The following is a 144,179-nucleotide window of genomic DNA, read 5'->3' as shown; positions in this document are numbered from 1 at the left end:
ACTCAGAACGTTTCTTTTCCTCTTCTTTTTCCTTTTCTTCTTCTTCTTCTTTTAAGATTTTGTTCATTTATTTGACAGAGAGAGAGAGAGAGAGAGAGAGAAAGCACAAGCAGGGGGAGTGACAGAGGGAGAGGGAGAAGCAGGCTCCCCTGGGAGTGGGGAACCTTACTCAGGGCTCTACCCCAGGATTCTGGGATCACAACCTGAACTGAAGGTAGATGCTTAACTTACTGAGCCACCCAGGTGCCTCTGTATTTTACTTCTTAAGAAACAAAAAAAGAGGGGCGCCTGGGTGGCTCAGGGGGTTAAAGTCTCTGCCTTCGGTTTGGGTCATGGTCCCGGGGTCCTGGGATCGAGCCCCGTATTGGGCTCTCTGCTCAGCAGGGAGCCTGCTTCCCCTTCCTCTCTCTCTGCCTGCCTCTCTGCCTACTTGTGATCTCTGTCTGTCAAATAAATTAAAAAAAAATCTTAAGAAAAAAAGAAATAAAGAACTGAAGCAAATATGGATGAACAATAAGGTTTTAAAAGCAGATAGTGAGTATGTGAATACATACATTATTCTATTTGCTGTAACATAAATATTTCCCTAAAAATACTTGTAAGACTTAGGAGCACTTTAGGGGACTCTGATGTAGGTGGCCTGAAGACCGTCATGTGAGAAACACTGGCTTAGGAGGCAAGAGAGTATAAAGAGTGGCCCATTTCCAAATATGTATTGGTTGTCCTCCATGTCTGATAGCTGGGAGAATTGGGGGATTTGTAGGGTGGGCTTGGTCTTGAAGGGTGGGAAAGATTCAAAAAAGCAGAGGTAAGTATCACAGTCAGGGAGCAAGTTGTCTGAGTAAATGGGAGAGTAAGAGCCAGGAGACTAGGGTTGTGTCTTGTTCATAGCTGGTATCTAATAAAAGACCTCTCTGGCCCTGTCTGATATCACTACCCGCTCAGTTACTATGCTTTCACCACAGTAGCATTCCTTCTGTTCCTGAAACATAACGAGTTCTGCCCTGCCTCAGGGCCTTTGCATTTGCTGTACCTTCTGTTGGAACTACACTCTTTCTCCAGGTTTTCCTTAGTTTCCGCCTCTTCATCACTCTGTTCAAATGTCTCTGTTCAAATGTTACTTCCTCAGGGAGACCATTGCTGTTTACTCTTCTTACTCCCATTTCCTCTCCTTCATACCAACAATCACAATCTGTAATTATTATCTTGTTTATTCACTTTTGTTGCATTACACCCCCACCCCAAAGCAAAATGTAAGATCCATGAACACAGGCACCTGATCTCTTTTGCTGATCACTGTGTCCCTAGCCCTGAGTACAGTTCTTGAAACATATTAAGTTCTCCCTGTCAATATTTGTTAAATGAATGAATGAATGAGAGGTGGGGCAGGGTGTGAGTAGGGAAAGCTCTTGGAATGAAGACAAGGGTAGGTCGACATTGGGGTCTGAGAAAATGCTGGGAAAATCTCCTTGACATTGGTCTTGGCAAAGATTTTTTGGATTTGACACCAAAAGTACAAGCAACAGAGCCAAAAATAAACAAGTGGGACTCCATCGAATTTAAAAGCTTCTATAGCAAGGGAAACAATCAGCAAAATGAAAAGGGAACTTATAGAATAAATGAAAATATCTGCAAAACATCTCTCTGATAAGGCGTTAACATCCAAAATATATCAGGAACTCATACAACTCAACAGCAAAAACCCAAACAACCTGATTTAAAAATAGGCGAGTACTTGAATAGGCATTTTTCCAAAGAAGATATTCAAGTGGCCAACAGGTATATGAAAAGGTGCTCAAGATCGCCCATTATCAGCGAAATGCAAATCAAAACCACAAAGATACCACCTCACTCCTAGAAGGGCTGTCATCAAAAGGACAAGAGATAACAAGCATTGGTGAGAAGGTGAAGGACAGGAAACCCTTATCACTAGTAGTGGGAACGTAAATTGGTGCAGCCACTATGGAAAACAGCATGGGGACTCCTCGAAAAATTAAGGAGAACTACCATGTGATCCAGGTGTTCCACTCCTGGGTGTATATCTGAAGGAATGAAATCACTATCCTGAAGAGGTATTTACACCCCCATGTTTACTCCAGCATTATTCACAGTAGCCAAGACTGGAGACAACCCAAGCATGCATCAGTGGGCCAATGGATAAAGAAGATGTAGTTTGTATGTACAATGAGGTATTATTCATCCATAAAAAGGAGGAAATCCTGCTCTTTGTGACAACATGGGTGGACCTTGAGGGCATTATGCTAAGTGAAAAAAAATCTGGCAAAGAAATAGAAACGCTGTAAGTGCTTGCTTATATCTGGGATCTAAAAAGGCTGAACTCAAAGAAATGGCGGGTGCCAGGGGCAGGGGAATGGGGGAAATGGGGAGATGTTTGTATAAATGCCAAGCTATAGGATGAGTGAAGTCGCACAGCGACTGTAATCAACAATACTGTGTGATATACTGGAAAGTTATTAAGAGAGATCATAAATGTTATCGCCACACATAAAATAGGGGTAATTTAGTGAGGGGACGGGAATGTTAACTAGCCTTATTGTGGTCAGCATTTTGCAATGTATCAAAATCATCCTGATGAAGTTCTTCAGCCAGTCTCGTGCTCCCTCGTCAATCCCACTGTGCATCAAATCATCCCACTGTACACCTTCAACTTACCTAGGTTATTTGTCTATACTATCTCAACAAAGGTGGAATGAACAAAACAAGTAAAAATCTCTGCATTTCCTAGGTCCCTGCTAATTGAGTAATATGTAGCTCTCCATTTGTTAAAAGCAGCCTCAGGTTTCCTTGGTCGCGTATTTGCCTAGTGAAGGGCTAAGGCAGCCGGCGGTGCAAGTAGGTCAAGACAGTGACAGCTGAGTGCCGCTGGTGAGGCGAGTTTCTGCAGCGGTGACAGAGCCCGGGGGAAGTGCCAGGCCGGGCAGAGGGCGAGCATCCACCCACCCGAGTCCCGCTGCCCTGCAGTATGTCTTAAAGCAGAGCAAAAGAAAGCAACAACAAGCAAACAAAAACCCAAACAGCTCTGCGTTTGCAAAGGAGAGCTAGATTCTGGGCTCAGATCTTTGGGAACAAGGTATCTTCATGGGTTCGTTCAAAAGCCACGCGGGCCGTGAGACAATTCTTCATGGAATGGGACTGTCGCGGGCCCTGCGGGACGCCTGGGTCTCCGCCCCAGCCCGCTAAATGGAAGCTGTGCCTCCGAAACTGTGGCGGACCCCACAACTCCAAAAGGAGCACCTCCCCTCCCCGCGGGGGAGGGGCGCCATACGCCACCCCGGAGAAGCGGTGTCTTGGAAGCCGGCTGAGCACCACCTGCCACCAGCAGGGGGGAGCCTGACTCAAGAAACGGGAAGTCCGGGGCCCGGTGGCGGACTCCTCCCAGGTCGGCTAGGAGGGGCCGGCCTGCAGGTCCTCAGGACGCTGAGGGAGCCTCTGCTCCCCCGCACGCCCCCAGGGCCCACTGCTCTACAGTGGGAGAAACTGTGTCTCAGAGAGGCAGAGGGATCGGAGATTTGCTCCACATCTACTTCAGTGGCAGTCTGTGAAGCGATTCAAGGAGCGGAAACCCAGAGCCCTGTAATGTCATCATCCTTGTGCTCTGAGAAACATTATTATTATTATTATCTAATATTTTTTGAGAGAGAGACAGTGAGAGAGAGCATGAGTGAGGAGAAGGTGAGAGGGAGAAGCAGACTCCCCGTGGAGCTGGGAGCCGGATGTGGGACTGGATCCTGGGACTCTGGGATCGTGACCTGAGCTGAAGGCAGTCGCTTAACTCACTGAGCCACCCAGGTGCCTTTTTTTTTTTAAAGATTTTATTTATTTATTTGAGAGTCAGGTCATAAGCCAGGGGAAGGGGCAGAGAGAGAAGCAGGCTCCCTGTTGAGCAAGGAACCCATGTAGGGCTTGATCCCAGGGCCCTGTGGGATCATGACCTGAGCCAAAGGCAGATGCTTAACTGACTGAGCCACCTGGGAGCCCTGAGAAACATTATCTTCACATCCCTGGTTCTCAGCCATGGGACACACATCCAGGCATTGAGCCCTTGGGTGCCCAAGGCTGGCTCCTGGGCTTAGCAGAGAAGACAGTGTGCTAGGGGAAAAAGAGAGAAGCCTGCTGACCTAGTCCTGGTCCCAACCCTGGCAGTAACTGCAGGACTACCTGGTTCTCGTCTCTGAGCCCCAACTTTCTGTCTGTGATGAAAGTGTGGTAGGAACACCTTGCTAAACAAGGAACCCGATGTGGGACGTGATTCCAGGACGCTGTAATCACGACCTGAGCTGAAGACAGACACTTAACAGACTGAGCCACCCAGGTGTCCCTCTGGAGAAATGTTGTAATATAATACGTAAATATATTTGTGTGTGCATATATATGTATACATACTTTTATTTATTTATTTTTTATTTTTTATAAACATATAATATATCTTTATCCCCAGGGGTACAGGTCTGTGAATCGCCAGGTTTACACATTTCACAGCACTCACCATAGCACGTACCCTCCCCAATGTCCATAACCCCACCCCCTTCTCCCAAGCCCCCTCCCCCCAGCAACCCTCAGTTTGTTTTGTGAGATTAAGAGTCACTTATGGTTTGTCTCCCTCCCAATCCCATCTTGTTTCATTGATTCTTCTCCTACCCACTTAAGCCCCCATGTTGCATCACCACTTCCTCATATCAGGGAGATCATATGATAGTTGTCTTTCTCCGCTTGACTTATTTCGCTAAGCATGATACCCTCTAGTTCCATCCACGTTGTCGCAAATGGTAAGATTTCATTTCTTTTGATGGCTGCATAGTATTCCATTGTGTATATATACCATATCTTCTTTATCTATTCATCTGTATACATACTTTTAAAAAATTTTTATTTATTGAGCTGCGAGTGCAGACGTTGTGGGGGACGGGGTGGGGGAAAAATTTTTTTTTATTTATTTAAGCAATCTCTACACCCATTGTGGGGCTTGAACTCATGACCTTGAGATCCAGAGTCCCATGCCCTCCTGACTGAGCCAGCCGCATGCTGTAATAAAATATACATTTAATAAATATACATTTAATAAAATACACATTTTATTGCACAGATTGGATTATATTATACATTTTATTATGTGCCTTGTTTGTACTTTAAAGTATCACCAGTAATCTTTCCACAGCAACGATGTGTATTTGCCTCTCTCCTTCTGGCGCCTGCATCAGTTAAATGCAGTTAAATGGCCCTTCTCTGCCCATCTCCCTCCAGCCCAAGGAGTGTAGAAATCACATGAGGTTGCCCCAGTTCCAGTTCCAGTTCCCGAGTCACTGTGGGAATCTTGTAAGTCTCTCCCTGCCTGCCCATCAATTTTCCCACCTGGTTTAGCAACTTCTACCTTCCCTCCCGGGGGCTCCTCTGAGGGTCTCTTGAGATAACATCTTATGAAGGCCTTTGCCAAAAGCATGCCTTTTTCTGCCCCTGGAAGGAATTATTTTCACTTGTTCTGAAGAAGAGTCTCTGCATGTACTTGTAACTCCTGCCAAGAAATCTGAGAGGCCCCGAATTCCTCAGCGCCTGGATCCCAGAATCACTTAATCTGCTGGCTGCTCCCTTCCAAGGGGCACTGAGATGAGGGAGTTACACGTTGCTTAAAGGCTTAGAGGGTGTCAGCTTGAAGAGAGGAGAGAGTGAGGGAGCGTCTGCTGCCACTTGGCTCGACCTCGCAGATGAAAAGGTTTGGAAGAAGCGAATGTTTACATGGATTAGGGCAGACACACTGGAAGAGCCAGAGTTCCCCTCTGCTTCTTAAAGATGACAGAGGATTGTCATCATCAAAGCCCCCTGAGGAAGACTCGGACTCTTTCCGTCCAGAACCACTTAGCATAGGGGACTGTGAACACCTGAAGTTTTGTGGGGGTCGGGGCAGACCGTCAAGGCTGCTTTACCTTGCACAACTCCAGGGGGCTCTGTTTACATTGATGGTGCTGTGAACAGTGCCCATGAGAGGTACAAAGTGACGCTGATGACCATACTACAGCAGCCAGTATGATCTTTCTAAAATGTGAAAAAAACCCAAACCCCCAAACAAAAAAACTAATGTTTTCTTGTTATACCCAAAATAAAACCCATATATCTCTCTGCTTGATCCAGCCTCATTTTCCTAACTTTATGTCCTACCATCACCCTGGCTCACTAAATTACAAACACATTGACCTTGCTGATCCTCACACTGTCTAGGCACCTTAGCTCCTACCTCAGGGCCTTTGCATAGGCTGCCTTTAGACCTTCCCAAAGTTGGCTGCTTCTTGTTATTGAATGCTCATCTTATTTTCAAACATGGGCCCTTTCTATTCACTCCCATCTTATATTCAAGTCCCATCCACAAGAAGCGATGTTCCTTTTGAATATACTCTTCCTTTTTCCAGCAGCTGGCAGATTAAGCTTATATCCATAGAATCAGCACAATACATGGGACCTTATAGACATTCACAGTTACTTATTGAACAAATATTGACTTGAGTCAGGGCAGTGATGACACCTTTGAAACTGTAAGGTGTTGTACTTGGATGAAAGCCATCCCAAGTAGCTGAGAGCAAAAAGAGTCAGAGGAAACTTAGTGTCTCCTAGTTTCAGAAGTTCTTGTAAAACAGAACTTTTCTTTGGGGTCAGTGCATCATTTTATCCCTCCCTGCCTGCATAGGCTTACAAATGGTGGGGCTAGCAGTAATGACCCAATCCAGCTCCTTTACTGTAATGACAGGGAAACCGAGACCTTCTCAAAGGGGAAAAAGACACAGACATTAAAAGTTGAGCTGGGGGGGTGGGGACCCTTGGATGGCTCAGTGGGTTAAAGCCTCTGCCTTCGGCTCTGGTCATGGTCTCAGGGTCCTGGGATCGAGCCCCGCATCGGGTTCTCTCTGCTCAGCGGGGAGCCTGCTTCCCCCTCCCCTCCCGCCTGCCTCTCTACTTGTGATCTCTCTCTGTCAAATAAATAAATAAAATCTTTAAAAAAAAAAAAAAGAAGTTGAGCTGGGACTAAGAACTACTGGGCCAGTGTACCCGGTGTCCACTGTATAGATGAAGAACTGAGTGGGTAATGTACTTTGAGGGGCACCCTGATCTGCCCCGAGAAACCCATCACAATGCCCCCAAATCTAAGCATTTCTCTTTCATATGGGTAAGGGTAGTGTGTCTATAGAAGACTCCTATGAAAACAGAAATACTTTATCAACATCTCATCCCTCAGAAGAGATTTGCTTCTTAGATAAGCAGATGGGGGACAGTGAAGGATGGGACCTGAGCGGGGAGAAAGTTCCATGGGTGGTGGTGGCAGTGTTTGTGATGAAGGGGGAGGTTTGGGGGTCTAGGCTTGGGGGCAGGAGAGTGGAAGCGAGGTGTGGCACCCCTGCCAACGTCTGCCAATCTCATTTTGCCTCAGGCTGGCCTGAAAAGGGAACCACAGAGAACTGTTCTGATGCCAATAAATGAATACCAGCAGCAAACAAAGAGCTGTTTGTGCCGGGGAGAACCAGTCCCACGGGTGGTTTGGGTGTAGCGGACAGCAAGGCTCAGGTTTTGGGACAGATGGCATTTAGAAAGCTGAGGAGAGAGAGGGCCATCCCTTGTTTCTCTGGGCCACCCTGAGTCTTGGGAACAGTCCACATCAGAGACACCTCCTAGGGGGCTGCAGTACCCCCATTGGAACCCCTGTTCAGTCACCCTGCCCCCTTGGAGGGTAAGGTGAGGGAGACCAGGGGCAGGGGGTCTATCTAGAGTGCTTGGACAGCTGGAACAGGCAGAAAACAAGCAAGTTCAGCAAGACTCTGATATTCTAGCTAAAAAGCTCGGAACTGTCCACACCCTACTCCCCCGCAGTCCACAACTAGAAACATCTCCAAGAAATGCAGTGGAAGTAAATAAAGTTACCAGTAGACCTGGGCCTGAGCATTCCCTGCTTCTGTCAGCGAGGTCTGTTCCATTCAACCTCTGCTGCTCCAGGGAGGGAAATATAAGGCCAGGAACTGCCTCCAGGGCTTCGTCTGAGGTTGGCTGAATAGGCTTCCAAAATGCATGGCATTTCTCCTTCTTCTCTCCTTATTCAAAGCCTATCTGTTCCAAAAGGCTCTGCTAAAATCCCTTTCTGGTCCACGGCAGCTTCTTTCCTTTGAGCTCCAAGGCCTGTTTTCCTCCCTTGGCACTTTGCACAGGCGGCCCCAGATCACCACTGGTTGTTGTATCCCCAAATCCTCCTTGAGCTCCTTGAAGGCACCTTGCTGAGCACACCAGAGGATACCCCTGATTAAAGCCTGGAGCCAGATGGAACCTGTGTCACCATGATTGTCTCTTCCCCTCAAGTATAGATGCAGAAAAGTAGAGCGCGATGTACCAGGGGCTGGGAGAAGGGGGCAAAGGGGAGTAGCTGTTGAATGGGTACAGAACTTCAGTCCTGCAAGATGAAGAAGTTATGGAGACTAGCTGCATAACAATGTAAATACCCTTCCCGCTACTGAGCTGACTATGCTCAAAAATGGTTAAAATGGTAAATTTTATGTTGTACGTATTTTATCACAAACTAAACAAAATTAAATTTGTCTTTAAAGCTATTAAGTAATGTAGCAAATCATGGATGCTCCCCAAGGGCAGGGATTTTTTTCTGTTTTGTGCACTGCCGTGTCCCTTGTCCCTTGAAGGGTGCCTGGCATGGGGCACGTGCTCTGTACATGTTTAGGAGTGAGTGTACCCTAGCCACTTTGCACTGATGATTTATTCACAACCCCGATATTATTTTTCATTTTTAAAGTAAACTCTACCCCCAATGTGGGGCTTGAACTCCCAACCTCAAGATCATGAGTCACATGCTCCACTGAATGAGCCAGGCGGGCACCCCTATTCATGACCCTTTAAGTGTGATGATGATACTGCAACCACTTTGAAGGTCAAGCCAAACTCCAGAGTGTCTTATGGGACTTGCCCTTTCCCCTACTTCTTGCAACCAGCTGGTGCCAGAGCAAGGGAGCCGACTGTGCGTGGGCTGTTATAACTCAGAACCTACCTATCAGCAGACCTCACTAGCAGTCTTATGGGGAACTTCAATAAAGAGTCATGTCTCAAAACACTCTTTGCTAACTTGCCCTATCAGACATGAAGATATCAAACCATATCTGAAACTGGACAAAACGAAACAAATAACTATGTCCGAAGGGCACAGTACTTCTCATTTCTGTTACAATGACTGTTTTGACCATATTCCTTCTCTTCCCCAACATGCTTGGCTTGAAGCGGGGAGCTGTGATTTGCTTTCATTTTTTCTTCAGCATTCTTACACAATTTACTTCCATTTGCTCCATATCCATTTACACCCACTTTCCCCTTTTTTTATTGTTTATGTAAACTTTTTATTGAAGCAAAATACACACACAGAAAAATGCACAAATCTTACGTGTACAACTCAATGAATTTCACAAACTGAACACATCCATGTAATCAGTACCCAGTTCTGGAAACAGAACATTACCAGTTCTCCAGAAGTTCCTTTGTGTCTCCTGGAAAGACTCTTATTGATTTCTGGTCCAATATTTTCATTTGGCATGGGGAAAAAAAAAAAAAAAACAAGGCCCATCAGGGGAAAAGACCCAAGCTGATAGCACAGTGCTCTGCTGCTACCCTGTAGACTTGGAAATGCAACGTCTCTTACACGGAACACACCTCCTGTGGTGCTTCCACAAGTCTCTGTGGAGTGGAACAGTCTGGGCCCCTCATTCCCCTCTGCCTGGATGGTGCTAAAGTCAGGGCATGGGCTGTACCTGCTTTTTGTGGGACCATTGCTATACCCTGGCCATTCCCAGGGTTCTGTTCTGGCCTGTCCCCCTGACAACATGCTCCCAAGAAGTTTAACAAGATTGTTCCAGAAGGGCCCTAAAGATCTGATCATCTTGTGGTTTGCAAAAGAAAGAAAGAAACAAAAGGAAAAAGAAAGAAAAAGAAAGAAAGCCCTCAAAATGTTATTCTTAAAATTCCCTAAATTAGTGAGTTGTTACTGCAAAAAAAAAAAAAAATCTAAAAGTAGAGAAGCATATTAAGCAAGCATAGAATATTCTCTTGTCTGGATTGTGAATCAGTCAGGGGTACAGGTGGTTACATGGTCGATGGGCTTTATACGTTTGTGTCTGTGTAATTTTTTTTTTTTTAACAGCTGCCTCTTTTCCTTTCCTCCTCCTTGGCTTTCTCTCAAAGTCATTGTTTTGCTGCCAAAAGTGGGATGAGAAGGAGATGGGAAAGAGATAGAGTGACTGCCCCTGGCCATGTACCACAAAAGCCCAGGCTTCTTATTCATTTTTGGTGTGATGACTTTGTGTGTGATAGAAACACAGAGCAACAAGGGTGTTCTTAGCACTGAGGTCTCTGTAAACAGGATCGTGTACTAGAAAACAAAGAAGCTAGAATGGGATGCAGCTGTAATGAATGTTCAACCACATAATCCTTCATATGGATGGTGGAACTCTCCCACAAGAATGCAAAGAAAACCCAAGTCCTTTGACTCCCAGGGCAGTGCTCTTTGTACTCTTCCACCTCAGTTCCCAGGGTAATTCTATTCTGCCCTCCTTCCTCTCCAAACATCTATGGGTACTTGTTGTACTATGGGTGCCAGTTTTGGATTTGTGAGTTTAACAATGTCATCATGGCAATAATGCAGCAAGCTTGCCCTTGAAGAATTGAATTGGCTCAGGAAATCTGGCCAATAGCATGCAGAGCAGTCAGAATAAATTAGGTTGCAAGTGACGGAAACTGAGATAAAATGAACATAAGCAAAAAGAGAATTCATCAGCTCATGTAACTGATAAGTTGGGATTTCAGGCATAGCTGGATCAAGGGCTCTCTTCTCTGTCTCCCTTAACTCTTCTCACTTTGCCTGTTGGTGTTGGCCTCTCTTTTTTGCTGCTGCTAGGCTTCCTTGCATGGATGGGTGTGGTGGGCTGAATGATGGCCTCCAAAAGATGTCCATGTCCTAATCCTCAACTTATGAATGTGTTGCCATACATGGTAAAAGTGATTTTACATATATCATTAAGTTAAGGATCTTGAGATGGGGATGATCATGGGTTATCCAGGTGAACCCAATGTAATCATGGAAGTCCTTATAAGAGGGGGCACGAGGGTCACAGTAGAAGAAGGAACTGTGATGAGAGAAGCAGAGATCAGAGAGATAGAGAGTGTTTTGAAGATGCCACTCTACTAGCCTTGAAGATGGAGGAATATGCAAGCCATAAGTCAAAGATTGGAGATAGCCCCTAGAAGCTGGAAAAGTCAAGGAAATGAATCATTCCCTAAGGCTTCCAGAAGGAATGGGACACAGATGACGCCTTGAATTTAGGACTCCTGACCTCCAGAACTATAAGATAATAAATGCATGTTCTTTTAAGCCACCAAGTTTGCGGTAATTTGTTACTACAGCACTAGGAAATTAACACAATAGGCTTGTGTCTCCATGTTTATATCTTCTTATGTACTAATCCAAGTGGTCTATGGGGGTAGAGAAAGTTTCTTTCTCCCAAAGTCCCCAGGAGACTGCCAAAGATTCTCCTTGGCCACAATCAGGTCATGGGATCAGTATACCAATCACTGGTGCCAGAACAGGCAAGTGAGAAAGCTGGCTCAGCCTGAGGGTTGTGTCTGGGGTGGTGGTTGGGCGGGCACACTGTGACCCACAGGTCCCTCGGAATCACCTGACACAGAGAGACAAAGGCCTGCTAAAAACAGCACACATTCCCTGCAGTAGGGAATATTTGGAGTGATGCGAGGAGAAACCGAAGGCTGGATTAAGAGGTGCTGAGGGTAGAAGGGGTGAGTGAGCCAGAGGAGTGGCAGACAGAATTGTCTGAAATTTCTGGGCACTTCTGAGCCACATGAGAATTTTTGTTGCTGCATTGCAGAGTTGTCAGTGTAAGAATAGCTGGAGGTAGTAGATTCTGTGTGTGTGTGTGTGTGTGTGTGTGTGTGTGTGTGCATGCATAGGAGGTGCATAGGAGGTAACTGAGTGTGGTGGTTAAACTCTGAAAAGTCTGAATTCCTAGCCCAGCTCTGCACACCGACTAGCAGAGCAACCTTAGGTAAAGCTCTTCATCTCTTCTGAGACTCAGACTCCTCATCTGTAAAATGGGAACACTGGGTTGGAGGTTAGAGTGCTTGCCTTTTAAATTTTCCTCTTGTTTGGGAAGCCAGAGGCTATGAGCCCTCAGTAGGGGCTAACCCTGGGTGAGTTGGGCATTGTGGTTTCAGAAACTCTTCAGGCTGCGTCAAGTCCACATGCATTTGGTTCTGACATGCCCGGCCTGGGATTTCTTCCAGGCTTTCTACTTGCAGCCCCAGAGCTTGACTCCATCCCTAACTTGTTCATCTGGAGCTCATAGAGAGAGGACTAGTTCATTTGTGTTCAGTAGCTTCCAAGGAACCCCATGCAGAAGGCTTGGGAAAGTAGCTTCTGTTTGGGGATAAGATGTCAGTGTCCCACTGGAGAGTTGAAACCATCAGAAGTTGGGCCTTTGACCACACCTGCATGCCTGGCCCTGGGCAACTCCTGTCAACCAGAATTCAGCTCCACTGCTTAGCAAAATGCCAAGGAACCACAGCTTACACAGATAAGGGTTGTTTTTCTTGTTTATAAGGAGGTTTGACACAAGGGGTTCCATATTGATGTGATGGTGCTGTGTAACTATCAGGGATCTGGAATCCTGTCTTTTTCTTTTTTAGGGTAGCATTTCCCCAAAGTCTTTGGTCAGATAAATTTGAGCTACACTGCCTACTATAAATCCCCTTTAGAGATGGACTCACACTCAACCCCAATATGCTTTGGACCCACATTGCTTCCCTGGCACTTTTTTTATGGATAATTTTTAAGAAGTATATGCTTTTGGAGGAGGAGCAAGGTGGCAGAAGAGTAGGAGACCTAAATATCATTAGGTCCCAGGAGTTCAGCTAGATAGTTATCAAATCATTCTGAACAGCTATAAACTCAACAGGAGAACAAAGAGAAGAAGAGAAATTCTTTTTTTTTCTTTTCTTTTTTTTTTTTTTGGTTCCTTTTTTTCTAAGAAGAGCAATTCTAAGAACAGAAAATCAACCACTTTCCAGAAGGTAGGATATGTGGAGAAGTGAATCCGAGGCAACATTTGAGAAGATAGACCATGGGGGGAGGGGCTGGTTCCCAGCAAGTGAGAGAGCAGCGGAGCACAAAATCAGAACATTTAGAAGTCTGGTCTACTGAAGGATATCATTCCAGAAGCTAAGCGAGGGGTTTGGGGGGTATGTGGAGCCCTCACGGGGACAGTGTGGTCTCAGGACCCACAGGGTCACAAAAAGACCAAGGATGTCTGAGTGTGGCAGAGCTCCCAGGTATCAGAGCTGGGAAGCTGGTTGCAGAGATGGAGCTGAGGAAGGGCTCTCAGCTTGGGGTTACCTTAAACTGTGATCCAAGGCACAGCTGGGTCACTGTTTTTCAGGCAGGGACCCAATAAGTAGCAGATCTGGGGAGACTCACTTTCCTCCAGGAGAAACAGCACAGGAGCGTGTTGTAAGAATCTTCTGGGTTTGGAGACTTCAAATGGGACCGTGTTCCAGGGATAGAAATGCTCGGTCACAGGCCAGGTGAGCTCGGAGTGCAGCCAGAGACAAGGGAGACAGGAGGGATTGACTGCTTTTCTCAGAGGGGGCACTGAGGAGTGGGTCTGAGCTCTTGGCTCCTCCAGGCTGGAGATTGGGAGGCCACCATTTTCATTTCCATCCCCCAGAGCTCTACGGAAAGCATTCAGGGAACAAAAGCTACCGAGACTGAACCTGAGCAGATTGCTTAGCCTGGCTCCTGGCAAGGGCACTGTAATTCTGCCTCAGGCAAAGACATCTGAGAGTCAGTACAAAAGGCCCAACCCCCAGCAGATTAGCAAGAACACCCAGTCAAGACTAAGTTCACTCATCAATGAGAACTATAGAACACTAGAGCTAGGGGAATATAGTACATAGAATTCATAGTTTTTCCCCCACGATTCCTTAGTATTTTAAAGTTAAAACTTTTTATTTTTTTTCTTATTCTATTTAAAAAATTTTTTTCCTCTTTCCTCTTTTAACCTTTTTAAACTATTTTCTCTTATAATATCTCTTTAAAAATATTTAAAAATTTTCATTGGTATAGTCATATTCTATATCTTCATTGTATTTAACCTTATTTTTTGTATACATATAGGCTTTTCTTTCTTTAAAATTTTGGGATACAGCTTCTTCTAACAGTAATAGTCACCTTACAGGCAATACAATGGCACTAAATTCACATCTTTCAATAGTTACTCTGGATGTAAATAGGCTAAATGCCCCAAACAAAAGACACAGGGTATCAGAATGGATTAAAAAAAAATGAGACCCATCAATGTGCTGTCTGTGAGAAACTCATTTTTGACCCAAAGACACCTCTAGATTTAAAGTGAGGAGGTGGAAAACAATTTAACATGCTAATGGACATCAAAAGAAAGCTGGGTGGCAATCCTTATATCAGATAGATTAGATTTTAAGACCATAATAAGAGATGAGGAAAGACACTATCATAGTTAAAGGGTCTCTCCAAGAAGACAACCTAACTATTTTAAATATCTATGCCCCTAACATGGGAACAGCCAATTATATAAACCAATTAATAATAAAATCAAAGAAACACATTAACAAAAATATAATAATAGTAGAGGACTTTAAAACCCCTCATTGAAATGGAGAGATCATCTAGAGCAAAAGATAAACAAGGAAATAAATGCTTTAAATGACACACTGGACCAGATGTACATAATAGATATATTTAGAACATTCCATCCCAACAATAGAATACACATTCTTCTCTAGTGTACATGGAACATTCTCCAGAATAGATCACATCCTGGGTCACAAATCAGGTCTCAACTGGTACCAAAAGATTGGGTTCATTCCCTGCATATTTTCAGACCATAATGCTTTGAAACTAGAATCCAATCACAAGAGGAAAGTTGGAAAGAACTCAAATACATGGAGGCTAAAGAGCATCCTACTAAAGAATGAATGGGTCAACCAGGAAATTAAAGAAGAATTTAAAAAATTCAAGGAAACAAAGGAAAATGAAAACATAACTGTTCAAAATCTTTGGGACACAGCAAAGGCGGTCCTGAGAGGAAAGTATATAGTGATACAAGCCTTTCTCAAGAAACAAGAAAGGTCTCAAGTATACAACCTAACCCTATACCTAAAGGAGCTGGAGAAAGAACAGCAAATAAGGCCTAAACCCAGCAGGAGAATAAATAAAGATCAGAGCAGAAATCAATGAGATAGAAACCAAAAGAACAGTACAACAGATTGATGAAACTAGGAGGTTGTTCTTTGGAAGAATTAAAAAGATTGATAAACTGCTGGCCAGAGTTATCAAAAAGAAAATAGAAAGGACCCAAGTTAATAATATCATGAATGAAAGAAGAGTGATCACAACCAAGCAAAGAAATACAAACAATTATAAGAACATATTATAAGCAATTCTACAACAGCAAATTTGACAATCTGGAAGAAATGGATACATTCCTAGAGATGTATAAACTACCACAACTGAACTAGGAGCAAATAGAAAACCTGAACAGACCCATAACCAGTAAGTAGATTGAAGAAGTTATCAAAAATCTCCCAAAAAACAAGAGCCCAGGGCCAGATGGCTTCCCAGGGAATTCTACCAAATGTTTAAATAAGAATTAATACCTATTCTCCTGAAACTGTTAAAAAAAAATAGAAATGGAGGGAACATTTCGAAACTCATTTTATGAGGCCAGAATGACCTTGATCTCAAAACCAAAGACCGCATCAAAAAGGAGAATTACAGCCCAATATCCTTGATGAACACAGATGCAAAAATTATCACCAAAATACTAGCCAGTAGGATCCAACAGTGATTAAAAGGATTATTCTCCATGACCAAATGGAATAAATCCTGGGTGGCAAAGTTGGTTCAACATCCATAAATCAATATAATACATTACATTAATCAAAGAAAGAACAAGAACCATAAGATACTCCCGATAGATTCTTTAAAAGCATTTGACAAAGTACAGCATCCTTTCTTGATCAAAACTCTCCATGGTGTAGGCATAGAGGGTACATACCTCAATATCATCAAAGCCACCTATGAAAAACCCACAGTGAATATCATTCTCGATGGTGAAAACCTGAGAGCTTTTCCCCTAAGGTCAGGAACATAGCAAAGATGTCTACTATCAGCAATCAGACAAAAAAGAAGTAAAATGGCATTCGAATTGGCAAAGAAGAAGTCAAACTCTCACTCTTTGCAGATGATATGATACTTTATGTGGAAAACCCAAAAGACTCCACTCCAAAGCTGCTAGAACTCACAGAGATTCAGTAGAGTGTCAGGATATAAAATCAATGCATGGAAATCAGTTGCATTTCTATACACCAACAGCAAGACAGAAGAAAGAGAAATTCAGGAGTCGATCCCATTTACAACTGCACCCAAAACCATAAGATACCTAGCAATAAGTGTAACCAAAGAGGTAAAGAATCTGTACTCCGAAAACTATAAAGTACTCATGAAAGAAATTGAGGAAGACACAAAGAGATGGAAAAATGTTCCATGCTCATCGACTGGAAGAACAAATATTGTGAAAATGTCTATGCAACCTAAAGCAACATATACATTTCATGCAATCCCTATCAAAATACCATCAATTTTTTTCACAGAAATGGAATAAATAATCTTAAAATTTATATGGAACCAGAAAAGACCCTGAATAGCCAGAGGAATGTTGAAATAAAAACCAAAGTTGGTGGCATCACAATTCCAGACTTCAAGCTCTATTACAAAGCTGTGATCATCATGACAGTATGGTACTGGCACAAAAACAGACAAATAGATCAATGGAACAGAACAAAGAGCCAGAAATGGACCTTCAACACTATGGTCAACTAATCTTTGACAAAGCAGGAAAGAATGTCAGTGGAAAAAAGAGAGTCTCTACGACAAATGGTGTTGGGAAAATTGGACAGCCACATGCAGAAGAATGAAACTGGACCATTTCCTTATACCACACACAAAAATAGACTCAAAATGGCTGAACGACCTCAATGTGAGACAGGAATCCATCCAAATCCTTGAGGAGAAAGAACACAGGCAGCAACCTCTTTGACCTCGGCCACAGCAACTTCTTCCTAGAAACATCTCCAAAGGCAAAGGGAAGCAAGGGCAAAAATGAACTATTGGGACTTCATCAAAAACAAAAGCTTTTGCACAGCAAAGGAAACATTCAACAAAATCAAAAGACAACTGACAGAATCAGAGAAGATATTTGCAAATGACATATCAGATAAAGGGCTAGTATCCAAAATCTATAAAGAGCTGATCAAACTCAACACCCAAAGAACAAATAATCCAATCAAGAAATGGGCAGAAGACATGAACAGACATTTCTGTAAAGAAGACATACAAATGGCCAACAGACACATGAAAAAGTGCTCAACATCACTCAGCATCAGGGAAATACAAATCAAACAACATTAAGATACCACTTCACAGGGGCGCCTGGGTGGCTCAGTGGGTCAAGCCGCTGCCTTCGGCTCAGGTCATGATCCCAGGGTCCTGGGATCGAGCCCCACGTCGGACTCTCTCCTCAGCAGGGAGCCTGCTTCCCTTCCTCTCTCTCTGCCTGCCTTTCTGCCTACTTGTGATCTCTGTTTGTCAAATAAATAAAAATTCAAAAAAAAAAAAAGATACCACTTCACACCAGTCAGAATGGCTAAAATGAGTAAGTCAGGAAATGACAGATGTTGGCAAGGATGTGCAGAAAGGGGAACCCTCCTACACTGTTGGTGGGAATGCAAGGTGGTGCAGTTACTCTGGAAAACAGCATGGAGGTTCCTCAGAAAGTTGAAAATAGTGCTACCCTACAACCCAGCAATCTCCCTACTGGGTATTTATCCTGAAGATACAAATGTAGTGATCTGAAGGGGCACATGCACCCCAATGTTTATAGAAGCAGTGTGCACAATAGCTAAACTCTGGAAAGAACCTAGATGTCCATCAACAGATGAATGGATAAAAAAGTTGTGAAATACACACACACACACACACACACACACACACACACACACTGGAATACTATGCAGCCATCAAAAACCCTGAAATCTTGTCTTTTGCAATGATGTGAGTGGAACTAGAGGGTATTGTGCTAAGCGAAATAAGTCAATCAGAGAAAGACAATTATCATATGGTCTCTCTGATATGAGGAATTTGAGAGGCAGGGTGGGGGTCATGGGGGTAGGAAGGGCAAAAATGAAACAAGATGGGAGTGGGAGGGAGACAAACCATATGAGACTCTTCATCTCAGGAAACAAACTGAGGGTTGCTGGGTGGTGGGGGGTAGGGATAGGATGGTTGGGTTATGGACATTGGGGAGGGTATGTTCTATGGTGAGTGCTGTGAAATGTATAAGCCTGATGATTCACAGACCTGTACCCTTGGGGCAAATAATACATTATATGTTAATAAAAAAAATAAAAAGACAGAAATAAACCCCCTCTCCTATGGTCAGTTCATCTATGACAAAGGAGGCATGAATATACAACGGGGGAAAAGGCAGTCTCTTGAATAAATGCTTCTGGGAAAGCTGGACAGCTACATGTAAAAGAATGAAACTAGACTACTTTCTCACACCACACACACACACACACACACACACACACACACACGAAATATTTGCTTTTTCATTCAAATAGTTCATATTTGCTGCGACAACAATTGAAGTACAAAGTGAAAAAAAAGGAACAGAAAAGAAATTGGCGTTATCTTTTCGCCCAGAGAGATACCTTATTAGAAAATTGGTACATTCTTCCAGACTAGATATTAAAAAAATGTGCAAACACAAGTATTCCCACAAATGGGATTATTCTCACATACTATTCCATAACCTGTTTGTTCCATTTAACAAAATATCGTGAACATCTTCCCAAGCTCAGAAATATAAGTACCAACTTAATTCATTTGTGTCTTCAACTGATTATTTGGTGTCTAAGCAGTGACAGAGGTGAGCTACTCCAGGTAGGTTGGACACTATTAGAATCTACAGCTTCCTCTTGGGGCTCCGCTCTGCTCTACTGTGCTGTGTTCCACCTTGTAGACTCATTTCCTCCCTCCCTCCCTTCCTTCTTTCTTTCCTTTCTTTCTTTCTTTCTTCCTTTCTTTTTTAGATTTATTTATTTATTTGAGAGCGAGCGAGCACAGGCGGGGGTGGGGTGTGGGCAGAGGGAGAGGGAGAGGGACTCCCAAGTGGACTCCACGCTGAGCTCATGACCACCCTGAGATCATGACCTGAGCCAAAACCAAGAGTCAGATGCTCAACTGATTGAGCCACCCAGGCGTCCCACCTTGTGACTCTTGATCTCACACACACACATATGCACACACACATGATTTAGATAGATATGACTGTTTATCAAGATATACATAGAGGGGTCAACACCTCATGATAACATCTTGACCAATTTTTCCATAAATTCCTAAATTTCCCTGTAACCACCACTCACATACAGAACATTCCTGGTACTCAGAAAGTTCCTTCATGCTCTTTCTCTAGTCACAGACCCCTCGTAACTGAAACACATTTTGGAGTGTGTGGATTTTTCACAAGGGTGGGTTTTGTCTCTGGAAGTAGAATTTGAGCGCTTCAGCACAGATAATATGCTGTGCCTGCCTTGTCCTTTGGGACAGACAGGGTAGGCCAGTGAGCATTATTGAGGACTGGAATGTGCTCCATGGGACCTTCCACCCACCTCTCCCAGCGGGGCATGCTGGAGGCAGAGGTGTAAGTGTCTGAGCTCCCAAATCAGAGGAGGTGAGCTGTAGGGCTCATGGCAGCACTTTCCATCTGTCTGGTCTGGGCATGCCCAAGTGGAGAGGGCAGTGGAAAGGGCAGTAAGCAGGAGGTAGCGGGTGGGAGAGAAAGGATGAAAGGCCTTCTTCATGTTGCCTGCGGTGGAAAGGTGGGGGGTGCCTGGACCCAGTAGTACTGAGTAAAATAATAACCAGTTCTGAGGTAGGGATGGGGTTGTGTGGGGAACAAGTATGGAAATTCAGATATGGACCACGTATTAAATAATGCTAGTGTATCAAAGTTAAATTTCCTGATTTTGATGACTATACTGTGGTTATGTTAGGGAACGTTCTTACTTAGGAAATACACACTGAAACACTGCTGTGTTTGATGTACTCTTCAACGGTTCAGATAAAAAGAGACGTGGGTGTGTGTGCGTGGGCACAGAGGAGAGAATGGTAGGCAAAATGAGGCTGTAAACAAAGGACAAATCTGGGTAAAGGGTTTGTTTGAATGTCCTGCACTATTCCTTCAACTTTTGGGGTTAAGTTCGAAATGACAACAAGATACAAAGTGACAGAATGGAACGGTGTCTGAGACTTGCCTGGGTTTTGGATGTGTTCGCTCTGACACTGGTGAACAGTATGATCTTGAACGGCTTCCCGTTTCTCTTTGGTCATGAGGCTTCACCGTGTAGGTAAGGAAACTGCATACCAGATGGTCTTTGTGAGACAGCAGCTCTGGCTCTGGAAACCTGAGGCTGGGGGTTTGTGGGATCACGGGACCAAGCAGGTGACCAGTGCGCTGCATGGCTGACAGTGTGGAGTCTCTCTGTTTTAACCTGCCCATTTTTATCAAATACCCTGAGGTATGGGGTTTGCTTCCTACGGGGAGGGGGGGCAGTGACTCTCCAGGGGTTGTCTTTCTCCCTGATTTAAAGTACTAATGCAAAAATTTTAAGTGTGGAAAATAGGAAAATGACAAGCAAGAAGCCAAGGCATCTATACTTCCATTCCTTAATGTTGACATCAGTTTCACAGGTACGGGCTGTTAGACTAGGGGGGAATCCCCACTTACCCTGTAACAGGAAAAACTGAGGCTCAAACCGGGGATGGGGCAAGATGGAGGTTGGGGGTTGACTCGTTCAACATTACAAAGATACCCCCTGATGGCAGGATCAGTTTTAGAGACCATGTGCTGTGAATCTCAGACAAGCCCACTATTGCTTTTTAATATATAAATGTTATTTTTTCTAATTTTTAAAAAACTGCCTAAGATTTGAAAACACAGAGAAGTCTGAGGGGTCGTATCTGGTGGATTTGCTTGCTGGTTTTCCTACTCTAAGGATCTCCAGAGACCAGATGGAGCTCTCGTCTCTGCCTTTGGGTCCCACACCTGGCCCTTTCTCCATCCAGCAGCTGGGGCAGGGCAGGGCTGGGCTGGGCTGGGCAGGGCTGGGCTGGGCAGAGCAGGGCAAGGCAAGACAGGATGTGACTCTGCTCCTTAGCAGGGTGTTAGCAGCTCACCATCAGCAAAGCATCAAGATCCTGAGTCTTCCCTGCTGATTCCTTCTCATACCCCCATTGAAGGTTGAGTTGGGGCTAGCCCAAGGACTGGGTACCACTCCCAGAACCTGACCTTGGGGGCCCAGCACAAAAAAACCTCTGTGCATTGTCCTACCTGGAATTTCACAGTTAGTGCTTCATTCCTTTAACTTAAATTTTGGCCAAATTCCATGGGTAGCTATGTTTACCTCTAGGGTTTATCAGGAGATTGGGTCATTCTGTTTGTGCTTTTCTTTTTCTCACTCACCAGAAAACCTTTTTTCTTTTCTCAAGCATGTTTAATATCTGAGTTCTGCCCTGGACCCATCCCTTGATGGACTTTATTGTAAACCTTAGGTAGGTCAAAGTGAGACTGCCTGAGGGTGGATACATTTAAGTTGTCTTACAAAATAAAACAAAAGCAGTGGCGAACAAGATGCTTATCCGGCTGGTATCTTGGGCTAGGCAGTCTGCTAAGCACTTGACTGGCATTACTTACATGAATCCTTGCAATGACCCCATGAGGTATATTTCCTTCTCCCTGGTTTATTCCTGCAGGAAACCTGGCTAGAGAGGTTATATGTAGTTGGAAAGAGAAGGAGGGATGGGGTTGGGGATGCAAATCCAGGTCTGGCTCTGGGGGAAGGAGGTCACTGTTGCACCAAGCTCCCAGACCTTCTTTTCGCGCACCATCTCTGGCAGGGAACAAGTGCTGTGTCTCTGTCCCTCCTCCTGTCCCAAAGCCCCACTCAGGCTGTGGCACAATGAGACTTGGAATACCAAGCTCGTACAGCTGAGGAAACAGAGCAGAGGCAGGGCTGCTGGCCTGTACAACCCTGGGGGCATCCTTTCATTGTGTTCCATATGACAGTTAGGTCTCAGAGTGGTGAAATGCAGGGCCTGTGAGAGAGAGGCAGGGACTAGCCCAAGTCACGCAGCCCCTCTGAGTTGGGAAAGGACCCTGAAGCCCAGACAGCTCTATTGGTGTGTGCCGGGGAACGGGGAGGGTAAGGCTTCCCAGATGTCTGTGTGGTGTCACTCCAGCCATTCCTTAGGGGGAGGCCTTCTCTGCAGAAGGATCCCCAGCCCCCTGCGTCTGGCCCTACGGCACGGGGAGGCACAGGTGCTTGGGTGTAGCTGTGCAGCCCGGCCAGGAAGCCTTCTCACCCTGGTTTTGGGCAGCTCTTCAGGAAGGCCTGGCCAATAGCAGTGAGTGGTGAGGCCCACTCCTGGAGCCAGCCCTGGTCTGGAGCCTGTCCTTTCACATGTAGCGGGGAAGGAAGTGCAGGTCCGGCAGGTCACTCCTCCCCTATAGAACCTGTCTGTGGTGGCCCACCAGCTGCAGGGTGGAGAATTTCCAGGATCTGCCCTGGCCTGGTTCTACTTTTCCAGTTGCATCTCAGACCACAGCCCTCTTTGTGCTTCATCAACCCCAGAGCACTAACAAGTTTTGCCGAGCACCTGAGCTCTCCTGCTGCATGCCTCAGCTTGGGTTGTTCTCACCTCCCCAAACACTACTCTCTAACTTCTGTTCTTCCCTGGCTGAAATCCTACCCACCCTGGAAGACAGTCCAAACCTAACTTCTCTAAGAAGTATTATCTTAGCATCCAAATTATTTTTCCTTTGGGTTTTGAAAATATTCAACTGTCCATCCACCCATCCATCCATCCACCCACCCATCCACCCATCCATCCATCCATTCTTCCATCCATCCGTTCTTCCATCCATCCATCCACCCATCCATCCATCCACCCATCCATCTATCCTTCCATCCATCCATCCACCCACCCACCCACCCATCCATCCATCCATTCTTCCATCCATCCATCCATCCATCCATCCATCCATCCATCTATCCATCCATCCATCCATCCACCCATCCAACCATTTATCCACCACGACCACTGTGTCCTAGGTTTAAGGATTAAGCAATGAATATTGCATGGTCACTGCCCTCCATCAGCAGTTGGTGAGGCAGGCAGACCGCTAAGCAAGGAATGTAGTTAAGTAGTGCCACCCTGGGGGAAGGAAGATCAGCAAAAGCCTCATAAGCTAGGACAGTTTATTTCACTTTAGTATGTAAGGGGCATCCGCATGGAATCAGCTCCACACTACATTTGGAGCAAAAAGAATAGCCATTGGTGAGAGGCAAGCTCTCCAACACGAACTGACCATCAGCAGTGCCATTCTGTGTCCTTAATAACTCCTCATGCTAACCTCATGCTTCCTTTACTTTGCAGCCTGCTTTCTTATACACCCTCATTTGGGTCCCACAATAATCTGGGCTCTTTACAGATGAAGATACTGAGGGTCAGAGGTCAAGTGACCTGCACACACCACACAGCTAGTAAAAGGCAGAGCCCAGACCAGAACCAGGTTCCTTGACTTCTAATCCACTGGCCTTTGTCTGTGTTCCTCTCAGTTGCCTTCCCCTGAGTTTCTTGCTTATTCTTTCTACATCCCTCACGGTTGCTGAGGGACCTTCCTCCCCACAGGCTCAAACCTTATGATAGCTTATTTCCCCCTGCCCCAATCAAAATGGCCAATTCTGGTCCCCTTCCATCCTCACTGGAGAGTGGGGGGAAGGCAGAAGGAGATAGAAACAGTTCTCAATGGAAGTGGATCACTAAGAAATGTTCTCTACTTTCATGCCTAGTCTCCTTGAAATTCCTTACTGACTTAGCTTAAGCAAGTGCCTCTGCCTCTCTAGACTTGGATCGGCCCACTTGGCCTAGCTGATCTACAAAACCTCTTCGGAGGTGACCACCGGTCAGCGTGGCTATCCCTCATTTCCTCTCTTCCTCCCAGTTTTTCATGTGCTCACCAGGCACTGGGCTCTGTGCCTGGAACTGGGGAAACAGCGAACATGATGGACACTCCCTACCTTTTAAACATGGACATCACAGCCTTGCACCTCTAATTATTGAGGAGGAGTCTCTTCTACTGGGAACTTGGACTACAGGCCCCAAGGTTCGGTCATCCTTTCTAGGGATTCTCTTTCTGGTTAGTCATGTTTTGGCTGTGTGACCTTGGGCAAGGAACTTAACCTATTTGGGCCCCTGTTTCCTTAATTAAAAAGGGGAAAAAATCATAACTTCCTCAAAAGGGAGTTGGAAGTTTTAAGTGAACATATATAAAAAATAAATATAATTATTTAATGTTTACATTAAAATAAAATTTATACTTTTATAGAATAAAGTGAATTAAAGCTTGGACTCTGGAGTCACACAGATGGAGATTCAAATCTCAGATCTGCTACTAACCAGCCCTGGGACTCTTTTTGTGTCAACAAAATGGGGATAATAAGATTAATGGCCTCACAGGTTTGTTGAGGGGATCAGAGGAGGTCATGCATGTGAAGAGGTTAGCTCAGTGCTTGGCATTTTATAAGCCCTCAGCCTTCCTGGTTCTTACCTGACCTGTCTTCTCGTAGTCCTCCCCCGACCCCCAAGCTCCCTTACTTCTTCTTTTCCATTGGAACTGTGTTCTAGTTGTCACATGAGCAGGCAATTCAGACAAAAGCATATGTGAAAGATCCCCTCCTTCGACCCTGTTCCCTTCATCTCCAGGGTTCTTTTCCCTCTTTCAGAGACTTCCATGTGTGTATCAACAAATTATTTACAAATTCTCTCCTTTACACAGATGGCAGTTTTTCTTCCCTCTCTCTCTCTACGTATATAGTTCTGTATTTAGCTTCTTACTATTTAATACTGCAATATGGAGGTCACTTCATAGCATATATGAAACACTTTCCCATTCGATTTCTATAAAAAGTTGTACAATATTGCATCACGTGGACGTCCCATAGCTGATTTAAGCAGCTGGGTGCTGAGACATCTAGGCTGTTGGCAATCCTTCCCAGTTAAAGATGGAGCCCCAGAGAAAATGCTGTCCTTTTGAAATTCCTTCCAGCCTCTCTCAGCCATGCTGTCCCACACCGAAGGGACATGGGGATGGCAGGACACAGGCAGTCCAGCCTGGAGGTGAAACGTATGAGCCCCAGAGCAGCCAGAACAGGGTCTGGCTTCTGGCTTTACCACCTGCTGTTCTGCTGCCTCAGACCCTCCTGCTCAGTCTCTGTAAGGCAGTGGGGCCTGGGAATTCGCATTTCTAACAAGTCTCTGTGTGATACGGGCATGAAGACTGTGCTTTGATAACCACTGTGCTAAGCTACTACAGTGGGGAATCTGGTAATTCCCATCTCATAGGTTTATGTGGGGATTAAGGTATGTAGCCCCTTAGCACTGTGCTAGCACCAGACTAAGAAGTGAATACAACTTAGTGATTATTATTATATTGGTCCCCTCACCACAGAGAAAAAATTTAAACAGACACAGGAATGATGCATAGCGATCCCTTCTCCAGGGACTTAGGGGTATCCTGGAGCATCTCCCCCAAATCTGCTTCAAGACTTAAGTCTGGAATGGCTGGGGAACTCTGCCAAGCTGCCTGGCCATCAGAAATTGTCATTTTTATGGTAGCTGGGAGTGGAAAACTGGGGGATAGAAGCCCAACCTGGAGCCCTAGCACTGACTGCAATGATGGATGCTTCTGTGGTCATCGTCCTGTGTGAGCCTGCTCCCTGGTTAAAGGGTGTGCACAAGAGGACAGAGAAGCGGCTCGTTCCATCCCAGCTTCTACCCCAGCCATCAAAGGGCTCTTCCATTCTCAGAGCCCTTGTAATTTGCTCTCATTAATAGTGCTTTGTTCTGGGGGGTGGGGGTGAGGGTGGGGGGGCAGTAGTGGAGAACCCCAGGTGGCCACTGCAGGCCTGGTCATGCTCCCACCACTCTCTTCTTCCAGCCCTGGGAGGGGAAGCCTAGAGTGAAGGCCATGCTTTGCTCCTTCCCACGCTGCCCTCTCTGCAGAGAGACAGGGACTCAGGAGAGTTGGTAGCTGGGAAGTGTGTGCGTCTTGGTTGGAAGAGGGGTACTTGGCAGAGCACCAAAATCATGGGGGTGGAAGAAGGAAGAAGTGTCTGGGTTGGGTTCTAACTTGCTGTGTTACCTTGGGTAAGTCCTTTTCCCTCTCTGAGGCTCAGTATTCTCTCTTGTAAAATGAGATGTGCTCAGGCTCTGCGCCTGGTACCTGAGCCAGTGTCAAGTCATAGAATTAAGAAATCAGCAGCATTTTCCTTTGGCTCACCTGTGCGCTGTGGCAGAGACACTGAAATTCTGGCACCTGCCATGGGGCCTCCTCGGCTGCCTAGTGCCCCAATCTGCTGCCCTCTCATCCTACCCTCCTTCCACCCCCGCAGGTGTGCACTCTCTTCCCGAAGTCTTGCAAGACACACCTCTGTGTACCTGTGCCTCTCACTGGCTGGGGGACATCAGGTGAGTCACTCGAGCACTCAGGTTCCCCATGTGTAAAGTGGAAATAACAGCATTATCTGCTGACTAGGGTTTTGAGAGCATTCAGGGAGACAAGACATGCAGAGTGCTTAGCGTGGTGCCGGGCATGAGCAGGTTCTCAATACCCGTAAGCCATTCTTGCAATTATTATCATTACTGCTTTAAAAGCTGAGCAGAGCCAGGGCTTTGGATAGACAACACCTTAAGTCTTGAAACCCTACTTTGCGTGATTTTCTGTTTCAACATTTTACATTCTGTCCTCCTCTCTCCACTACTAACAACTACTTACCTAAAACTATCCAAGTTGTCTCTTTTTTGTCAATAAAAAGATACAGTTTTATTCCTTTTTGCCTTCAACAAACACCCACATACTTATAAGAGGCCCCTCTCACATCCCAGGCAACCATTGAAACAAAAGAGACTGTCTCCTCACGGAAGTTAATCAGTAATTATAATCAAGAAGTGCTCTCTGGGTGGCATAGCAGAGGGAGGAGGGAGCCGGGGCGTCTTAAACCAAGGCCCTCTGCAGGCATGCTTTGGCTCACAAGCCTGCAGAGGGGCCACTTCTCACATCAGCACAAAATCAAATACTCTAGGATCTCCGTTCCAAGTGCGCATGGTGGCCTTTAGAGGTGACCACATGTGGGTGGAGGAGGCCGTGCTCAGCTATGACAGTGGGGACAGTCGGATTTGCTAAGTGACTGCTAAGTGACTAAGTCACTTGGCCTCTCTGATCTGATTAGCTTATTTAATCAGGGCAAGAAAACTGACTTTTCTCCGTCCCAGGAAGGACCGCAGAGTCTTCTCACCTGAGAGAATGGCTCCTGTGTGTCTTTTACTCATGACAGAGTCCCCGACTACCTTCTCTAGGCTCTGTACTGGGGGACCGATGAATCCATGCGCTCAGCTCTTGAGAGGCTAATAGGAACAGCCAGTGTTTACTGAGCTGCTACTATGTTTCATGTTTACCCTTTACCCAAAGTAAGTCACTTTATTGTCCTAAGAGTCTTACAAGGACTGCTATTACTATCCATATTTTGTAGGTAAGAAACTGAAGGCATGGAGCGGTTAGATGCCTCACCCAAAGTCCTAGAAGTTTGGCTTCAACTGCTATACTGGAGATTCTCATGGAGTGGTCTGGGGACCTCTGGGGCCCCAGAGACCCTTGGTTGTGGTCCACAAGGTCAACATAAATTTCGTTATTACTAAGAGCCTGCTTGCCTTTTTTACTCTCATTTTCTCATGAGTGCATCATGGAGTTTTCCAGAAGCTACATGACTTGTGATATCAACCCCTGCCCCCCCCCCCCAAGCCCTGCCAAAAAATGTTGTTTCCTACACAGCCTATATTTTACACAAGATGCTCACAAACATTTCTGCCAAATTTCATGACCACCCATTTAGTTGGTCTCATTTGGTATGGTGACAAATAGAACCTGAATAATGAAAACGAAAATAATATCAGAAATTCCAGTAAACATGGATGGCCTGGAGACAAATGCTCAGTCACGGCAGATCTAGAGAAAACTTTCTGGAAATGTTCACAGGTGTCTCTTGCTGGGGAATCTGGTCTTCCTGATGGCGATCTTAATTTAACCTTTTGTATTACCTTTGATATGGAACTCTGCAGGAAACTTCTTGGAGAAATTCCAAAGGACAAAAACATTGGAGAGGAATTTCATTCCAGAAATATTAAGTTAGGCTCTGACATGAACATGATTCTAACTTTCAGTGTTTCCATAAAGATTTCTTCAAAAGATGAGAGCTGTGTTTTTCAGCCGTGTTTGTTTAATGACTACAGTCTTATGGGGTGTGTGGGTATCTCGATGCATCCCAGAGCGTTCTGCATCATACGTGGCGATTTGGTTCACCTAGCTCGGCTTTGAACTCTGTAACCCAAGCAGAGTCTTGCCTGAGAGCCGCTCCTGTTTTGGAAGCTCACGATGGCACAGTGTCAAAAGGAATGAGCTTCAGATCTGACCTGAAAGGTAGTGATCCTGGCTGAGCGGGTAGACATTCTAGAGCCTCAGGTCTTCAGCAGTGAAATGGAAAAAGAAATCGACCCTTTTTACCCTTACAGCTTTGTTCTAGGGATCAAATAAGGTAAATACTTTGAAAAACAGAAAGTGCTTGTCTCTCTCTGGAGGAATTCCTGCACACCGATCTGCCTCCCTTTATGGAAACGGCCGTATAGCGGTGTAACCCCAGAAGTCCTACGGTATCCCAGGCCTGCAAGTCAGTTTCAGCGCCTTTATACTTGTTACACGTTCTTCCGAGGAATGTTCTTCCCTTGGGTAACTGCATGGCTGAACCTGATTTCCCTCCCATCTCTGTTCAAACGGAGCCTCAGCAGGAAGGCCTTCCCTGGACACACTCTATGTGACCGACCCCCAGGACTCCTCCTTCTTCCCTTACACCGCATCACTGTTCTTGGTCGCACGCGTGCGTTTTATAGTTATTTGTTTACCTGTCGGTTATCTGACTACAGTGTCAGTTCCACAAGAGTGGGCACTTTGCTTCCTTCTGCTGTAATCCTAATGCTCAGAACCTCGCAGGCACACCCTACTCCCCCAGGAAAAAAAAAAAGCAGCAGCAGACAATAAGAAGACAAGAAAAGCACGGCCTGCCGTATCAGACTGCGAGACAGGGCGGGCTGGCTGCAAGAAACTTCGGCGAGGCAGACACAGAGAACAAAGAAGAGGAGACCCCATGTTTCCATGTTTCCTCCTGCTCCCACTCCCACCCCTTGGCTTAGATGTATTACAGCAAAGCCTCAGTGTAATTATGGACATTTAGATTGTTTACTCCTCGCTAACCACCCTCTTTGCTCACTAAATTGGTCCAAAGCCTGTGGCATGAGTAACTAAGCGTGCAGCAATTTGGCTCGTGGTGCGCCGGCAGCAGCAACGGGGTTCAGAGACACCACTGCCTTCACGCTAACTGGGCTCCGGGGGCAGCCCTCTGCCAATGCGGGGCTCAGACGGGCAGCTTCCACGGCCAGTGGCATTATGATGTCCTGGCAGACACGCAGGGGGACTTGCTCAACCCCGGGGTTCTTCACTCTGGGCTTCTCACAGGTGCCTGACTGGTCTCCCAAATTCCAGGCTCGCTCTGCACCCTACCCAGGGGGGTGCAGAATAATTCCTCTCCCCACTTCCGGGGGAATAACATCCAAGCTGCATCTGCCCGGCCTGGATTTTGTGTGCCTAGCTACCTCACCTCACATGTCCCTCCTCCTCATTCATCCCTTACCTGCTTCCCTATACAGGCCTACCTCAGGCCATTGGCACTAGCTATTCCTCTCACAGCTGCCTCCTCTTATCCACGTAGTAGTTTATATGAATGATGGAGTGGATGATATGACTGAGCAAATCCTGCTCTCTGTCTGTATCTTTACTTCCCCATCTGATAAATAGGTAGAAGGATTTAAGTTCTACGTTCCCTTCCAAAATGAATGTCTGAGCATTAGACCAGTCATTTAATGAGGTCAAAAATTTCTTTTTCTTGGATTTTTTTTTTTTTTTTAAAGTAGGCTCCGCACTCAACATGAAGCCCAATGCGGGGCTTGGTCTCAGGACCCTGAGATCAAGAGTCAGATACTTAACTGACTGAGTCACCCAGGAGCCCCGAGGCCACAAAAATTTTTGAAGACCCTACTTGGGCACTGGGTTCTAGGGGCTATAGAAATAGTGGTGAAAAAAATAAGATGGAAATCCTGCCCTAAAGGGACATACTTTCTAGTGGATGGAGATTGACAGACAATAAACATAGAAACAAGATGATTTCAGTTACTGGTAAGTACTGTAACAATGAAAATAAGAGAATGTGATGGAGAGTGAACCATGGTAGGGGTTTTAGTTAGAGTAGTCAAGGGGGGCCTCTTTGAGGAGGTGACTTTTGAGTTGAGACCTGAATGACAGAGAGTTGAGACAAACATTCCAAGGAGGAGCAGCAAGTACAGGAGCACAGAGAAAGAAACAAGTGTGTTATCTTTAAGGAGCAGAAAGAAGGCCTGTACAGCAGGGGACATTGTCTGGTGGGCAGGAGATAGGGGATGAAGCTCTCGTCCAGAGGCTCTGGTATACAATGTGCTGGGGGCCATGGGACATCCATGGAGGATTTTAGGAGGAGAGTGACTTACATCTTAGAACCAATCATTCTGGCTGCTTCTTGGAGAACAGACTAAAGGGAGATAGGAGAGGAGGCGGGAAGAACAACCATCCATGGGAGAAAAGAGGGCATCTGGGTCAAGGATGAGGGGCTGGTAGAAATCAGGGTGTATGTTTTGGAGATAAAGCTGAGAGGGCTCATAGATGGGTTGGATGTGCTTGTGAGACAGAGAGAGGCACGTGGGTTGTCATTAATAAGCAATGAATAATAAACATGGCTCAGTGATCCCTGAGCGATGCTAGTTTGCCAGAGAGCTCAGCATTGGAGTTTGAGCACATCTGAAAAATAGTAAGGTAACTTCTGTGTTTCCTACTTGTTGTCTTTGAGGGTAGGAACCCCGTGGGTTTTGTTGCTTTAGACTTGATGCCTAGCACAATGCCAGGCACAGAGTGATACTCCTAATGGACATGAAGAGTGCCTAGAGCTTGTATCTCTCCCAAAGTCCTCCCAGGGAGGCTGGGCCAGGAAGGCATCCCTGGGCTCACAAGCCATTTGCTATCTCATAGTCCCACCAGTCCACAGTTAACCAATCAGAGTAGGTAAGGCAGCTGTGCTGCATTCCCACTTCCACGTTCAGGTCACGCAGAGCCCTCTCCTGGGCCTGTGCCCCCTCACTGGCTCCAGGAGCCCAGGATCCCAATTTTGATGCAGACTGGCTGCTTTCCCATCCTTAAAAATATGCCCCCTATTTACATTCACCAATAGTCTGGGTCCCCATCCCTTTCTTCTCTTGTGGGTTACACACACATGCACAGAGGCTTTGGGGAGACCTAAGAGTCTGCCTCCTACTAGCGGTGAAATGTCAGTTGTATGGGGCTGTGGGGGGATGTTAAGGGCAGGGGGTGATCTGCATTAATACATCCTTCTCTCAGCTGAGGAGATCCCCACTTTGCCTATGATTAAGGAAAAGATATTCCTTCTCCAGAAGGTCTTCCCCAGGATGCTTCCAGAGGGGAAGAGTGCTCCCCCAGAGCTTCTCAGCAATGCGACTCTTGAGCATCCTTGGCTCAGACTGACTGATTATGCAGGCTTCACCCTGTTCCAGGGCTAATAAAAAAGCACAGCCCCAAGGCACTGGGGCTTTGTGTTAAATTTTTAATAGTCACGGTGGGTTTGATCCCACACTCCTGGGCAAATTAGTTACTGCAGGTTCAAGTGAGGAATTTATAGACAGGCCCCAACAATCTGCTTCTAATTTTGGGATGGAAACTTTGATTTAGGAATCCTAAAAGGCAATATGGTATCGTCAAGGAGGCCTAGGTTCCCGCCATTCAACCAATTTTATTAATCTATGTGTCTGGCACCATGCTGATCCAGGCTCCTCCCTCTGAGTCTGAAGCTATGTGATTCTGAGCAAGTTATTTCCCATCTTTGGGCCTCAGCCTCCTGACTTGCAAATGATGGAGGAGGGCTCTTCCCAGTTCTTTCCAACTGTGACATCCTGTGTCTGGGTCTATGAAGGACAAATGGCATCTCCAAAGCTGCAGCTGCTCCCTGGGAGGCCTCCCTTAGGGAATGTTGGCCTTGTGTGTAGAACAGTTCCTAGAAGCCCAAGCATGCCCTGCCCTGAATCCCTGCTCGCCCTCCTGCAGCAGGGGGAGGGTGGAAAGGGTTAAATTTGGCTCAGCAAGGCAGGAATAGACTCTCCCAATCCCCTCCCTCTTCGGGTCTCTCCCCTTTTTGTTCTCAGGGATTTGCTCAGCATGCTGAGGTTAGGTAAAACTCCTTGGGGGGCTGGGAGCCATGCCTCTCTGCTGTGAGAGAGTTGAACTGTAGCAACTTGCCCAGGCTCTTCCCTCAGGCAAGAAATCTGAAGCTACCACAAGGGGTGGAGAAATCTTGGAACCTGAGACAATGATTCTGGCTGGAGCCAGAAGTGCCTTTGGAGATTATGGAGTCCAACTAGCTCAGTTTGCAGGTGGGGAAACTGAGGCCCAGAGAGGGGGCTTTTCTTAGGTTTACCCAGTGAGTTAGAGAGAGAAGCAAATGCAAGTTCCAAGATTCCTAGGCCAAATCCTTTCTCCTGGGCTGATGACTGGACTTTAGGAGACAGTCTTTTTGGGCTGAAGCTGTCATGAATAGAAAATTTTTTGGGGGGGGAGGGGCACCTGGGTGGCTCAGTGGGTTAAAGCCTCTGTCTTTATATCAGCTCATGATCTCTGGATCCTGGGATAGAGCCCCACATCAGGCTTCTGCTCAGCAGGGAGCCTGCTTCCCTTCTTCTCTCCCTGCCTGCCTCTGCATGCTTGTGATCTCTGTCTGTGAAATAAATAAATAAAATCTAAAAAAAGAAAGAAAGAAAGAAAGAAAGACAGAAAGACAGAAAATGTTGGGTGGGAACAGAAGGAAAGCAGAGGGAACATAACCCCAGGTGTCATGAAGCAGGAGAAAGGGGCTCTTTGTTGAGCCTTTTTGGGGCTGCCTTCCTGATACACATCCTGCCTCTGCCAGGCTGTCTAGGCATCCCAGATGACTACCCCTTCAATCCTCAGATCATAGCAAGCTGGTTTACTTTTACTAAGAATCCAGCTTGGGTGGAGCCTTCTTTATTTCTTTAGGGCTCAGTTTTTAAAACGGACTTGCTTCAAGTCACAGCTTCTCTTCTTACTAGCTGTGTGATCTTAGGCAAGTTGTTTCACTTTTCTGAATCTGAGCTACATATCTGTCAAATGGTAGTGCTACTAGTACCTTCTTCACAGCACCGTGGAGAGATGAATGAGGTAATGCAGGGCCAAATGCAAACTAAGCGCTGGAGAAATGGCCACGGTTACTGGCACTCCTCTGCCTTTGGGTGGTCTATCACCATCTTTTTTTTATCTTCTCTTTCAGTAGAATGGACCAATCTCTGGGTCTGCCCTCCTCACAAGGTAGTATGAAGCTCTAGTAAGACAACAGAGGTAAATGAGCTTCATAAAGGACTATGTGGAACCAGTAGTCTCTCTTGGTGTTTCCTCTGGCTAGTTTGTCCCATGACCCCATGGCTCCTGAACAATACCCAGGTTGACCAGTTGTCCATCAGCTCCGGCTGTGATATTGGAGAAACACTGGGAGCCCAGATGCACTGGATTCATCCTGACCATACATGAGTTAAATAGCTCTGAGCATATCATTTTGCCCACTGCAAGATGGGGCCAGAATCCCTGTTTTTCCCAATTCATAGGTCTATGTTGGAAACTGCAAAACTCTCTGCCTGCTCTGTGTCCATTCCCCCTTCCTCTATTTCCACACCTGATTTCCATGAGATATCAAGTTTCCTCTGACCTCCAGTTTTGCCCAGTGGTTTGGGGCAGCTGACCCAACCTCTGCTCCAGTGTTGGGTCTGAGACCAGCCTTGCCAATCACAGCCGTAAATTCCCTTTTGTCACTGTGATTGGTTCAGGGTTGGGACTGGGAACCAATCACAGGCAACTAACATTTATCCTGGAACTTTGGCTTTTAGCGACAGGGAGAAACGACTCATTCTTTTTTCTATTGGACAAGAGCCTGGGAGAATGAGAATTTGGGGCTCCCAGGCACCATCAGGTGTCAGGAGAATCTACCTGATCATTAAGCAAATGCAAAGCAAAATAGACAAAAGGCAGAGAAGGGCAATCTTCTGCCAGTGTTGTTCGCAAATTGAGCGCGAACTTACCTAAAGCCAAACTATTCCTGGACTTTTCGGGAATATAAGTCAATTTATTTATATATAATATATATAACTATATATAGTAATAAAATATTATTTCCTTTCCTTCTTTCTTTCCTGTTTCTATTAATTGCTCTCTCTATCCAATTATTTTTGCTTAAGTTGGACTGATGTGGCTTTCTGTCACTTGCAATCAAAATTTCCTATTAAGGGGCACCTGGGTGGTTCAGTGGGTTAAAGCCTCTGCCTTGGGCTCAGGTCATGATCCCAGGGTTCTGTGATCAAGCCCCATATCAGGCTCTCTGCTCAGCGGGGAGCCTGCTTTCCCCTCTCTCTCTGCCTGCCTCTATGCCTACTTGTGATCTCTTTCTGTCAAATAAATAAATAAAATCTTTTTAAAAATTCCTAATTAAGACAATAAAAGAATTATGATACTCATTGGAATAAACAATGTTAGCTGTTGACCCAATTTCCATTTCCCTTTCTTCCTTGCTAATAGAACCCTGGATGAGGGATGGGAGCAGGGAGAGAGTGTGATTAAGTCCTAGAAGAGATGTGATGTTTGATCTAAGTTAATTGTAACAGCCCTGTTTCTTGTTTTTCAGAATCCTTGCATTAACTGCGATCATAAAACGAGGAGAAATCCACTGGAAAGTAGGTGTCTGGGAAAGTAGACAGCCAGAATCATCCTTTCTCCTTCTTCCTGCCTTGAAAAAGGATATGATGACAGGAATTGCAGCAGCCACATTGTGACCATGAGGCAGAGGCCAAAAGAATTACAGAGGTACCTGTCCTTATGTCATTAAGGCCTAAACTAATACCAACAGCTGTCTGCCTGTATGTTTCTTATGAAAGAATAAAAACAAACATCTGTTTAAGCCACTGTTAGTTGGATTTTCTGTTATTTGCAGCTCAAAGCATTCTTTATGAGTGAGTCATTTCACTCACAGAATTCAAGTAGCTATCCAGCAAGGTCACCAATTTCCAAGACTCAGACAAGAGTACTAGTTAAGGGTAAAAAAACCCAGCTGTTTTTGCTCCTTCGGGGAATAAAAAGGTTGCAGGGGAAGAGAAAAACAAATAACATTTATCCAGTAGTTACTATTGCCAGGCAGTGTGTTAAGTCCTTTAGTAGCATATAATGCTAGGTTCAGTTGAAGATACTATTATTAGTCCCATTTTATAGGTCAGAAAATTGAGCCACAGAAAGATATTTTTTAGGGTCACTTGGCTAGGAAATTCTGGGGACAAAAAGGCTTCTGAGTAGCGAAAGTGGATTCTACCATGTATTTTACTCATAAAAGAGCCCCATTGCCCAGAGTTGATAGATGCATTTTCTACACGGTGTAGGCATGTTGTTCTCTAACAGATTTACTGTTGTAAAGAATGGAGAGACAAGGGCCCCTGAATTAGGTGACAGCTGACACTCTGTCACTGAACAACAATAAAAATACGAAAAAAGGAAACCCTGGCTTTTTCAGTGTAGGCAAAATAGCCTAAGAGACCCGCATAGCCCTGAGGATACTGCTGTATTAAAACTCAATTCAATCATTAATGTTTTATAATGGCCCTGAGTCATCAAGGAAAGATGAAATGATGCTTCACTTCTTGCTTGAGAAGGCAGGGAAGCATGCAATACATCTAGGGAAGGTTCCTACCTGAAACGCTTAGAACAAAAGAAAATTTTAGCATTTTTATCAGCGATATCTCGATTTCCCCCTCCTCAAGCCAACTTTTTGGAGAAATCAGCTCACAGAATGCTTCCTCCCCTAGAGGCCCAGAGGCCAAGGCGTTAGGGGACTGCATTTCTTATTGCCACTGTCCCAAGATATTCCCTTCTCAAGCCTATAAATGTCAACCTGTGTGCTTCTAGCAAAGGTGTTCTGAATTCTCATACCTGGGGGTTACCCATGGGTGCACATGGTGGAGAGCCCAGCAGCAGTGTGAAGACTTGGAGAGCGGCAGTTGTTAGGGCCTCTGCCTGCTGCCTGAGCGGGGACCACAGAAGGCTGCACAAGGAGCAGGGGTAGGTTCTGAGAGGCAGTTTGTAGACCTAGTGTCCAGCTGGGTGGGGGTTGGGGGTCACTGAACAAAGGACCTGAAGGGAAAAACCACACTATGCTGAGACTGGACGTGGCCTTCGATGTTTGTAATCCACCTTGTTCTGTGAAGATAAGGAACCGGAGGTCCAGAGAGGGGAAGGGGCTTTTCAAGTTCACACATCAAGGTTATGGCAGAGCTCAGAGCCCTGTTCCTGACTTTGGACCAGGCAGCGGGGAACACCAAATAAAAGTCTGAGGGTTGGAGAGGTCCTCGGAGACTTATGTCCCGAGCGAGGGACATAAGGGATCAGCCCTTGGCCTCCTCTTTGGGACTTCCGGGACTTCCCAGGCAGCTGAACCTGGGGGCTCTCTGAGATATTAATTTAACAAATATATATTTTGTATCTAATATGTTCTCATAATAGTGAGAAACTGCTCCCTGTCCTCAAGGGGCTAATAGTAAAGGACAGTAAAAGTAAATAGTAAAGCTGAGATGATAGGTTCTGGTATCGTTTGCCAGGCACCAAGATTGGGGGTCACTTGCTCGCTGCGCTTAGACGCAACCTGAATCACAGAGGCAAAGACCTACATATAGACCAACAGGACAGCCACACAGGCATAGGCAGAGGGACCTACATCTTCACACACACACACACACTCTGTACACCCACAGACATACACTCACAGATGTATGTATAGACATGTGCCCACATCAGAGACACAGACACATGGATATATGGATACACACAAAGCACACACGTGTGCATACACGCGATGCACTCTTGCATTCCTCCCTGACCCCCATGTGCAAATTGCAGTTTTAACAACACTGGAGGCGTCGTCTACAAATTTCCTGGTAAAACACTTCCTCAACAATGCCTGACCCCAAACCAGGCATGCCTAGGTCCCTGCCCCCACATCCCTTGGTGCTATAGGTATTTGCTGAGTGGAGGCTGGAAACCAGGATCTGAACCACTCCTGCCTGATTCACTCCTCTCTGGGCCACAGAGCTTCCTCTTCCCTGCTCAGGGCAGCTTCCCAGGCTCAGCACCTTGAGCTCTGCCCCTGACTCATCCTGCCTTAGTGCAGTATGAGGCCTGCGGTTTGCACAAGCTGGGGCACGATCTGCGGCAGGGATGGGGTGATTCTGGTGTGGGGAGGGGGGTCACTGTTAGGTAAGGGCCCTGGAGGAAGTATGGATATGGGCTGTGTGTGGGTAAGGGCACAAGGAATGTGTACCAATCAGTCGTGCTGGAAAGTTGTCTTGTGGGGGCAAGGGGGAACCTAGCAGTAACCCCAGGATTGTCTGTAGTCTGGATTCCCCTCACCCTGGAGCTTCAGGGTCCCGCCTGCCCATCCTGCAGCTGTATTCTCCCCATGGAATCGAGAGTCTGTGGAGCCAATGGGATGTTTCATCCCAAGCCTAGGACCCCCACTTCCTGATCACATTCTGGGCACCCAGGATCTGGATTTCTTGTTCAAAGACCCCCAGCTAGTTTCCGGGGGCTGTGCAGCAAGCCTCTGCCAGGCATCTTCCTCCAAGGGCAGGATGTATACCCTTAAAGGGTGTGGGGGGGCAAACTGGTGTTGTTTGTTGGGCAGGAGTTGGGGTGGTGTGGGTGGAGCTTGGGCTGGGAGGTGTAAGCACCTTGCTTGTGGGAGAGCAAGGAGAAGGGAGTTTGGCAGGCAGACTGAAGCTCTGGGGCCCTCCAAGGGCACTCTTGCTTAGTGCCTTGCCTGAAGTCAGTCTGTCCTGGTGCGGGGATACGGAGGCCTTCCGGTGGCAGAAGCACGAGGCTAAGTGTCAGGGAACCTGGACTCTGGGCAACTTCTGCCACTGAAGAGGGAGCGGCATAGTCTCTGAGGTCAGCTACCTGGGTTCCAAATTTCTGGGGATGTCTAGCCATGCGACTCCAGACAAGATGCCCTCTGTGAGCTTCAGTTTCCTCATTGATCACACGAGACCAATAATTGTTCCCACCTAATGCTGAACAGGCAAGAGCTGAGCAAGTAGCTGGTACATAGTAAGTGATTCCTGAGCATGATTATTTCTGACCTTGATAAGTCCCTTACTTTTCTCTGAGTCTTAGCTTCCTTTTAGGAAGAGGAGGGATGACGTTAACCCAGGATTGGGCCCGGGGTAGATGCCTCTCAGTGCCTGGGAAGCCCCACAGACAGAGCCCAGCAAACACGTTGAGTACTCACTGGGTGCAGAAGGCAGCCCTTTGCTCTCACTGATGGCTTGGACCTGTGTATCCCCATCAAAGGGCTTGGAGAGAAAAATGGTTCCCAGACAGCCATCCTCCCTCATCTCAGGGCTTTGGCATATGCCCGTCCCCTTGCTGGAAACACCTGCACTATCTTTCTCTTCTCATCAGTTAACTGCCATGTAGGTTTCAGCTCTTAAATACCACTGCCTTGGGAAAGCTCAGATCTGCTGTGACCGGTTTACATTGTTCCTTGGATCTGCATTCCATCTATCGTTATATCTAGGTAGGTGATCACTGGATGCCACTTCCTCCAAGGGCCTTCCTTTCAACCCTGTCGAAGTTCTGTGCCCTCCCGACGTACTCCCAAAGCACCCTGCACTTTACATTTCACATTTCATCTGTGAAATCTTTGTATTTCATCTCTGCGGTGTAGATGAAATGTCACTTCATCGTGGAGTTCCTGGATCAAGGTCGGTTCCCCTGCTGTGTGTTCCCATGGTGCTCCTTCCACTCCTTTCATAAAATGCACAGAACTTGTCAAACTTGTCATGACTTATTCAATATCTGTCTTCTCGCACCAGAACAGGAACTTCCCGAGGCAGGAACATACTTGCCTATCCACCATTGTATCCCCAGCATGTAGAACAGTGCTTAGCATATTGAAGGAACTAATAGCTATGGGTTTATCCTTCCCCTCTGCAGGGAGTGTGTCTGTATACACACTCACAAACCTACTTTTACTCTCAGTGCCTATGACAGTGACAGCTTGGCACTTACTGAATGAAAGGATGAATAAGTGAGTCTCTTCTCTTCTACTACAGCCGAAGCTTGGGAGGCCAGAGAGCGTGTCTTCAACGATGGTGTTTTCCATCTCTTGTGAAAATGGGATCAAGGGAAGGCTCCAAAGGACCAGATGTCTAGACTCCCACTCTAAGCAGACACAGTGGGGCCTCCAGGGCAACCTGCCCCATTCTCCTATCTGGCCCCACACTTGCTTTCCGAGCTTAATTTCCACAGCTTCCTCCTAAACTTGGGGTCTCAGCCATGGACACCGTCCAGGATGAAGGAGGTAAAGGTACCTGGTTTTCTCCATTGTCCAACGGCTGCCATGGAGAGCCTCATGGGATAAAGGCAGGAGGAGATGTGCTAGTTCAGTGAGGCAAAGGAAGATTCATCAAATCCATGACATTAGAGCCCAACTACATCCCCCTAGTCTCAGCCTGGTTAGATAATACCCAATACCTAAATTGGGTATTATCTAATATACCCCATACCTAAATTGGGTATTATCTAGCCAGGATGAGACTAGGAGGGGTGTAGTAATAAAGAACAAAGGAGGACAGGCATTTCATGCAGAGAAAATAATCAGCAAAAGCTCAAAGCAGGACCCGTTGAAATCTCTGGCACTGTGGCTCCTCCCTTAACAACCCTGGGGTCCAGCGCTATGCAGGGAGCAGAAGAATTGCCAGGGGCTGGAAGAGAACCGGGAACTGGTATAATTTTAGATAAAGGAAATAATGGTACCATCAGCAATAGCAAAAGTAAGATGTGGCCTTTCTCTCAAAGAGACCATTCATTGTGCAACCGTGCATGGGACCTTGCCTTTCCCGGATCTCAATTTCCTGATCTACAAAATAAATGTCTTGGATGAGATGGGGCCTCCAACTCTTTCCAGCTCTGTAGTCCTGTGACTGAAACTGAAGTCTCCCTTGGCTTCTCCTTCCGGTTTTGGATCAACACCAAGACTTGTGACCAGATATGAGGTCAGTCTTGACGATTTCAAGACAAATGAGGGTTCTGTCCGTGCAGCTGGTGCCCATTTCCTGTGCCCAGAGCCCTGTCCTTGTGCTTGGTGTAGCTGGCTGTCACCATGCTCACAGCGTCACCTGCCCCTACCAGTCTTTCATCCTCTGGGCTCCTGGAGCATCCCCAGAGCTTGGCCAAGGGAAAGGTGGCACAGCAGGTTAGGAAGGGTATGTGGACAAGAGGGGGCCTATGGAGGGCTGGCAGGGCCTGGAGGACACCCTGATGATCCTTGGCTCGATGGCCTAAGCTTCCGCTTTCCTTTCCTATGTCCACATATGTTTCTTGCAGCCAGTAGGTTTTGGAATGAGTCAGACCTGGCTTTGAATTCCTTCCTTGCCACTTACTTATTGTAGGCATTTGGCCTAGTTTGCTTGTTTTTTTACTCTTTTCATTTGCTCATTAGCTCAGTTTGACTCATCCATTTATGCATTACTCAATAAATGTTTAAGACTACCTACTAAGTGCCCACACAAAGCAAGGGATACAGTGTTCAACAAGCTGACTTTGTCACTGCCCTCATGATACGGTGCATCAGGAATGCTGGCCCGTGTGTCCAAGGGGAGAGCCACTAATGTGTGGCTATCAAGCATTTGACATCTGGTTGGTGTGACCAAGGAACATTTTAAATTTTATTTAATTTTTATTAATTTAAATTTAAAAACAGATACTTGGTTTGCTTTTAAGTATGCTTGAAATAATGGGATTGTGAAGCTACTTTTCAACTGCGAATTTTGTGAAATCCAAACACAGATCAAATATTTAGGATTTAAGTCAAGATGTACTGGACAGGTTTAAAAACACATCAGATTTTAAAGTAAGAAAAGACTTTAAAATCAGATTTTAGTAAGAAAATAGGAACAAGAAATACTCCACTCATAAATGTTTAGATCTCGATTACATGTTGGAAATAACATTTCAGATACATAGAGTTAAATAAAAATATATTACCAAAATGAATTTCACCTGTTTCTTTTTACTTTCTAAACATGGCTAGTGGTGGATCACATATGCAGGTCACAGGGTCTTCCTGCTGGACAGTGCTGTGTTCGACACCACGACAGGCTCACGGGATTGCAGGGAGCAGTAAATGCGATGATACGTAGAAAGAGCTTCCTTCAGGAGAAGTACTCAGTCAGTGTTAACAACACCTGACCTTCAAACACTGGGCGGTACCCCAGATCACTCCTTTCCCTCACCTTGACAAGCGGAGCCTATCGTAGCACCAAAATCTGGTTCCCTTTGCTGACTGTGACTTTCCCCCACAAACCCTGCGGGCCTTTTATGCACAGGGCCTTCCATGTCCCAACTCTTGTCCTTAGGACACTCCTAGACTGACGTTACAACAGGGGCCCAGGGCCCCTCAATGCTCTACTAGATGCCATCTGTTTCCCTTCTTCTTCCTCCTCCCCAGCAGAGCACTACCTCAAAATCTGGCCTACACTCCAGGACTTTCTAAGTCACTTTTGGATTTTACAGATTGGTAAAATGTTTCACAATTTGAGGATCTAATAAAGGATTGCTTCCCCCCCCAAATAGGGTCATTGGATTTTTTTTTTAATTATTGTCTCCTATCACCATATTTCATAAGAGAATGCTTTTAAAAGTGGGATTTATTATTATTCTTATATTTTTTTTACAGAGTTTGACAATTCTAAAATTCATGTAGAAATGTAAAGGACACAGAAAACCCAAAACAAGCTTGAAAAAGAAGAGCAAAGTGAAGGACTCCTATCTCCCAATTTTAAAACTTACTACAAAGCTATAGTAATGAAGACAGTGTGGTACTGGCTAAGAATAGGCATCTGGGTCACTGGAAGAAAATGGAGAGTCCAGAAATAAACCCTGACATTTATGGTCAATTGATTCTGACAAGGCTGCCAAGACACCTCCATATGGAAAGAACAGCCTCTTCAACAAATGGTGTTGAGACAATTGGATATGCAAATATAAAAGAACAAATTCGCACTGCTCTATCTCATGTACACACACCTTAGCTCAATATGGATGCCTGATCTAAATTTAAGAAGGGTAGAAATATAGGGGTAAATCTTTGCAACTGTAGAATAGGCAATGGATTCCTAGATATGACCCCTAAAGCAGAAGCCATAAAAGAAAAAAAAAACCCTGATAAATTGGACATCATGAAAGCGAAAACTTTTGTGTTGTAAGTGACACGATTGAGAAGTGAAAGGACAAGCCACAGAATGGGAAAAATATTTGCAAACTGTATATCTGATGAAGGACTTGTATCCACAATATATAAAGAGCTCTTCCAACTCAACAACAACTAGAGAATGGGAAAGGGATTTGAACAGACATTTGTCCAAAGAAGATAGACAAATGGTCAATAAGTACATGAAAAGATGCTCAGCATTTTTAGTTGCTGGGGAAATGCAAATCAAACCCACACCAGACACTATTTCACATCTACTGGGATGGCAATGATCAAGAAGACTGCTATTAGCAAGTGTTGACAAGGATGTAGAGGAATTGGACCCTTATATTCCAATGAAAATGGTTGCGTTGAGAAACAGTTGTGGCAATTCTTTAAAATATTAAGGACAGAATTACCATATGACACAGCCATTCTATTCTTATGTATCTACCCAAGAGAAATGAAAACAAATTTTCACCAAAAAACCCCACATATGGAAAAAACATATGTCCACAAAAGACTAACAAAAAGGGATGCCTGGGTGGTTCAGTTGGTTAAGCATCTGACTTGATCTCAGCTCAGGTCTTGACCTTAAGGGTCGTGAATTTAAGCCCTGCATTGGGCTCCACGCTGGGCATGTAGCCTACTTACAAAAAACAAAACAAAACAAAACAAAAAAACCAAACCCACAACACAATAATAATAAAATAACCCAAAGCCCCAAAAGGCCTCGTACAAATATTCATAGCAGCATTGTTCCTAAAAAGTAGGAAAAGCCCAGTTGTCCATCAACTAACTGATGAGTAGATAAACAAAGTAGGGTATACCTATACAGAGGAGTTTTACTTCGCCATAGAAAGGAATGAAGTAGTAATACACGCTACCACACAGATGAACCTCAAAAACCTGTCTGGTGAAATAAACCGGTAACAAAAGAACACATACTGTAGGATTCCATTTATCTGCAATGTCTGGATAGGCAAATCTACAGAGACAGAACGTAGATCAGTGGTTGGCAGTGGCTGGAAATGAAGGGTGGGGATCGGGGAAACTGCTAATGGGTATGAGATTTCTTTTTGGGGTGATGAAAAGATTAGAAAATTAGATTATGGGATTGTAATAAACTGAAAACCACTGAATTTCACCCTTTAAACAGGTGAGTTTGATGGTATATAAATTATGTCTCAATACGGCTATTAAACAGAAGAACAGGGGCGCCTGGGTGGCTCAGTGGGTTAAACCTCTGCCTTTGGCTCAGGTCATGATCTCAGGGTCCTGGGATCAAGCCCCGTATTGGGCTCTCTGCTGAGCAGGGAGCCTGCTTCCCTTCCTCTCTCTCTCTGCCTTCCTCTCTGCTTACTTGTGATCTCTCTCTGTCAAATAAAGGTTTGGAAAAAAAAAAAAAAACGGCAGAAGAGCAGGCCAGAGGATGGACAGCCTATTAGGGAGGAGTGTAGAGCTCTGGTGTGAGTCCCAGATGAGTTCCAAGTCCCCCGCTTTTCATCTGTGGGCCTTCGGGCAAATTAGTGACCATGCAAACCCTTAATGTCCTTAGTTATGTGGGGGATGTGGTGAGGAATAAACAAGAGCATCTGTGTCAGGTGACATGACACAGGTCTGAGACACGGTGAGTGCCCAAAACTCACCAGCCATATCTGTCGTTAGATAGGCCTTCATCTCTGATTCAAGGACAGTCCTTTAAATGAAACAAAGCGAGCTTTATGAAAATCTCACTGGCTTGTCCTTCTTTTTCTCATTTTGTGAAAACTAGTGAAGGCTTCTGTACTGGCCATACCACCCACCTGTCCCCCTGCCCCCTCACCCCCTGGGGGAGTAGGGTGTTGCCCCCACCCCCCAGCGTCATCCCTCCCTCTGAGCAGGAGACTGCCAGGGCTGGAAGAGCTGTAGGGATCCAGACACACTTTAGGAACAGAATCAGTCTTCACATGACATGTAGATACTAATAATCGTAATAATAATCATAATAACAGCTAACCATTCCTGAGCCTGTGCCATAAGCCAAGTATGATGGTAAATGTCTCATGCGTATCATCTCCCTCAATAACCCTCCAGGTACTCAGGGCCACAGTGCTAATCAGTAGTGGAGCCCTCAAGAGCCTGCCAGCTTAATGCAAAACACTCCTACTCTTGATCAAGGGGCAGCTAAAGGGGCCTGACTGCAAGTGTTTGCATCCTCGCTCAGATCCTGGACAAGTTATCGGCAGCCCCGTTTTCCTGTAAGGTGTGTGTCCTCACGATACAGTGTTACTGCGGTAAGCACTTGGCCCGCGGTACTGCATGGAATCCACCCAGCGAGGTGTGAGGGCTCAGTGTTGGCTTTCATTATCACTCCGCATAGCTCCTCCTTAGGAGGAAGCCCAGAGGGAGAAACAGATGACACTGTTCTGGTTGGAAAAAGGGGTGAGCATCCCAGTTCAATCTGTTCTCTCTTCTGCTGCCCCTCCCTGCAAGGCAGACCCTAAGAATCCCTCTTTGGGACCCTAGGGCTCCCCAAAGCATAGTTTGAAGCCATCTTCTTACGCCATCCTTATTCATTAGGCAGATTAGAGCACTGAGGCCCAGAAAGGGGAGGACACTTGCCCAAGTTCACACAGTCACTCAGGGGCAGAGCTAGGATTAGACCCTTGGCTCTCTGCCCCAGTTGGGGGTCCCCAGTCTCCCTGATGCCTCGCAGAGGTTGTGCTGCTGCCAGAACTCCCAGGTTGGGCTCCCTCCCCTCCCCCAGTCTCAGGGATAATCCTTTAATGAATTAAGTGGGGCAATTATGGGAGGGGAGAGGAGGCTTTGTTGCTTTTTGGTAACCAACTGGCAACTTAGAGTCTCATTTACCATCAGTGGAGTACTCAGACATAAACCCTCCGACTCTCCACGTCTTCACCAGCATTTTCTCCCCTCCACGTTCCCCTTCAGGTCACATCAACGCCCTCCCTGGGGACAAAGGTGAACAAGACACACACAGCACCCCTCTTGTGGGGTTTCCATCTAGGGCGGCAGTGGGACATCAAACAAGCAAAACCAGAACAAAACCCCCCAAAAGAGAAATAGTCTCAATATATCTGCCAGTTTGCGGTTCTCTTTCATCAGAGTGGAGTCAGGGGCTGGATCTTGGAGGAGGCACAGGACAAGGCCTGGCTGTTGCTCCTCCTTCTGCCTGGAACAGCACCCGTCTGATCAGTGCCACTGGCTCTTGATCCCTCCAGGTCCCCTCATGGGTCCTCTGGTCAGAGCGGCCTTCCCTGGCCATCTTACCGGAGCAGTTCCAAGCTACTCTAGCCCGGGCTCTGTTCTATTTCCTCCCTTCCTCCTTCCCTCCCTTTCTTGCAGGGGGCAGTAAGTGCAATGCCACATAGAAAGGGCTTCTCTCTCTCTTTTCCTTTCTCCCTCCCTTTCTTCCTCTCTTTCTTTTTTTCTCTCTCTTTCTTCCTTCCTCCTTTCTTTCTTCCCCTCTTTCTCTTTTTCTTTCTTCTTTCTTAAGATTTTACTTATTTATTTGAGAGAGAACGGGCACAAGTCGGGGTGGTGGGGAGAAGCAGAGGGAGAAGCAGACTCCCCATTGAGCAGGGAGTCCAGTGTGGGGCTCGATCCCAGGATCCTGAGATCACGACCTGAGCTGAAGGCAGACACTTAACCGACTGAGCCACCCAGGCATCCCTCTGCTTTATTTTCTTTAGAGCACACAGCTCACTAAAATCATCAGATTGACTGATCTGCTGATGTGTTTATCCTTTGTCTCCAGCCCCCCGTGGAAGCTGTGGCAGGCAGGAAGTGTGTCTGTCTGTCTTGCCCACGACTGCATGTCCAGCACCCAAAGTGTGCTTGGAATTTGGGGGGGACCCCATACTATGTGTTGACTAAGTGAGTGAAGGAAGGAATGAAAAAGTCAAGTGCCAAAAAGTGGAAGCTGGGGAAGGAGCTACTTCCAGTTCTGTCATGAACGTGCAGTGTGACCGCGGGCAGGATTTTTACCTTCTCTGGTTAGCCTCATTTTCTTCAGCTGCAAAGTTGAAGAATTCGAGTTAACATCTCTCTTGGCTATGTGCTCACATCTTGCTATAAGGATTTTTACACCAAAATACTACTACTTTGCCTTTAGACATCTGTCTCACTCTCTAAGCTCTATGTTCCTGGGGGGCAGAAACCAAGTTGTAGCCTACAGTCTAAACTAGCACCACTACCCAACATACATGAGCAACTATAGTTTTGGGTAAGTGGCTGGCTGGCTGGCTGGCTGGCTAGATGGATGGATGGGTGACAGGTGCTCTGAAGAGATGCCTGGGTGGCTTAGTCAGTTAAGCTTCTGGCTTTTGGTTTCAGCTCCAGGCATGATCTCAGTGTTGTGAATGGAGCACTGCGTCGGGCTCCCCCTGCAGCGTGGAGTCTGCTCGCCCCTCTCTCTCTGGCCCTCCCACTGCGCGCGCTCTCTCTCTTTCCCAAACAAATAAATGAAATCTTAAAAAAAATAAAAAGAAAGAAAGGTGCTCTGATGTTCCTTCCAGGGCGAGTGGCTTGGGGTTCTAGCGGGACAATTAAAAGAGGAAGTGAGGATTCAGGTATCTCCTTTGGCACTTTAGCTTGGACATCTACCTTCCTCATGGCCTTTCTGAATCCACTACCAGGGGTTCAGGCTCTTCCGGCTCTTCCACCCCCTAAGGCAGAGAACAATCTTCTCCACCAGAGTGAAGACCATGAGGGAGTGGTACGAAGGAGACCTATGACACCATCTCATTAAAGAGTATAAGACAGGGCCAATTATCACATGATCCAAACAGCAAAGTATGCCAAGGCAACCCAGTCACAGTCCTGTAGGAGGTGGGGGCCAGAGCAGTTTTCGGCTCACTTCTTCTGGAAAAAGGCAGATAGTAAGGATTTCGTGCTTTGTGGGCCACACTGTGCCTGTGGCAGCTCCTCACCCCTGCCGTGCTAACCCCATTGGTTACAGAAATCCATCATGAACCATGGGGACTGCTTTCTGGTAAAACTATGTATAGACACAGAGGTTTCAACTAAATACGTTACAAAGTATCAGACTTGATTCTATTTCTTCAATCATTTAAAAATGAAACACAACCCAAAGCTTATAGCAGTGCACCAACGAGTACAGAGAAGACAGTGTTGGGTGGCCTTCCTGGGAGGCTTTCTGAAGGAGGGACATGGAAGCCAGGGAAGGACTTGGATGGGGAGTAGCAGAGGTCTGAGTCAGAGGTAAGAGCAAGAACACACACTCAAACACAAGCAGGAGCTAGAGAAGACTCCGGGAGAATGAGTAAGGCATGCCAAGTGGCACTGGGGGTCTGGGGGGACTCAGGGGCTCACGTCCCATTGAAAATGTGGGGCATCTGAGCTCTAGTGCTTTGCTGCCCACATACCCCCTTTTGAGATCATCCAAACTGTCAAGAGAAGTCTGAATTTTGGGGTAGAAGTTCTCAATTTTTAAAAAATTGGCAACAAAATAAAGCTTTTATTGAAATTAAAAACTAAAAAAACCTGAGAGCGGATCAAATAGAACACGAAAAGGGGTGATTGTGGTTCATAGATCATTAGTTTGCAGCTCGTGGCTTCCCAGGTTTATGGAAATCATGCAAATTGGAATGGGGGTGGGGAGCTTCTTAACCAGGAACTGTGCCTACGAGGGCAGGTGGACGCCTGGAAGTGGGGAGTGGAATGCAGCCAACAAACAAGACCTATATTCCAGGAGAGTCCATTCTACTGAGATGTTTTGGAAGAAATCTTTGTTAAAGTAAGCACAAACATATTTAGATAGATTGCAAAAATTACATACTTTTCCTTTTCTTTAAGTTAAGAAAATTATTCATTGGCATTACATACAATAAAGTTCACTGGTCTTTAGAGTGCAGCTCAAAGTATTAGTTCTGCCTGTTCTGAACTCCACATATCACAGAGCATATGCCGTCTGGGGTCTGGCTTCCTTGTCTCCACATGTTGTCCAAGAGGCATCCACGTCATTATGCGTGGTGGGGTTTGCTATTTCTCCTGGTCATGCAGTCTTGTTCCATTAACCTATTTTACTACCAGTGGACATTCGACTTGTATCTAGTTTTTGGATTTTATGAGTGACATTGCTATGATGATTTGTGGACATAGGCACTGGCTTCCTGGGGTAAATGCCTCACGTGGACTTGCTGGTGGCATGGCTGCTCTGTGGATCAAAGAACGTAGTACCGTGGGGAGCCTGGGTGTCTCATCTCAGTTGTTAAGCATCTGCCTTTGACTCAGGTCATGATGCTAGGACCCTGGGATCGAGCCCCACATCAGGCTCCCTGCTCTGTGGGATGTCTGCTTCTCCCTCTCCCACTCCCCCTGCTTGTGTTCTCTCTCTTGCTGTGTCTCTGTCAAATAAATAAAATCTTAAAAAAAAAAAAGGGTATTATTTGCTGTGAGTGGTTTCAGACTCTATCCGCAGGCCCCTGGGACTCAAGTCCACTCTCCCTTGCAGTTAGGTGAACTCACTGGAAAATTTGAGAGCACTGGTGTAGGGGAAAGGACATGGAATGAAGTGGCAGAAGGCAGACACCAAGAGATGGCCCCATTATTAGCATCATTTTGTACATAACCACATCGAGCAAGCTGATCTGTCTGAAGCCAAGTAAATATTAAGGGGAGACCCTGGATTTAAATCCAGAGTCCGTCAACTCCAGAGTCGTGTTTTTCACTGCTCTGCTCTAAAGCCTGGGCATGAGCCCCTGTATTTCACCTGCCCAGCCTCTAGTTCTCTCCTCTCACGAACAGCATCTCAGTGTCTTTGCGGAGGTAGCTAGTGGCTACTTGATGGAGTCTCAGTGGGCTGTCACTCTCAATGCCCTCCACCCTGGGCCAAGGTGCAGGCCTGGGACCTGGCCCAGCACGAGGCTGAAGGGCACCAGGTGTCTAACATCCCTAGGGGTGCAAAATGTAAGGGTGCATTCACTCTTAGGGTCCGACAAGCACAGGGTCAGCCTCTCTTCATTCCAAGCCCTGCAAGGGACCCTAGCTCAGCCAGCTCCACCTTCCTTAAGCAATCCAGATCTTGAGAGGAGGGACATTTGTCCTTCTGGGGATTGCCCACTCCGTCCTTGTTCTTCTCTTTTTGGGGGGTGGGGTTGAACTGTAACCCCTGCACTCTTATTCATCCTCTGTGCTGTTCATACCCATACATTAAATTCCCCTTCTGCACCAAGTAGGCAGGTGGGGTTGGTTTCTGTACCTTTTATTTATTTATTTTTTTAGAGAGAGAAAGTGCAAGTGGAGGTGGGTGGGGGCAGGGGTGGAGGGGCAGAGGGAGAAGGAGAGAGAGAATCTTAAGCAGCTTCCATACCCAGCACGGATCTCACAACCCTGAGATCATGATCTGAGCCAAAATCAAGATTCGGATGCTTAACCCACTGCATTTCTGAGTCTCATTTTCTCCATCTGGAAAATGGGGATTCATGGCTTAGCACTTGAGCTGAAAACAGAGCAGGTCCCTGGGGAGAAGGTGCCTCTGAGCCCCGCTTCCTAATTCTGGTTCTGCACTGGCACCACCGAGGGAGTCTTCACAGTCTGATGCCCAGGCTTGCACCTCATCCTGATGCTTTCAGAATCTCAGGGTGGGCCCAGGCGCTTTGTAAAGCAGCCTCCCCCCCAACCCTCACCCCATACCTCCCCGAGGTGGTTATCGTAATGAGCACCCAGGGCTGAGAACACTGTGGGAAACAAGCCCGGGGTTCCTGCGAGCGCTTCTCCTGCAAGGCTTCGTGGCTCCATGCCTGGGACTTTACTACAGGCATTAGAGTGGCCTTCATCTGGGCAGCAGCCAGTGGGAGGAGGAACAAGAACCACTTATCTTCCTTAGGCTTCCCTTATCCCTGGGTTTTCAAGGATCCCACCAGCAGCCTTGAGAAAGCTAGCGGGCTTAGCTCAAAATCCTTAGGGCAATCAGAGCAGCCTATCTCTCATAGTTGCTGAGGGGTCTGAAATCTCAGAGCTTAGGGCCATCAAGAGGTCATGTGGGCCATTTCCTGGCCCTGTGCAGGAGGCACTGGCAGGCACCCTGGAATAGGCATCAGGAGAGCAGGGTTCAAATCTGAACCCTGCCAGACCCCAGCCGGCGAAACTGCGCAAGCCACAGCAGCTTGGTACCCTCAAGCTGAGCACGTCCATGTACTCTGATTCAGAGGACAGGAGAGGGGCCCTACAATCTGTGCTTGTCTGTGCGCACTTTGGTATTGCTGGGCTCTGCATACTACCCCCAAGGCTGAATTATCAGGGTAGTTCTGAAGAGGGAAGCAGAGCTGAGCATCACAGCGGAAGGGGTGTGTCAGAGAGGATGGGCATGCTTTGGATGGTGAGACAGAAGTGGCTTACAAACCAGACACTGACCTCAAGCAGTCCCCACATAGCAGGCCCTTGGTTTGCTTAGCTGTTACTCGATGGAGTAAGACATACTGTGTATAGTATAAATTCCAGATCCCACATCTATTCCTCTGTCAGTCATGCCTTTTTTTTTTAATTTTTAAAATTTGGGTCTAGTTGACACACAATGTCACAATAGTTTCAGGGTATAATATAGTGATTCAACTTCTCTATGCATCATACTATGCTCACCCTTATACTATGCTCATCACCAGAGTGCCATCTGCCAACACACAATATTGTCACACTATTGTTGACTCTATTCCTTATGAATCTCTCACATTGTCCTATTTAGGTATAACTAGGCTTGCAAAGTCCTTTAGATTCACTTACAACCACTATCCCTTGACAATTGCAAGCAGCTTTATGCAGAGCTGTCCTCCAGTATTTCAGGCACTGATTATCATTCTTTGTAGCACAACACCCTCATTGGTTCCATGGCAGTAAGAGTCAGTAAGCAGAGGGGCTCAATCTACCCTTGGATACCTGATCCAAAATTCAATAAACCTGGACCAAAATGATCTATCTCTCCGCTTGCCCATCCATCCACCCATCCAACCACACGTCCATCTGTGTGTCCATCTATCCATGCATTGCCAACTACTTTCATTTTTTAAAAAAGATTTTATTTATTTGACAGAGATCACAAGTAGGCAGAGAGGCAGGCAGAGAGAGAGAGAGAGGGAAGCAGGCTCCCCGCTGAGCAGAAAGCCTGATGTGGGGCTCGATCCCAGGACCCTGAGTTCATGACCTGAGCTGAAGACAGAGGCTTAACCCACTGAGCCACCAGGCATCCCTGCCAGCTTACTTTCATTTGCTTATTTCTGTCATCTACTTAATGAACTCGTCTATTTCTATGTATCCATTTATCATGAGTTGGGCTCTATAACAATCTGTCTATTCAATTTAGCAAACATTTATTCAGAGCCTGTCATGTGTCACACACTCTCCCGACTTGTACCTCCTGCTGCCACTCTCTGTATACCTCTTCTTCCCCCTGAATGCTTTCTCCTCTGACCCTTCTACCGAACCTATAATCTGTGTGATCGCAATCTCCATTTGCCTCTCTCCTGATCCCCACTCTTCCCTGGTGGCATGTGAATAGACCCCTGGTCCTTTCTTGACTGCACTGACCTGGTTCCTCCATTCCTGCCCCAGGGAAATACTGATCGACTGGACGACTGGACCCCCAACTAGGGCTGTTTGCAACATTTCTTTCCCAGGGTTCTGTCTTCTTCAGTTCCCCGTCTGGGACTATGGACAGTGTAAATATTTTATTCATAATGGGTGCTTTGAATTCATAGTTCTTGGGAGTTGGAAAGGACTCTTCAACTTTTAGTCATTCAACAAAACTTGCATAGATTTGCTTGCTAGGTGTACTTATCAGGCACAGAGTTTATGGACTACAGCCTTATTTTACAGTTGGGGAAAGAAGCTCTGAGAAGGGCAGAGGCTTGCTCAAGGCCCCACAGCTATAGCAGAGCCTTGAGGACAGTGAAGAGATTGTCACTACTCTAGACCCAGACAGCTCCTGAGTTCCCCACAGACAGATGCTGTGTGCTTGAAAGTCCCTAGGTAGAAGGCATTGGGAAACCACGAACTACATCACCAAGTCAAACCAGTCAGGCCTCATCAAGAGCCATGCAGAGCTGCCTTCTGGGTGGCAGGGAGAGAGAACCTGAGTCAGTCCTCGCCTGCACAGATGCCATCAGAGTGACCCGGGCTGTCAAGGGAAGGAGGAGGTGGCCCCGAAGGAAGAGAAGTGGAAGGAAAGGGAAGGGGAACAGGAGGAAGGAAAGGGAAGGAGGAGGCCTTGTCTGAGCAGCGGAGTGTAGTTCCAACGACTGGATTCCAATTAGACCAGACTTTCCCTCATTCTTGGAAAATATCCTGCTAACTGCCCACCTCTATGTTAAAGTCAGACTCAGAGGATGTGAGGTCACTATTTATCTAGCTCAGAAGTTCTTAAACTTGAATGAGTCCCAGAATGACCTGGGAAGCTCCAAATGTGGGGGATCTATGTGTATGCCATGAAAAGACCCCAAGACAACTGTTGAGTGAGTATGTTGCAGGGTAACACACAAGATACTATGTTAACAACGCCCCTCCCCCACAAAACCCTCCAAATGCTGTTTCCTTCTGGTATATTTATGTATGAATACAATTATCTGCAAAGGTTACACACCTGAGTGATTATATTGGTTGCCTTTGGAGAAGGTATTTGTAGTGGCAGCAAAGAGGGCTTTAACTTTCAGTGTACTGCTCTATTATTTCACAAAGAAAATGAACCGTATTTTACTTGTGTATATGTAAAATTTAGATAAGATTTCTCCACTTTTTTTTTTTTTTTTTTTTTGCCCATTTAAGTTTCTGGGGGCATCTGTGCAGCTGATGCGTGAAATGCACTTTGAGAAAAGCTAGTCTAGCCCACCATTGTAGGGATGAGCAACTCAGGAGTCAGAGAGGGCAAGGAACTTTCCTAAAACCACACAGCATGGGAGTAACTGAGTCGGGACCTGACTTCAAGGCGGTGCTCTCTCTTCTCCACAGTGACTCGAGAAGGAAAGCCACCAGGGGAGGCAGTGCAGGCAGTAGATATGTTTCTGGAGCAAAGTGGGTGGTGCTGGGACTCCGTGAACCCCTGAGTCAGGCTGGTTGGCAGCCTCTCGGGGGGTGGGAGGGACACAAGGGCAGTGGTGGAGCAAGAAGGGCAAATACTGCCCATTTTTCTGACTTTTCTTTGAGCTGCCCTGTTCCAGCCCTCCACCCTCCTGGATACCCCAGCCTTTGTGTGGTTTGCATCTGAGCACTTCCTGTTTCCAGAAGACGCAGTGGCTTCTGTGAGGTCGGCCTTGGAGCTGATGGCTGCAGACAGCTCCTTCTGTCTCTCGACCTCAGCTTCGTCATTGATCGCCTGTGCAGGGGACCGAATCAGCGACTCTTAAACCAGGCTACGCCTCCTCTTGGAGGCTCACTTAAGAAGCAGAATCCTAGGCCACTCTGTAATGGGGAGTGGGGCCTGGAAGGTGCCTTTTTTACACCCCCTCTCCCCCTTCTCACCAGATGATTCTTACAAGTCTGAAGTTAGGAAACTACTGGGATACTAGTCTCTCTTCCTTGAGTGGTCTTCTCTGGACAACCAGTCCTGAGGCCTGGCCTGTTAGGAGGGCCTGGGGTGCTGAGGAAGCCAGCGATCGTGATCAGCAATCCCTGCTCCCAGGAGACCCTGGCCCTTCTCCCTGCTGCTCTGTCTAGGCCTTGGTTCCTGGGTTCCAGGCCTCAGGGTCGGCCTCTTCCTAACCTGGGCAGAATGTCTGGAATGTGGCTGCTGAGGGAGACAAGGCTGCCTGGGCTGCCAGAGCAGTCTCTGGAATTCACGCAGCAGAGAGTAGACTCCTGCCCCTGAGGGCCTCTGCCCCACTGGCCTTCAAGTGACCCAGCAGGACCCAGGCACCAAGGGCGGGGAGAAAGGGAGGGGTGCGAGGCCCAGAACAGGCCAGCAAAGCTCACTAGGCCTCAGTTTCTTCATCTGTAAAATCACACCCTCCTTCTCAACATGCGTGGCCCTGCCACACCTCCAAAGCCATTTTGCATCTATCCATCCTCTGCACTGCACACATCCCCGTAGCACCATGGGAAGAGCTATGGGAAATTCACAGATGAATTCGACATCAGACTGATCCAGAAAACGACAACTTTTTGCTTCAGGCACCCTGGTTAGGGTTTTACTGATTCATCCCTTATTTAATTCTGACAATTCCTGCAAGATAAGGATGGCTACTACCTCAGTATGGCAGATGAGGACATTGCTAGCCAGAGAGGTGAAGTCACTTGTCCTAGGCCACACAGCTGTACACACAGATGGCAGCCCTGGGGCTGAACCCATCCGTCTGATTTCAAGTCCAAACTTCACCCTGTGCTCCACTCCTCTGACAAACAGGGTAAGGGGGATGAATACCACACAGGGATCTCCTGCCCTGACCTCACCCAGAACAGGGCAGTCTGCTCCACAAGGGCCCGGGGACCCTAGCAGTTGGTGGGGAGGTGCAGTGGGGGAGATTAAGAGATGCCCATGCGCAGGTGGCCTTGTGATGGACCAGGGTAGGTGCACACCAGGTAGATGCAGGAGGGATGGCAATCTGGACAGAGGCCCAACTAGCCAAGGGGGGAGTGTTGGGTCAAGGCTGGGGAGCAGAAGGCTGGCCGATGTGCCCAACTGGCTGCCTTCCCTGCTGGGCCCAGTGCAAAAGGACAATGAGAGGAACCTGATGCCAAAGTATCGAGATTCCGAGACAGAGATAGCAGAGCACTGAATCAAGTGTGAGGCCTTTCTAAATGCGGGTGGCAAGTCCTTGGATCCAAATCCCATGTTTTGGTTGGAGCATCACATGGCGGGGGTGCGGGGGGCTAGAAGCCTTTTTTTTTTTTTTAAATAAATAAAGTTGTTTTACTTGAAGAACCTTTAACAGAAAAGTATATAAAGTCATTCCATAAATGTTGACATAGAGATCTTAAAATATGCCTTTGGAAGAGTCCTCAGTTAAGTCCCTCTGCCTTCCAGAACTAAATAAAGCCAACAGTCACCCAACAATCATTTCCTAGAAACAGTTTAAAAATTAAAACAAATAACAAGAAGAAAAAACCCAGTCACTGTCACCACTACCACCACCACCACCACCAGCAACAGTAGCTACAAAAAGATCCTTCAACAGGCTCATGCTTGAAGTGGGGACACATCCCACTTTCGTGGTAAATGGATTGGCCTCAATATTTGAGGCTTTCACACTTGGTTAAAATTTTCCATGATAGAAGCAATGGGTTTTAGAACTAGATAAACTGAGTTCAGATCCTCACTCTCCCACTTAAGGGTATGATGACCTTGGACAAGTCACTTTGAACTTTCTGAATCTCAGTTCCGTCTTCTGCAAAATGAGAATGAAAATAATAGTATTGCATCAGGAAGATTTACTTGAGGATCATAGGAGATGATGCTTAGTCTAGCACTTATTACATTATAACAAATTATCACCACAATTATTATTATTGCTGTTGTCCCTACACAAGAGGGAGAAGGGGGAGATGAGGCTGGAAATGCAGTACATGGTTGGGGACATGGGAAGGGTACTGGTTCCCTGGTGGGAACCACATCCGAGCCCCAAGTCTGGGGGCAGGTAAAGGTGGGGATAACAGCAGAGGTTCTGTTTCAAGACCTCAGAGTGACTCCCCCCATCCCAGCTTCCTATTGGGGTGACCTAATCAAGGCCACAAACCAGCCAGCCTGGCTCCAGCAGCTCTCAGCACCAGAGCCCCACCTGCCAGCACCAGCCTGGGGCAGGCTGAGTGAGGGCTGGATTGGCCACAGATGAGCTCATGCCCACCGGCCCGGCCAACAAGGCCGGACGCTTCTCCTGGCAGGAGCCCCTCAATACTGCCAGCTGGGGGTCAGGATGAGCTGGAGGGCCCGGTGGCGCCCAGATGCCCACGGCCAGCAGGTCTGCTGAGTGTTTGATTACATTCCCGAGCACCCCAGGCAACGCCAAGGCTGGCTGTTCCAACTCCTGCTGGGTCCCGTCTGTCCGCTGCAGAGCTGACATCCCAGGCTCGGCCCCCACGGCCCACCTGCCTTCCACCTTCTGCTTCTCCCTCTCGGCTGCAGGCTGCAGCCCTCACGAAGCCAGGTGGCCTCAGCCCTCAATGACTTCATCCTCCTTAAAGGCATCATGTCCCTTTGGCAGCCAGGCCTCTGGAGTCTTTCCTATCCACAGGTCCATAGCCCAGATTCCAGGGTCTCTGCTCTGTACCTGCTGCTCAGCCTCTCTCCCATCCTGCTGGGTGACCCTCTGCAGGGAGAAGGCAGTGTGATGGAAGGGACCCCAGGCCTGGAAATGAGAGCCGTATTTCAAGTTCATTGACACACTATGTCAGAAGTAGCCAGTCGCTCAGCCAACTGTCCCCAGTGAACTGAATCTTCTTTCGAGGCTGGTCTTCCAGGGTGTACACCGCTCATTGGGCATCTGCTCTGGGTATGAAACACAAACGGGTAATGCAGGAACACAGCAGTTCCCTTCACCTGGGTGACCACCATTCCTGTTTCCCTGGGACTATCCTGGTCACAGCACTGAAAGTTCCGATCCCTGGAAACCCCTCTGCTGTGGGCCAGCCTGGATGCTGGTCAGCTCACCCTGCATATGCACCTGTGTTATCCTGTCTGTCTCTGATGATTTGTGTATGGTTTTCAGTGAAAAGATCTGACTTGAGCCTGCCCCAAAAGGAATCGAAAGGGTGCAGTGTGTTGAACATGAAAATAATATGATCTGTGCTTTCAGACTTTATGGGTGCCTTAAAGTTGGCCACCTAATCAGAATTTTCATCACTGCTCAGGCCCCCCGCTTTTAACTCTGCCCTATGGCAAATGTGGACAGATTGCTCTGGAAAGGAAAATTGAGGGAGAAGGAAGAGCTCATCCTGTCCACAGGGGTAATACGGCTTTCCTCAGGCTCATAGGGGGAGAGGATAGAAACTATATGCTAGGTCTCTCTAGTCTGCAACATCCTTGTAAAGAATGTTAAAATTTTAGAACATCAGAGCTAGGACTTAAAGATCTGAGTTCAACCCTGCTTTGTTGAGATAGGGAAACCGAGGTCGCTACAGAGGATTCAGATCAGATGTAATTCCTTTTAATGCCTAATGCTGTGTAGGAAACCCTGGTGCGCCAGGCCCACGCAGGTGACACTGGTGAGGCCAACGAGCAGTCTTGGTTGAGAACCACTGACTCAGACAGAGATCCATTCCTGAGCAGTTCCTCAGTGGAACGGACCAGCGTGAAGTGAAGAGAGGTGCCTGGGAAGTAGAACCCAAAGCAGAAGGTCACACAGGAGGTTCTGTTGGGGGGGGGGTTGCAGGGGGTAGGGGACAGATCCAGGGCAGTACAGCCCAGTGGTTCAGGAGTTCAGACAGATGGGAGGTTGAAACTTAGCTTAGTCTAGACCTGTGACCTTGAGCAAGTAATTAAAGCTTTTCAGAGTTCAGTTTCTTCATCTGAAAAATAGAACATGATAACAGTGCCTAATCCACTGTGGTGGTGTTCGGAGAAATGAGATAATCCCTGCAGCTGAGTGCTGAGTCAAGTACCTGACGTAAAGACTAGCTATTATTGTTATTATTACTTCTCACTCAGGTCAGGGGCATGGTCGGGGGCGCTCATGGAGGGGAGGTGGCTTATGGGCTGTATAGCAAGATGGATGGGGACAATCTTCGACGTCCAGGAAGCTGTCCTCAAGCAGTTTCCAAGGTATGCTGCTGGGGGGGACACTGAGGAGGCCAATTTCCCCGGTGCATGGGGCACTAGAGGCCGGCAGATGCCCCGGTCAGGTCCTGAGGCCAGGAGGAAGAAGGTCCAGGGCCTGGGTCAGGAGTGACAGGGGAAGTAGAGAGGGGATGAATGTCAGTGGCATTATGAGGTTCTGCAATCCATACCAATATTCATCCCTCCCTTCCCTCCCTAGGCTGCAGGTTGTCTTGGACAGGCTGGAGGCCAGCTTTGGCCCAGATAGGGACCTGAGGGAAGACAGCCGCTTGCCACTCCACACATGACTAGTCAAAGGGCTCATGGGGCCACTCAGCCACCTTCCCTTGGGTTAATGCCTAATCGGCTCAGACTCGGAGACTTGGGCGGCAATCATTCAGGTGGATAATTGCCCAGGTTGGTCTTCCCTCTGGAGCTCCCCTCACGCTGCATACCCCCAGGCCTCTCATCCAAGTCTGAGGCAACTTGCAGGAGAGACGCCTGGGGGATTCTCCCCGCTACTGGGGAGCTCCTCTGGATGTCTTGGGCAACATACCACGGCAGCCCGCTTGGCACCATGGTCATCCCCAATGCTGGTGACAGATCCCCAACTGTATGGCCCACCGTGGCTCCATAAATGAATAGCTCCCGAGAGATGGGAAATAGCCAAGAGCCTCATTACTCCTTCATAAGCACCAAGACCAGAACCTTAATGCTTGCAGTTATCCTTAGGATCCAGCCTGAACTTCTAGAAAACGACATCCTAGCCATAGAATCAAACTTCAGTTGTAGTCACATGGCAGAGAAAATAGATCTGTTCTGAGCAGCCCCAGGAATTACCAGCCTATTTAACAATCGAGGAAACAGAGACTTAGCAAATTCAAAACATCTGCCTTGGGTCACATAGCCACTATAATAGTGGTAATGATACAGATACATAGAATTCTTGTCTATTGTCCAGGTTGGGGCTCAGCTGAACATCAGATAAAGATGCCAAGAGTCAGAACTGGACTGCTGGGAGAGGTAATGAGCTCCCTATAATTAGAGGTATGCAAGCAAAATCTCACTTACTCATCAGGGAAGCTGCAGAGGGGCTGCAAGTCCTGGGGAGTGGGGAGGGAATTGGATAAGATGGTTGTAGAGCCATTTTCAGCCCTGGAGGGTGGGGCGGGAACTGTTTCATTTACGTCTCCGTCCCCAGCACCAGTAGAGTCCCTGGAAGAGTGTAGGTATAGAGCCTCACACAACACAAGCAAATGAATGCATTCTGTAACTAAAAAGCACAGCAGTGAGAGAGGGAGGAGAGCTAATTCCTGTCTGACTTTTTTTCCCTTCCCTTAAAACACCAGTTCTCAGCACAGCAAGCACATTAGAGTCATTTGGAGAAGGAGAGCAGAACGGTGCCCCATAAATTGTACCAAAACTAAGATGTCCTGCTTCCCAGTGAGACGCAGGCGCTGTGCCTGGCACTTCACACACATTATCTATCCCACGAATCCGCACAACCTTATGAAGCCAGGATTCTTGTTACCCCCCCATTTCACAGATGGGGCAGCCAGAGCTTGGAGAGGATGGGCCGTTTACGAAGAAAGTCATAGCTAGTAACAGTAAGAAGAAGAATTACCAGGAGACTTGGGGGAGACTTTCTCTGCTAAGTGACTTCCATTTAACCTTTATCTCACTGAGTCCTCATGAGGTAAAAGTTACGGTTTACTCCCATCTTTTCTTTTCTTTCTTTCTTTTTAAAAATATTTATTTATTTATTTGACAGAGAGAGATCACAAGTAGGCAGAGAGGCAGGCAGAGAGAGAGGAGGAAGCCGGCTCCCCGCTGAGCAGAGAGCCCAATGCAGGGCTCGATCCCAGGACCCTGAGATCACGACCTGAGCCAAAGGCAGAGGCCCCAACCCACCGAGCTACCCAGACGTCCCACCCCCATCTTTTCGAAGAAAGAAACTGAGGCTCTGACTCAGTATCTCACCCAAGATTACTGAGCTCCTAGGTGGCAGCCCTGGGATTTTGAATCTGGCCTGGGAGGGTCTCGGATCTCGGCAGTGTCAGGGAGGAATGTGGAGGGAACACTGGCCCGGAGCTTAGCAACCCAGGTCCTTCCCTAGTCCCCTCATGGTCTCTGTGTGTTCCCCCAAGAGTACTACCTGCCTAGGGCCTCAGTTTCTCCTTCTGTCAAACCTAGGAGGGAGGTGGAGATGGGCGTCATTTCTTAGCAACTTTCCAGCCGTCATTTTCCATGACTCGATTCCCCACTGAGTTCTGGGCCACAAACCAGTTGGCTTCCTCCTTCCCTCTCCGTGAGACAGAGAGCTGGCAGGAGGGGGATGATCCGCCTCAATTCTCCCACCTCCTTTTTCCTCCTCCTCCTGGGCTGGGACACACCTACTCAACTTTCTCAGCAGCCTCCTCGGCGTGCGAGTGCACCGGGCTTTCCTGCTCTGTCTCTGCACCTCCCTCGGGAGCCTGTCAGCCCAGTGCGTGTGGAAAGGGCTCCAGCCCAGCAGCTCACCCTGGGGCACCCTCCCCTACCTGAAGGGCATAGGTAAGGACGGCTGGAGGATGGGAGGTTGAGGGAAGGGGTTGCGGGGCGAATCCCATTCCTGTGCCTTGTTCCAGAGCAGGTGGGGGTGTTCTAAGGCTCTTGGAAGGTGGGGACGGGACCAGGATTTGAGAGGGGCAGGCATGGTGGGGGTAGGGAAACCTGGGCCCGAGGTGCCTCCGTACACTGAATGAAGCCAGAGATGTAGCCAGCCCAAGCCTGGGGGCTGGGGGGGGGTTGGGGCCCAGGAATGGACAAGGCCAGGGTTTTTGATCTCATGAAGGAGCAAGGTCATATTTGCACGTGTGAAAAGTTGGAGTTATGTCCTTGGAAGAATGAAAGTCTCTGCGTGGGCTTTCCAGGGCTGAGCCTTCCGGGGGCGGGGGGGTGTGGTGACATTTTCCTACATGCTTTAAGTGGGGAAGTGCTGCGGCCAGGGAGCCAAGAGGTGCTGGTTTCTTGAGTGTGTCCAGGGAGGCAAAGGAGTCCTGTTACAGAAAGCACCTGGTGTGGAGGAGGGAAGGAGTGCCCGAGGGACAGTCAGAGAACCTGGCCGGCCCTGGCTCTTGTGTGGCTCTTGAGGCACCCTGATTAGAACCTCAGCTTTCCTGGCTATAAAAGGAGGGTGCTCACCATCTGTTAGGGCTGTAAAAGACTGTGAGTCTGAGAGGCACCAGGGGCAGCCCCGGTGCCGGGTGAGTGGGAGCAGTTCTTTCCCCCGTCTTGGGGGAAGCAGGAATCTGATGCATATCTTTGGAGGCAGGTGAGCTGGAGTGGAACGTTGAACAGAGCCACCAGGCCAGAGTTCAGCCCTCCACTGGAGAGAGGGTGTGCTATATGTCCCTATGTGGGGAGCAGCAGAGCACACTGGCGTTTGCTGAGGGCTTGGAAGGGCTGCCTCTGTCCCCTGCACATTCTGGCGCTGGTGGCCTCAGCTCGGAGAGAGGAAGGAGGCAGAGAAGCAGGCTTGGGGCTCCTTTTACAGATGGGGAGCTAAGGCTGGGCAGACGAACAGAGCCCTCCACGCAGAACACTACTAACTGCTACTGTTCCTGTTGGTACTTGCTGGGTGCTTCCTGTGTTCAGGACTGGGCTGAGTATGCATGGTCATTTGAAAATTGTGAGTCTTTGAAGGAGGATGGAAAGAGCATTTCATTATTCATGTCTCTGTAACTCCCAGGCTGTGTGCTCTAAGATGGTCCCCATACCTCTTTGGGCCTATTTCCCTACATATAAAATAAAGGTGGCTCGATTAATATTATGATCGATTTTTGACTGCTTCACCCCAGTAAGCCTGTTGGGTAGGCAAAGCAGGAATGGCTGTCTATGTTGTAGATGAGGGACGCAGGGCAAGCTCAGGTTTCCCCCAGTGTTCTCCACGGACCACAGGTTATACTGTGGCAAGGAGGTGCTAAATCCATGACATTGACTAGCCTGGCAGAGTGCAACAGTGACACCCTCCTCCACCAGGAGCTCCCCGGGCCTCAGGTTTCTCATCTGTAAAATGGAAGAGGAGCTAGAAGGAGTCAAGGTCTCTCTGGAACCCTCCTGTGATTCCATGACTCGTAGGGTTCTCCTTAAGGACTTAGGCAACAGACCCAGAAGCACAGGGACATTCTCCAGCCCCTCCGTATCAGCTGTGGCTGTGCCTTCTACAGGGAGGGTCGGCCAGGCTCACTCTACACCAGTCCTCTGTGAGTTGGGCCACCATGCTCCTGTCCCTGCACATTCTTCCTTGGGTGCAAAGGAACTCCCCTCAGGCTAGAAGTTCTCTTTCCAGCTGCCCCACGGTATGCCACGATGCTGGCACTCCTGCTGGCCAGGTGGGGCCAGGTAGGAGAGAATGTGGGGCAAGGGCCATGTCTTAAAGAAAACCAGGCAATGATGCCAGTATGATCAGGGACCTTCTGTACCCCCTGGATGGGCCTTGCCTTTTGCGTTCCTTTAGAACTGGACCGGGCAGAGCCTCCGGAATATCCCATGATTCCTGGGTTCCCAGCACAAGCAGAGTTGGCTCAGAATCTCAAAGCTACTCTTTCTATGGCTAATGGTCTAATGCTTACATTTATAATGAGGGTTTCTAGACAGGCTTACAAAGACGTGTGGATTCAAATCCTGGATGTTATTAGTTGTGTGACCTGGGCCTCAACTTCTCTAAACCTCAGTCTCCTAATTTGAGAAAGAGGGCTAATGATAGTCCTTTCCTCAGAGATGGATGTGACATTTAAGTGAGTTCCTGCAGGTAGCACATAGGGTCGTATTCATTACTCTCGCAGTCATCAGGTAACCAGCTCTCTCTGCCTCCCCTGAGTGGAGGCCAGCTCACAGCTCCCTGAAGTCTTCCTTCATAAGACAAATCAGAGTTGCAATTATTAATTATTTGAGGGTTCTTTTTTTTTTTTTTTAAAGATTTTTATTTATTTATTTGACAGATCACAAGTAGGCAGAGAGGCAGGCGGGGGCGGAGGGGGGGGAAGCAGGCTCCCCGCTGAGCAGAGAGCCAGATGCAGGGCTCGATCCCAGGACCCTGAGATCATGACCCAAGCTGAAGGCAGAGGCTTTAACCCACTGAGCCACCCAGGTGCCCCGAGGGTTCTTTTCGGATACCCTCTCTACTACGAAGTATTGCTTACTGTTCTGGCCCCCATGTCCAGCACAGAGCCCGGCCCATCAGATGCTCATTGCATAGCTGCTGAGAGAACACATGAATCTTCATCTCTAATTCATAGACGAGAACTGTCACTTAGAGGAACTAAGCATTAGCCTGACCCATCACAGGTCAATAAGAGCGGGGCACAGAAAGATCCTTAGAGATAATTGAATCAGAGAGACAGAGATGCCGCAGCCTGGCCAGAGAACGCTGAGCCCTTGGCTGAGGTCACACAGCAAGTGAGCGGGGAAGGCAGGTCTACTCCCCAGACATTTTCACTCAGCTTTGCCCCTCTCTGTTGAGCTTCGTTCAGGAAAGGGCATTGCTTCCTAGTCAGGTCATCCATCTAGGAGGCGGGCGAATCATCTTCACCTCTGCAGAATGCAATTTGGGATCCATAACCAGGATGATGGCTAGACTGAGTTGCCCTTCAGGGGATTGGGGACATAAATTTCATCAATCGGAGCCCTGCCCCAACGCTCACCAGCACACACACACACACATAGGCACACGCATGCGCGTGTGCACACCACTCTATCACTACTGCCTGCAACTAGAAGGGTCCTCAGGAGTTCCCTGAAGTCTCCGAGAATCGTTGGTCCCATTTAATGGATAGAACCATAGATTCTGAATTACTTGCCTCAAGTCACCACTTTCTAATGCTGTCCTGGGTTGTTTGCAGCCCTCAGGGAGCCATTGCTGAGCACGGGATTTAAACACGGAAACGGGAGCTCTCATTTACTGGCCTTTCTGTGTGCCTGACACCAGGTTACACCCGTGCACAAGGACCTTCTGTTCTGCATAACGGCCCTTCAGGCCAGTAGGCCCTACCCAGTAGCTCTTCCTCTGATTTTCTGTGTGGAGACAGGAGACACTCAGAGAGGCTCAGCCACTTCCCGTCCATCCCACAGCTTCTGTCCTCTGGGCACTGACTTCACTACACCTAATGAGTATGAGCGTGTGTCAGGCCCCCAGAGATTCATGGTTGGGGGAGGCAGGCCTATTAATGGACGGTTTAGTACCTTGAGGGAGGTAGTAAAATAAAGGCAAACTCAGACGGGCCTGGGGGCCCAGAAGTGGTAGTCAGCCCAGTTATAGAGTCAATGAAGGAAGGCTTCTTAGAGGAGCTGGCATTTAATATCAGTTTTGAAGTCTGAATAAGGAAAATGAGGAAAGGCAATTCAGAAAGAGAAAGTAGCATGTGTCAAGGTAGGGCAAGTGTGTGCAGGAAACTATCAGCTGGGTGGAGAATGGTCAGAGTGGGCCCTGAGAGGTAGGATGGGGCCAGGTCACTGAAGGCCCTATGTGACAGGCCAAGGAGTATGAAAGAGGGGATGCTTTAAACATTTTCCAGTTTGGAGCCTGTGGAAGAGAGAAATCCCTCCCCTTCTCTCAGTCCTGAGTCTTCTCCCGTTCCTGAGACTGGAGTGTCCCCTGCGAGGCACCTGTCCATCCCCTTGCTGGGGGCAGGGAGCCCACAGTGGAGAATTCTCCATTACCCAGTTCCCATTCATCTCCAATGCCCACAGCAGCTGGCCTGGGTGCAAGCTGAGCAGGAGTGTACATGCCTGCTGTGGGGTAACGTTAGTGTGCGTGTGCTCACGCGTCCCAGGTGAGGGCTGCTGTCTGTACCTGCAGCGTCCTCTTTCCTCTGGATCCTCTTAGCAGATGCATGACTGTGTGGCACAAAATGCAGGATTTTAGATGCGCCAGGAACTTAGCCTTGGGAAGTGACCGAGCTTGATACCAATATTGTGCCAGGGTTGGGCACATGAGCCCTGGAGCCAAGGTGCTCCAGCTCCAGTCCTGCCTGCACTGCTGTCTGTGACCTTGGACACACTTCACCTGTCTGGGGTGCAGGGGGTACAGCACGATCCATCTCACAGAAGTCGTTAGCACACAGCCAGCACATACTAAAAACTTGCTAAACATTAGCTACTGTGACAGATTTGGGGGCTCCTGAAGTCTTGGGAATTGGTGCAAGAGAATCATAGCATTTTGGAAAATGCAAATCCTAGAATCTCAAACTCTTGGAAGCACATAATTAGAAGAACCCTATCGGATCCCTCTTATAAGTCTCCACTCTGTAATGATTCCTTATATAGAGTCTCGACTGTGCTCTTTCTTCCTTCTTGCAAACAGTCAAGAACAATGTGCATCACTTGTAAGTTACAACTTGACAAATTTTACTATGTGAACGCAACAGTGGCTAACCAGCAACCGGAGCAAAAACAGACACCCCCAGCTCCCCAAGAGCCCTCCTGATGCTCCTCGCTAGTCACTCCCCCATCCCCTCCCACACACAAACATGGTGATTACCCAGCCAGGGGGGCTGTTGTCAAATACCTTCTTGTGGGGTTATGTACCATAGTTAGGAGGACTCTGATTATTAGAGAGGCTCAGTGAGATAATTTGGAACTTGTAAATGAAACTTTACCTTTGAGTTATTTTTACTGTCCTATTTTAGTGGTAGCCTAGTTTAGGGCTGAGCTACCCAAATGCCTAGGGCTGTTTTTAAAAATTCAGATTCCTCAGCCCCATCCTGCATCTACAGCACTAGAATGTGGGATCTGGGTGTGGGGCCAGGGAATCTGCATTTTTAACAAGCTCCAGGGGAACTCCAGGTGAGGTCCAGCTTGGTTTGGGAATCACTAACTAGTGTTTCAGAGCACAGACTCTGTTTTTCCAATCCACATGCCATCTTGCTGGATATTGACTTGGGACAAGGCACTTGGATTCCTGATCCTTAGTTTTTTCATCTGTAAAATGGGGATAAAATGATAGTACCTGCATCCTTGGGTTGTTGAAAGATTCTGACATCCACAGGCAAGCGCTCGCTAAGTGATGAAGCTACAGTTGGTATGGCTATTCCTGAGAAAAGCCCATGTGGTCTAGCCCAAGGAATGTTGGGCTTGAGATCTGAAGACTTGTGTTTGAGTCCTGACTGGGCCACTTGCTAGCAGTATGACCTTGGCCAAATCTTCTGACCACCTCCCCATGTCCGGGTCTCAACTTCCTTATCTATTAAATGGAAATACTTTCTGCTCCCCTCATAGGGTCTTTGAGGGGATCAAACAAGAGAATGGACTGGAAAACTTCTCTGAGGATAGAAAAATGCTTCAGGAAATAAACCACAGCAAATGGGGACTCAGCTGAACCTGGGAACCTGGTAGAAAGCGGGTTTGCCTTGCCCTTGCGGTTCTGCAGAGGGCGGGCCGGATGCAGGTGGGGGAGGGAGCTACTGAGTCGTTGGTGTTCCACGGTCCTGGTATGCCCTGGCACAGCTCCTGTGCCTCTTGGTTTCTGAGAACTGTCTCCTTCCTGGTCCTGGGGCAGGAAGAATCCAAAATCCTATAAGCGATGAAATCCTGCGCCATGTGCCATATTCAGAACGCTTTTATTATTTCAATGTCTTCCCTTTTATTAGAAGTTCTTTGAAGTCCTTTACTAGCATTTCCAGAAAACTTTTTAATGAAGTATAATATGCATACAAGAAATGCACAAATCGTAAGTGTATGGCTCAATGAACTTTACAGAAACTAACCAGTTCCCAGATGAAGAAACAGAACGTTGCCACCATTCCAGAAACCTCCTTTGTGCTCCAGTCACTAACACCCTCACAAGGCCAACTTGATCTTACTCTAATCCACAGATAAGTTTGCCTTTATGTAGTTAGAAGAGTACACTATGCATTCTTTTGCATATGGCTGTGTTTGCCCCAGACTACGTCAGTGGGATTTATCCGTTTTGTTGCCCAGAGCAATACTTCATTTCTGTCGGCTGCTTAGTATTCCCCGAGATGAGCATCCTACATTCTGCTCTTGGTGGACGTTCAGGGTGTTTCTACTGCCGGGCTATTATAATAGTGCTCCTCTGAAGAGTCTGTGTGAGTCTTTGGTGAGTGCACGTGCACACTTCTCTTGTGTCTCCTAAGAGTGGGAGGGCTAGGTCATGAGGTGTATGTATGTGGATGGAAGCCTTTCGTTTTCCGGTTCTGTTCTATTCCCTGCAAGTGGAACATGGTTCATGGGCCTGCGTGTCTATCAGGTCTGATAAACAGACCTGACCACAGCAAGACAGTCGCCTCTGAGATGCTGATGCACAGGGAGATCTGCAGACTCAGAGACTCTCGGTCAAAGTCGGACACAGGAATCAGACCTGTCACTTTCCCTATCCTGTCTTCTCTTCTAATTGACTCTAGAGATAACCTTGTGTCTGCTTTGCCCGAGGGCCAGTGTTCCCCTCACAGTGGTCGGCAGACCACCTACAGGGGACCGCGTGCACTTGAGCGCACACAGTCCTACTCAATTAGACTTCTCGAGATGAGGCTGTGATCTTTAACCCACTGACATTTGAGAAGCACTTCTTAGGAGCTGGGGGTCTTTCCCTCCCTTCCTCACCCCTCTGCACTGGGGCCTAGGAGAGGGCACATACAGGATACCCACTTTGAAAGGAGGCACGGTAGAACACAGGATCTTAGTGAAAGAGATGACCTTGTTCAGCAGATCCCAAACACCAGTCCCACCAGAATCACCCTGGGAGCTTGTTAAACATCTATTCTTAAGCCCCACCTCTAATGATTTTGTTTAGTAGATCTGGGGTGGGGCTGACAAATATGTCTTTTTAACCCCCACCCCCTGAGTGGGAACCACTAGTTCCATTCAGTGGTCAGCCCTGTCTGGTGAGAACCACTGGTGGGCCCAGTGGTTCTGTTCTGTGTGTGCCATGGAAGAGTGGAGCAGAGTCACTGTGGGAAAGAGGCAATCGGTATGGACTGAGCTCTGGGGGCTTGAGCTTGGGGAGACTGGCTTACATCTCATTAGTATGCACCTTGCCGCTCACAATCATCCCTAACCTTTTCCGTGCCTATAGCCCCGCCTCTAGCCCCGCAGTCAGGTTCAGCCAGCAGCACTGCACTGACAGGGACTCAGAGAGCGGAACCTCCTGTCGTGTCCCACTGCTAGAATGCCGCTCCCTGCCTGCCCGGGCCTGCCTGCCTGCTAGGCAGTTCTGCTCAGAGGGGTTTGGACTTGGCTGGACAGACAGCACGGCTAGGCTGGGCCAGGCCAGAGGGAATGGGACGGAGAGGGAGGGCTGGAGATAGAGTCTTTGCTGAGAATCTGTATTTGCAGGGCTGAGAGGACACGTGGTTATGTGATCCCCCTCCTCTCCCAAGAGCTGTTTCCAACCCCGGGCACAGAGAGGCAGGTGATCAGGTCACACACAGGTGATTTGAATTTTAATCCCACCTTGGCCACATGCTGGCTGTGTGCATTGGAAGTTAGGGAGCCTCTCTGAGTCTCATTTACCTCATCTGCAAAATGAGGATAATTATAGGGTTGCTGTGAGCGAGTTTAAAAGCTGTAATGCATGCCGAGTGCTTACTATAGGGCCTCTCCGCATAGTAAATGTTCAATAAATGTTAGCTGCGACCAGTGTCTACCTCTGTAAACATTTTGTCTTCCCCAAACCTCACGATCCTCCGGGCATCATTCGACCGTAGCTTAGTGGGATGTTAGCTCTGCTAAAGGCTGGAGAGCAGGGACCTGTCCCAACTCCCCGATAAACAAGTGGAGGCCCCATAAAATGAGGGGGTTTGCTCAGCTCCCACTGGGTGCCCTGGTTGGCCTTCTGATGGGTGAATGAGGACCCTTGACCCCAAAGGAGTGAGACTCATTTTCATCACAGTGTTTGCAGGGGACGGTCCTGTGTGAGCCATTGTGAGGACGGTTTTAGGCCCTTCATCTTAATTAAGCTTCACTACACCCTGATGATTATCTTCTCCAATTTACATGGGAAGAGACTGAAACTCGGTCAGGTTGACTAGTTTACTCCAGGTCACACAGCCAGCAACGGTCAGGTCACAAACCCAGGTGGGACTTAAAACCCGGCGGCCCGAGGCCGGAACCTGAGCCAGTGACCACCCGGTTTGGTGGCTCTGACAGTAGCCTCCTCACCCTCCCGGGGGGGGGGGGCTGACTTGGAGGTAGACCTGACCGTGAGTGGCCACAGTGGGGGGGCGATGGTATCATGAATGAGGAGTGATGAGAAGCTTCCATTCCAGCAGCTTCTCAGAGCCAGCTAGGAGGAACAGGGTCCACTTGACTGGTGTTTCTAGGGCCTGGGAAGGTAGTTGTGTCCCGGATAGAGAGGGGAGCTGTGCTGAATGGCCTTATGCAGATCACATAGGACGGGGCCGGAGAGGCCAGCCTAGCAAGCCAGTGTCAGAATGAAAAAGATCAGGAAATTCGCATTGTTGGTGCGTCCCCAACATTCTCCACTTTGTCTTCACTTCCACCTCACACCCACCACACTGCCCCCCTCAGCCTCTGACTGACATCACGCGGATTAGCTCTCTGCACCCACTGCGGGGTGGGGAAGATGACAGGAATAGAAATTACTCCTTTTTTTGTTTTTTGTTTTTTTGAGAGAGAGAGAGAGTGCACGTGCATATGAGCTGGGGGGGTGGCAGAGGCAGAGAGACAGAGAGAGTCTTACTCAGGCTCCACACCCAGTGCAGAGCCTGAAGCAGGGCTTGATCTCATGACCCCGAGATTATGACTTGAGCCGAAACCAAGAGCTGGATGCTTAACTGACTGAGCCACCCAGGTGCCCCAGAATAGAAATTATTCTTATTATTTTGATGCTGTTCAGGCTGCTGCTTAAGTTTTGTTACAGACCATCGCAAGGAGAGAAGGGATATCACAAAGACCCACACGTGTGTGTGTGTGTGTGTGTGTGTGTGTGTAGAAGGGTGCTTTGGCAAGGAGCTCCTGGGACATAGGCTGGGACTGGTACACATACAGAGAATAGTTTCCTCTTTCCACAGATTCTTTTTGAACACCTACTGTAATAGTAGTAACATTACTGTATTTTTAAATAGTAATAATAATAGTAATAACACTAGCTACTTTCTGTGTGCCTGGCACTATGCTAAATGTTGTCCATGCAGAATCTCATTAAATCCTCCATGAGGTAAGAACTGGTATCACCACATCACAAATGGGGAAACTGAGGCTGAGATAGACAAAACCATGCCCCTGCATACAAGCAGAGGCAGGATGGAGGCCAGGTCTGACCCTGAGGCCTGGCTCCTTACCCATGCAGTTTCCTCCTGGCTGGTGACTTTGTGGGTACCCGAGGAGCCTGCAGGTTGGGAGAAAGGCTGGGTTGGGGGAGCAGCTTTGTCAGTGTGGAGAGCCCGGGAGAGGGAGACTAGGATCTGGTTCTAGTTGTGCCACTGCTGCCATATGTGATTTAATGCTATGCCTTCCCTTCCCTGGGCAGAGTTTTCCCATCTTTCCAAACAGATTAGACTTCAGATCGTTTTCCAACTGTGCCCTCAGGCTTGTGGTCACAGAGATGCCTGGGGGGGTGGAGGTGGCGGCAAATGGGATGCAGGGGCTCTGCACCCCCAACTCGCATCTACCACAGCACCAGCTCGGTTGGATCCACTTTACAGAATGATAATGATTCTTTAACAGTAACAACAGCTAACATTTACTTCGTGACCGCTGGGTGCTATGCACTGTGTTAAACATTCAACAAGAAACCATCTAGTCAAACCTTCCAAACCACTGTCTCAGGTGGGTTCGCTTATTCTCTCCCTTTTAAAGATGAGGAAAAGCAGAGGCTCAGAGGTCAGGTTACATACCCAAGGTCATTCAATTTGGAACTTGGTGTCCCTATGTCTGAAAACTCACCCCTTTGCAAAGGATTCCACTGGATCCGAGTGGCAAGAAGCACAGACAGGACGTGCCCCCACTAGACGAGGATATGTAGCCGGGACGTTCCAGCCTCTGCAAGCAGTGCTGCTTCCTGGAAGAGGCTCTCCAGTTACCTGGGCGAGTCTGTCCTATGACTTCAGAATACAACCTTCCTCCCTCCCAGAGAGCCACCCCAAACCTAGACCTTCAGGACAGCCTTTCTCCCCCTTCCTACCCCTCCTCCCATGCAGGGATTTCCTAGTGCCTTTCCAGCCAGGAGGAGAAAATCGAGGGTTCCCGCAGCCTTCCTACAAGGCTGACTTCCCACTCGTGTCCCCATCTATCCCAGGGCACAAATGTAGAACCTAGAGGAGTTGCTCAGTTCCCCTGCTTGGCTCTCAAGCTTCTAATGGTTTAGTATCATTCTCTGCCCTGCTGAGTGGGAGCTGGTTTTCATTTTACAAACCACTGTGGCCAGAGAGCCCCCCAAGAAATGGGGCAGGACACCTCCCCTCCTGCCTCTACCTCCAAGCCCACTGCTTCTGGGGTGCCTCGGGTTCAGGGAGTTTTCAGCTCCAAATGTAGAGCCCGTGGATCCATACGGGATCCCAAGAGGAAGAGACTTTGCTCCCTCTGGGCCTCACTGAGGGTCAGGGTCCGCAAACCAGAATGCCTCCAGCCAAACTGTCCTCACGGTGTAGACAGAGATGTGGGCACGAATGGGTTTCCCTTCCATTAGAAAATTGACCTTGGTGGGGTGTCTGGGTGGCTCAGTGGGTTAAAGCCTCTGCCTTCAGCTCAGGTCATGATCCCAGGGTCCTGGGATGGAGCCCCACATCGGGCTCTCTGCTCAGTGGGGAGCCTGCTTCCTCCTCTCTCTTGCTCTGCCTGCCTCTCTGCCTACTTGTGATCTATCTGTCAAATAAATAAATAAATAAATAAAACTTAAAAAAAAGAAAGAAAGAAAGAAAGAAAATTGACCTTGGCAACAAACAGTAGCTGAAAGACCCTTCGTGTCTGGGAAGCGGTCTCATGACTTTGGAGTGTGCATGACCTCCTTGCTCCTGCCTTGGGGACTCCGCACTGCCTGTTCTTTTCTGTCTGAAACCCTTTCTCAAGAAGACTCTGTAGCCCTCACCCTGGCTCAGATGTCACCTTGTCACCCTGATTTATCATTCCTTCCTTTCTGTTACTAGAAAAGAATCCCCACACAAGCAGGGACCTCATCTGTCTTGTTTTCTGTTCTGGAATGCCCTCACAGGGTGGGTCTCAGTAAATAAGTATTGAATGAAGGAATGAATGAATGAATGAATGAATGAATGACTTTGGCAGAGAAGGCCCAATAACAAAACATTTTCTCATCCTTCTCCACTTCGTCCCTTTGTGTCCTCAAAACCCAGGTGCCTGGAAGCACCTTGTTTTCTTCACATATCCATCTCTCCAGGGTCCCATCAAGATGTTCATGGGTCCTAAACATCTAGCCCCTTCAACCATGAAAAAATATTAGACATTATATCTTATGGTAATGTTGGTATAAAGATAAATGTATTTTTCTATATGAAAATATTTCCTTCAACCTAAAAGTTTGTTTTCTTTCTTCTGAATTTAACAGAAACATCTTCAGGGGTCCCTAAAAGTACCATGAGCCGTGGGTGTGCCCACTTGGGTGTGCCTACCAGATGAAGGGACCCTGCATCCTTCTTTGAATCCCAAGCATCCTTGGTTCCTGGTTCCTGTGCCACGTTCTTTAGAGCTGAGGTGGCCAATACAGTAGCCAGGAGTCATGTGTGGCTATTTAAATTTAAATTAAATAAAATTACAAACTCAGTTCCTCTGTTGTACCAGCCACATTTCAAGTCCTTGATAGCTACAGGTGGCTAGGGGCTCCCATCCTGGACGTCTCAGATGTAGAACATCCCCACCATTGCAGGAAGTTCTTCTGGAGAGTGCTGTTCTAAATAATTGGGTCCAGCTACACCAACCCTCTCTGAGTCTCTCTTCTTGGAATATGGATCCCAGGTCTTGGACGGCACTCGAATCCATCACCTATTAGGTGGATGAACCTGGGCAGAGCCTTCAAATTATCCGAGCCTCAGTTTCTCATTTACAAAATGAGGGTCATAATAAGTATCATAATAATGATGGTGATGTTGGTACAATAATTAACTTGCATTGAGTATATTCCAGTGCTGGCTGTTTGTCATGCATTGACTCATTCAGCCTTCTCAGCAACTCCATGAGATTGGCACATAGACCATATCCCTGGGACCAGAGAGGTGACATAACTACCCAAGGTCACACAGCTGGTGAATGGGAGAGCTGGGATCGGAAACCAAGTCTATCTGACTTCAGAGACCACTTTCTTGACTATCAATTTTACCCAGTGCTGCATCCCTTCCCTCAAAGCCAAGTGAGATAACGCATGCAGATTTTTTTAACTTAAAGATTACCTGCAGATAGGATGCATACTTTTTGTCATCAACAACAGTATCAGAATACTAATGACGAAGGGACCCCCTAATCCCAGGTTTCTTTCCCCCACGACCTAAGTAAGGACTTCCTTCGTCAGTCAGCTCTGCCTTCTAATTTCAGGCGTGGGCAGGCCCGACCTTTGACAGCTCTCTTGAGGGCCTCTCAGTCCGCTGGTGGTTCGGGCTGCCATTTACTAAGCCATTATTGGTCCTAATAAGGTGTTCCTCTGCGTCTTTTCCTCCCTGCACATTCACTTATCGTATTATCTGTCTCCCCTGCAGCCCTGGGAAGTAGGTAGGAGTAGCTATTATTATCTTCAGTTTACAGACAGATAAAGTGAGGTTCAGAAGAGGTTTGTGGCCTTTCCAAGGTCATACAACCCATCAAGGGCTCAAGCCACTGGCTCCTTTCCTGCTTATGTCCAGTTCTTTGACTGGTTGTGTTACAGGAGGACCCGGCAGGGGCTGCCTACAAACTAGCAAGTGACTCAAGGGGTTCATCCAAGTTTCTGAGAAGTAAATCAAGCCTCTCTTCCCACAGGGAATTCCAGTTGGCTTAATCCCATAGAGCTGCTGTTCCAGCACCGTCCATACCAGAGTGGGAGTCTTGAATGGAAAAATCTCCTTTTTGATCTGATATAAGATCTCAGCATGTAATTCTCTTCTGGTCCTGCTGCTTCTCAAAAATCTTTAGTGGCTCCCTACTACTAAGAGGAAAAATAGCTTCAGCAGCTAAAGACTTCATGACTAGCAGTTACCTAGAATGTCAATATTCTTTCACTGATGATTTTAGTTCTGGTTCAAAGGCACCATCCCCCCTGTCTCTCCCCATCTTTCAGCTATTGTCAGAAGTAGAATATACTTAGGATCCTTTCTTGAGAGGGAGCAGAAGCCAGCCCTAACACTGATGCCTGAGGCAGACACCATGGAGGGGAGGGGAGTGGGATCAGAAAATACTTACTGATAGAGCACCCAAATCCACAGCAAGTTTACATTTGGATTTGGGGGGGAGTGTGGACATTCTCGAATCCAGAAAAAATTAATCCATGGCCTCTTTTTCTCATGAAAGGCTCTCCAAACTTTAAATAATATCTCATCTCATTGTTTCTTCCTACAGCTTAGGAAATCCAGAGCACCCAGGTTCAGGAAGTCTGGCTGTGTGTTTTCAGTTCAGCCACTACCTTTCTGGGTGCTCTTGGGTGTGCTGTGCAAATCTCAGGGTCCCTTATCTGTAAAGTGGGAATAAAAAGGGCAGATGTGCTTCCTAGGAGTATTAGGCAACTACTAATGAATATTTGGGACATGCTACGAAATGGGATGGTGTTGGACCATGAGGGAGAATATCCTCACTGGTCTGTGTCTGGGTACTTCTGGGAAGGACATGTGTGTGTGTGTGGGGGGGGGATTCACTGCCAGAAACAAAGCCTGACAGTTTGAAGAATTCTGGTAAAAGCTTCTTTAGTGGGAGTTTGATTTGACTTTGAATTCCTCCGAGTATGTCTGATTCCCATGGAAGGAACAGAATTAGTCACAGACTTCTAGAACTAAGGACTAAAGTTACTGCACATGGGCAATTACAAATATAGATCATAGTGCATTAGAATCCTAGTGTATCCAACTGTGTGTCTTAGGACTTTTTTATGACAGGACACGGGACACTGGAGTAGTAGAACCCCAGCTTCTCAGATCTGGAGGGGCTCCTAGAGGCCATCTATCTAGTTATTCAAACTTGCGCTCCCCAGTGGGGGTGAGGGGCGAGCCTGTGGGCAAACCCTAGCCCTCAAAACCCCTGCTCCTAATAGCATAGATCTGCTTTAATCTATTTACAATTTCATTAGGAAAAAAGAGATTCTGCCCCTGAAAGCAATAGAGAGGTTTGAAATCACAGATCCATTCCAGCCCCTTCACCCAACAGACAGCACATCATTTACAGAGGAGGAAAGAAGTTCACAGGGCTTAGGTGACTGACTTGACCAAGGCCACCAGGGAACAAATGACTTTTGACCCATGTCTCCCAAGAGCCAGGGTAGCTTGTCACAAGGACCATTGTGCAAGCATCAGTGAGTGTGCAAGCCTGATTCACAGCCAGAGGAAATCCATTCCTCACTTTAGGGGCTCTATTAGGGGTTAGTAGAGACCACAGGCCTGCACAGGCCAAAGAATCATACCTGTATAAGTTGGAAAGGACTTTAGAGCTCTTCTCACCTCCCCCAAGGGCAAGAATCCCCCTAGAGTAGCACCATCCTTCACAGGTGGCTACACAGACTCTGCCCGCGCTCCTCAGTGACAAGGAGCTCTGTATTCTGAGACGACTCATTCCAGAATGGCACTGGAGGTCACTAACCAAAAGAATGAGCAAAGAGCTCAGAGCATTGCTCCTCCCACTTGTGCTTAGACTTTTTATCAACAACTTGGATAAAGACATGGATGTCACAACCACCAAGTTTCTGAATGCTGGAATCCAGATTCTTTTTTTTTTTTTTTTAAAGATTTCATTTATTTGTTTGACACACACACACAGAGATCACAAGCAGGCAGAGAGGTAGGCAAGCAGTCTTCCTGCTGAGCAAAGAGCCCAATGCGGGGCTTGATCTCAGGACCCCAAGATCATGACCTGAGCCAAAGGCAGAAGCTTAACCCACTGAGCCACCCAGGCACCTTGGAATCCAGATTCTGAGAAGTTGGAGCAGTGAGTTGAAGCACAGGGTGAAATGCATCATAGTCTCATTAAAGCCCTACAGCCCTGAGTTGGAGGAAATCAGTTCACGAAGGACAGATTTGGGATGGTGTAATAATACATCTGAGAGTTTTCATTACCTACAAACTCAGCAGTCAGTAGTATGAGCTGGCTGCTAAAAGAAATAGTACTTGGTAACATTTGTTGAAAACTGTGTCACATCTTATATTCAGCATTTATGTACATTAATTTCATCCTCAAAATAGTATTATTAAGGAGAGAAATGAAAATCAGACAGTAAGCCACTTGCTCAAGGTCATACAGCCAGAAACTGGGTGCTATGAACCACTTTCTGCTGTCTTCCCCATCTGGGAGACGGGTCTGGGGATTTCCAAGGAGGCAGATCTGATTCAGACATATATTCTAAAAGGGTCCATTCATGAGCCTGCACCCTTGCATTTGCTTGCACCTGTGCACCCACAAGCCCCATGGCTACCAACTTATTTGCTCGTATCATATTCATTCTGTCAAGCAGGCACATCCCATTTATGTATCCATGCAACTATTCGAAAATTGCCACCTAAGTATGTGTGTGCTCTCTTGCAAATGTGCACATTCACCCACATGCAGATTTTCCTCTGTGTCTGGGGAGCCAAGAACAGGAGGCCCCACCCCAGACAAGCGCCTGCTCGCAGCTTACCAGAACAGCCTGTGGCTGGGCCAGCAAGCTTAGACTCGACCAGAGACCAGAGGCTTCCTGCTCCGCTGAGGCACAGGCTGGGCTTTCTCCAGAGGGTTTGGTGGACCCCACCCACACCCCAACCTTAAGTAGGCTTTGATTCGGCCTTGGCTTTTCAAACTAATAATAACTAATATTTACTGAGTTGTTTTCTATGGGCCAGGAGCTGTGCTAAGTCCAATAACGGGCATGATTTTCTTTATAAAACCCTAGGAAAGCAGTATTCTTAATAGCTCCATCTTACAGATGAGAAAGCAGAGGTTTGAGGAGGTTGACTTCCCCAAGGTTATGTAGTTGGCAAGCAAAGGAACTGGGACTTAACCCCAAAAGGTCAGATTCACAAAGATCCACAGTTTCTCTTTCTGGCAATGTGGTCTGGAGGAAAGAACCTGGCTCTGGTTCTTACCCTATGACTTTGGGCAAGTACCTTTCTTTCTTTTTTCTTTTTCTTTCTTTCTTTTTTTTTTTTTTAAAGATTTTATTTTATTTATTTATTTGTCAGGGAGAGATTGAGAGCAAGCGCAAGCAGGGGGAGCAGCAGGCAGAGGGAGAGGGAGAAGCTGACACCCTGCTGATCAAGGAGCTGGATGTGGGACTCGACCCCAGGACTCTGGAATCATGATGCTTAACTAACTGAGCCACCCAGGCATCCTGGGCATGTCCTTTTCTTTTGGGGGGCACTTTATATTCCAGCTTCAGAAAGGAAAGGATAATCACTAATGGTTCTTTCCATTTTCATTCTGTCATTTGCTTTTCCTAAGTCCAGATCCTTCCTGTTTTCATCTATTGAGTAGGGTTATATACCAGGCACTGGGATTTCATGCATGAAGAAGATATACAAAACTCTTGTCTTCATGGAGCCCAGTGTCCAGTGTTAACAAATTAGCAAGAACATACTGGGTCATGTTATGTGCCATGGAGAATATGGTGGTATAATAAAGAAGGGTTCTAGTAAGGAGGCTACATCAAACTGGGTGTTAGGATGTGACATTTGAGAGCTGACCCAGGAAGAAGCATAACAAGAAGGAGCCAGCCATGTGAGAATCTTAAGTAAAGGGAAGCAGCGAGTGCAAAGGCCCTGAGGCAGACCCTAGTTTGGCATGTTTGTGGAGGAGAAAGGCCTATGTGGCTGCAGCTCGATGAACAATGGGGAGAGTGCTAGGAGGTATCATTAGAAAAGTACACATGCATGTGGACCCACATGGCCTTGTAGGTCATATTAAGGAGTTTAGATTTTAATCTGAATGCTCTGGGAAGCCACTGGAGAATTTTAAGAAGGGAAGTGATTTGAATTGATTTATGTTTTCACAAGATGTTTCTTTTTTAAAAATATATTTATTCATCTGAGAGAGAGAGAGAGAGAGAGAGAGAGAGAAAGCAAGCACAAGTGGGGGAGGGATACAGAAGGAGAAGCAGACTCTGTGCTGAGCAGGGAGTCAGGACACAGGGCTCTATCCCAGGACCCTGGGGTCATGACCTTACTCAAAGGCAGGTGCTTAACTGACTGAGCCACCTAGGTGCCCCTCACAAGACATTTCAAAATAATGGTCCTAGGCTTTGTGCTGAAAGGGAAGCCCAGGAACCCAACATGCCTCTGCACCTTGCAAACCTGTTCACTTGCCCAGGCATGGTGCCAGGAAACAAATGTCCAGACACAGGACCTTCCTCAGCAAACCACTCACCTGGTCTGTGGGTCTTAAAGCTTGAACACAGCCCTGCTACCAAACCCTCATCCATGGGTGCATTCTCTTTGCATCTTATCCCCTTCCAGGGAGACCCTGTCCCTGCTGCCTTCCCTAAGCTCATCTCTGCAAGGCGCCTGTGCAGCGGCTGAGTGGTGTGTCTTGTTGGGGCCTGCCCTATGAGGGTGCTGACCTGGTGAGCAGGAAGCTTTCTGCAAAGCAGGGCAGGGCGAGCAGGGAGGCTGTGTGCGCCCTAGGCTCGCTGGGCTGCAGAGTGAGCAAACCTGGGACTGGGGTAAGAACTTATTTTTCCTTGGGGCTTCAACTTCCAATGCAATGCCACCCTGGGGCGTTGGGGTCCACATGACTCAGAGGTCTACGCCCTCCTGCAGGAGACTGTGTTGGGGATGGGGTGAGTGAAATGGAGGGACTATGGCTTTTGCCTGGGGCCAACTCCACTGTGAGCTGCAGTGGTAAGTGATGGGGAAGAGTGGAGGGCAGGAAGGATGAGGAATAGACACCCCAGGTACAGAATCTGCCTCCATTCCTGCCCTCTCTTCTCTGAGGTGCTAGGCCTGGGGTGCCACCAATAGGATTTCAAGAGACAGATAGTGGTAGGGAGCCTGGAAGGAGTGGGCAGAGTCCAATTCTTTTCTGTCACACAGACTTGCAGGCTGCAAATTAGGCAGACTTTCCCACTCCTGCTTCCCAGGTTGGGATGCTCCCTTCGAGGTCTTAAGAAGCTGCATTCAGCTCCCTCAGGACTCTGGAAAGACAAGGATGCAAGCCTCTCCTTTCCCCTCTTGCCCCCAGGAGTTTAACTCTTCCTTGCCTTTGAAGAGTGAGGCAACTGGAAAAACAAGTCTTGCCCGTTTCATCCAGGAATGCTCTGCACATCTGGCTGACAGCCACGAAGCTCCTTGGAGTCAAGACTCACGGGCAAGCCAGGCGCAAGCCTGGTGTATGCAGCCTCCTACTTTGCTTCTGGAAGGTCGAGTTTGGCAACCAAATTTTGCCCTCCCTTATTCCCCTTCTATCTTCTCCCTTTCTTTAACCCTGAGGTTGGACTTTTAACCCAGGCTGGACTTTAACCCAGGCTGGAGTTCATGGATGAGCCATGAGGGAAATGGCACGGGAGAGAATGGGAGCCACAGCAGGTCTTAGGGGGAGAAGTACTCATTCATGGCTACTTCAACAACCCCCAGGGACTAGTTCTTTCCTGGACACCCACTATGTGAAATGGGGCAAGACTCAGTCCCCGCTCTGGGGCTCTATTTCCCCATCTATGCACGAGTCAGGTGAGCACTCCATGTCTCAAAGTTCCACTGTAGCTCCGACATTCTAGGAGATTTGAAGTTACAGGATGAGTCAGAATCAGGCCCTATCCAAAGGGACTAGTGGTGGGACAGGGGTAGATAGACCTGGGATAGGGGAAGCAGCCCTGACTTGTGATGCAAGGAGCCCCAAGTCTAATTCTTGCTTTGCCTCTGTCTAGCTGTTCAGGCCCAGGATGGGTCCCTTCCCTTTATGAAACTGAATTTCCTATTACTAATAATAGCCAATATTAAGTTAAAACTTCTATGTCCCGGGCACCCTACAGAGTCATCTCCCTTTATTTCATTCAATTTTCACAACAATCCAATGAGGTAGATAATATCCTTATCCCCATGCTAAAGAAGAGGAAATCAAGGCTCACAGAGGTTAAATAACCTGCCCAGAAAATCACCCAGCTAGGAAGTGGTGGAGCCAGGGCTGGCTGATGGCCAAGCAGCCTGATGCCAGGTCCACGATCTTGGTCATTTTGCTTTTCTGTAGCCCCTGCAGGTGCTGACGCACCTCAGTGTGCCCGGACCTCAGCCTTGATGGGAGGGTCTTGTAGGAAGTATCTAGAGCCAGATTGCCAAGCTTAGGTCCCTGGAGGAAACTGTTCCACCATCACTGGGGATCCCTTGAAGGTTTTTTGGAAAAAGGAGTCAAGTGGTCAGGGTTGTATCTGCCAGGTACCCCTGAGAAAGCACTTAAACTCATCTGATAGTCTTCAAATATGGGGTTTCTCAACCTCAGCACTATTGACATTTTTTTGTTGTTGGGGGGCCGTCCTATGCAATGTAAGATGTTTAGCAGCACCCCAACCTCTATCCACTAGATGTCAGTAGCTCCCCCTCCCCCACAAGCTGGGAGAGTGGAAAACATCTTCAGACATGGTCAGGTGTGCCCTGAGGGACAAAATCACCCCAGCTAAGAACCACAGCAGTAGGAGCCATTTCTTTCCTAACTTACACCCTTCCCTTTTTTTTTTTTTTTTTTTAAACCTAGGGCTTCGGGAGTTTTTCCATCATGATTATTGCCTTCTTGGGCTTTGTCATTTTCTTGCTCCATTGTACAACCTGTGAGAAGCCCCGAGAAGGGCTTGTCTCCTCCTCCACCTGGCGCTTCACACACACTCTCTATAATGCAACCATCTACGAAAACTCTGCCCCCAAGACCTACGTAGAAAGCTCTGTGAAAATGGGCATTTACTTGGCTGAGCCCCAATGGGCAGTGAGATACCGGATTATCTCTGGGGATGTGGCCAATGTGTTTAAAACAGAGGAATATGTGGTGGGCAACTTCTGCTTTCTGAGAATAAGGACAAAGAGCAGCAACACAGCCCTCCTGAACAGGGAGGTGCGAGACAGCTACACCCTCATCATCCAGGCCACAGAGAAGACCTTGGAGTTAGAAGCTTTGACCCGTGTGGTGGTCCACATCCTGGACCAGAATGACCTGAAGCCCCTCTTCTCCCCACCCTCATACCGAGTCACCATCTCTGAGGACATGTCCCTCAAGAGCCCCATCTGTAAGGTGACTGCCACAGATGCTGATCTGGGCCAGAATGCCCAGTTCTATTATGCCTTTAACACGAGGTCAGAGATGTTTGCCATCCATCCCACCAGTGGTGTGGTCACCTTGGCTGGGAAGCTCAATGTCACCTGGCGAGGGAGGTATGAGCTCCAGGTGCTGGCTGTGGACCGCATGAGGAAAATCTCAGAGGGCAATGGCTTTGGTAATCTGGCTGCACTCGTCATCCACGTGGAGCCTGCCCTCAGGAAACCCCCAGCCATCATCTCAGTGGTGGTGGCTCCGCCAGACAGCAGAGAAGATACCACCTATGCCACTGTGATGGTAGACGCAAACAGCTCAGGTGCTGAAGTGGACTCCTTGGAAATTGTTGGTGGTGACCCTGGAAAGTACTTCAAAGCCATCAAGTCTTACACCCGCAGTAATGAGTTCAGTTTGGTGTCGGTCAAAGACATCAACTGGCTGGAGCACCTTCATGGATTCAACCTCAGCCTACAGGCCAGGAGTGGGAGCAGACCTTCTTTTTATTCCCAGATCAGGGGCTTTCACCTACCACCTTCCAAACTGGCTTCCCTTAAATTCGAGAAGGCTGTTTACAGAGTGCGGCTTAGTGAGGTCTCCCCTCCTGGGAGCCGCGTGGTGATGGTGAAGGTAACCCGAGCTTTTCCCAACCTGCAGTATGTTCTAAAGCCATCCTCAGAGAATGTGGGGTTTAGACTTAATGCTCGCACTGGACTCATCACCACCACAAAGCTCTTGGACTTCCATGACCGAGCCCACTACCAGCTGCACATCAGAACCTCACCAGGCCTGGCCTCCACCACTGTGGTCATCGATATTGTGGACTGTAACAACCATGCCCCCATCTTCAACAGGTCCTCCTATGATGGTACCTTTGATGAGAACATCCCACCAGGCACCAGCATTTTGACGGTTAGTGCCACAGACAAGGATCATGGAGAGAATGGATATGTCACCTATTCCATCACTCGTCCAAAAGCTGTGCCCTTTTCTATTGACCCTTACCTGGGGATCATCTCCACCTCCAAACCCATGGACTATGAGCTCATGAAAAGAATTTATACCTTCCGGGTACGGGCATCAGACTGGGGGTCCCCATTTCGCCAAGAAAAGGAAGTGTCTATATCTCTTAGGCTCAAGAACTTGAACGACAACAAGCCTATGTTTGAGCAAGTCAACTGCACTGGGTCTATCCGTGAAGACTGGCCAGTAGGAAAATCTGTAATGACCGTGTCAGCTATAGATGTGGATGAGCTTCAGAACCTAAAATATGAGTTTGTGTCAGGCAATGAACTACAGTATTTTGATCTAAATCATTTCTCTGGAGTGATATCGCTCAAACGCTCTTTTATGAATCATACTACAGGTCAACCCAGCAACTATTTCCTGAAAATTACAGCCTCAGACGGGAAACACTATGCCTCGCCCACAACTTTGAATGTTACTGTAGTAAAAGACCCTCGTTTCGAAGTCCCTATAACATGTGATAAAACAGGAGTACTGACACATTTCACAAAGACCATCCTCCATTCTGTTGGGTTTCAGAATCAGGACTCCAATGATGAGGACTTCATTTCCTTAAGTGCATATCAGATCAATCACCATACCCCCCAGTTTGAGGACCATTTCCCACAGTCCATTGACATCCTTGAGCGGGTTCCTGTCAATACCTCCCTGGCCCGCCTGGCAGCCATTGACCCTGATACTGGCTATAATGGCAAACTGGTCTATGTGATTGCAGATGGCAATGATGAGGGCTGCTTTGACATGGAGCTGGAGACAGGCATGCTCACTGTAGCTGCCCCTCTGGACTATGAAGCCACCAGTTTCTACATCCTCAATGTAACAGTGTATGACCTGGGCACTCCCCAGAAGTCATCCTGGAAGCTGCTGACGGTGAATGTGAAAGACTGGAATGACAATGCACCCAGATTTCCTCCTGGTGGGTACCAGATAACCATCTCAGAGGATACAGAAGTTGGAACCACAATTGCAGAGTTGAAAGCAAAAGATGCTGACTCAGATGACAATGGGAGGGTTCGCTACACCCTGCTAAGCCCCACAGAGAAGTTCGCCCTTCATCCTCTCACTGGGGAACTGGCTGTCACAGGACACCTAGACCGGGAATCAGAGCCACAATATATACTCAAGGTGGAGGCCAGGGATCAGCCCGGGAAGGGCCACCAGCTCTTCTCTGTCACTGACCTGATAATCACATTAGAAGATGCCAATGACAACTCTCCTCAATGCATCACAGAACTCAGCAGTCTGAAAGTCCCGGAGGATATGCCTCCAGGAACTATTCTAACATTTCTGGATGCCTCTGATCCTGACGTGGGCCCTGCGGGAGAAGTGCGTTACGTCCTGTTGGATGATGCCCATGGGACCTTCCATGTGGACCCGATGACCGGCGCACTCAGTCTGGAGAGAGAGCTGGATTTTGAGAGGCGGGCTGGATACAATCTGAGTTTGTGGGCCAGTGACAGTGGGAGGCCCCTGGCCCGCAGGACCCTCTGCCACGTGGAAGTGATAGTCCTGGATGTGAATGAGAATCTCCACCCTCCTCGCTTTGCCTCCTTTGTGCACCAGGGCCAAGTGCAGGAAAATAGCCCCTCGGGTACCCAGGTGATGGTAGTGACTGCCCACGATGATGACAGTGGCTTGGATGGGGAGCTCCAGTACTTCCTGAGGGCTGGCACCAGTCTTGCAGCCTTTAGCATCAACCAAGACACAGGTACTGAAAGTGGGGTGGATGGGAATGCCAGGTGCTGGGAGACAATGGCCTAAAGAGATCAGGGGCTGTCCTGAAAGAAGGCAGGCTGCAGGCTAGAAAGAAAGGCAATAAATAGGGACTCTCCTTTTTGTCCCTTTTATTTTAAATTTGTCTTTATCATACTGGAGATGTTTGTGTGTATGTGTGTATGTGTGTGTGTGTGTGTGTGTGTATCCATTGAAGTCAAATCACCCATCTCATTGGCATCTGTGTATACATTTATATACATACATATATTACACAGTACATATTATATATAACTATTATATATAACATATTGTATGTATATGCCTATAGAGGTAATGTATCATGGTTATAAATTTTTATATATAATTTTAAAATGAATGTATTTTTTTGTGCCTCACCTCCCCAGATTTAATCTTTATTAATAATTTGATCTATAATCTTATAAATTTATCATCACTGCTTATTTTATTGTAAAAGAAAAGAATACAAAAGACACTAAGTCTGCAATACTTTTTTCCTCCATAACATTACACCAGAATATCTCCTATCTCAATGCATATATTTCCCTTTCTTTTTTAATAGCTGCATTTTATTATATCATATAGATGTCATATCTTTGATCGTATACTTTTGCTCATATGCATGAATCTCTACAGGGAAATCTCTTAAAAATGCAGTTGCTGGGTCAGTGGATAATGCATATCTTCAGTGTTAATAGATAATTCCAAATTGCCCTCCAAAAAGGTGGCACCAACTTAGTTATTCCTTTTAAGCTTCATAGAAAATAAGTACAATTCAACAAATACTGGCAAGCACCCTCTGCTTTTGAGGTTCTGGACATAGGCACTTTAGGGGAGATCCCAGGTGAATGAAGGTGGGTCATTGGCGAGGCCAATGGCCTCGGAGCTTACAATCTGATGGGCAGTTTATTTCCAGGGTGAAGGGTAGGGTGAGGTGGTAGAAAGAGCATTAGACTGAGATTCAGTGACAGAGCCAGCTCTTCTGTCCACTTGCTACATGATCTTGATCAAATCATATTCTTTCTCTGGGCCTCAACTCCCCACCTTCAGTTCGGACCTGCTATGGCTGTGGACCTGGGCCCTGTCCTCTCACAAGTCCTTCCAGCTGAGTGTGACCCATGAGAACATAGGGTGTAAGCCTCTTTTGCTTACTATTGGACCATGGACCTCTAGAACAGTGCTGGCCTGTAAGGAAGCAATTTGTGAAATGAGTGAACTAATGAAGATTCTGAAATCATTAAGATGCTGGAACGGGGGACAGCCGTTTATTCATCAAATCTTTAACTCTTAAATTGACACCTATAATACCTGAGACTTGAAGGAACTGGTTTAAGGACAATTTCCATGGGCCTATTTTAGCAAAGAAAGGCTCCGAGAGCCTCTGCAAAAGGATATGAAGTCCCCTGTTTGACTCAGCAGCTCCTACGTGACCTTGGCAGCAGTCCCCTTTTCTTGTGGAATTTCTGTTTCCATAGTACTGTTGGGGGACTATTAAGTAAGGTGATTTCTAAAACTACTGTGAGATCTAAAATATTTTGGGTTTGGTGATCAACTGTCCCTAGGTATGATTCAGACTCTGGCACCCCTGGACCGAGAATTTGTGTCCTGCTATTGGCTGACAGTGCTGGCAGTGGATAGGGGTTCCATGCCTCTCTCTTCTGTAACTGAAGTCTACATTGAGGTTACGGATGTCAACGACAACCCACCCCAGATGTCCAGGCCCGTGTTCTACCCCTCTGTCCGGGAGGATGCACCCTTGCATACTTCTGTGCTTCAGCTGGATGCCCAGGACCCGGACTCCAGCTCCAAAGGAAAGCTGACCTTTAACATCACCAGTGGGAACAACATGGGATTCTTCGCAATTCACCCTCTCACAGGTAAGGACCTCAGAAATCTGGGTGAATCGTGATCTCTACCACAGTGCTTTTCAAAGTTTGGTCCTAGACCAGCAGCATCACCATTGAACTCTTTAGGAACTCAAATTCTGAGGCCCCACATTACACCTACTGACTCAGAACACAGGGCGGGACCCAGAAATCTGTACTTTATTTAACAAAATATCTAGGGGATTCTTACGTGTACTAAGTTTGAGAATTACTGCTCTACTAAGTCTGTGTCTCTGGGAAAATACGAATATGTTGGATTTCTTTCCTTGGGGCTTAGGGAAGCTAAGCAGCTTGCCTGGTGGTCAAGCTGGGATATTTCAGATCTGTGAGTGTTCCCAAACCCACCCCTTCCCTGAGTCACAGCCACAGACTGAATCTCTTAACCCTCGTTCTAAACTGATCTCAAGCCTGCCCACAAAGTGGTGGCAATGAAGGGCCACTTCAGCAAGAGTCAACTGTCTCACAAACACCTATCCTTGGCTCAAGGCCACTGGGACAAGGACAGTGGATGGTTTAGAGGAATCCACAGGTCATAAGCTTGTAGCAGTGAGCCAGTCAGAGCTCACAGAGGTGTTTTATTTGGCCTGTGCAAGTTTTAAGCAATGACTTTTCAAGTTGTTGCCAACACTTAAAAATTAGAAAATTCCATAAAACATGCCATATTTCTGGTTGTTCATAAAAAAACAAACAAACAAAAAAAAACAACCAGGCCATCTGGCCACACTGACCCCATATTTGCACAGGGCTGCAACTGGCTGGAGCCAACAGCAGCTTCCAGTGCAGATCAGGTGCATGTCCTCCTGTCCCCACAGTTGCCTCACTCCCTATTGTACTATTCCCAGCCTGCTCCCTGAATCTATGCTATCTGCCCGGCTCCTGTTGGTGTTGGAATTTGGGAGCTAGTTCTCACTACTCTGGATGTATCTTTAAGGCCACATCTTTCTCCTAGAGGATGAACAAAAATCCTATAACAGAGGAGGCTGATGCTTTCTCCTATGAACCCAAGATCCTATTCTCTGGCTGCAACAATTCACTTTTTTATTTTTAAAGATTTATTTATTTATTTGAGAGAGAGAGAGCGAGCACAGGAGGGGCCAAGGAGGGGAGAGAGGGAAAGGGAGAGAGAGAATCTCAAGCAAACTCCCTGCTGAGCACAGAGCTCAACTTAGGGCTCCATCCCATGACTCTGAGATCCTGATCTGAGCCAAAATTAAGAGTCAGATGTTCAACAGACTGAGCCACCCAGGTGTCCCTCCAATAATTGACTCTTGGAAGGACAGAACCTTGGAGGAGGTGGAAAGGGAGAAAACTAGTCTCCCATCTTTCAGACAAAAGGAAACAAAGGGGAGCATGAGCCTGGAAGTCCTGGGACAGACAGTGCTGGAGGACGAGTGTCTTTGCACAGAGACATTAACTTTTGACCTCCGGGAATGGATTAGTCCTTTTAGAAGGACCATTTCACCCTGGAAAATAGGCCCAAGTTGGCTCTCTACCTGGGCCCATCCTGCCCCTCCCCTTTCAGAAGAAAGAAGAGATCTCTCACCTAAGGCACTGGCTTGTCAACATCTTCCAAATCCCTACTCTGTTTACTGTCAACAGTTCCTTGACACAGGCTCTGGCAAAATGCCCTAGAGAGCAGAGATGTTCTTAGTCTTCCTGCAGTTGAAGAGAAGAAATTTTAACCAGCAGGAACATTTAAAAATAAAATAATTAAGTCGACAATGGAGCCCCCAGTCCACCCTTCTTACCACCATTATATTGTCCCACTTCCTTGCTTGGATACCTTGGATGGTTTCCCTACATTTTTAAGATAAAGTCAGATCCTAACATGTCTCACACACTTGGGTCTGACATGGCCCATGCTGACCTTTTGGGCTTTATCCTGCCTTTCTCACCCTGCCACACTCTGGTTTCAACCATGTGACCTATTTCAGTCCACATGGTCTTTGCTCATGTTGTACTTTCTTCCAGAAGTTTGTTCTCCTCTCCTTTTGTCTGGCTAACTTCTGTTCTTCTCTCAGATCCTAGCCCAGCTGTTCTTTCTGGAGAGGAGTTTTTCCTGCCACTACATCTCCTAGCATCATCCACCCCCTTTCTTCTTTAAACACTTATCACATACAACATTATGTTCATTTGTGTGATTATTCCATTAATTATCCCTGTCCTCCACTAAACATCAAAGGCTTTCTAGAAAAGGAACCTTGACTGTTTTTGCCCTCTATAATATCGTCAGTGCCTGGCACACAGTAGGACCTCAACAAATAAGACAGAAATGAATGAATCTCTGCCGGCATCTACAATCTCTAGGGAAGTGAGAGTTTCACACATTTGTTCTGCAAATGTTTAAAGGTGTCTGTCCTTATGAAGCATTTAAACTATGTGCTATGTTGAAATGTGAAGATAAGGAAACACAGTTTCAGGCATTCCACCCATCATGAGCATGAAGATCTGGGTATAAAAAACTGAAGGAGCCAGTGCAAAGGAGCCCTGTTGTAAAATATGTGTAGACATGGTGCTGTGACTGCTCAGAGGAGAGAGGGAGATGCTCGGTGTGGTGCAGTAGCAATGGCTGCATGAAGCGGGGGTGGGCATGCTGAGTGGAAGGTGGGGGAGGACTGACAGGCAGCAGTCTGCGAGGACCCCTGGGCAGGGAGAGCCATCAAAGCAATCGCCAGTAGGGAGGATGAGCCAGTAAATAGGTCACTTGTCTAAAGGCAAATCCCATTCCCCCACTTACTCACTGTAAGATCTTGGGACAGTTACTCAGCTGCTCTTTGCCTGAGTTTTCCCACCAGTCAAGTGCAGAGGATAATGGCCCCCTCCCGACTGGTTGTGAAGATTAGACGAGTTAATTGAGAGAGAGAGAGAGAGAGAGAAAGAGCTTGGAAGAACAACACACAGGAGCTCCAAGAGTGTTGGCTGTTAGGATCCTGAGGGAAAGGGAGCTGGGCAGTGGTTGGGGTAAGACCTAGATGGTGGTGGGCCAGGTGAATGGTGTAGAAGAATCTGGAATCCATCAGAAGAGGAATTGACAGTGGTTGGAAAATCATTGGATGAGGAAAAATCAAAGATGGGCCTGAGATGGGTGATGGGAAACATCTGTTTGGAGAGGAGAAATGATGAAGCCTACCTCATGCCAGGAAGGGCACTCAGCTGGCCCTCACACAGCCCTGTGGGTGGCTCTGCCATGTCCTCATTCCACATGGTGCTTCCTGGGAATCCAGACACTGACCTCAGAGAGGGGGATGAGGCTGACAACAGAGGCAATGACCCAGAAGCCACAGGCAGCAATTACAGGGACACTGGCTCTTAGAAGGTCAGGGGATGTGGCGGTGAGAGAAAGGAGAGAAAGAAGAAAAATCAGAGTGACAGAGAAAAACTGTGTGAGATTCAGAGAGGTAAACAGGGGAAGGGAGAGCGGCAGAGAGGGGTAAGGGAAAGAGGAGGAGGATGATGAGGGAGAAACAGAGAGAGAGAGAGACAGAAAGGAAAGGGACGGAGGGAATGGAGAGAGAGAAGGTACAGGGAGGAAAGCCAGCACGGAGCCAGAGGGAAGGTTTACCAGCTGAGGCCCTCTCGTTCCTGCACTATTTCTGGGGGCCCCCTAGATCCTGGGTCTTTCCTTGTCAGGCCCCTCATCTTGGGGATAAGCTGGATTGGGTCATCTGGGACAACAGTCACACTGTCCCAGCGGAATGTGTCTTCCTTCCCTGACTGGAAGAGCCTCTGGCTGTGGGGCTTTCCAGAAACCTTCTCTGCTCCCCTGCCCCCATGTCTGCCCGCAGCAGGGAATAAAGAGTCCTGAGGAGACTGCTCTGAGGAGAGAGGGAGTTTGGTTCTACTGGTGACTCGGTTCTACTGCAAAAGGCAAGAACACTTCCCTAACAGAGGTCCATCCCATTTCCGGCACTGGAGGCTCCACCCCAACACCAACCCCCCTCCCCTCTCCTCCCTGAGCCCACCTCCCCACACTTCAGTACTCCATCATTTAACTGCCTAAACAAGAGAAAAAAACTTACTGAAAATTTCAGATGACCCCCTGACCTCTATCTGCTCTGCTTTCTCTTAAGAGACCTTCCCTATCCAGCCCTGACCACTCTGTCTGTGGGCTTGGATGCCCCTCTTGCATAACCTCCATCTTGACTTCCCTGATGACTGCAGAGAACCTTCTCTCCTTTGTGGCTTCAGGTGCCCTCAATTTATAGCCGTAGTGACTCAGAAAATTAAAACTAGACTTACAGATAACCAAATCCACCTTCCTTAATTTACAGGCAAGCTGAGAGGAGCCCAGAGGATACAAGCTGCTTCCCCCTCCCACCACAGTACCTTGCACACAGCATTCCTACTAACGGTGAAAGCAGGACATAGGTGGGAACCTCCACTGATCCCATGATCTCTGCTGTGCTCTCCCACTTCTTCACCTCCCTTTCTTCTCCAGAGTCCCATTCCTCGGTAATGTCCCTTTCTCCAAAGACCAGAAAAATTCTGCCCTAGGATTTGATGTATCTGCAAACTCACTCCCGAGAAAGTGGCCTGGGGAGCCCTTTGCTCAGGCCTCCATCCTTCCACCTCTCCCCCAGGTCTCCTATCCACCGCCCGGCAGCTGGACAGGGAGAACAAGGATGAACATATCCTGGAGGTGAGTAATGGTATGAACTCATTCACTGGATTCAAAAACCTCCTGAAGGAGTCCAAGCGGAAGCTGAGCCAGGCCCTGAGGCCACACGCGTGTCTCCAGGCACTGTGGCTGACGAGGGCCCTGGGCTCAGGGTGGAGGAGTTTCTTAGGCTGAGTCTTGCCCTGGTTGGTGGCCACAACTCTCAGGGGCTTCCCTGGCTCTCCAGCACAGGGAAGGGAAGGAATCTGAAACCATGTCTGGACTGGGCAGGAAGCACTGATTGATTAGTAAAGCCTGCAGTGAGTGCTGGAAGAGGGAGTGGTACACACGTGCTATGTACTTGTTGAGTCTGGTTTCCAGCCCATCCCTATAGCCAGAGAGAGAGAGAGAGAGAGAGAGAGAAAGAAAGAGAGTCACCCCAGGTCAAGTACTAGGGCAGTAGCTGAGCCCCGATGAAAACCCAGACCTTTGTTCTCTAGAGCTGTGGGTTCTAGGATGTTTCTAAAATCACGTAAACATCCCTGGGGCCCAATCCAACAGGAGGAGTCAGTAAATCAGAGAAGAGGGGAGTAAATCGGAAGGAATCTAGTTATACCCCTTTTGGAGCCATCCGTAACTGATTAACAGGCATCTCTTTCAGTCATAAAAACATCGGGTGGGAGGGACGCACATTCTTCTGCAGAATTGAAATAAATTGGCCTTCTGTGCTCCCAGGTCTGCACATTCCCTTTGTCAGAAATAGGTAATATTAGTAAGCAGCTACTAAATAGCCTTCTGGGACGGAGGCATTCTCCCTAGTTCAGTAGAGGTATTTCTCTTTAGACACCAAAATATTTAAAAAATTCAGAACCACTTAGAGTGGAAATGTCCTATCTTGTAGGATGCCCTTGAGGCTATTGATGCGTGGGACGATTTGCCCTTACATGTAATAGCCCCTGATTCTGAAGTTGTCTTAGTGCCTTTTCTCTCCCTCTGGATTTCATTTCATCCATCGGTCCACATGTCTGACTCAAAAGGTACCACCCACTCCTTCATAAGCATCTTCTCATTTGTTTTTTTTTTCTAACCTCCAGTAGCTTAAGGAAACCAGAGAACAAAGCTCATGAGAATTACAAGCAATAAAAAGTAAATGGTCTCCAAAAAATGGCCCATGGGCCTCCTGAGTAAAGAGCACTAGCTTCTCTCTAGAGCCTCTGTGGCTTTGTTTTTTTCCAATTCTTTCTGGCTTTCCTGCGGGTGAGATTACTGGAGAGCTGGGTTCCAAGTAGGTGAAGTTACAATAATAAAAATCATAAGCATATACCAACGAACAGACCGACTACTATTCTCAGGCCGTCGAAGGGAGGGGTGGTGGTAGGGTTGCAGTGGGTGGAGATGCATACTCATGCTTTGCATTTGGCGATTCATACCCTATTCTGTCCCTAGGTGACTGTGCTGGACAATGGGGAGCCCTCCTTAAAGTCCACCTCCAGGGTGGTGGTACGCATCTTAGATGTCAATGACAACCCCCCTGTGTTCTCGCACAAGCTCTTCAATGTCCGCCTTCCAGAGAGGCTGAGCCCAGCCACCCCTGGGCCCGTATACAGGCTGGTGGCTTCAGACCCCGATGAGGGTCTCAATGGCAGGGTCACCTACAGCATCGAGGAGAGTGATGAAAGGAGCTTCAGTATCGACCCAGCCACAGGCATGGTGTCATCCAGCAGCACCTTCACAGCTGGAGAATACAACATCCTCACGGTGAGGAGGGGATGGAGGCCGCAGAGGGGGGACTGTCATATCTGCTAAGGGATATTTTTTGAGGATACAGGAGAAGGGAAACAGCCATCAGGCATGGTGAAGGTAGGTACTTCCTTCCCTGGCTTTCTCTGAGAGAAATGGGAGCCCTGACATCAGCCAAAGCATCAGAATTCTGGGCCTTTCTCTTTGAAGGCAGTAAGTTCTTGCCTGGGAAATCTGCTCTATTCTTAGAGGTAAGGATTTTGGTGAGGGTAGCCTAGACTTTGGTTGTAAGCCTGGGTTCCAAGCCTAGCTCTGCCCTTTTACACCTGTGTGACTTTGGACAAGTCCTTGAGCCTCTTTGAACTTTGTTTTATCATCTGCAAAATGGGGATAAGAACATTTTCCTTGTAGGAAGCCAACATAACAAGTGGCTAGGACAGGGACATTCAGGCTGTCAGCCTCATTGCTGGCCAGGCAGCTGATCTCAGACAGCTGAATGCATTTCCTCCTGCTAAAGGGAGATATAATGGTACCTCTCTCAGGAATGTCATGAGAATGAAATTAGATAGAGCACATATTGCTCTTAGAGCAGGGCCAGATACTAGTGAGAGCTCCATAAATTCTATTTAGTTTATGTATATGATTTTTAGGAAGGGCCCCATATGCCAAGGCCAGCTTGAGAATTAGCATGCAATAAGGCTTCAGTTAATGGTGGCTCTGATATTTTTTCACTATGCATGAAGTTCTTGGGCCCAGGTTATTTGTTTAGTTCCCCACTGTGCCTGTAGGAACTAGCATGGTGCCTGTTCACAGTGAGCCTTCAACTGCGTGGTTGAATGAATGAATGAATGGATGGATGAGTGGCTAAAAGCCCAGCTCCACCAGTCACAGGGTGCTCTGTCTCTTGGCTGACCACCCAGGTCTTCTTATTTCTTGGCCCCAACCCTGCAGACAAAGCCTCGATTTCAGGTTTGGCTTCTTTTCAGATCAAAGCAACAGACAGTGGGCAGCCACCACTCTCAGCCAGTGTCCGGCTACACATCGAGTGGATCCCCCAGCCCCGGTCCTCCTCCATACCATTGGCCTTTGACGAGCCCCACTACAGCTTCACAGTCATGGAGACTGACCCCGTGAACCACTTGGTGGGCGTCATCAGTGTGGAGGGCCGACCGGGTCTCTTCTGGTTCAACATCTCTGGTGAGAGCCCGAGGAGGGCCAGCCTCTCCCATCCTTATAGCCCAGCCCTGGTGCGCACAGCCTAGTCCTTCTGAGCACACTCATTCAGGTCATGCTCCCTGGCAGCCTCTTCTCTGGCTATGAGTAGTGACTGTCTCTTCCCTTATTCTCCAGGCCAGCGGGTGAGCAGAAATAGCACTTCTGCCAAACTTGCCTTCCACACCAGCTATGATCTCAGTGAGAGCCTCCATGGCCTCCCTGGGACCCCCTCCCCCACCGGCCACAGTTGGTCAGAGCCTCAGTTACTCCAAGGGCCTGGGAGACTTGGGAGAAAGCACAAGTCTTGTGTTTTCTCTCCTGCCTCAATGTGAGATCCATGTAGAGCTGACATCATTCACCAGGAGCCTGAGGACTGCTGTACCCTGGGGCCATGCTCGGTATTCTAATCCCAGGTTCCATCCTCACAGTCATGGGGAAGTGTCCATTTTCTTTATCGGAGACACTTGGGTCCAAGCTCTCATGGTCTTCTCTGCAATTCCTTTGAAGACTTATTAAAATATCTGGGGAGAGGAGAATCACAGACCCCTTTGGGACTCTGATGAATTGTTTGGGCATCTTATGAATGCTCAGGCCCTCTTCCCAGAAATATGTGCATGTGCACGCACACACACACATTTGCACACAAATATAAGGGTTTATAGATTCTCTGAAACCCAGCCAGGGTCCTGAGGGTTTCAGGACCACATGAACTGTGGAGTCCTCTTACAGAGATTCCCGGCCTGGTTCAGAGATTAAATGTACACCAGTCCCAAAACTTTTGACCTCCTGGATCTAATTTCAATTCTGACTCACTATTCTTGTTTGGCTTTTTTCCCCCTTTGTACAAAATTAACACATGTACTCCGTAAATCATTAAGGAAACACCAATGAGGGTGAGAAGAGAATTAAAATCACTCAAACTCCCACCAGTCAGAAGATAATCCACAGCCAAAATGTTGATGTCTTTCTGTTTAGTCATTTTTCTTTATACACACACACACATACACGCATTTAGGATTATATTAAAGTATTCTTTTATAACCTTTTAAAATATAAGGTGAATATATTTCCATGCCACTAAACAGATTTCTATTTAGTAGACATTTAAATAGTTGTATGTTAATTCTATATTTTAGATTCATATAGTTTATGAAATCAATTCCCTCTTGTTGAACAGAGTTAGTTTCATTCTTTCATTCTTTCATTTAGACTCTGCAGACTGTCCTATAAGCCATGAGGTAGAGCTCCAGTACTCCTGCCCGCTTCAGTCCCGGCAGCAGAACACATTCTATGGAAAACACTGGATGTCCTCTGGCACTAGTTTGTCCTTATATACTTACATTTTTCTGTATCATCACTTAGATCTTAAAAAATTGGACAATAACTTGACAGGACCTACTACCACCTCCTGTCAATCTGCTGGCCAAGTCCCTGGGCACTACCACTGCCACCATCACTGAGGGTGCATGCTTTCCCCCCTGCTCCCACTCCAGGTGGTGACAAGAACATGGACTTTGATATTGAGAAGACCACAGGCAGCATTGTCATTGCCAAGCCTCTGGACACAAGGAGGAGGTCGAACTATAACTTGACTGTGGAGGTGACTGATGGGTCCCACACCATTGCCACTCAGGTGAGAAGCCTCCCCAGGGATCCCTGAGCTGAGAGCGGATGGGAGGCCTCCTTGGTTGGGATGAAGCTACGGAGGGCTTGCAGTGGATGTGGTGTATCTCAGAGGGCACTGAATTTGGAATCAAGTTTTTGCCCTCCAGTCTTACCTGATACACTTTCTACTTTGTGCTCTTGGGACAATTCTCGTTTCCACTGTGGATCTCTGTGTAATGAAGGACTTTGGCTAAATGAGCAGTTTTCAATTTAAGATAGAGTTCTATAGGGGCTACCATGGGTATGAGAGATGATGGTCAGTGGGTTCCTGGATTTCTACTATGGCTTCAGCCTGAATTTTACTTATTTCAGGTGTTGGAATTTCATTAAAATTTCACTTAAAGAAAAAAGCCCTTTGAACCAGAATTTTGTTTTCTGAAAACCACTAGACTGCATGTTATTTCAAAGCTTTGTGATTTTGAAACCCTATCATTCATTCAACAAATATTTATAGAGTGACAGCTGTGTGCCAGGCACTACACTAGGCCCAGATGATATGGTGAAGAACCAGACAGAAAGACAAGTTCCTAGAGCTTACGGTCTACCTTCTCTCTCATTCTCCTCCCTAGGTCTACATCTTCATGATCGCCAATATTAACCACCATCGGCCTCAGTTTCTGGAGGCTCATTATGAAGTCAGAGTTCCCCAGGACACACTTCCTGGGGTGGAGCTCCTCCGAGTCCAGGCCACAGATCCAGACAAGGGCAAGGGCCTCATCTACACCATACATGGCAGCCAAGACCCGGGAAGTGCCAGTCTCTTCCAGCTGGACCCAAGCAGTGGTGTCCTGGTAACGGTGGGGAAGTTGGACTTGGGCTCGGGCCCCTCCCATCACACGCTGACAGTTATGGTGAGTAACCTGAGAAATCCGGGAAGATGCACTTGCATGTGGATGTGTGGGGGTGCACACACAGAGGCATGCTGAAGGTTCCCTTTCCCCTGATGTGTACGGATGCCCGGGATGATCTGTGACATGAGATGTGATATTTCATAGCCAACCAGAGGCGCCTACCATAAGGGATGTCCTAGAGTAAAGAAGAGGGGAGAGCTGCCAAGGAGGCACATGCAACCCCAGCTTTCTCTGGGCTCACTCCAAATACTCCCCAATAGTTCTCTCCCTGCTCCATGACTGCATGACCACATGGGGGCTGACATCGTGTCGGAGGTGGGAAAGACCAGAGACTGTCCCCCAGCCCCCACAGCAAGCACTGGGGTGAGGAAGTGAGGTGTGCAGGGCACAACATGGAAGAAAGACTCACTTTCAGGGTTCTGTGCCTACGATTTTGTGACCCTGAGAGGGAGCCTCCCTCAACCTACGCCCTGTGTGCCTCATGTGTCTCACTGGGTCTCAGCCCTGACCCGGCGCACTTCTCTCATCTTACACCTGAGGCCCACAGAGGTACAAAAACTTGCTCACCATCATACAGTTCTTTATGATGGAACCAGAATCAAAGCCAGCCTCCCTGGCTCAAGTTGCAGGGTTTTATGTGCTAGTTTATAAATAGCACATAAATATACAATAAAAGCTCTGAAAAATCCTACAGCAAAGAAAACTTTAACTTCATTTAATTCAGTGCCCCCTAAATTTAGTCACCCTTAGAATTTTCTCCCCCCTGCATAACATGTTAACATCTCGAGGAACTAATCGTTTCTGAGACCTAATTTGGACATTACTGTTTCTGTGCTTATTTCTGCCTTTCTCCTAGAGTGGGAGTATCCATGAAAATGGCTAAGCCCAATAATCACTAATTTACAAATTTATTTTTTAAAAAAGAGCATAAATGAGAGCAAAGTTTAAAAGAACACAGAGAGTTACAATTAGATATATTTTCCACCAGCATTCTATTACATTGACCGTGATTTAACCCTTCCTCCTCCCGTTCCATTTGCTGCTCATGGCATTATCCCCTTGGGCCCATAGGTCCGAGACCAGGAGATGCCCATCAAGAGGAACTTTGTGTGGGTGTCCATTTATGTGGAGGATGGAAACCTCCACCCACCCCACTTCACCCAGCTCCACTATGAGGCAAGCGTTCCTGACACCACGGCCCCTGGCACAGAGCTGCTCCAGGTCCGAGCCATGGATGGTGACCGGGGAGCCAATGCTGAGGTCCACTACTCCCTCCTCAAAGGTGAGAGGCTTGGCCATGAGTCCAGAGCGTGAGGGAAGAGTCTCTGGCAATAAGAAAAAGGCCCAGGGCCATGAATTTGCAAGTAGATCAAATGCCAGGTTCTCTAAACTGTGGCAAATACCATTTCTAGAGCATTCTCTGGGATTATAATAACCTAACTTAATGTATTTCTGAAGATGGTAAGGATAAGAGCTAAGGGCCTACTTAAGTTATGGAAGAATTAATATACATATTATATAAATTCACCAATAACCACATTCATAAAGGATGCTTATGAAGTCCATGCAACATTTTAAAATGTAGTACCTGTGCCTTTATGACAGAAAGGACCTATAAATACCTTATAAGATGTATGGCACAGTTTTAGGAATTACATTTAGGAGTAACATTTTCTGTTAAGGCTGTATCATTTTTGTATCTGTTATACGGTTTTCCCCTCTCAAAAATGGGAACAATATTCCCTGTCCCAGAAAGATTTTAAAGATTAAAAGAGAAGATATATGTTAATACATGTTGTAAACTGTAAAATATTATATGAATGCCAAGGGTTTATTGCTATCATTGATAAGTGTTAATTATACATAATCAAAGAAACAAAAAATGACAATATCGAGAATCCAACTAATTATTAATGATAATTATGTTTGATAATTCATAATTAATGATATGTAATAATTATTATCTTTTTTTATTTAAAAAAATTTTAAAAAATATTTTATTTATTTATTTGACAGAGAGATCACAAGTAGGCAGAGAGGCAGGCAGAGAGAGAGGAGGAAGCAGGCTCCCTGCTGAGCAGAGAGTCCAATGCGGGACTCGATCCCAGGACCCTGAGATCATGACCTGAGCCGAAGGCAGTGGCTTAACCCACTGAGCCACCCAGGCGCCCCTGTAATAATTATTATCTTTAACAAAGTTTATACTCCATAGAGCTAGATATGTGGAGGGACATAGTGAATGTGACTTGTTTTATGCTCTCACAGAGCATAATGTTCATTTATTGCTTATATACTTCCTAGAAATCAGAACTTTTGCATTTTTTTAAGAAACAGAATTGTTATATCTTGCCATGTGGCAGAAATCTATGCATCACTGAAAAACAGTAATACTAACCCATTAGTTGCTTTCTTTTTGCCATTTATAAAGCACACTCACATCTTTTACCTCATTTTATCTCATGGACAACCCCATTGATGGAGGTACTCTGTGCCACTCAACCCCAAAACCTGACATGGAAGGATCTTCCCACTATAGACTATATGGGGAACAGACGGAGTAGTGTTTTAATTCTCTCCTATAAAAGCCACAACTGAAATAGAGTGGAGTGTGCTTTTCTTCCAAAGCATACATTTCCTTTTTTTGCTTTCAAGACCTTCTGCAGCTCTGGTTCACAGCTTAAGTTGTGACCCCAAAACTGAGTGATCATTAAGTTGCCACTTACAGAGTACTTACTATGTACCCCATGTAAGGTATTTTAGAAAGTAAATATCTTCCCTATAAACTACATCATAACTAGATCCACGGTAACACGGGATGTAGATGTTTTTCCTGTCCAAGTTTTGTGTGATAGCCTTTTTACTGATCTAGAAAGTATATCTTGAACATGTGGCAAATTTCAGTTTGTCTTGTCTTTTGTTTCAGGGAACAGCGAGGGTTTCTTCAACATTGATGCCCTGCTAGGCACCATCACTCTGGCCCGGAAACTTGATCAGGCAAGTCATGCCCGGTATAGTCTGACAGTCAAGGCAGAAGATCAAGGCTCCCCACAGTGGCATGACCTGGCTACAGTGATCATTAATGTCTACCCCTCAGAGAGCAGTGCCCCCATCTTCTCCAAAGCTGAGTACTTCGTAGAGATCCCCGAATCAATCCCTGTTGGCTCCCCAATCCTCCTTGTGTCAGCCACAAGCTCCTCAGAAGTTACCTATGAATTAAGAGAGGGAAACAAGGATGGTGTGTTCTCCATGAACTCGTATTCTGGCCTCATTTCCACCCACAAGAAACTGGACCATGAGAAAATTTCATCTTATCAGCTGAAAATCCGAGGCAGCAATATGGCAGGTGCATTTACTGATGTCATGGCTCTTGTTTACATCATTGATGAAAATGACAATGCTCCCATGTTCTTCAAGTCCATTTTTGTGGGCCAAGTTAGTGAAGCAGCTCCTCTGTACAGCATGGTCATGGATGAAAACAACAACCCCCTTGTGATTCGTGCTTCTGACAGTGATGAAGAAGCTAATTCCTTGTTGGTCTATGAAATTTTGGATCCAGAGGCTTTGAAGTTTTTCAAAATTGATCCCAGCATGGGAACCCTAATCATCATATCAGAGATGGATTATGAGAGCATGCCTTCTTTCCAATTCAGCGTCTACGTCCATGACCAAGGAAACCCTATCTTATTTGCATCCAGGCCTGTCCAGGTCATCATCAATGTCAGAGATGTAAATGACTCTCCTCCCAGGTTCTCAGACCATGTATATGAAGTAGCAGTAGTGAAGCCCATCCATCGGGGTATGGAGCTCCTCATCGTGCGGGCCAGCGATGATGACTCAGAAGTCAATTATAGTATTAAAACTGGCAATGCTGATGAAGCTGTTGCCATCCATTCCATCACAGGTCGTATATCTGTACTGAATCCTGCTTTCCTGGGGGTCTCTAGAGAGCTCACTATCAGGGCTTCTGATGGTCTGTATCAAGATACTGCTCTTGTAAAAATTTTTTTGACACAAGCCCCTAACACAAGTTTACAGTTTGATCAGATTGTTTATAGGGCAACAGTGAAGGAGAATTTACAAGATAGAAAGGCAGTGGTGATTCTTGGTGCCCAGGGCAATCACTTGAATGACACTCTTTCCTACTTCCTGTTGAATGGCACAGATATGTTTCATATGGTCAAATCAGCAGGTGTGTTGCAGACAAGAGGTATGGTGTTTGACAGAGAAGAGCAGGACACTTATGAGGTGGCAGTGGAATTGAGGGACAATCGGACCCCTCAGCGGGTGGCTCAGGCTCTGGTCAGAGTCTCTGTTGAGGATGTCAATGACAATCCCCCTCAATTTAAGCACCTGCCCTACTACACAATTATCCAAGATGGCACAGAGCCAGGGGATGTCCTCTTTCAGGTGTCTGCCACTGACCAGGACTTGGGGGTAAATGGTGCTGTAACATATGCATTTGCAGAAGATTACACATATTTTCGAATAGACCCCTACCTTGGGGACATATCACTGAAGAAACCTTTTGACTATCAAGCTTTAAATAAGTATCACCTCAAAGTCATTGCTCGGGATGGAGGAACCCCATCCCTCCAGACTGAGGAAGAGGTACTTGTCACCGTGAGAAATAAATCCAACCCACTGTTTCAGAGCCCTTACTACAAAGTGAGAGTGCCTGAAAATATCACACTCTATACGCCAATTCTCCACACCCAGGCCCGAAGTCCAGAGGGACTCCGACTCATTTACAACATTGTGGAGGAAGAGCCCCTGATGCTCTTTACCACTGACTTTAAGACTGGAGTTCTAACAGTAACAGGCCCTTTGGACTATGAGTCTAAGACCAAACATGTGTTCACAGTCAGAGCCACAGACACAGCTTTGGGGTCATTTTCTGAGGCCACGGTGGAGGTTCTGGTGGAGGACATCAATGATAATCCTCCCACTTTTTCTCAATTGGTCTACACTACTTCAATCTCAGAAGGCTTGCCTGCTCAGACTCCTGTGATCCAACTGTTGGCTTCTGACCAGGATTCAGGGAAGAACCGTGATGTCTCCTATCAGATCGTAGAGGATGGTTCAGATATTTCCAAATTCTTCCAGATCAATGGGAGCACAGGGGAGATGTCCACAGTTCAAGAGCTGGATTATGAAACTCAACAACACTTTCATGTGAAGGTCAGGGCCATGGATAGAGGAGACCCCCCACTCACTGGTGAAACTCTTGTGGTTGTTAATGTATCTGACATCAATGATAACCCCCCAGAATTCAGGCAACCTCAGTATGAAGCCAATGTCAGTGAGCTGGCAACCTGTGGACACCTGGTTCTTAAAGTTCAAGCTCTTGACCCTGACAGCAGGGACACCTCCCATCTGGAGTACCTGATTCTTTCTGGCAATCAGGACAGGCATTTCTCCATTAACAGCTCATCAGGAATAATTTCTATGTTTAACCTTTTCAAAAAGAACCTGGACTCTTCTTACAATTTGAGGGTAGGTGCTTCTGATGGGGTCTTTCAGGCAACTGTGCCAGTGTATATCAACACTACAAATGCCAACAAGTACAGCCCAGAGTTCCAGCAGCATGTTTATGAGGCAGAATTAGCAGAGAATGCAAAGGTGGGAACAAAGGTGATTGAGTTGCTAGCCATAGATAAAGACAGTGGTCCCTATGGTACTGTAGATTATACCATCATCAATAAACTAGCAGGTGAGAAGTTTTCTATAAACCCCAATGGCCAGATCACCACTCTGCAGAAACTGGATCGGGAAAATTCAACAGAGAGAGTTATTGCTATTAAAGTCATGGCTCAGGATGGAGGAGGAAGAGTGGCCTTCTGCACTGTAAAGATCATCCTGACAGATGAAAATGACAACCCTCCACAATTTAAAGCATCTGAGTACACAGTGTCCATTCAGTCCAATGTCAGTAAAGATTCCCCAGTTATTCAGGTGTTGGCCTACGATGCAGATGAGGGTCAGAATGCAGATGTCACCTACTCAGTGGACTCAGTGGAGGATTTGGATGAAGAAGTCATTGAAGTCAACCCAACTACTGGTATTGTCAAGGTGAAGGAGAGCTTGGTGGGATTGGAAAATCGTGCCTTTGACTTAAAAATCAAAGCCCAAGATGGGGGCCCTCCTCACTGGAACTCTCTGGTCCTGCTACGACTTCAGGTGGTTCCTAATGAAGTATCCTTGCCCAAATTTTCTGAACCTCTGTATACTTTCTCTGCATCTGAAGATCTTCCAGAAGGGTCTGAAATTGGTTCTGTTAAAGCAATGGCTGCTCAAGATCCAGTCATCTATAGTCTAGTGCAGGGTACTACACCAGAAAGCAACAAGGATGGTGTCTTCTCCTTGGACCGAAACACAGGAGTTCTAAAGGTGAGAAAGGCCATGGACTATGAGTCCACCAAATGGTACCAGATTGATTTAATGGCACATTGTCCCCATAATGATACTCACTTGGTTTCCTTGGTCTCTGTCAATATCCAAGTGAAAGATGTCAATGATAATAGGCCTATATTTGAGGCTGATCCCTATAAGGCTGTTCTCACTGAGAATATGCCAGTGGGGACCTCAGTCATTCAAGTGACTGCCAATGACGAGGACACTGGCAGTGATGGCCAGGTGAGCTACAGGCTTCCAGTGGACCCTGGTAGCAATATCCATGAGCTCTTTGCCATTGACAGTGAGACTGGCTGGATCACCACACTCCAGGAACTTGACTGTGAGACCCACCAGAACTACCGTTTTTATGTGGTGGCCTATGACCATGGAAGGACCATCCAGCTATCTTCTCAGGTTCTTGTTGAAGTCTCCATTACAGATGAGAATGACAACGCTCCCCAATTTGCTTCTGAAGACTACAGAGGATCTGTGGTTGAGAACAATGAACCTGGTGAACTTGTGGTCACTCTTAAAACCTTGGATGCTGATATCTCTGAGCAGAACAGACAGGTCACCTGCTATATCACAGGTAAGGATAACTGTCTTGGAATGGAAGCACTGGAGTACTTTGAAAAAAGTATAGTAGGAGGTGCCCTAAGACATGGATTCAAGTCCTGGCTCTGTCACCTATTAGCGATGTGACCTTGCATAGATCAATTAACCTTCCAGGACCTCAGTTGCTTCATCTATAGACTTTGCATCCCTGTTCTCATTCACCTTACGAGGATGCTTGTAAGATCTAACTTGAAAAAGCTCTTGAGAGCCTCCTATAAATTGGAAAGTGTTTTGTAGAGAGAATTTCTTATTTCTTTAGACAGAGTAGACAGAATAGAAGGGAGATACTGTAAACGGTCTCAGCTTCTAGGGGATGGAGAAGACATCAGTAATGGTGTGATCCATGAAAACTCTGTCAGTTGACGTTTTTGTGGAGTGTATTCCACCTAGAGCAAGTTGTGGATACTAGAAACACTCCTTAAGTCAATCACAAGACTTAAGTGTTAGAGTAAAAACCCTTCCATAGATATGATTCCAGCTAAATCCTTCATTTCACACACAGATAGGGGCAGAAACTCAACCAAGGTCACACTCCAGGCTTGAGTCAGGTCTGTGATTAAAACCACACCCTGTGAACTATTTTTCCCAGTGGATACTTACTGCAAACCTAAATTACCTCAGCCCCTGTCCAGTGGCTGAACCAGCTAGCCAGTGGCCAAAAAAGACTTTCTTTACTTCTCTCTCTCTCTCTCTCTCTCTCTTTAAAAAGATTTTATTTATTTATTTGTCAGAGAGAGAGAGAGAGAGAGAGAGAGAGAGCATAAGCTGGGGCAGAGGGAGAAGAAGAATCCCACTGCACAGGGAGCCCAATGCCAGACTCAATCCCAGGTGGTATCATGACCTGAGCCGAGGGCAGGCACCCATGCATCCTAGGAGTTTCTTTACTTCTCAGTGTCCCTTTCCTCCTATCCCGGGTGCCATGTCATCCCATCCCTATAGACGTGGCTCCATCTGCTATCACATCTCTCTGACTGGAAATTAAGAACGTAAAGTTCCAACCAAGAATCATAGGCTCTTATAGAAACAGATCCTGGAACAGTGTCATTAGAAATATGGAAATTTAGGGAAATAGAATCTTATAACATCAGACTATGAAAAACACGAAGTCTTAGCATCTCTGAGTAATAGAATAAATGTCAGTAGATCACCAATTCCTGGAATAGTTGAGTCTTAGAACTCTGGAATCTTGGAATCTCATAAATCCATCTCCTCTATCAGTGATTGGGGTCAAGGAAAGATGACTCAGAAGCAAACCTAGTGATCCATGGGAACCTCCACTTAGTCAGTGTCCTCATTGGTAAAATAAAACCTCAGAGAGCTTAGTTTTGTTGATCACTTCCCATTCCTCTATTGTTGAACAGATACTAGATATAAGAAGGCTTTTGTATAAAATTGAAATATGCTTCTTTTTTAACTTCCCCCAGTCTTCCCAAAGCACAAAAAAAATAAGAAACCTGTACCTCAGCTACATATTTTAGAGTGGTGCTTCTCACAGTGATAATCCCACTTAATAGGCCTTTGAAGTCAGAAGAACCTCTCTAACACCAAATAACTGACTCAATATAGAACTGTGGGTCTCTAGTTAAGGGAGGAAATTTTTGTCTTTCCTAGAAATCCTAAAAAAAAAATTGTCATGTGGGCAGCCACCTAAGGCACAAAGCCTGGTACATTCCTATTCCTTGACTTCTGAAAGCTCTGTCCATCTTTTTAGAGGGAGATCCGTTGGGCCAGTTTGGCATCAGCCAAGCTGGAGATGAATGGAGGATTTTCTCAAGGAAGACCCTGGACCGTGAACACACTGCCAAGTACTTGCTCAGAATCACAGCTTCCGATGGCAAGTTCCAGGCTTCAGTCCTTGTAGAGATCTTCGTCCTGGACATCAATGATAACAGCCCACAATGCTCACAGGTGAGAGCCTTGTGAAGGTGAGGTGACATTAGAGGCAAAGAAGCTGGAGTGAAGGCCAAAAGGAAGGAGGAAGACTCAGGGGACTATCTCTGAGGCTGGGCATCACTGATCAGTCCTTGCTTCTCCTCAGCTAGCCTCAGACTAGTGTCCTAGGCAGGGTGCATTCTGGGTAATTCCATCCCTTCCTCCCTGGCAAAGGGATGTCACCAAGCTCTTTAGAACTTTTGGTTCATACTTCTACCCCTACACTCCCGTCAAAAGTCACTCTCCGCAAAATATATCCAGAAAAGTAACTTTTTTTTTTAAAAGATTTTATTTATTTATTTGACAGGCAGAGATAGAGAGGAGGAAGCAGGCTCCCCACTGAGCAGAGAGCCCGACACAGGGCTCGATCCCAGGGCCCTGGGATCATGACCTGAGCTGAAGGCAGAGGCTTTAACCTACTGAGCCACCCAGACGCCCCCAGAAAAGTAACTTCTTCATTCTCCAAACAGTTTGCTGTGCCCAGTGGGAAAATCCCTCCACCACTCAGCTTGGGCTCATTATCAAATACATCCAAAGATAACTGCCCTCAGAGACACCTCACACTGCCCCCATGCCCATATTATGCATATCCCCACATCTACATGGGTGATAGAGACCACCACAGATGCCCTACTTGAGGTTATATGTATACACAAACATGCAGACAGGGCAGTTACATTTTTGCTGAGGACTTCATTTAATTCAACCTTAAATTTCCTGTGAAAACAAATGTTGAATGGTGGTGGTAGTGTGTGTCTGTGTGTGTTAGGGAAGGAACTGTGTTCTTAGAGGACATAAATAAGCAATCATTGTCCTATAGCTTTGTGTTTAAACATATTTTTTTAAAAAATACAGTAGATAGTTTTTAACTTTGGGGGATTTGCATTACCTCAAAGTTTTCAGATAAAGTTAAACTATTAACATTTTACTTTTATAACATTTTAAGTTACAATAATTGAAATTTACATTTAAAAAATCTAGCCATTTAGTATATATACATAAATGCAAACTTACAGATACTCACCCATACACAAAGGATCATCTACAACTCTATATATACATGTAAATACCTATACATATATACAGCCAGATACATAATATACCTATAGACCCACAACATTCATCCATCTGTATACCCAGCCATACATGGAAATATATGTATGTAACTCCCACAAACATACTTACACATGTATTTGCATATATATACTTCACTTATTTGCACACATGTAAGTAATACAGACCTTGTAACAAAAAACATACACATGTTCCATCACATTTTCTTCCTCTGTCTTTTACACTCTAACCACATAAAATCATAGTAGGAAAAGAGAACCTATGTTATCAGGATGCATGGAAAATGCCTTTGCAGGATCCAAGATGACCACCTTCTGGGTGGTCTCAGAAGGGCAGGGGAGGATGCCCTTTTGGGGAGGATGGTGGCCACACTTTCTTCCTCTTTCCCTTAGACAGCCTTACAACCAGCCTGCATCCTCCCCATGCTGGAGGAGGCCAGGATCAAGCCCACCCTGGCCTTCCCACAGGTGGTCAACAGCAGCTTGCGGAGTCCATCTCTACAGCCCACTCGGGCCCATCTCTACAGCCCACTCAGGCCCAAAGCCTCCATCCAGAGCACTTACAGAGGTTCATGTTCACCTATCCCCTGTAGTGGGGGAAACCAGTTTGCTTGGAGCCTGTCCCCAGAGACAGCAGCTATAGAAACACTGGGCTTCCAGGGAGCTCCAGCCTCTCCCCTGTGTGACACCACCTGCTATGAAGGCACCTACAGTGGAGGGAGGGTGGGACAGGCCCTGAGGGCCATGGGGGTCCACACCTGATTCAAATGGCCAAGAGTCTGTCTTGCGATATGGACAGGGGGTGAGCATAACAGCATGGCCTTACCACAGAGACGAGAATGCTTGGCCTGGAGTGAGTAGCTTGATCCGACACCTTCCAGAATACTTCAAATCAGGACCATCTCAACCTCATCCAGAAGTCTCGAAGGGCCCCTGTGGAGTAGGTGGTAGCAGGTCCTTCTAGCTCCAACTGTGGGTTTTCATTGGTGGAATTCTCACTCATTCTGTCTTTTCTGACTAGTCCTCTTGTCATCCTGCTTCTTGCTTTTAATCTCCATTTCCTTGCATTTTTCAACTTATTCTGTTTCACCCCTGCCCTGATTCTCTCTTTCCCGCTTCCCCATCTTGCTTTCTGATCTCTCTCAGCTTCTGTCTCCCCTGTCACTCTGCCTCTCTCTTGATCTAGGTGTATCTTCCATAATCTCCATCTTCTTTTTCTTCCATTTCCAGCTTCTCTATACTGGCAAAATCAGTGAAGATATATCTCCAGGACACTTCATTTTGAAAGTTTCTGCAACAGACTTGGATTCTGATACCAATGCGCAGATTACATATTCTCTGCATGGTCCCGGGGCAGATGAATTTAAGCTGGATCCTCATACAGGTGGGTTTCCTGAGCTGTAGGATCAAACTAAGAACTTATTTAATTAATATCAGTGCCCAATACCATGCTAGGTTCCTTAGAGAAGAAATAGAAATTCACCTGTCCATCCATCCATCCATCCACCCACCCATCCTTCCATCCATTCACTCAGCAAACATATTGGCAGCATGTGCCAAGCATTGCACTAGATGGTGGGGACATAATCAACAGACAGATAAGATCTGGGTCTTGTGGGAAAGGCAGTTATTGAATCAGTGGTTTGAAATGTGCCGAGTTAAGAAAAAAATGCAGGATGCTAAGGGAGCGTTTGACAGGAGTGAGGAGGGGTGCTTGGGAGCAGACTTAAGGGAGTGGTAGGGATGGATGCTCAAGGCAGAAGGATAATTTATACAAGAACTTTATTTTAGGAAAGAGTGCATACATCTGAGGTCATGATGGAAGACAAGAAACTTGTACACAGAGGGGCAGAGAGAGGCCAAAGGTGGGGATGGTGGGAGTGAAAATCCCTCCTTTAGAGCCACTAGAGGATTTGGGCAAATGAGCTTCATGGTCAAGGACATGATCTCAAGAGGCATATGTTGCAGACCTCAATGTATTATTGTAAAAATCCCAAGAGATGAAGTATACAGAAGTCCTGAGCAGGTCTGGCACATTATAATAGCTCAGTAGATATGGTTGCCATTGTCATTATTGTTAGAGGGCAAAGCACAGAGCTTTGGAAGCAGAGAGCCCTGCAGGGTAGACCACCAATCCTGGGAGAGGTTGGGCTGTGAGAGTCTGGTGGAGAAGACAGGGTGAGGTCTGCTTCCTTTGGAAGAGCAACCCCACAGTGGAATCCCTGTCCAGATGCTATGGGGGAGCGTGTGGGGACAGGCAGGACAGAAGGCCCAGGTCACAGAGGACTAGCTGCTGAACTTGGCTTAGAACCAGTAGTTCAAAGGATGGCTTAGAGATTCCTGAGCAGGGAGGTGGTAGGTGAGGAGTGTCCCAGGAAGCTGTCTGGATAGATAGAAGACAATATTGTGCTTTTTCATTCCAGCATGGGCATGCTGAGTCACCCCAGGAAGGTTACCTAATCTCTCTCTGCTGCTGTTTGTTCAGCTGCAGGATGATTGGTGGAGTCTTGAAAAAAAAATGCTGGGTGGTTTTTCTCAATGTGGAAATAATACACGCTCATTGTATAAAAATTCAAATGCTGTAGGCATATATTATGTAGAAATTGGAAAGTCTATATGATAACAGCCCCCCCCCAAAGATAAACACTTTAGAATACCATTTTGTGGCTTGCTTTTTTTTTTTTTTTCATATAGCAACAACTTGGAGGTAATAACAAGGCATTACATAAAACTCTATCATAATTCCTTCTAGGCTACACAGTATTTTACTGTATGGCTAAATCATGATCTATTCAGCCAGTTCCTTTTTGAAAGACATACATAGTATTTTCAGTATGCTGCTATCATAAACAATGCTGGAGAGAATATCTTTATATATACATTTTTATCCTTGGGTTGACTATTCCACTGGATATGTAATTGTGAACCAAAGGATAAACACATTTTATGTGTTGTCAGAAATTGCTTCCTTGCCCTTTAAAAATGTCGTGCCTCTTTGTAGCTTGTTGGTGAGGAATTAGGGAGGTAGACAGATGTGGGACTGAACTTCTTTCCTAACTACTGTAGGCAGGACTGACCCCTTTATGTCACGGAGTAACAAAACCCTGTGTGCCTCTGGTTGTCTTGCATAGATACCTAGAAGGCAAGTGCTGGAGTAATGTGCCCCAGGGAAAGCTCACCTGCTGTCGTTTCTCTGGCCAGGGGAGCTGACCACCCTTACAGCCCTGGACCGAGAGAAGAAGGATATATATAGCCTTGTTGCCAGGGCGACAGATGGAGGTGGCCAATCATGCCAGGCGGATGTGATCCTCCATGTGGAGGATGTGAATGACAACGCCCCCCATTTCTTCCCCAGCCACTGTGCTGTGGCTGTCTTCGACAACACCACGGTTAAGACTCCCGTAGCTGTGGTGTTGGCCCGGGATCCTGACCAAGGTGAGGAGGAGGATTGGAGGCTGTTCACTCACAGGGTCACGTGGGGTGAGGGTTTGACTGTGTGTTGCTCTGGGATGTAGCAAGGACTCTGCCTCCTTACTGAGTCCATGAACACTCACAAGAGGAAAATGTTTGCCACATTTTCCTAAGCCACATACCTAAGTGCTCGGTGACAAAAGATTTGGGCAATGTTTTGAGGCCTGTGCAGGGCCTTTCAGCCTCATTGTTTCTCACTGGCTCTCAGGCCTGGAGCCCTTTCAATTCTGCCATTTACACTCAGAACATTTTAAATGCAAACATCCAGTCTGAAATACACCAGTTGGAACTATTCAACTCTAATTAATTTGCCACAAGAAAGGAATTTTGGGCACAAAGTCTAGTAAGCCTATTAAATTCCTTGATCCATTTTCTATACAATAAAGTGGAATCATTCTCAGTATTTTCCATTTGCATTGTAATGACGTTATTTGCACTTGAGTTAATTCCTTTTCTTTAGAATTTACAAGGCAAATTAGATTCATGCACAACTATTTATTCTATACATACCAATTATAATTTCTGCCACCATGAAGCATTTTGTGTGTGTGCATATATATGTGTATATATATTTATGTCTATATACAGTGCATATGTCCAATTTTCTTGAGTTTTAGCTTGGCATTGAAGGAGATGGGAGATTTTGGGAGGGAGGTAGGGGCTCAAGAGGGGGAAAATAGAGTAGAGGCATCGAATGGCTACAAGGCCCTAGAGTGCTCACTAGCTGGTACTTGTACACTTTCAGGGACAGGAATCTCCTTAGTTCCTAGGCAACTACTCTACTCTACTCACTTTCTATGGTACCCCCCCTGCCCCCACCCTTCCTAGCAGCTCCCTACCAACCTTTGTGGTACATCAGAGAATTATCAAGTGCTACCTATTTTGAGTTGGCACCCATCAGTCCTGGTCTGGCCCTCTGTAGTCACACCCATCTCCTAGACTTCTGCCCACGAGAGCCCTTCCAAGGCCGGGAGGTGGTGATTATCTGCTCCAGCCCCAAGCTTTCCTTTCTGGTTGAAGGAGACCTAGTTTTTTCAATTACATGCTGCTTCTCACGCCCTCTTTCCAGGGCACATCCTGTGGCCTTGTATCAGTTTACTATTAACCCTTCAAAACTGTTATCATTCTAATCCAGAGATTCCACCCAGATATTCCAAATGCGGACTGACCAGAAGCTCCCCCTCTCTAGAAAAATTATGGTCTCTCCAGAAAAATGTACATATGGGGAAAATGCATGGTATGCGCTTTTAATTTATGTAAATTCCACTATTGTAATAGCCAGTTCCTGCCACCATTCCATTAAAAGGGTGTGTGCCCCTACGTGTGTGTGAGATGTGAGACCCTCAGGCTCAGGGCACGCACTCATCCCACTGGGTGAGGATCTCACGGCTGAGTAGTCAGTACTGGTGTTCTTCCTACACAATGGCCCCTACTGCTTCATCTAGTACACAACCAGAGAACATAATAGACTCTGAGCCAGAGGTGAAGAAACACTGCGTGTTTTGATTTGCTAAGAACTTTTCATGGGTATGTGTGTTTCCTTAACTTTTATTTTGACATAATTATAGACTCATAGGAAGTTGCGAAAAGAGTACTGAGAGGCCCCTGTACCTGCCTCTCCAGCTTCCCCCAGTGGTGGCATTTTAGCTGTTGTAGCAAATTGGTACTGGGGCATTCCTGGTAACTGGATTATAAGCCTTACTCAGATTTCACCTGTTTTTATATGCACTCATTTGAACGTGTGCATGTGAGCACATGTCTTTGTGTGTATAGTTCTATTCAGTCTTATCCCACATAGAATGTCGTGTAACCACCACCTCCATCAAGACATAGAATTGTTCTATCACAGCCAAGGAACTTGCTCTAGATGGCTTTGACCTTGCACAATTTTCACTTTATAAGCTGGCCTTGGACTCTAAAATCCACATAAACATTTTCAGATAATTTTATAGGTTTGCAGATACCCCACCCCCAAGAACCTTTCTATGAAGCTTGAGCCCCCCTCCCCCCAGTAAAGAATCTCCCACTGAGAGATTCTCACTCTTTTTTTTTTTAGTAATTATTTTTATTAATATGTAATGTATTATTTGCCCCAGGGGAGAGATTCTCACTCTTAACACAGCCTGAGCATGTTAGCCTCTATGGGGACCCTCTGCACCAGGCCTTCCTGTGGGTAGAAAGTTCACTGCAGATGGGGCCAGAGGAGGGTCTCTCAGTATGAACTGTACCCTTGGTCTCCCCAACAGGTGCCAATGCCCAGGTGGTTTACTCTCTGACGGACTCTGCTGAAGGCCATTTTTCCATTGAAGCCACCACGGGTGTGATTCGGCTGGAGAAGCCACTACGGGTCAGGCCACAGGAAGCACTGGAGCTCACTGTCCATGCCTCTGACCTGGGAACCCCGATACCACTATCCACTTTGGGCACAGTCACTGTCTCAGTGGTAGGCCTTGATGACTATCTGCCGGTGTTCCTGAACACTGAGCATAGTGTGCAGGTGCCCGAGGACGCCCAGCTTGGCACAGAGGTGCTGCAGCTGGCCACCCTCACTCGCCCCAGTGCCGAGAAGACCAGCTACCGTGTGGTCAGTGGGAACGAGCAGGGGAGGTTCCGCCTGGATGCCCTCACAGGTGAGCCAGTGCCAAGGCAGCCCCACCCCCTACATGTACCTGCACACACAGGGTCTTGGGGAACACTGTCTTCTTCACACGTGGGGTATGTGTGCTCCATACAGACCCTCCCAGGACAAAACTTCTTTGGTTCTTTCTTCATTATGCATCTCTCCAGGTCCCAAGTCCCTCTTCCACTCTGGGACCAGCTTATGCGGGGACACCCCTTATTCCTCCATGTCCCCACCCAGGATGCTTGACAACCCACTCTCTTCCTACACTTTGTAGCTTCATGGTCCCAGCTCAGGATCAGCCCCCGGAGGCTGAGCCCACTTTCTGTCCTTGGATGACCAAGCACTTTCTGGAATCTGGGGCGTAAGCTTCCCAGGGCAGGGCTACCTGCTTCCCTCCTACAGCCCTCCCCAAATATCACCCCCCCCACCACCGACTCTCCCCTTATTCTCATGAAGAGAACTAGAAAACGATCTCTTCTTTCTTCCTAACCACAGAAGAGTCTAAGACAGACTCACAGAACCTCATGGAAGGGCCTCAGAGTCTTCCCAGGTCAGATTCCCCCTCACAGCACCCTTGCAATGGTACTCTACCTCCTAGAGCAGCTGTCTTATCATTGAGCAGTATTTTTGAATGGTTGTACTATGGAGATTTTAAACATATAAAAAATAGAGAGAACAGTGTAATGAACCCCACATTCCCATCACCCAGCTTTGGTAATTGGGTAACGTGTGCCCATTTGATTTCACATTTGCCCTTTGCCACCACGCCCATGCATACATATTGCATTTGGTTGATAGGCAGTATTTTAAGTCTCTTTTAATCTCTAACATTTTCCTTTCCCTCTCTATTTCCCCCACCATCTAACTAATGAAACTTGGGTCATGTGTTGGGCAGAATTTTTTCTATTTTTGGATTGACTAGTAGCTGTATCTTTTTGATGTCATATATCTCTCTAGCCCCTATATTTCTCATAAATGACATCTGATTTTTTTTTAATTGTGTCTTTTTTTTTTTAAAGATTTTATTTATTTGTCAGAGAGAGCGAGCGAGAGCGAGCACAGGCAGACAGAGTGGAAGGCAGAGTCAGACGGAGAAGCAGGCTCCCTGCGGAGCAAGGAGCCTGATATGGGACTTGATCCCAGGACGCTGGGATCATGACCTGAGCCTAAGGCAGCTGCTTAACCAACTGAGCCACCCAGGCGTCCCATGACATCTGATTTTAAGACCTTGATCAGGTTCAAGCTTAATTTTGTGGCAATAGTAGATGATAGATGATGCTGGGCTGTACTTGGCACTGTTAGGAGGCATATAATAATTAATTATGTAATTAATTTTGGTTTTCCTGAGGTTAAGATTGACAATGAGCCTGACCCATTCATTACAGAGTTCTTCGTCAGCTGTCCTTCCAATGGTTTTAGCAACCTTACGTGATCATTTCCTAGGTAAATTATTTCATTAGGACCAGCAAAATGGCGATCTTCTGATTTTATCATTCCTCATTCATTTACTAACTAGAATTTTCTCATAAGGAAGCATTTTCTACCATTAAATATTTGGTTATCCAGAAACAGTATGATAAATCCTTCTTCTTTTCCAAATTTCAGAGAAATAAATCTATGCTCTAGCAGTTCATTGAACAATTTTGGGTATTACAAAACTTTATAATATAAGTTCTGTCATTTACTAGGCAGGTGAACTTGAGAGCATCAGTTGACTCACCTAGAAAATGGGAACCATCGTTGTTCCTACTCTACAGAATTAATATTGATCTACATGAGAAAGATTTAGCATTACAGATTAAAATGAGATTTCAATGAAATAGAGATAAATGAAGGAAACACTGCTGTCGAGAATGACAATAACGAACATGAGAGAGATGGAGGGGGAGGGGTGAGGAAGGTAATGAGGAAACAAAACAAAGACGGTGAGGTAAGAGATGAAAGATGAGATGATGGAGGAGATGAAGGACGAGATGATGGATATGACGGAGGAGAAAGAGGAGATGACGGAGGAAATGATAAGAGTAGATGATGGAAGAGAGGAAGGAGATGATGGAGGACTTGGTGGAGATGATGGAAATGGTGGAGGAGAAAATGGAAGAGATTGTGAAGGAGATAGAAGAGATCTGTCTCCCAACCGTGTCCCTCTCCTTGGGTTTGACCCAAGACACCTCAGATCTCTGTCTTTTCATTGCTCCAATCATCTCTTGTTTCCTCAGGGATCCTGTATGTCAACAAGAGCCTGGATTTTGAGACAAGCTCCAAGTTCTTCCTATCCATAGAATGCAGCCGGAAAGGCTCTTCCTCCCTCAGTGACATGACCACAATCGTGGTCAACATCACTGATGTCAATGAACACCAACCCAGATTCCCCCAGGATCTGTACAGCACGAGGGTCTTAGAGAATGCCATCGTGGGTGACGTTGTGCTCACAGTAAGGACATGGAACTTTCCCCTTTGGGGGGGCATGGACTTGGGTGGATTCTCCCCACCCTGATGTCTATGAGTATGGGTTAATTGATTAATTTATACACTATAGATTTAACTCTGACTTGCATTACTTGCAGCCACTTGGCCAAGCTGTTTCTCATGACAGAGGGTCTCAGGGCTATGTTTGATAAGGTCTAGATCAGGTAACTGATAGATCGGGACATAGGAGAGACCCCAGAGAATTACCAGAGGCTCAAGGTCTGGGAAGGGCCTGGAGTATTAGTGTGTGTATAGGGGCAGGAGCACCAACTAACACCTCTTTGCATGTAAACGTGTAAATGCTCCCCTACTACATAGAGTGAAACCAAACTCTGTATGCCCATATTCAAGATTCTCTATGACCCCTCTTTATTCTGCTTTCTGGTCTTATCTCCTTTCACTCTCTGACATGCATCCTATGCTCCAACCACACAAGATGTATCTTTCCCTAAACAGCCTCTGTACTCATGCCTGAAATGGCTCCATTCCCAGAAGCTCTCTTTATCCTTCTGAGACTTATGAATGCTTTTCTAATCTCCCCAGGTAGAATTTATCCCTGTGTTCTCTGTACTGTCATAAAGCTGATGATACTTTGCCCCAAATTAGAATTACCCATAAAATTAGACATTAAACTTCCTGTGGGTATATTCACTTTGGCACATCCCTCACTTCTTAGCTCAGGACCTAGCACCCCATCAGTATGAGTGAAGGAGTAAATTAATGAACCATGGCATGCTGAAATCTATACTAGAATATAAAATTAAGAGATTCCTTTGGTAGGGATGACTGTGGTCCAGGGACTTCCAGCCCAGTGGCAGTCATTGGCGTAGGGACATATCTGCCCCCTTACACTCCCAGGGGCGATTTTCCTTTCTGGTCCCTCTTGCCCTACATTCACAACTACACTCCCACTGCTGCAGGTGTCAGCAACTGATGAAGATGGACCTGCAAATAGTGCCATCACCTACAGCCTGGTAGGAGGGAACCAGCTGGGACACTTTGCAGTCCACCCCAAGAAGGGGGAGCTACAGGTGGCCAAGGCCCTGGATTGGGAACAGGTGAGTCATGTGTGAGGGGCCCAATCTGAGCTTCTGTGAGGAGAGAGATGGCCCCAGTGCAGGTTCAGATGATGAACTGTGGTCAACACACCTTGCTGATTTCTCCAGACTTATCTTCAGTGCCTCAAACTTGTTTTCTCTGTGTGGTCTCTATGGCCTGTGAGGCCAGAAGCAGGAGAGAGACTAAGTGACCCTTAACCTTCACTGGAGGAGCCCAGGCTAGCTTCTTAGTGTTAACCAGGAATCATTAGATCATTATAATAAATTATCATTTGTTGAGCGCCTGCTCTGTGCCAGGAACTTTGCTAAGTGCTTTATTACATTATGCCATTTGGTTCTTAAAATAATCCTAGGAGGTGGGTCCTGATAGCCTCACAGATGTTTAGTCACCTTCCCAGGTTCTCACAGCTGGTAAGTGGTGGAACTGGAAATCAGACTTATTTCTTCTTGACTCCAAAACCTGGACCCTAAAATAGCATGGGTGGCTAATGGAGGTGGGCATAGGGGAGTGTCTCCATCTTATTTTTCTGAAAACATTAGTGATGAGTCATGGGGCAGAACTGAGAGGTCTTATTGCTAACTCTTCACTGGCACCTTGCTTTAGATTTCTAGCTATTCCCTGAGGCTCCGAGCCACAGACAGCGGGCGGCCCCCACTGCATGAAGACATAGACATTGCTATCCAAGTGGTTGATGTCAATGATAACCCACCAAGATTCTTCCAGCTCAACTACAGCACCTCTGTCCAGGTATGCTTGAGGTTCCAAAGACATCCTGAAGACTTCCTCCTTCATTTCTTTCCTAGTGGACGGTGCTCACTGCTGGTATCAGTCTACCCAAACAGTTGCTGTGACCTTGCCACTAATATCCCTAATGGCAACACAGCCTGCTAAAGGGGACTGTGCATTACAGAATTAAAAATAATCAGACACTGTGCTAGGCACTTCCATCCATTACCTCATTTGTGACCCACACAGCTACATGAAGCAGGTAGTAGAATAGTCCCCTTCTTATCTGTGGTTTTGCTTTCTGTGGTTTCAGTCAGGCTAATCCCCAGTCAACCACAGTCCAGAAGTTTGATCCCCCTCTGAGGTATTCTCAGAAGGTCAATAGTAGCCTAATGTACATCACATATTCTTTTTGCCTCTGTCATGTATCTCATTTTATCTCATCACATAGGCATCTTACCATCCTCACATTATCACAGGAAGAATAGGGAAGTACAGTTACTTTGAGAGAGGGAGACCACATTCACGTCACTTTTATTATATTATATTGTTATAATTTACTATTTTATCATTAGTTATTACTGTTGATCTCTTACTATGCCTAATTGATAAAGTTTTTTAAATTTATTTATTTTCAGAAAAACAGTATTCATTATTTTTTCACCACACCCAGTGCTCCATGCAATCCGTGAGATAAATTAAACTTTATCATTGAGATGTATGTATAGAAAAAGCAGTATAAATGATATGATACTACCCATGGTTTCAGGCATCCACTGGGGGTCTTAGAATATATCCTTGTGGATAAGGGGGCCTACTCTGCCCACATCATAGTTTTTTTTAAATGGAGATACAGAAATGTACCATAGCTAGAATGTGGCAAACTTAGGACTTAAACCCAGGCGATTTTCCAAATCCCTATTTTCACCATAAAACGGTTTACAAATGGGATCTGGGGAAGGCCTAGGGCTTCAATGGGAATTGTGACCATAAGAGGTAAGGGAGGTAAGGAAGAGGATAGGAAGGAAGAATCCTGAGTCCTGCTAGGTATTAGCTACAGTCACTCCACTTATACTTTTTGTATATTAGAAGTATTAGTTAGGGTGCATTGACTGCCAATAACAGAATATCTGACTAAAATGTCACTAATAATAAGGGCTTATTATTTCACATAACAAAAGATGTGATGGTGGGAGGTTCTATTCCAGAACTGGTTATCTCAGCGGAAAAATGGAATCATAGCTTTGGGCTAGCTTCTTTGAAATTCCCTCACCTTCTTTCTCCTGGTTACAAAGTGGCTGCGCAGCTCCAGCATTACATCCTCGTCTAGCATCTTCGAAGGCAATCAGAAAAGGACTCCCCTCTCCTCCGGATCTGTTTGTATCAAAGAAGAAAGCTTCTCAGAACCCTCAGCTGGTTGACTTCTCCAGTGACCAGAATCAGATTACATGATCACAATCAAACCAAAAACTGGCACAGGGAATCAGATTTTATAACTGACTTAGACCAATCATAGTTCATCTCTCTCCATTTTGGGGAGGGGGTAGGGAGTGGGAGAGAGCATGAGTAGGGTTGGGCAGAGATAGAGAGAGAATCTTAAGCAGGCTTCATGCCCAGTGAACTGAGCCTCAGGCAGGACTCAATCTCACAACCCTGAGATCATGACCTGAACTGAAATCAAGAGTCAGACACTTAACCAGCTTCAGCCTCTCAGGTGCCCCAGTCCATCTCTTTTTAATAAGGGCATGGAGCACTGGGTGTGGTACATAAACAATGAATTTTGGAACACTGAAGAAAAATAAAATTAAATAAAATTTTTAAGGAAAGAAAGAAAAAAAAAAACAAGGGCATATCTTTTCTGAGTATATTGCCATCCTACACCTGAATAAAAGTCGGGTTTGTAAGAAAGGGAGGAAGGAATGTTTGTTGGGTAGACATCCATTAGTTTCTGTCTATAAGGTTCTGTTTGTTGATAGGATTTTGTTGCAAAAAAGGCAGTTAACAACCATTGTGTTATAGATACTAAATTCCCATGTTATAGAACAGAGACTTTTCTTACTTGAACGCTTACTCATTTTTAAATTTTCTCATTCAATTGGGTGTTCCATTGGTCCTCTAAGCAGGAAATCATTTATAGGTGTTTTGTTGACCCTATGAATCACAAAACTTGTGCGTGGATCCCCATGCACTAGTTTATATACATGAATCCCCTCAGCTATGTGACCTTGAGCAAGTCCCTTTTATAGGAGAAAGGGACTCTAAGGACCCTTCCTGCCTTAATGGGTTTTGTTTCTAAGATCCAGCACTGCCCTCAGGAAGCTCCCATCCAGATTGGTGAAGCCAACAACTAATTCACAGGTTGGCAGAATGAATGAGTGATAGCTTGAGGTCCAGACATATCCTGAGAATAGCCGGAGTGCTGACAACTCGTCCCAGATGAAGGCATCCAGAAAGATACAAAAGGAAGGACTGGAACTCATTTTGCTCTTTGATTTTCTGGCACTCTCTATCTTAGGAGAACTCACCCCATGGAAGCAAAGTCCTACAGCTGATCCTGAGTGACCCAGACTCCCCAGAGAATGGTCCCCCCTACTCATTCCAAATCACCAAGGGGAATGATGGCTCTGCCTTTAGAGTGACCTCTGATGGATGGCTGGTGACCACTATGGGCCTGAGCAGGAGAGTCCAGGAATGGTATCAGCTTCAGATCAAGGTGAGAGCTGTGTTGGGCCACTGGTGGTGACCATGGGGACAGTAGTGTGCTGGCGAAAGCACCACCAGTGCTTCTACTATTAGGGGGAAATGTATAGAGTTCTTACTAGGTGCTGGGCACTAGGCTAAGTGCTTCACATGCATTATTGCATTAAATCCTCACAACAGGTTTTAGGGTGGGTAGAGTTACCACCCCTGCTTTAAAGATGTGGCAACTGAGGCACAGGGAGGTTGAGTGACTGGCTTAAAGTAATATTACCAATAAGTGGCAGAGGTGGGTTGCTTCAGACCAAATATTCTGACCCTAGAGCCTAAGCTCCGAATTCCCGCACAGCTTCCAGGCAGAACAACACTCTCACCCTAGCTCTAACTCCTTGAGATTGGCCAGGAAAGCTCTCTGAATCTCACAAGAACTGCTGTGGGGTCCAAATTGGAGAAGATATATACGTGTTTAAGGTGTTATGGTGGTGCTGCAAAGGGTAGAGTGAGAATAGAGAAAAGGGAAGTGTCAAGATGGTAGTTAATCATTTCTTCTTCTTTTCATTCCCTTAAAATCCCTTCCTAAATCTCAAGTCCTTGTGGACCCTGTTATTCTGTGAACTTTTCTGTGATATAGCATCCTTTTCAGGATGATATATCCATCCATTCACCCAGCTGGCCAGTCAGTGATTTGCTAAACCTTTCAACAAATATTGAGCACCCATCCTGTGCCAGGCCCTATGCCCGCTGCTAGTGTTACAGCAAGGGGAAAGGAGGGGTTGATCCCTGTCCCTGGGGGCTTTTGATTCTAGTCATGGAGATAAACAGTAAATGAATGAAGAAAGAAAGTGCCTTGAAAAGCACAGAGGAGACATATTCAGAGGGCGACTGCCCTCATGAGGAAGGGACATTTGAGCTGGGACCAGAGAGGAGCCAGTCATGTTGAAAATGGGCAGGAGAATGTTGCAAGCTGGAACAAGATAAGCCAGCTCTTGAGTTGGGAAGGAGCTTGAAGTGACCTGAGATGGGGCCAATTTGGTCAGCATAGTGATCTTACTGGGAATAAAGCTGAAGAGATGGGTTGGGTAGATCATGGAGTCCTCTTGGCTTGGGTGACCATACTACTTGAGGTCCAAACTGTGATGCACTTGAGAGGGAAAGAAGTCCTAAAAGTAGTTAATTGGCGATCACTGAGCCACAACAGGGTCAATCAGTGAAAATCAAGACTGATCTGGGCAAACCAGGATGTACAGCCATCCTAATTATAAGCCTTCATAATACTTTTAGCATTACTTCCAATTCCAGCTGGAAAGAGTGGTGCGGAAACCTTGAGCTGATAACAAAGATGCAAGAAGTGGACAGACTAGGGACAAGCTCTGCACGGAAATAAACAGGAGTCAGTGATAGACTGGATACGGGGAGAGAGAGAAGAATCAGGGGTGACTCCCAGGTTTCCTGGGAGTGAAGACTGGGCCGTGGGGCCATTGCTGAGGCCAGAAATATGGTGCAGTGGGGGAAGGACAGGTTTATGAGTAAAATGAGGACTCTGTTTTGCACATGTCACCTTTTAGGTGCCCATGAGACACTGACGTGGAGGTGTCCAGTAGGTAGTTGGGAATGGGAGTCTGCAGCTCAGAGGACAGGTGTGGGCAAATGTAGAGAGTTTTCAAAGCTAAGGGCATGGACATAATTGCCTTCCAAGCAATGACCTCTGTCTCCTGACCCAGACAATCACAGTAATTATCTGCCTCACATCCTCTTGCACTTTTCTTGTACTTATGCTTTCATTCATTAGGAGGCACTAGAGGCCAGCAAAGAAACAGATTATGGACATAGGTTCAGATTCTACTCTGGCCTTACCTGCTCTATGACCTTGGGCGAGTTACTTGACCTCTAAGCCTCAGTCATAGTTTTTGTAAATGGAAGACTTCCTGGTATCTATCTCATAAGAAAGGTTAGGGTTAGGGTTAAGGTTGATACGCTATCTCAGATCACGCATCAGAAGCATTAGAAGTGACCAGCATACAGTCTGCGCTCAGTTGATGCCAGCTGTATGTTATGCTTAGCAGCAGTATTAATTACTGTTGTTGCTATTCATATCCCACCGGTGTTACACACAAATCCCAGCACTGGGTGTAATTTCACAACTTGTTCACCCACTCAAAGCACTAGAATACACATGAACAAGATATTAGGTGTAGAGAAAGTTGTGGAGACTCTTAGCGACAGCTATGAAAGAGATAAAGTCACTGAATGAAACTTTGTCCTTGCTAATCAGGACAGAAAGTTGCAAGGATGTTTGGCAAAATATGAAAGGAAAAGGCATTTTCAATTTACATTCTTTTCCTTGCGCAACTGTGGTCATGGCATGGCCTTGTTAGAAGCTTCAGTGGCTTTCCATGGCTCTGACATAAAACCCAACCAAGTGCTCCTCATCCCATCAGTGACGGGGCGACCTCCCTTGTGCCCCTGCCTGGTCCTCAGCCCTGCCCACTTGCTCCAGCAGCCAGGGCCCTTCTGCCCTATCGAGCTCACTGTGTTCTTTCTACTCTAGGGCTTGACACTTGCTGTTCCCTTTGTCACCTCCTCTCCTCAACTCTTCTCATCCCTTAGGACTCAGTTCAAGTGTCACATTCTCCTCAAGTGTTATGACTTCCCTCCTAACCAATCTGAGTACGGAAGCTCTCACTCTTCAGATCTCTGTCTCATGCTCCATTTTCCTCCTTTACAGCACTTTATCCATGTCTGACATTGTCTTGTTTATTTTTAGTAACATATTGATGGTATTTTTTCTTCTGATCACCGTAGAGGCCCTGGCCTGTAGAAAGCAATCAGTACATATTTGTTGGCTGACCTGAGGAAGAAACACCCACTCTAGACACTAGTAAAGGGGGATCTCCCATCCAAGTACTAACCAGGCCCGACCCTGCTTAGCTTCCGAGATCAGACAAGATCAAGGGGGATCTCAAACAGAAACTCCTTAGGCTGACGGGGGCCACAAAGGGTGGAGTCAAGAAGAGATATTTGATGACTCGCTTAAGGATAGAGACAGAATGAGAGATGTTGGAGAGGGAGAAAACGTGAGTGTAAGTGACTGGAGAAGTTTAGGAAGAGGCTCAGAGAGCTGTCAGATGAGGAAATGGCGTTGAGTTTGACTGTGTGGTATGGCATATAACTCCCTCCACAATACCTTCAGTGCTTTGGCGTTATTGTTCTCTTTCTCAACTGTGACGGTGTGGTGAGCCTGCCCTCAGGTAGAGAGACTGGCTGCCCCAGGAGGCCACAGACAGCTGTGGTAATGCAGTCCTGTGGTAATGGCCATGCTTGTTCTGTCCACAGGTGTCAGACAGTGGCATCCCTCCCCTCTCGTCTTCGACATCTGTCAGTGTCCATGTCACGGAGCAGAGCCACTACCCACCCTCTGCCCTCCCACTGGAGATCTTCATCACCATTGGAGAGGAGGAATTCCAGGGTGGCATGGTGGGCAAAATACATGCCACAGACCGAGACCCGCAGGACACGCTGACCTACAGCCTGGCAGGAGAGGACAATGTGGCCAGGCACTTCTCAGTGGGCGCATTCGATGGCAAGATTATTGCCGCCCAGGACCTGCCTCGTGGCCGCTATGCATTCAACGTCACAGTCAGTGATGGGACCTTCGCTGCCACTGCTGGGGTCCATGTCCATGTGTGGCACGTGGGGCGGGAGGCTCTGCAGCAGGCCATGTGGTTGGGCTTCCACCAGCTCACCCCAGAGGAACTGGTGAGTGACCACTGGAGGAACCTGCAGAGGTTCCTCAGCAACAAACTGGACATCAAACGAGCTAACATCCACCTGGCGAGCCTTCAGCCTGCAGAGACCACAGCTGGGGTGGACGTGCTCCTGGTCTTTGAGGGGCATTCTGGAACCTTCTACAAGCTCCAGGAGCTGGCATCCATCATCACTCGCTCAGCCAAGGAGATGGAGCACTCGGTGGGAATTCAGATGAGGTCAGCCATGCCTGTGGTGCCCTGCCAGGGCCCAAGCTGCCAGGGTCAAATGTGCCAAGAGACGGTGCACCTGGACCCCAGGGTGGGCCCCACGTACAGCACAGCCAGGCTCAGCATCCTGACCCCACGGCATCGCCTGGAGAGGAGCTGCTCCTGCAACGGTAAGGAACAGGCTTCCCCAAGACAATCAGCACTGCAGGGCTTAGCCAGACTCACTGTAGGGATGGAGATCCCAGGGCGGCCCCATGGGGTAGTTAGAGGGGTGTTTCAGTAGGGCTAGGCCATAGGCCACCAGGGATGGATAGTGACCTTAGGAAAATTATCTAGCCTTTCCGTGTCTTTGGGCTGTTTATGGGGGTTAAATGAGTCTTAAATATCAAGAGCTTGCTTAGAAAAGTGCCTGATATAGAAAGCAGTCACTAACATGAGTTACTAATAGTATTACTATTAGTACTACCGCCTGGTGGTTATAACCTCAGATTTTAACTCCAGCTCCCTCTCTTACTAGCTGTGTAACTTGGAGTGGGTTACTAAGTCCTCAGAGCTGTAGATTCTCATCTATAAAATAATGAAAATATTATCATCTGCCTTCTGGAGTTGGTTTGGGGAGTAAATTACTCAATGGATATAAAAGCACCTAACTTTTATCTGGTCCGTAAGCACAATGTCCATGATGGCTGTCATTCACATGGTAGCAGTTGTGGCTAGACAGACTCTGCAATGTGCCGGATGCTGTATATGTTACTGAAACTGATTGTCACCAACATTAGTTCACCTGAAACTTCATGGCCTCCTGTGAGGGGCTGGTCTAAATACTTGTGTGTCCCACTCTAAAGGCTGAGCTCCTCACCGAGATCTACAGGAAGTCAGTTTCTTCCTGTGGACTCACCCCAGCACCCCTGGCATCAAGAATCCATGCCCTTGACCAGCTCGGGAGCATCGGCAAAAGTCTCCAGCTCACCATCGCCCCATCCCTGGCCTGGTCTACCCTTTATGGGTTCCCTTTTGCATTAGGGAAATTCTTTCTCTAAAGATTGGTGGACTTTCTCCAGGTCCCACTGTATTTAGGCTGGGTGAGCTACTCTTGGCTGTGTGTGTGTTTATGGGGCAGGGTGAGGGTAGGGGAGTGCTTCCTTTCTGTGTCTCTTGCTCCAGAGTTGCCTGCAAGGAAAGCCGTGACAGTCGAAGGTTCTCTCTTGGTCACCTGGCACCAGACAGCAGAGGCTCTAAAAATTCATGCTCGTGCAACATCACCTGGGGAGTGTGGTTTTACTTTTTTATTTTTTAAAAAGATTTTACAGATAGAGATCACAAGTAGGCAGAGAGGCAGGCATAGAGAGGCAGAAGCAGGTTCCCCACTGAGGAGAGAGACCGATGCGGGGCTCGATCCCACATCGAGCCCAAGGCAGAGGCTTAACCCACTGAGCCACCCAGGTGCCCCTGGGGAGTGTGATTTTAAAAGAGACCCACTCCTAAGGGTCACCTCCAGGTGTATTATTTAGAAGGTCTTGGGTGAGGCCTAGAATTGACATTTTTAATGAAGTTTTTATTTTAATTCCAATATAGTTAGCGTAGAGTGTTGTATAAGTTTCAGGTGTACAATACAGCAATTCAGCAATTCTGTACATTGTTCAGAGCTCATCACAATAAATGTGCTCAATCCCCTTCACCCATTTCACCCATCCCCCATACACTCCCCTCTGGTACACCATTAGTTTGCTCTCTATAGTTAAGTCTGTTTCTTGGTTTCTCTCCATCTCTCTCTCCTTGGAATTGGCATTAGCACCTCAGGCAATTCGGAAGCAGGTGGTCCAAGGGCTGCTCTTTGAGAAATACCAGAGGTTGGCTTGACGATCGTCAGAATCACTCAGATTTGTTGTTTTTAAAAATATTTTGGTGAAATGAAATGCGGCACACAGAAAAGTCTACGTGCCACGGTTTTCACGAACCAAATACACCCGTGTAACTGGCACTTACAGCCAGGATCACCACGTGTCCAGCTTCCCAGGAGCCCCTCTTGGTCTCTCTTCTAGTCAATACACCCATAATGGGCAGATTTTTAAAATGCAGCTTCTCATGTACCTCAGGAACTAGTGAGTCTTACTCTCTGAGGATAGAGCCTGGCATTCTGTATTTTAAAGTTCTCTCCAGGGGCGCCTGGGTGGCTCAGTTGGTTAAAGCCTCTGCCTTCGGCTCAGGTCATGATCCCAAGGTTCCGGGATCGAGCCCCACATCAGGCTCTCTGCTCAGCAAGGAGCCTGCTTCCTCCTCTCTCTCTCTCTCTCTGCCTGCTTCTCTGCCTACTTGTGATCTCTGTCTGCCAAATAAATAAATAAAATCTTATAAAAAAAAATAAAGTTCTCTCCAGCTGATCTTCATTAAGGTCTGGGAATTCCTAGATGATCTAGGAATTACCATCCGGTAATGACTTATGACAACAGAATTGCCTGCAGCAGAGAGTTTTAGATGATGGACAGCCTCCGGATCTCGAAATCCCATGTGCCTAAGACTTCCTGGTTCTTTCTCCTCTTGGCTTTTGTCCCCTCTCTTCTACAGTCTAGGGTATCTGGGGCCCTATACAGCTCCTCCCCTTGCCTGATGACTGATAAGCTTGTTCACACTGAGGTTTTAGGGATTTAACAGCTGGACTCCCTTCTGGGGAGGATAGTGCTTAATATACGTATAACACAGAATTCTCCAAGGTGGCCGGCAGAATGCTATTTCCTAGGGCTTGGAAGAGGTGGTCCCCATAAGAGGATCCCATGGTCAAATCAGCTGGAGAAAGTCAAGTTGAAGTGGAGCCTCCTGACTCTGCAACTATGTGCTAGCAGTTGCTATGGGGGGATGTGCACACAGGACTTCACAGAATTCTGCATCCCCTTCCTTGGTCGCAGTGACTCTGGACCTCTCAGCAGCGATGCATCTGGTTATGAGCTTCTCAAATGGTTACACTCCTAATGACGAAGGGGAGATCTTGAGGCAAAGCACCTTCATGGTATTCCTGAAATCACACATATATGCAAAATCCTCTCCAATTCTGCCTCTTTCTCCCCACCTAGTGATGTCAGAAATAACAAAGAAACTATGTAGGATAGAAATTTTGATTTCCACACATTTCATTGGTAGCATTTCTGGCTTGATTCTTGCTTTCTCGGTGGTTTGAGCTCATAGTTCCTGAGACCCAACGCAAGGGTCTCTGGGGACAAAAGAAAGCATGCAGGGGGATGGTGTCTGTCGGCTGCAGGATCCTGGACAGGTAACTCCCCCCACCCTGACTCACCAAGAAGCACTTCTATAGGATGTGAACAATGTCACCCAAGGGTTGAATGAGACAGAGTCAGTTCAAGAACTCTGTGGGGGACCTCGTCATGTGGAGCTAAAATCTCTGCTTGCTTCTACAGGTACTGCCACAAGATTCAGCGGACAAAGCTTTGGGCGGTACAGTCTTCCAGAGGCACAGAACTGGCACATCCGTTTCCGCCTGAAAACATTCCAATCGCAGGCTGTTCTCCTGTTCAGCAATGAGACAGTGTATGTCTCCCTGAAGGTAAGGTACTGCCAGCCTGAGAGATTTCATGTGGGCGTGCCAGGAGAGGGAGGTGGGGACAGCTTGAGGAACAGCTACAAAGCCCAATTGTTGGCAGAGAAAACCCTGCGTGGTTTTCAGGGATGCTGGTATGACTATTAGTTTAAGGAACAAGACTTTGCAGTTGTGATGCCCAAGCCCCCCACCTGGAGATATATAGCCAAAGACAAGTTGGGCTGCTCTGTGGGAGGAGAGAGAGCACTTCTGAAGATAGAGGGTGAAATGGAGGCCACCTAGTCATGGTGGGTTTGTTTTTTTTTGTTTTATCACTTTTGCTGAGTAACAAACCAGTGTTTCCAAGATGGGTAGGAAGCTGGCTACCACTAGGGTGCTCAAGACTACAAACCCAGCATTAAGTTACATGGAATCACATGGAAGAAAAAGGAATTTCCTTTCTCATGGTCTTTCAGTCCTTCTGATTAATCTTGTAGAATATCTTAGTTTGCCTGCCTGACTTTAACGCCTCCAACACAAAAGCCAATCTCCCACTTTGACAAAGAACAAATGGACTTTGGCAGCTAGTTGGAAATTAATTATTCGATAAATATTTATCAAGCATCTGCTAAGTAACAGGCACTGTTCTAGACAGTGTTCTCATCAGTGAATAAGACAAAAATCCCTCTGAGAGCTTTCACCCTATAGGGGAAGACTGACAATAAACATAAACATAATAGCTCAGAAAATCTTAGTTTGTCCAAATGTGATAAGTGCTTTGGCTTTAACAACCAAAAAAAAGGTTAAAGGGATTAGGACTATGGGAAGTTTCAATTTTAAGTAAGTTGATCAGGGAAGTCTTCACTGAGTTGGTAACTAAACCATAATATAAAGGGGGTAAGGGAATTAGCTAGGTAGCATTCTAGGTAGAGGGAATAGCAATGCAAAAACGTTTTGGTAGGGGAATGTTTCACAGGTTTAAGAACATCCCAGATGTGTATATGGCCTGAGTAAAGTAAGTAAGGGAGACAGTAGTAGTAGGATTTGGGGTCAGCAATACAGTGGGCTGAGGGAGTATCCATGAAGTTCTCATAGGCCATTGAAGGACTTCAGCTTTTATTCTGAGCAAAATGGAGGGCATGAGAAGGTTTGAGCAGAGAACTGACATGATGTGACATTTTTAAAAGGGCCCTGATGGCTCCTGTGTTGAAAAACAAGTTTAGAGAAACAAAGATAAAAGCAGAGACCCACCCAAGACGGTACTGTGACAGTTCAGGTGAGAGATGGTGGTGGTCTACATCAGGGTAATGACAGTGAACTGGGAAGAAGAGTTGACAGTCTAGATAGATTTTTGAAGGTAAAACCAAGAGGACTTCCTGATGAATCGAATGAGGGCTGGGAGAGAAAGCAAGGAGTAAGATTTGGGCCTGAGTTATTAGAAGGAATGGAGTAGCTGCCAACAGACTTAGGGAAGAATATGGGTAGAGCAGGTTTGGGGAAGATCAAAAGTTCAGTTTTGAGATGTAAGTTTGAGATGCCTACTAGACTTCCAAGTGGAGCTGGATAAACAAGTCTAGTGTCTGTGAGAAAAGTCTCAGATAGAGATGAAGATCTGGGCACCTTCAGCATATACTTAGTATTGAAAGCCATCAAACTGGATGAGATCACCAGGAAGTATAGATTGAAAAAAGAGTAGACCAAGGATTCATCCTTGTGATACTCCAAATTGAGATGTCTGGGGGAAGAGAAGGATCCAAAAAAGGAGACTAAAAATGTGCAACCAGTGATGTTGGAGGAAAACCAAGAGTACTGTATCCAGGAAGCTGAATGAAGAACATGTATCATGAAGGAAGGAGTGACCAGCTGATAACATGCTGCTGAGAGATGAGTGAGATGGGTGATATTAATCACTGGACTTGGGAACACCGCAGTCACTAAATACCCTGACACCAGTGGTTTCAGTATCATGGTGGGTGGGTTGGAATTTTGCTGCAAAGAGGAAGCAAAGAAAGAAGGTGATCTCTGGTGAGAGAAGTGGGTTCAAGAAAACTTTTTTAAAAGATTAGAGTAATAACAGCATGTTTGTGTGATGACTGGAATGGTACAATAGAGAATGAACAAAGATGTAGGGAAAAGAAAGGAGAGTCAATGGAAACTAGTCCTTGAGGAGCGAAGGGGGGTGGGACCAAGTGCATGAATGGAGAGACTGGCTTCCACCAAGGTGAATAGAGGTGATGGTAAGAGTGCCTGCAAGTCCCCACCCGACTGGTGAGAGCGAGGATGGGGAGGGGAGCTTCAGGGGTTCGAGGAGAGAGAGGTTGTGAATCTGGGAGAGTAAACCGAGGAAGATAGCATAATTAGGCACCATGAAGGTCTCAATTGAAACTTGCAGTCATGAAATTAAAGGGAGATCAATAAATAAGGTTGTGTGCTTTTCTTCAGCTATGTTCAGCTCAGTGATGCTCACATACAGTAGGGAGAATTGGATTTTGCCAGATTTGTGTGGTTTGCCAAGTGAGTTCTACTATGTAGGAGAGGACAGGAGTTTGGCTATGTAATTTAAGCTGGATAAGGAGAGAGGTGAGAACCTTCCAGAGGTTGAGAGACAATGAAAAGTTGGTTGGACCAATGGATTTGTGGTCCTGGCTAAGTGAAAGGAGAGATTTAAAGACAATGCTTTGAGTTTACAAACTATAATAATAGTAAATTTCCTTTAAAGTAAATATCTGTATAGGTAGTATACAACCAGGGCAAGAATTGGGGAAGTGATGTACAAATGGCTAACTTCTGTAAAACACTGGATTGGATTTTCAAATTTCACCCAGAGAAGGCTCTACACAACCCAGACTGACCACAGCAGCCCTACCTCTTGGGTTTAGGTAAACCAAAATGATATAACCCAGTTGTTCTCAGACTTCTTGATTTCAGGACTTTTTCACATTCTTAAAAATAATTAAAGATCCTAGGGAGGTTCTGTTCATGTGGGTTAGAGCTAGCAATATTTTCAGTACTAGAAATTAAAACTGAGAAGTGTTAAAATCTTTATTAATTCATTTAAAAATAGCAAGAAACCTATTACATGTTGACATAAATACCATATTATTGTGAACAATAATTACATTTTCCAAAATTAAGAAAAAAGAAGAGTGGCACTGTTTTACATTTTTTGCATATCTCTCTTACATATGGCTTTATAGTAGATGGCTAGAGTTTCATATCTACTTCTGTGTTCATCTGTTGTGATAGCCATGTCTGGAAATCACTGCATATTTGTGAGAGAATGAGAGTAGAAAAGGCAAATAATGTTTTAGGATTATTATAAAAATGGTTTCCCCTTGAGGGTTCCCTGGAAAGGTCTTAGAGACCCACTTTGAGAACTGAAGAACTGTTGAATAAGAGAGTTGGAGTGAGAGGGGTTTTTGGTGTCCTTGAGGGCCAACTTGAGGAGCACAGAACATGGGAGAGGCCTACAGAGAAGAATCCAAAAAAGACAGTCTCAGGCAGCAAGGCTTCTCTGGGCATCAGTTTCCTCATCTGTGAAATGGAGATGCCATCCCTGCCCAGATCACACCATGGAATATGGTAAGGGCCAAATGAGACCATAGAACAGCTTTTATGCTCTACAAAGACAATGTTTGAAACAGCCTTGAAAATCCCCCAATACTACTTCTCCCACCCATGAAAATCAACCAACATTCTTTGCACTGGTATTCTGTTAACAGTACTTTTTAATAAGGACTTCTTAGTTTTGCTGATGGCCATCTGGGTTTTCTTTGCAGCTGGCTGATGGAGTGCTCCAGCTGGAATACCACTGCCCGGGTGGTTTCTATGGAAATCTTTCCTCCTGGCTCCACGTGAATGACCAAGAGTGGCACTCCATTGTGGTGGAGGAGATAGACACTTCCATTCGCCTGTTGGTTGACAGCTCAGGCAATGCCTCCCTTGTGCTCCCAGAGAACTGCCAGGGTCTCAGGCCTGAAGGAGATCTCTTTCTGGGTGGCCTTGTTCTCTTGCATTCTTCCCCAGTTGTGTCCCAGGGTTTTGAAGGCTGCCTGGATGCAGTTGTGATCAACGGAGAGGCGCTGGAGCTGCTGGTCCATGGCAAGAAGTCATCAGGGTTGCAAGAGAGGCAGGCCCTCACCCAGTGCTGCTCACACAGGGATGACTGCAGCCAAAACCCATGTCTCAATGGCGGCAAGTGCTCACAGACCCATGGGGCAGGTAAGGGCTGGAAACAACTCCAAGGTTTATCCCAGGAGGGCTCTTCAGAAGACCCCAGCACATTGAACTAGCAATCATATATCACTGGAGAGTTTGCAAAGTATATTCCTTCAGCACAGCCTCATGAGGGAGAGAAAGGTTGAAAGAAAGCTGTCAATGACTTCATTTCATGGCACAGGAAACTGCTGGGCTATGTAAGGGCTGCCCAGATGGATGAAGGAACTACCCAAGGTCACAAGGCTGTTAAGTGAGAGAGCTGCATTTGGGGGACAGATTTCAGTGGAGCACTCCTCCCCTGATGCCAGATGTCTCTCTCTTCCCCTTACTATCTTGTGAGTATTCCACTAGGTTTACACTAAGGGAAGCCAAGAGTCTTTCTTCTCCCTCAACAAGGACTGACTTTCTTTCTACTTGTTTGGATGGGGGACCAGCATGAACAGGGACCTCTGGTGCCACCGGTCAATTTCATTACACACCTTAGTGTTATATTCGGTCCATCCTAGGTTTCTCTTTTATATTCCTCTTTACTGTGTATTTGGCTGCCTCTCCCCCACCCCAAACCCACAGGCAAACATGTAAAGTTTTTTTTTTAAGATATTTATTTACTTATTTATTTATTTATTTGACAGACAGAGATCACAAGTAGGCAGAGAGGCAGGCAGAGAGGGGGGGCAGGAAGCAGGCTCCCCGCTGAGCAGAGAACCATTGTGGGGCTCGATCTCAGGACCCTGAGATCATGACCTGAGCTGAAGGCAGAGGCTTTGACCTACTGAGCCACCCAGGTGCCCCACATCTAAAGTTTTTAAATGAGTTCTTGCAAAATATATATCACTGGTTTTACACATGCTTGGATTTCTAACTATATGTGATACATATATTTTTTAGTTTTCCATCCACACTGTCACAATTCATATTCATTGCTTTTCTTGTGGCTCCATGCCCCCGTGTGTGTACCTGCATTCACATCTCCCCTCTCTACTCAGCTAGCAACGAACACCCTGGTGGCTTCAACACCCCACCTCCATCAACACTGCTGCGTGAATATCCTCATACATATCTTCTTATGAACCTGTATGAGAACTCCCTACACACACACACACACACACACACACACCCCACACCCAGGGATGGAATTCACACACCCGGAGGATGTAAATCATTATTTTGACTAACTAGGGCCAAATTGCTCTTCAGCCTGGCCACAGCAGCTGCCCTTCTCCCAGCAATGCAGGAGGATCTGGTGTCTCTGTCAACACTCGGCATTATCCCATTTTCTCATTTTTGCCAGGATAATAGTACTGTCGTTTCCATCTGCAGAGTATCTGATCACTTCTATCTATCCACACCACCAGGCAGCTGTCATCTCTCCCCCTTGAGTCAGCTGCCTCCCTGTTCTCTACCTTCTCCCCCTCCACCTGTGCCTTCCAGCAGGGCACCAGAGTGACCTTTATACAGAGCAGGTCTGAGTGTATCACTTTCCTGCTTGGAAACTTGCAGTGGTGTCCCCTTGCTGTTAAGAGTCCTAATTCCTAATTCCTGCATCTGGCTCATAGGGATGCTCCGGCCCATCTCACCTCCCTGGCCCAGTAGCCCCGACTCTCCCTTGGCTCTCCAGGCTCTGTCATGTTATGATAATTACTCATATACTGATATTATACACAGTTGGTTCTATAGGTTTGAATCCCAAATTTCCCACTAACTTGCTGGATGACCTTGAGCAAATGTCATGTATTCTTTGTGCCTCATCTCCTCACCTGCCATCAACTTGTACCTGTTCCCTGATGAGGGTAACAGTAACCAATTTCAGCGCTGGCATGAGGCTCCAATGGGCTGATATGTGCAGGTGGTTAGCACAGTGACTCGCACTTAAGACTGAGCTCTGTCTAGGATGCCTACTATTCTTTATGGGCCTCTTCTCTGTAGCCTATAGGTTGTTTGAGGTCGGGATCACGTCCCGGGCATCAGTGCCCTGGACGGTGCTTGTCACAGGAGGCACTCACTAACTGAACATGGACATGCAGATCTGCAGACACGCCGAGCCCCCCACCCCCCACCACCTGTCCTGGAGGGCCTCTCAGCCTGCAGCTGCCTGACTCTTTTCCCCCTGCCCTCCTTCCCAGGCTATGTCTGCAAGTGTCCCCCCCAGTTCTCGGGCAGGCACTGTGAACAAAGAAGGGAGAACTGTACTTCAATACCCTGCCTGGAAGGTGGCACTTGCATCTCATCCCCTGAAGGCATCTCCTGTAACTGCCCTCACCCTTATATGGGAGACAGGTAAGCACAGGGGAGCGACCTTTGGCTCCTCATCCTGGGTTTGGGACCATTAGGAAATGACCTCCGCATTCCTGGCCATGGGAGACCAGGAGCTGAATGCTCCAGTGACCTGGCTTCTTGGTCTTTTCTATGTGCCAAGGCTTCTCCCTCCAGCCACCTGCAACAGAACATGCAGGGAAAGAGGCTTCTCAGTGATTTCTCTAATCTTATTCTGGACGTACTGAATCAGACTCATTAGGCTGGGCTCTGGGAATCTACACTTCTAATCCGCTCCTCAGGCGGATTTCTCATCTTTGCTGAAGTCAGAAAATGGCTGAAGTTATTCTCTGGCACTGGGTGGTGACTTCCTGGAAAGTGGCCTGAGGACAATGACTCCGCTAGGTACAAACACTGCTGTGCTGAACCCCACCGCTAGCTACCTGTGCCTTGTATTATGCTGGTCTGGGGGACTGCAAGAATCCTTAGATCCCTAGAATCCTAGAAGTAAAGAGTTTTGCTAATTATCTGGTTTTAGGGCTCCCCAGTTTGGGAGCCTTTTTTAAAAATTATCGGGGACCCTTGTGGAAAATACAGATTTCTGGACTGATTGTATCAGAATCTCCAAGGAATGAGGCCTGGGATCCTATCTATAACAAGCTCCCAAGAGATCCCCTTGTTGTCAGCATGTGCATAAGAGAGCCAATGATGTAGTCCACCCACTCACTTTACACATGGGGAAACTGAGGCCCAGAGAAAGAAAGGGCTTGTCCAAACCGCCCCCCACCATGTGTTTGTGACCCAAGTCCTTTCTCTCAGCACCTGGCATCTCTGGCCCCACTGCACACCTCGCTCGGCAGGAGATGTGTTGGCGGGATACTTCCTGGCTGAAAGTGGTGGTGTTTGCATTTTAAAAGAGGAACTTGGGGAGGACGATGTCTAACCCAAGAGAATAAAGTGTTGGTGGTGAAACTGAAGACACTGGGACTCAAGTAGAATGAAGGGAGCCTTTCTTAATATCCCTCGAAAGTGGATGAAACTGGCCACAGAAGCCTCCTAGGAGCCTTACACCATGGCACGCCAAGCTGGCAGTGACCTGGGAGGTCGTACAATTCCAAGTGCTTGATCTGAACAGTTGTCCAAGGCAAGGTTTGTGCAAGACCAACTGGGTTCCTGTGACCTCCTGAAGAACAGTGGCAACAGTGGTGCCCAGCTGCCACAGCTGCGTGCTGCTGACTTCTGTCTGGGACTCTGACAATATTGCTGAGGACAGCTGGGTATGTTGGCTGCTTCCACCACAGTATGTGGTTGTAAATCTCACCTCAGTGGTGGAGGGTATATCCAATGCCTAGATCACATGAATGGGAAATCATGGGTGTGGCCCAGAGCCTAGATTCCAAATGGTCATGAATGAAGTTGTAGCTGACTCCCACACCTTCCTGGTGGAAGATGGACAGCTCTGATGTTGATCGTTACCATCCATTTTCTTTTCTTTTCTTTTGGTTGAAAATTGGGGAAGGTAGGCTTGAGCCCAGGGGTCCATAAATCTTTGTGAGAGGGGACATGGAAAGGGAAGTATAATGACTCAATCCCCTGACTATTTCTCTCTCTCTGCAGGTGTGAAATGGAAGCAAGGGGCTGCTCAGAAGGACACTGTCTAGTCACCCCTGAGATCACAAGGGGTGACTGGGGGCAACAGGAGATTCTGATCATCATAGTGGCTCTGCTGTTTATCATTTTAAGCACCGTCGGGCTCCTCTTCTACTGCCGCCGTTGCAAGTCCCACAAGCCCGTGGCCATGGAGGACCCAGACCTCCTGGCCAGGAGTGTTGGTGTTGACACCCAAACTATGCCTTCCATCGAGCTCAACCCACTGAGCACCAGCTCCTGCAACAATCTGAACCAACTGGAGCCCAGCAAGACCTCAGTTCCAAATGAACTGGTCACTTTTGGGCCCAGCTCTAAACAGCGGCCAGTGGTCTGCAGTGTGCCTCCCAGACTCCCGCCAGCTGTGGTCCCTTCCCACTCCGACAATGAGTCCATCATTAAGAGGACATGGTCAGGCGAAGAGATGGGTCAGTATAGCCAGAGGCCCTTAGTCTCTGAAATTGACGGAATAGGGTGGTAGACCTAAACACTCCATTAGGTAAAGCCACCATCCAGTCCAACCCCTTGGGATCGGATATGAAGGAATGTGCTCAAGGTCACTGTGCAATGGTGGCCTGAACCAAATGCCAGCTCTCTGGACTCAGAATCTGTGGCTCATTCCAATGTACCATGACCTCCTCCTCTAAATTCCAACTCATTCCACAGGATTGATATCTCTGGCAGAAACCTGTAGACCCTGATAGGGATAAATGGGATCCCTGGGGTGAAAGGGGGTGGGGAGGGCTTCTGTTCCTTTGTGCTTTTCTGGGAAAGGAAAGTGTGGAAAGGAAAGTAGTCCAAGCTTCTGGTCACCCATTCTGGAGGTATGGCAACCTTGGTCCAGAACTGACTGAACTAGAGGAGGGTTCTTCACCTCACTCTCATCTTTGGCTCAGAAGGAGGTGAATTTGTAAAGCACTTTATATTTTCTGGCTTATTCACCAATAGTTTAAAAAGGTGCTTTCATAAACTTTTTGCTGATATAATCAGAGTCCATAAAGACACAGTAACATGTTCTAATTCACCCAACTATTCAGTAGAAGGGACAGAGCAAGGACCAGGGATGCCTGCTCTCCATTCTTTCAAGCTGCGTCTCATTTAATCACCCTCTGTGACAGATGCCCTCACACTCCCCCAGTCCAAACTGTGTGTCCGTTTCCTTCAGTTAAGGAGACGTAAGTCACCATTAGGACTTGTGATGGAGTTGCAGTTTCCAGCAGAGGTGAGCGGGCTGCTTGGAGTCATCCCCATTTTTCCCTTATTCACTGAATCTTAGATCATCAGTACAGAGTTGCAATATGAGCTGGCTTTAGCTTAAACCTCTGGCCTTGACGTTCAGCCCTGTTGAATTCTAGATACCAATCTAAACTGCCAGAAACAACACACATGAATGGTCACATAACCACCCAGTCTTTTGCCTGTTTCTACCACATGCTGAACTATGTTTAGTAGCTGTAAGACCTGCTGAAACCTTCACCAGGGAAACTCGATGCTCACCCTATCTTGTCATTTTCAGTGTGCCCAGGTGGAGCTGCGGTCTGGCCTCCTACTTACTCCAGGAAGGAACGCTGGGAATACCCCCACTCGGAAATGACCTCTGGTCCTCTGCCACCATCGCCTCACCGCCACCAGGTCCCACCCATGATGCCAGACCCCACTGGCCTCTATGGGGGCTTCCCCTTCCCACTGGAGCTGGAAAACAAGCGGGCACCCCTCCCGCCCCGTTACAGCAATCAGAACCTGGAAGATCTGATGCCCCCACAGCCCCCCAATCCCCGGGAACACCTGCTGGCCCCCTGTCTCAACGAGTACACGGCCATCAGCTACTACCACTCACAGTTCCGGCAGGGAGGGGGAGGGCCGTGCCTGGCAGAGGGGGGCTACAAAGGGGTGAGTATGCGCCTTAGCCGGGCTGGGCCCTCCTATGCTGATTGTGAGGTTGGGGGTGGGCATCCCACAGGGCGGGGCCAGACCCAGGCTCCCCCCAACTATGAGGGCTCTGACATGGTGGAGAGTGATTACGGGAGCTGTGAGGAGGTCATGTTCTAGCTATCCTCAGAGGAAGGTAGGTAGGAGGCCAAGGACTTGGCACCTTCTTCCTGTCTTGTAGGAGTGAATTGAGCATGGCTGAAGAAGTGGGAGGGAAGGCCCCATCCCCAGTCCAGGCTGTGATACTTTGAAATGTGCTCTTGTGGACCCCCCCAGCGAGTCCCTGAGGATGGAGGGAAGCTGAGAGTGGAGCTCCAAAAATCTCACTAGAGCCCCCAGCAGGAAGGGGATGTACAGAACAGTTAAGCCTGGAAAACCAGGACAAACTGATTCCTAGGAGGGGCAAGAGGGAGTCTGTCTCACTGACCGCCATCTCTCAGTCCCCAGAGAGGCAGCTCTGCCAGGGAGCGTTCTTACACCTGCTCAAGACTCCATTCTGGATGCAGAGGCAGGTCCACCCGACAGGCAGCTACTACATCAGCCCCAGAGACAAGGTCCAGGGTCCTCTGACCCTGCAGGGCCACAAGGTATCTTCTAAGGGCTGAGAGGTGAGCAGCAGGTGAGCAGGTCACCAAGTCACCTGTGCACCCTGCATCATTCCCACCTAACTGCAGCCTCTGCTCTGTGTGAGGCACTGTGCTAAGCCTGGGATGACAAGGGCTCCTGAGGAGCATCACTTGGCCTCGGTCTTCTTGGGGTCCCACTCCTCTAACGCAGGGTCCAAGGAACTTGCTCCGCCTCTTTAAGTCACAGGACTTTCCACCAGCCAGGGCCTGCCAGGATTCCTGCAGCCCTGAACCTTCTTTGCCAAGGACTTCAGACCTCACGGAACTCTGGGTTCTTCACCCCAAGTTTCTCAAGCACTTTGGGCCACAGGCAGGAAGGACATAATTATTCATTTTTTAAATTCTTAGGCACTTTTCAACCTTGCTGTCTGGATGAGTTGCCCCCAAGGGATTTTTCTTTCCTAGACACAAGGAACTAAAAGCTCCCCATTCAGGGCATCAGGGCAGGGTGAAGGCGTGGAGCTGGACATTGGTGTTCAGGGTGGACACTGCCTTTTCCTGCCCCCCCCCCCATCTCAGATGCCTGCCAATCTAAGTGTTACCTGCAGTGACTCAACCCTATGCATGGAGGGTCAATGTGGGCACATGCCTGCACATGTGGGCACCTCATGTAGAGTATGTGTGTACATGTGTAGAGAGTATGTAGCCAGGAGTGGCCTTGCCATTCCTGCCCCATCAATCCCTTTCTCCGGTCCATTGACTTTTCAATTGTGTTGTTTCTGGAGAAAGAAGTGAAAAGGAAGAGCAATAGACACTCTCACCCACAGTGTTGCTGCTTACAGAGAGGGAGCTGTGTGGGTGAGGGCGTATTGGTTGGAGTGGCTGGTAGCTGTGTGTGTAACTGTATGTGTGACTGACAGGAGGCACGGTTTCACTGGCCATTTGTTGTTGTTGTTTTTTAAAAAATAATAAAGTCTTTTTTATGGTTATTTTGTATGTCACTTATCCTGTTTGGGGTTAGGTCAGGGGAAGGGCACTAGGGTCTATGGGCCCTGCTAAGCTGAGGTTCATGGAATTTGGGGGCCAGAAGGGACCCACTCTCGAGGTCATCAAGCACTGTGATTCCCAAATCCAGCAAAATGGCTAAAATATAGCTCTGTGAGCCCCAAAGCCAGAGAGAAAATCAGAACCTCTTGGGGGCAGGGCCCAGACCACTCTTTGGGAAAACACCTCTAATTCCAAAACAACTGCCCACAGTTAGTGGACAAGCCCACTGATCAGCACGTGTAGGAATGGCCTGGGACAAGGCTTCAGGACTGCTGACCCTGGGCAGCACCCTCCCCACCACATTGCACTGGACAGGAGGAGTGAACTTTACAGCACAAGCCTTGGGAAGCCAGCCCTCCCTGTGCCCAGAGCCAGCCTGTGGCTGCTGCTCCACAGCTCACTCCCAAGTGGATGTGAATATCACCGGGCAACTGTGACACAGGCCTTGCAGGTGATACTGAGACCAGAAAGCCAGTCCTGCCGTTGAGTTCCTGGTGCAGGTGGGGAGGGAAGGCACATCCATGAGAAGCACCACAGCACACATACCACTGTGGCCTCGGGCAGGAATGAATTGGCTTCCTGTTGTTTAGAAGCATAAACAATAAACAGTGACCATTATACTAGGAAGTAATACCAAATAGTATGTAGATAAGATTAACTTATCAGAACTGTGCAGGAAATCACATATAAACTAGTCCAGTGTTGCCCAGACTTCTGTTGTTTTGCTTATCACTGTTGCAATTTTTGTCCTAATACACCTGTATCATTATTTACTTAATTTTCTTTTAGCACATTCCAATTTTTAAAAAATATCTTTGTTCACCCTAAAATGACATATCCATTCACTAAAGAACTCAAAAGTTACTGTATTTTTCTAGAACACATGAAAACACACAAACATTCAGACTTTTAAAATGACTGTCTATCTGATGTTCCTCGTCCCAAGTCCCACAGAGAAGGGTTTGTCTGAGGTCCTGCAGGTAGAACTTCACAGAGATAAGACCCACATTCAGGTCTGTACCCAGCCTGGTTATCCCCCTACAACACAGCTTGTTCTCCTTCAGGAAGGGGGAGCCTCTTTCCACCCATCCAGGCTTTCCACAATAGGCCCTTCCTTCCCTTTGTCTTCTGGAGCCTGCACTTTCACACGCCAACCATCAGAGGGCACTCTGGGATCAAAAGTCAGCCTACTGAGCTGCTACAGACCTAAAGGTTTTCAGGGAAATTCTCCCATCTCAAGACTTTGGGGCTCTAATTCCAAAAGTCCCGAGTCTTACACAATGTAACAGTGGAAAAGAAAGGCAGAGATGCAGGTTTCCTGACTTCCGGGCTGGGCATTTTTACAGTTCACCATAATCACCTCCATTTCACTGGCTACTTGCTATATGGCAAGTGCTGTGCAAGCACTTGACAGGTCTTGTCTCATTTACTACTCATTAAAACCCCATGAGGTAAGTGAGGACTCACAACCACGTCCAGGGTGGGAGGGCAGCTGGAATTCACTGAACAGCAGCAAAGGAGTTGTGAGCCTGCTCATTCAGAGGGCTGTGGAGGAGGCCTGCACAACCACACCATCACGTGCAGTTTACCATGGGTAACAGAGAAAGCCAATGTATCTTTCAGAAACTGGAGCAGTGCTGTGGAGGGGACACATAATTTAGGCCATGGCCAGGACCTCAAAATGGGTATCTGGGTGAAGAAGGGAAGAGCTCAAGGCCTTGGGGGAAGAAAACCATTCTCTTTTGGGCTGAAGATTATGGAGGTTCTAAAAGATAAAAGGAGAAAAATATGACAGTATATAACACTTGGAGATATGGAGTGATTTGCCTGAGGCCCATGGCTAATTTGGTATAGAATAGCTGGCCCATCCTGATATCCCATGGTGAACTGGTGAATGCCAGCCTACGAGGGCATCTGGGCCCAGCTGCTGCACGACAACCCACAATTCAGTGTTGAAGGCCAGACTTTGGAAGACCTCGAGCAGCCTCTGCTAGCTCTGTCTTGACAATAAGCACAGGAAGTCTCACTGAGTAAAGAGAAGGAACTTTCTCAAGGACCCAGCTGGGAAAAGACAAGCCTTTAGAATTTTCTTAAGATTCCTCAACAAATCTACAGGGTCCAACCAAGGAAAATACTTGATTACATTGATACAAAATTAAAAGTATATATAGCAATGCCAACTTCTTAGAGGCCATGCTCCATTCCCTACTAAAGGAAACCCCACTGAGTTTAGTAACCAGCTGATACCAGATACACCGTTAGACCCCACAGACAAGCACTAGGAGATCAAGCCTGATCCGATCAGTGCCTCAAGCAGCCCAAATAGGGAGTAGCCAAGTAGTCACAGCTCTTTAGCATCAGTAGAGATGAGGCTAACCAGAGAAGGGGGAGCCATAAATTATGACTGACATAGCCAGGGAAGGTTCTAAAGAGAAACAGCCATCTGAGCTGGATCTTAAAATAGAGCTTCAGATTTAGTGCAGAGAGAAGGGCCAGCCAGGTTAAGGGAAAAGCCCAAAGCAAAGGCCGAGAGGTTTTACATATTGGGCAATGGTGGGTAGTCCTTTTGTGTGGGGTTGGAGTGTGGGAGGACTCAGGCATCCAGACTGGGGCCTGGAAATGTTCCCTGTCCACTAAGGGATGTGAGTGACAGAGTTAGTGGCAGGGAGACAGATCTTAGGGGCAATACGAGGTTTGGAGTCAGACAGACCTGGCCCCACCACTTAGAAAATGTGTGCTCTCAGGGCATGTGGGTGGCTCAGTCAGTTAAGCGACTTCCTTTGGCTCAGGTCATGATCCTGGAGTCTCGGGATCGAGTCCCATATCAGGCTCCCTGCCTGGCAGGGAGTCTGCTTCTCGTTCTGAGCCTCCCTCTTCTCATGCTCTCTCTCTCCCTCAGATAAATAAATAAACTCTTTATTTTAAAAAAAGAAAATAAAATGTATGTCCTCGGTTAAGCCTCAGTCTGTGTAGTGGGAATATTTTCTGTGCCTTCCATCATTGGACAGGAGTACTAGATAACATAGGTAACGTGCTTAGCATAATTGGCGTAGTAAAGGCTCAAAAGATGTTATATATTTTATTGCTACTATTAAAAAGGCAGATCTTTTTGTAGTATCCATAACCACACACTTACCTTTGTTCCATGGCCAAGATAAAAAATACATCCCTCCAGCTAGGGGTAAGAAGGAGCTTGAATGTATCAAGGCAGTAGTTCTCAACAGGGGAGGGGGATGAGTTCCACTCCCCAAACCCCACACAAGGCTACCTTTGATAATGTCTACAGACACTTTGGATTACCACAATTAGCACTTAGTGGCTAGAGACCAGGGATGTTGCTAAACATCCTACAATGCACGGGACATTCTCCACAACAAAGAATTATTCACCCAAAATGTACATAATACTAAAGTTGAGAAACTGTCCTGAGGAAACACACATAGGCTTTATGCAGCACTATAGCAGCTGGGAACCTGGCCTGAGGCAAAAGCACACTTAGGCCAAGAATAGCAGTTATGGCATATGGTTTTGCTCATTTACAAAAAGGCACCATTCTGGAGTCAACATTTGTCAGAGTAAATATCAAGGTGAGAACAAAACAGTAGATAATCCAACAATATGTAAAAAGAGTAACACACCATGATTAAGTAGGATTTAATCCAGGTAAGCAAGACTGGTCCAACATTGATAAATCAATCATTTTAATCCACCATATCAATGAGTAAAAAAAGAAAAATTGTAAGATCATGTCAATTGATAAAGGAGAAAACTGGACAAAATTCACCTAGTTATGATTTTAAAAAAATCTCTCAGGGGACGCCTTGGTGGCTCAGTTAAGCGGCTGTCTTCAGCTCAGGTCAGGATCCCAACATCCTGGGATCGAGTCCCACATGGGGCTCCTTGCTCCACAAGGAGCCTGCTTCTCCCTCTGCCTCTGCCTGCCACTTTGCCTGCCTGTACTCTCTCTGTATCTCTGACAAATAAATAAATAAAATCTTAAAAAAAAAAACCTCTCAGTACAGAAATAGAGGGGAACTTCCATAAAAATCTTAAAGCTTGCATCATACTTAAGGGTGAAAGACTGAATGTTCTCTCTGTAAGATCAGAGATAAGACTAGAATGTTTACTGTCACCAACTCTCTTTTATAACATAGTGGTAGAAGTTCTAGCCACTGAAGTAAGAAAAAAAAGTATACAAAATGGAAAAAAAAGGAAATACAACGATCTCTATCTGAGAACAACATGACTGTCTACACAGAACATCCCAAGAAATCTAGACAAAAACTCATAGAACTACTAAGTAGAGGCAGCCTGTAAGATACAAGATTAACATGCAAAAATCAGTTGCATTTTTACAGCTTACCAATGAACACATGGAAATTGAAATTAAAAACACATTACCATTTACAATTGCTCCAAAGAAAACTAAATACTTAAGTATACATCCAACAAAACATTTACAAGATCTGACAAATGGCTAAAATAAAAAATAATGACAATACCAAATGCTGACAAGGATAAGGAGAAACTAGGTCATTCACACATTGCTGGTAGAAATGTGAAATGGCATGGCCACTCTGGAAACTGGTTTGGAAATTCCTTTTAAAACTAAAAATGGGCTTACATACAACTCAGCAATTGCATTCTTGGATCTATATCCCACAGAAATAATAATAAAAAAAAAACCACCTTATTTTCATGCAGGAACTTGTACACGAATGAATATTCATAGCAGCTTTATTCATAGCCAGACCCGGAAATGATGCAGATTTCTTACCGTGGGTGAATGGTTAAACCAACCGCGGTACATCCATACCATGGAATATGACTTTGCAGTAAAAAGAGACAAACTATTAATATAGGTAACAACTTCAGTGATCGTCAAGGAAATTATACTAAGTGAAAGAAGCCAATCTCAGAAGGATACATACTGTGTAATTCAATTTATATGACATTTGTGAAGTAGTATAATGGTGGAGAGGAAGAACGGATTAGTGGTTGCCAAGGGTTGGGGATGTCGGGGGAGCACAGGAGGGGAGCATGTCTCTATAGGGGCAGCATGAAGGAGCCTTGTGGTGATGGCACAGATAAGCATCTTGACTGGGGTGGAAGCTACACATATGATAAAATTGCTTATATCCACACATGCAAACACACACACACACACACACACGCACGCGCGCACATGTGACTGGAGAAACTGAATGAGCTCTATATATTGTGCCAATGTCAGTTTCCCGATTTGGGTCATGTACTATAGCTATATAAAATTTTCACATTGAGGGAGACCGTAGGAAGGGAGAGCTAAACTTCTCCAGACATTTCTTTGCACTTGTGAATCTATACTTACTTCAAGACAAAAAGCTTTAAATTTTTAAGAAGGCTAAATTTTAAAAAACATCACTAAAGAAGACAGGCCAATGGCAAATATGTCAGGAAAAGGTG

General features: G+C 46.9%; 1 protein-coding gene across 1 annotated transcript; it reads left to right on the top strand.

Annotated features, from left to right (window-relative positions):
- Positions 1-60,788: 60,788 nt before the first annotated feature.
- On the top strand, positions 60,789-138,676 carry FAT2 (FAT atypical cadherin 2). The gene is made up of 24 exons (XM_004737782.3): positions 60,789-61,015; positions 81,254-84,533; positions 86,122-86,436; positions 91,026-91,084; positions 92,489-92,800; positions 93,769-93,979; positions 95,491-95,630; positions 96,232-96,513; positions 97,585-97,795; positions 99,437-103,495; positions 105,233-105,429; positions 107,757-107,910; positions 109,728-109,961; positions 112,244-112,627; positions 114,840-115,054; positions 116,010-116,147; positions 116,752-116,895; positions 119,390-119,587; positions 122,905-123,715; positions 126,956-127,101; positions 130,854-131,295; positions 133,416-133,569; positions 135,163-135,620; positions 136,709-138,676. Exons 2-24 carry the CDS (start codon positions 81,275-81,277, stop codon positions 137,239-137,241), a joined length of 13,056 nt encoding a protein of 4,351 aa, XP_004737839.2. The 5' UTR covers positions 60,789-61,015; positions 81,254-81,274; the 3' UTR covers positions 137,242-138,676.
- Positions 138,677-144,179: the final 5,503 nt, after the last annotated feature.

The sequence above is a fragment of the Mustela putorius genome, unplaced genomic scaffold (genome assembly GCF_011764305.1).
Source record: "Mustela putorius furo isolate JIRA1106 unplaced genomic scaffold, ASM1176430v1.1 tig00000407_pilon_pilon_pilon, whole genome shotgun sequence".
In the NCBI taxonomy this organism is placed as follows: domain Eukaryota; kingdom Metazoa; phylum Chordata; class Mammalia; order Carnivora; family Mustelidae; genus Mustela; species Mustela putorius.
This window is presented reverse-complemented; position numbering and strand designations above follow the sequence as displayed.

Bases quoted from the DNA above. Each gene is read 5' to 3' on its own strand.
- FAT2 (XM_004737782.3), top strand. From the start codon at position 81,275: ATGATTATTGCCTTCTTGGGCTTTGTCATTTTCTTGCTCCATTGTACA. The intron at 119,588-122,904 runs GTGAGAGCTGTG...TTCTGTCCACAG, and splicing joins GGTATCAGCTTCAGATCAAG to GTGTCAGACAGTGGCATCCC. The intron at 127,102-130,853 runs GTAAGGTACTGC...TTTTCTTTGCAG, and splicing joins CAGTGTATGTCTCCCTGAAG to CTGGCTGATGGAGTGCTCCA.